The sequence below is a fragment of the Camelus ferus genome, chromosome 22 (assembly GCF_009834535.1).
Source record: "Camelus ferus isolate YT-003-E chromosome 22, BCGSAC_Cfer_1.0, whole genome shotgun sequence".
Classification (NCBI taxonomy): Eukaryota; Metazoa; Chordata; class Mammalia; order Artiodactyla; family Camelidae; genus Camelus; species Camelus ferus.
Window position 1 is genome coordinate 3,325,681 of NC_045717.1, and position 141,876 is coordinate 3,467,556.

The 141,876-nt window shown below is 53.6% G+C and overlaps 2 protein-coding genes across 2 annotated transcripts; one reads left to right on the top strand and one right to left on the bottom strand.

Annotated features, from left to right (window-relative positions):
* The first annotated feature begins 4,618 nt into the window (after positions 1–4,618).
* HK3 (hexokinase 3) lies at positions 4,619–18,024 on the top strand. The gene is given in 21 exon segments (XM_032465022.1): positions 4,619–4,714; positions 8,439–8,601; positions 8,797–8,951; positions 9,037–9,156; positions 9,243–9,338; positions 10,141–10,240; positions 10,321–10,504; positions 10,981–11,136; positions 11,290–11,386; positions 11,388–11,432; positions 11,434–11,525; positions 11,847–12,142; positions 12,253–12,392; positions 12,475–12,594; positions 14,937–15,017; positions 15,019–15,033; positions 15,206–15,305; positions 16,937–17,120; positions 17,237–17,392; positions 17,560–17,793; positions 17,880–18,024. Coding segments are annotated over 21 exon segments (2,775 nt in total).
* A 15-nt stretch (positions 18,025–18,039) lies between these two features.
* Positions 18,040–77,659, bottom strand: UNC5A (unc-5 netrin receptor A). The gene is given in 16 exon segments (XM_032465023.1): positions 18,040–19,351; positions 19,586–19,764; positions 20,426–20,590; positions 20,675–20,824; positions 20,933–21,166; positions 21,288–21,456; positions 21,706–21,793; positions 24,502–24,804; positions 24,910–25,098; positions 26,080–26,244; positions 27,660–27,840; positions 27,999–28,102; positions 28,341–28,484; positions 33,022–33,079; positions 33,081–33,244; positions 77,415–77,659. Coding segments are annotated over 16 exon segments (2,529 nt in total). The 5' UTR covers positions 77,485–77,659; the 3' UTR covers positions 18,040–19,185.
* Positions 77,660–141,876: the final 64,217 nt, after the last annotated feature.

A 141,876-nucleotide genomic window follows, 5' to 3' on the forward strand; every position in this document is an offset into this window, starting at 1 on the left:
CACAGACTGAGTGGCTTATAAACAACAGAAGCGTGTTTCTCACTGTTCTGGAGGCTGGATGGTCGGGGTGCCAGCATGGTCAGATGAAGTCTCTCTTCTAGGCTGCAGCCTGCCAACTTGTGTTCCCATGTGGCAGAAGAGGCAAGGGAACTCTGGAGCCGTTCATTAGGGCTCTGCTCTTGTGACCTGATCACCGCTGAAGGACCCCACTTCTCAACACTGTCACCTTGGGCATTAGGTTTTCAACATAAGGATTAGATGGGGAAGGACAACACAAATATTTAGACCATAGCAGTGGGCAGTGATACCCCAAGGTTCTGTGCATCTAAGAAGACTAGTTCAGGGAAAACCAGCTTGGTGGCCAACAGTTCCACTGCAGCCTGAGACTCCTCTTCCCCTTCCGGTAGAGAAGCCCCATGTTGTGAACCTACCCCCGAACCTTGGCCTGCAGACTAAAGGCCAGGCTCCGCAGTCTGGCTGCTGCCCCTCCCGCCATATAGTCTCCCCTACACGTATCCTCTGGAGGCCCCTTTGGGTCGCCACCCATTCCATGAAGGTGCCTTGTGCTCCATGACTCTCTACATGCTCTTTTCTTTGTCAAGGACCGCTCTGCCGGCATACCGTCACCCTTCCTTCAGGGCTCAGCTTCCTCAGCTTTCCCTGCCCACTCGAGGGCAGAGTGAATCCTTTCCTCTTGTGCTCCCATGCTACCTCTTGTTCATTTAGTAAGTCCTTCTGCATTTTGGGAAATTGTCCATTGGACTGCATATTTCTCAGGCTAGGCTCTTCCCTTCTTTCTAAGGGTGAGCCATCATCTCAAAACTCAAGACTGAGTGTTTGTAAAATGGACAATGCTCCCAGCATTGCAGAGGAGATATCCCAGGGTCCTTGACCCAGTTCAGAACTCCCAACTTCCTGCAGTCATCTTGCTTAAGTTTGCATCACGGCCCTGCCTAACCCGGCCTCCTCTTAGGGCAGACTCAGAGGGAAGTGCATCTTCCTGAATTAGCTGATGCCCAGTAAGAGGGTGGGGCTTGGGGACAGTATATCTCAGATCACTTGTGAGTTTCAGTTTTGAGTGCAAACCAGGTCAGTGGGATGCCTTATATTGAGAGAAGAGCCCAGGTCTGAAGAGAGTGACCAGCTGCTGCTTCTCCCAGGTAAGAACCTCATCTAATTCCTGCCTCAGGTCCAGCCCCTCGCCCTCATCTCTCCTGTTTAGTCCAACGTAGATGAGTTGAGCCTGGAAAGACTAAGCTGGCTGGACCTCAAAGGTGGTTCCCATCGTCAGCAGAGGCCCCTGGGATACCTTCCAGAAGGAAGGCTCGTTCTGTGTAGCTGGTTGAGCTGAATTAAGCCAAGAGGCCCACAGTTATTCAAACACGTATAGATCCTGGGCCGCATTTTGGGGATTTAGTGATATGGGAGACAGGTCCCCCTCTACAGGGATTCTCAGCTGGAAGAGACAGACATAAATACTGGAGCTACCTGGGGAAGTTTCACGGTCTCTGGCATGTTGGAAGTGCTGAATAAATGTCAGAACAGAAGAGGGAATGAGTAAGAGAGTGAGTGAGTGAATGAGCCAGCAGGGCCTCGAAAGGAGAGTGAAATCTCACCACATAAGCAGCCCTTGGCCCTTTTCAAAGGTAACTGCCTTGGTTACCCCATTTTATCCTCAAAGCAGACCTGTAACACATGGAACATATGTTTGACAGATTTGGAAACTGAGTGTAGGTATTATGTGACATTGGGGAGATTTATCGGAAACTGATTCCTTGGTTCTCTGAATAAGAAAAAACTCTCCATAACCCCTACATACGCCAAGCCCTGTGCTGGGCATTGAAGAAGCAGTGATGACTCAGACATGACAGTTCCGGGGAAGGCTGTGAGCAAAGGCTGGCCAGCAGGGCGAAGCTCATAGTCAGTGTGGCTGGAGTATGAAGGAGGGTAGCAAGAGGGGAAGCGTGTGTTGAGGACAGTGTGAGGGGCCTGCAATGCCACAATAAAGAATTTTGGACTTTTTTTTTCTGCAGTAGGAGCTATCACAATGTGAAGGTTTACTTCCTTTCTTAGTGGAGATAGAGCTGGGGAATGACATGATAAAATCTATTTTTGCACAGTCACTCTGGTAACGTGTTGGGCATTGGTGGGATGGGAAGGTGGACAGAAGGGAGCAAGAGTATTAATTAGGAAGGGATTGAACCCAGGACCTCTCACATGCTGAGCACTTAGTCTACCACTGAGCTATACCCTCCCCCCAGTCATAGTCTTTTAAAAAGTTTCAGAATCTCATCTTTCAACCAAAGGCATGAAAGAGAGTAACTTCCAGTGCAGACCGGCTTCTCAAGATCACTTTGTGATCAATGGATTCTGACAATGGGATGGGGGGTGTTGGCTCTGAACTCCACAGATGCATGTCCTTTGTCTTTTGTCTTTTTGCCTTTGGTCAAAAAGGCAGCCGGAGAAGTGGGGAAGCGATACCCGGAGCTTGTGTCAGGAAGGTGGCGTATAAACTCTGATGTTTCCTACCAAATATAAACATCTCTTGTGGGATATGTATTGTTTGATTGAAGTATTACTCACGAAACCAACAAACAACAGAGTATCAAGTAAGAGACTGTTGGAACCATCAGATGAGTGGAAGGCCCAGGGCAGGGGCTGTGGGAACCGGGAGGAGGGACACACCGGAGGGCTCGTCCCGCTCTCTGCTCTTTCAGCCTGAGAGCAGATTGCACAGAGGCGTTGAGGGTCATGGATGTGCACAAGCAGCATGAATGTCTCCAGGAAAAGAGTTTCATGGGGAAAAGTGAAGGAGGAAAATGAACGTGGCTTTGACCATTGAGTCTGAGGAGCCCTTTCCAGCATCCAGAGATGCTAACAGACCATAGGACTTTGGGATTTGGCTCAGGACGGGTAGATTTGGGAGCCTTCGCACAGGTTTTAATCAAACTTTGGGGATGAGTGAGATTAAGAGGGAGTGTGGAGAAGGTAACTATTTTCTGAAACTTGGGGGCCCCACTGTTTAAGAGGAGAGGAGAGGAGAGGAGTTATTGATGAAGACTGTGAGAGACTCAGGAAGGAGGCCCAGGAGAGACTGACTCTCAAAGCCAAGGGACGAGAATTTTGCAGTGTAGAGAATACGCATGGCTTTGCATGCCTGAGAGAGGGCAGTAAGGGTGGGGACTGAGGAAAAGGCTAGTATTGGGCAGCTAGGAGATCACAGATGACCACGGGGAGGGCAAATTCATGGGCATGGTGGGAGTAGGAGGTGGGGAGAGGTTGCATAAGCGGGAAGGTAACTTTCTCAAAGTTTTGCTGCAGTAGGAGGAGAGGGGGTATAATTCAGTAGCCAGTTGCCTTCCACCCATCTTGGGCCTGTGACTGCATTTCCCTTTTCTTCCACCCCTGAAGGGCACCTGAATCATCGAAGGCTCTCTTGGGAATTTCCTGGAGCAGCAATACCACCTCTAGCTTGAGTGAGCAAAATCCCTGACATTTCTACAGTCCTTTACAGTGTGCGGAGGACTTTCAGAACCATTAACTTCCTTAATTTGCACAACTGAACTTTTGTCCTGTTACAGAAGAGGAAATTGAGGCTCCTAGAATTTCAGTTCAGAACCAGCTACATAAATCTGAAGGCGCATTCTGAGAGAGGGTCTTTGCTCTCATTATCTCATTTGCTCCACACAGCCCTTTGACATATGTGTGTCCCCATCTTGCAAATGAAAAAACGTAAGCCTGAGATTGAGAGGCCTGGTATGGTTCCTTCGTGGGGAGCTGGGTCCTCAACGCTGAGCACAGGGTTCTTTCAGCCCAGCATCACCTCACTTTCCAAAACCCACCCAGATGTTTGTGTTGCACATTACAGTTCCCAAGGCATTTTCCTTGGTGTGGCTCCATTTAATTCTCATGACAACCTTGTGAAAGTAGGCATTATTTTCTCCTGCTTTTTGCAGATGAAGAAACTGAAATGCAAAGAAGTCATAAATGATTTGCCCAAAGTCATGGCACCACTGAAACATTTTCTGAAGCACAGATCCACTCCTGTCCACATCTCTCTTCAGCATGAAATTCACACACCTTAACTTGGCATAAGTGTGCCAAGCCAGCCTGCCTGCTTCTCCAGGAGGTCTTTGGTTCCTCCTTACCTCACACCCTTTGCTCCAAACCTCTAGCACATTCCCGAACCCGCAAGTGCAGCAGCAAGTCCATCTCTTATCACTGCCTGTGTCAACCATACTATGATCACTGGTAAAGCTGTGAGGTGTCTGAGGTGGGGCCCAGTCTGCTTCGTCTGTACCCCAGCATCTGGCACGGTAGGGATCAGGGACTGGTAAATGGGAGTGAGCAACAGGATGAATGAATGGCATTGGGATTAGAGATCAGTCTTCCCCGTGCTCTCTTGTCCATGCTCTGGAAAATGAGGGCCTTCTGGTTGTTTACTAAAGGGTCTTTGATGTCAGAGATTCTGAGCTCTGCCCACATCTTCCTGGTCCCCTTCAGAAGCAAGAAAGCTAAGGGTCTGCATCACGGCCTCCAGGAGCCTGCCTGCAGAGTATCGGTTCACCCAGGCTATCCCTTTCCTCCCATAGGTGGCCACCCCATACCGTGGAACCACATGGACTCCGTGGGGCCTCTAGGGTTGCAGCAAGGGGATGGAGCTCCCGGCTGCCCCCAGGAAGCCTTGCCCTGCCCCTCAAACAGCCCTGAGCTGGTAAGTTCAGCACTGGGTTCCTGTTCTCATGCCTATACAAGGCTGTCAAGAGCAGGAGCTGCTGAAGGTGCCGTAGGGCCATGGGCTCCCACCCAGGCAGCCCTTTCCAGCTTACTGAGTCTTTCACATTTGACCTAGTAGCTTTATCTTCCAGGCTCCGCACCACTGCAAGGTGGGGGTTATCTCCTCATTTTACAGCTGAGGAAGAGGGGGCTTAGGCAGGAGTCATGCCTTGAGTTTAAGGCATGGCAGGAGCTTGAGCCGAGGTGTTTCAGGTCCAAATGTTTTTTGCTGCCTTGCCACACAGGCACCGGCCCTGCCCAGGATGGGTTGTCTCAGTCTAGAAAGGACCCTCCTGGGGTTTTCTGGCAGAAAGCTGGGTTAAGGCCCTTCCCGTCCCCACTTCTCTAGTCACTCCCGCATGTCTCCCTCGCCACAACACGGCCACTGTGGTCAGGCACGCAGAGAGGATTTTAGTGCAGAACTCAACTTGGAGGTTATTGTGCAGTAGGTCCATGTGCCTCAGGTTAACTCAGGATGAGTTTCTCTTTTTTTCTGTTATCTTGACCAAGATTTAGATGCCCTTGCCTACCACACCCTTTAGCAGGAAACACTTGGGTAAGTCATTTCGTCTCTCTGTTTCCTCATCAGTGAAATGGAGGAAAATAAAGTCTAATCCTTCCACCCCCAGCAGGGTTAAGGGAGCTAATGGGGACCCTGCACAAAGGAGGCATCCATGGAAGGGTCCTCAGATTGTTCCCTGCAGTTTCTTTACTTTCCAGTCCATTCTGACATCTGCTGGACTTGGCTTGTTGCCCAAACCGGGGGGGGGGGGGGCATCGCCCCCGCTGCATGTCGTGCTTCCACTTTACACTTGTGTAACCCCTGCGCCAGACCCTGCTGGAAACGGGTCCTCTGTGCACGGCCTCCAGCCGGGCCACGGAAGGGAGCAACGGCTGGGCCGTGGGGCTGGCCCTGCCAGGGCTTGCTCTGGGGCCTGCCACCATCTCCTCTCTCACTTTGCTCCCTCCCTCCTGAGACTCCCATGAGGGTCCCACACCCACCCTGTTAGCTCCATTGAACACCCCTGCCATTTAAAGACAATTCCCTTTGGCTTTGGGGGAACTTCACGGGAACATCAGATTTCCTGTGGCCTCAGCACTGTTGGCCTCACCCTTAGCTCCCTTTCCCACGATGATCTGAGGAGAAGGTTAGTTAACCACGAGTGGTCAGAGCCCAGACCTGTCTGAGTCCCGGCCCGATCCTTTCCCGCAGGACTGTTTTTGTCACCAGGGTGGGGCATGGAATCCGGCTCTCCAGGCTGCTAGTGCACTTGTGCGCTGAGGAATGGGGACCCACGTTCCCCTGAGCACGCCCACACTGAGCATGGCCACTGAGCATGGCCAGCCACAGTCCCACCCCTTCACATCTGCTGTCTTCTCGGTCCTTACAACAATTCTGAGAAGTGGGTGCTGATTTTGTTCTGGTGGACAGAGGACAAACCCTGTTCAGAGAGGTGAGGGGATGGGCCCAGACCAACCCACACAGCAGGGTCGTCCTCCTGTCTTTCCTGAGGCTTCTGCCACCTCCTAGTCACTCCTCATGCACCTCTCACTGCACCCAGGATGAAAAGGAGGAACATTGATCTGCTCTAGCCATTGACTTCTCCATACCTCTGTGGTTGTCATTGAGCAATAATAAAGTATCCCTCACATCTGAACAGCACTCTACCCTTTCACATACATTATCTCCTTTAATTCTTGAGCCACAGCAGCCACTCAATCAGCATATCCTTCCTGTGTGCTTGCCGCAAGCCAGCCACTCCCTGAGATACAAGACTTGGCCCCTGCAGCCTTTTGAGTATTATCTCTTGGTGTTGCATAGGGGGTAATATTATCATGTCAAAAAGAAGTTTAACTTGCCCAGGGCCACATAGCCAAGAAGTGGCAAGGCAATATCTCAGATGTAAATGTTCTCATCCCAAGTCCTGTGGGGTTTCTTTGCTGCAGCCCTCATCAGAGCTTTGGGTTCCTTTCAGGTGAAATTGCTAATTTTTGTAAGGCTTCACGTTTATGTGGAAACACCTTTGCAGTCGGAACAGATCTGGTTCCAGGTCCCACCCTGCCCTTAATAGCTGCTTGGATTAGGCAGATGACTGTCCCTCTCTGAGCCTCGGTTTCCTCATTTGTGACATAGGAATAACCCCTCCTAGCGTGCATGGCTACTGGAAGCCACCTGCTGTAACGGGGATATGGAATGGAACATCTGGCACTCCACTTAGGATCATTTGCCTCCTTAGGGGTCTGTTTCCCATCCTCTTCCTAAAGCAGGGGTGGGACTGAGTCACCCCCATCTCCCCCAGTTGGCAGCCCCTCCTCCCTGGCTCTCCTTGCCTTGTTATCTCGGTGCCTGAGTGATTACAAATATGGGCCCAGTGTAGGACAGTGGGTTATAGGAATGGAATTCCTTTGAGACAGGCAGTGGGGGCCTGGGAAAGGCTAAGTCTGGGAGAATGGGGTCCGGGGTGGGACCTTCCAACGAACCCAGGGAGGCTGCTGGGGCCTCTTTGAAGGATAGGCCAGAGGGTTGAACAGGGGAGATTTCCCCATAGACATGAGATCTTGGAGCTTTTCTTAAGCTTCCCAACAATAGGCTTCTGGTGGAGAAGAACCTGGGGTGTCCCATCTGCTGCTTTCCGTGCCTGCCCCCTTCTCCCTTCACTCTGAGCCACCCCTGGCCCAGCCTTTCCCCAAATCCATCCGCTCTGAAGAAAATCCCTTTGTGCTTTTCCCCCAGATCTTCAAATGGCTCGTTCTCGTCCTTCATTTAGGTTACCTCTGCAGGGAGACCTTCCCCAACCAACATCCCAAAATACTTCTTCCTCCCCGGTCATCCCCGAACTTCTATTTCTGCTTTTCCTCCCTTCCGTTACTCCCAGAGCCATATTACATATTTCTGTGCTTATTTCCTGCCTCCCCCTCCACCCCAGCTGGAATCTCAGCTCCACAGGAGCAGACTTGGCTGGTTGTGCAGGTATGGTGCTTAGAGTAGTGCTGGGTGCATATTAGGGGCTCACTCAATGCCTATGGCAAGGATGGCTGACTGGTGGGAGGACTGTCCTCCATGGTGTGGCTCCCCCAAGCTCTCCTGGGCTGGGCTTGCTCAGGCTCCATAGTTGACTGGACTGAGAGAGGGACACACCTGAACTTGAAGTTCATCCATGCATTTGTCCGTTCATTTGCTCATCCAACAATAATTCACTGAGCAGCTCGGCCCTGGGTTCTGGGAAGCCAGAGCAAATCAGTCATGGGGTGACAAGGGAGAGGCCTTGCCAATCCTGAATTCAAAGTAGTGGAAGGGACAGGGGATCTATGGAGCTGAGAAGCCATGAGGGAATGGAGCAGGAGGAAGGGGGTGGGTCTTCCCTCCAGAACAAAGCCTTCTGAGGATGTAGGAGCTGGTGCAAGCTGTGAGCAGCAAGAGAGCCAGGATGTGTGAAGAGGCGAGGAATGGGGATGAGCAAGTGTGGGGGAGATCAGCAAGGCTCACAGAGGGCTCAAGCAGGGCTCAGGCCAGCCCCTAGGGAAGCTGCGGGAGAGGTGCTTGTTTGGACTGGGGAAGGGAGGTCTGAGCCGGGCCAGGCTGGCCTCTGTCCTGGTTGGAGTTGGGGGACTTGGCTAGGCCAGCAGGGCTCCCACTCAGCTGTTGGCTTATTTCTCCTCAGGTGCAGGAGTGCCTGCGGCAGTTCAAGGTGACAGGGGCACAGCTGCGGCAGATCCAAGCCAGCCTCCTGGGCTCCATGGAGCAGGCGCTGAGCGGGCAGGCCAACCCTGCCCCTACTGTCCGGATGCTGCCCACATATGTGGGGTCTGTCCCGCATGGCACTGGTGGGTGGCATAGACAGGAGACGAGTGGCCAGGCCTGCAGAGAGGGCTCTGATCTGGGGGAGGGGGAAGCTCCTCATCCCTGTCCCCATCTCTGTAGTCCCTTGACGAGATTTTATGGGCCTTGGGAATATTTCTGGGAGGCAGAGAGCTTGGTCTCATCAGCTTCATGCCTTTCTGTTACCTGCCTGCCCCCAGAGCAAGGAGACTTCGTGGTGCTAGAGCTGGGGGCCATAGGAGCCTCACTGCGTGTTCTATGGGTGACCCTGATGGGCACTAAAGGGCACAGGATGGAGCCCCAGAGCCGGGAGTTTGTGATCCCCCAAGAGGTGATGGTGGGTCCTGGTCAGCAGGTGAGCGCTCACTACCCAGACTTTGGGCTTTGCTGGGCAGCCTGAGCTCCAGTGGGCAGAGCTAAGCCCCTCACTGGTCCCACAGCTTTTTGACTTTGCCGCCCGCTGCCTGTCTGAGTTCCTGGATGCGTTCCCTGTGGGCAATCAGGGTCTGCAGCTTGGGTTCAGCTTCTCCTTCCCTTGTCACCAGACAGGCCTGGACAAGGTGAGGTGGAGTGGTTGCAGGGACAGTGGGTGGGCTGCAGCCCCATGAAGGCCGTTGGAGGATTGACCTGACTTTTCTGCCCCCAGAGCACACTCATTTCCTGGACCAAAGGTTTTAGGTGCAGTGGTGTGGAAGGTCAGGATGTGGTCCAGCTGCTGCGAGATGCTATCCAGAGGCAGGGGGTGAGTGGAGGCAGGGGCGTTGGGAGGGCTGCCCATGTGGCCTGGACCTGGACCCAGCACATGTAGACTGTGCTGTGCTTCTGGGGGGCCTGCTTTCCTTTCCTGTTTGTATCCTTTATCCAGTTTAACCCTCGGGTAAATGCTGCTACCATTCTCATTTTATAGGTAAGGAGACTGAGGCTAAGAAAGGTCAAATAAATGTTCAGGACCATGGAGGGAAACAAAGACGAAAAGACTTGATCCTGTCCTCAAGGAACTCACAGTCTAGTGGGGAAAGCATTCCAATAAAATGTTGTCCCTGTTGAGAAGGTGGTTCTGATGACTCTGGGAGAACAGGGAAGGGTTCACCACGACTTGAGAGGAGACTTGAAGGAAGAGGTTGCCAGGTGCATGAGCTGAGGCTGGGAAGGAAGGTCTAATTTCATAGAAGGGAACATGCGAAAGTCTGGATGCCTGAGAAAGGCCGATCTGGATCTGCTGTGTGAGTGGCTGGAAGTCAGCGCTGAGAGGAGCAGGCTTGGGGAGCCAGGCAAGGACCAGGGAAAGCGAGCAAGTTGCCTACAACACAGCCTGTAATCCTGTGGGGAGTACTGGTGTTCTGGAAGTCATGGCTGAGGCTGGGAACCCTGAGACCTCCAGGGCCTGAGTTAGGGGCCGAGGAGCCAAGAGGCAGGGGCGGGATGGGTGGGAGGGCTTAGAGCATATGTGACACGGATGTGTGGGCCATGAGAACACGCATTTCATGGGCTCTGGGCGTGTCGCTCAAAACCAGGCCCCAGCCGCTGCCCTCTCCATTGTCTAGGCCTACAGCATTGACGTGGTTGCCGTGGTGAATGACGCAGTGGGCACCATGATGGGCTGTGAGCCGGGGGCTGGGCCCTGTGAAGTCGGGCTGGTTGTAGGTGAGCCACGGGCATTTGTGATGGTGAGTGGGGCACCTGGCTGCCGGGTCTGCAGGCCCTGATGGTGTTGTCCCTTATAGACACTGGCACCAATGCGTGTTACATGGAGGAGGCCCGGCATGTGGCTGTGCTGGATGAGGACCGGGGCCGCGTCTGCATCAGCGTTGAGTGGGGCTCCTTCAGTGATGACGGGGCCCTGGGGCCAGTGCTGACCACTTTTGACCACGCCCTGGACCACGAGTCCCTGAATCCGGGTGCCCAGAGGTGGCCTGTCACTGCTTTGTTCCTTCCCTCTCCACTGTCCCTGTACTCCAGCCCTTAGGCCCCACCCTCTTGCTTGCCTCTGGGGTCTCTGGGTTGCATCCTGGGGGCCCCAGCCAGACTCAAAGAAGGAATGGCTCAAGGTTCTAGAATGCAGAGTTTTCAACCCTTGGCCCTCCCTTATTCCTGACTCTGCCAGCTCCGACAGGGGTTAGGGGTTGGGAGTAGCCAAGCAAAATGTCTCCTGCCCTAATTTCGGTCCTGCCACCCTCCAGGAACCCCCTTGAACCTAACCTAAGCCAGAGAGGACAGCGGAGTCTGGGTAAACAGCCACCTGTCTCCTAGGAGGCCATTTGCTTCTGGAACTTTCAGTCAGGGGCCCCAAAGAAAATCACCCCTCTTTGAGAGTTCCTGGAAGTGGGGCCAGGTGGGCTGAGGGCTTAGGAAAGTCTCTGTCCAGCCACACTTCTTGCCTGTAGGTTTGAGAAGATGATTGGGGGACTGTACCTGGGTGAGCTGGTGCGGCTGGTGCTGGCTCACCTGGCCCAGCGCGGGGTCCTCTTCGGTGGCTGCACTTCCCCTGCTCTGCTAAGCAGAGGTGGCATCCTCCTGGAACATGTGGCTGAGATGGAGGAGTAAGTGCGGGAGGCAAGGGGCTGCGACAAAGGGAGTCTCAGCTTGGGGTGGGGGGCGGAATCCTCTCTCCCCGAAGTAGCCATAGAGCTCTGGTGGGGGGCAGGGAGCTTTTGGGCTACTTGAGCCCCAAAGCAGCACCCTGTCCCCCCTAGTCCCTCTGCTGGGGCAGCCCGTGTGCACACTATCCTGCAGGACTTAGGCCTGCGTCCAAGGGCCTCAGATACTGAGCTCGTGCGGCACGTGTGTGCTGGCTGTGTGCACGCGGGCTGCCCAGCTCTGTGCAGCTGCTCTGGCCTGCCGTCCTCTCCCGCCTCCAGCGCAGCCGCGAGCAGGAGACACTTCAGATTGCTGTGGCCACTGGAGGCCGAGTGTTTGAGCGACACCCCAGGTATTGGGAATACAAATGACCTTGTGTGAGCAGGTAGCAGGAACGTGTGTGTGTCTGTGATACACACCTGGAAGGCACTCTGGTACCATGGGTGCAAGGCAGTGGGTACAAATGGCACCCAAGCAGAGTGAGGACAGATGGGGGTCAGGGGAGGCCAGAAGAGGTCAGAGGAGGGGGTCACTGGGGGCACTGTATGTATGGTTGGTGCACAGATGGATTTAGAATTGAATTGGCTTGAAGTGAGGGAGCCCAGGGCTTCAACAAGCCGTGGGGGTCAGTCCAGGTACCAAGCCAGGGTGAACTTGCCATGTGTCTGTGCAGGTTCCTCAGCATTCTGCAGGAGACAGTGATGCTCCTGGCCCCTAAATGTGATGTCTCCTTCATCCCCTCTGTGGATGGGGGCGGCCGGGGCGTGGCAATGGTGACTGCTGTGGCTGCCCGCCTGGCTGCCCACCGGCGCCTGCTGGAGGAGACCCTGGCCCCATTCCGGTTGACCCGTGAGCAGCTGGCAGCGGTGCAGGCACAGATGCGAGAGGCCATGGCCAGGGGGCTCCGTGGAGAGGCCTCCTCCCTCCGCATGCTGCCCACTTACGTCCGGGCCACACCTGATGGCAGCGGTAGGGACCTGGCCTGACTGTGGGGCTGGGTCACGGGCTCCTGCGGTCACAGCATATGCTAGGGTAGGGCCACCAGCTCTGTCTTGGCACTGAGGGCCTCTGCTCCATAGAACGTGGGGACTTCCTGGCCCTGGACCTGGGGGGCACCAACTTCCGGGTCCTCCTGGTGCGTGTGGCCACGGGAGGTGTGCAGATCTCCAGCCAGATCTACTCTATCCCGGAGTGTGTGGCCCAGGGCTCTGGACAGCAGGTACTCACTCACAGCCTGGGGTTGATGTCTGGGTAGGGGGAAGGGCCAGGTGTCCTGTTCCCTGACTCGCCCCACCCCTCAGCTCTTTGACCACATTGTGGACTGCATCGTGGACTTCCAGCAGAAGCAGGGCCTAAGTGGGCAGAGTCTCCCCCTGGGTTTCACCTTCTCCTTCCCATGCAGGCAGCTCGGCCTGGACCAGGTGAGAGATGGAAGGCTGGGGGAATGCCATCCTCCAGGGCTTTCCACCAAACACACTCTTCGTGGAGTGGGCAGGAGGCTCGGAGAGGGCTTCCAGGGCTGGTGAGAGGGGTGGGCGAAGGCACTGCTGGGCTGGGCCTGCACCCAGTCTCGGTTTCCCCAGACTGGGTGCAGGCCCTGTTGTGTGCCCAGGTGGCCAGGGTGTGGTGAAGTGGCCCGGCATCCAGAGCCAGTGAAAAGGTGTGGGATGGAGACAGACATGAATAAGCCTGGGGCTGCCACTGGGCAGGAGGGTGGAGCCAGGGTTAGGTCTGCGCACTTGGGAGCAGCACGGGCTGAGATCGGGGCTGACCAGAGGACAGACTGCGTGTCTCCTTGAAGCACCTGTGGCCTGGCTGAGGGAACCTGCGGGGAGCAGCATTTGCTCTCTTTCTCGAAAAGGCTTGTGACTGCTTGGTTTCTTTGCCCTCCCCCTCCCGGCCTGGCTGGTGCCCCTCCTGGCTCGGGTTGGAGCAGCAGGCACAGGTCTAGGCACGGCACCCACTCTGCACTCACCTACCGCGTGCTTCAACAGGGACGCCAGACTCTCCACACACACCCCTAAGGCCTGTCGTGGAGACGGCTCCTCCCAGGCCTCGTCTAAGCTCCCAGGAGTCTCCTCCCCAATGCCCCCCAACTTGTGCCGAAAAGCTGCTGTGATGAGGCGCTCGCGGGCCCTGAAGGCGCCCACCAGGTCTTTCTACACCTGTGCTCCCTGAAGAGCCCTGCCTCCTCCACTCCCGCCAGCCTTGCTGTGGTTTTCATCCGCGCTCTGCTCCCACTCTGCCCTCTCGGACACGGGCCTTTGTGCTCTGCTTTCCTTCGCATCGCGCATCTGGCTGGTGTCTCTCTGCTGGTCTCCTCCCTCCAGGCTGAGCATTCTGGCACCTTTTGACTATTCCTTGTAAGGTGGGAGAAGCAGGTGGGACTCTGTGTGCAAAATCAGGCATGCAGGAAACATGATCCTATTAGTTTTCTGTGACTGGACTCAGTTTCTATGTTGAGCCCACATTCTTTTCAGGGGTGAAAACTTAATCAATTCAGGGAGCCCTCTTCATTAGGTAGGGGCCCCTCCTTCGCTGCATAGAATGTGCATACAAGTTGCGACATTGGGGAATTGTCCAGGCCCAGCTGTCTGGACTCTGTCTCTTCCTCTCTGTGTCTCAACACCTCCCTTGACACCTTAGCTTCTCCACAGAGGGGAAGGATGGCAGAGGCCACCACTGTTCTCAGATTACCCAAACCCCTTCGGTTTCCTCCCCTCCCCAACAGGGGCATGTCCAGGGTGGAGGGCCTAGGACACCCTTCTTGGGAAGCCATCTGGAGCCTGGTTCTGACTTCCCCCAGCCTCACCTGTCTCTTGTCTGGGAGCGGGGAAAGCTTTGCTGTTGCTCGTGATCCGGTGCCCCCCTAACTGGCTCCCTCTCACTTGCTCTCACTCTATCTGGTTTCTGTTTTTGAGACAAAGAGCACAGAATACTCCAGCTGTGGTTACATGGAAAAAGGGATAAAAGGAAATATTCGTGGAGGAAATGTCAGTTAATATTTCTAAAGCCTCCTGCCCCGGAGATCCCCAGTCCTCCTCTCTATGTTTCTGGTTTGGGCAGAGCAGTTATTTTCTCCCAAGAGCAGTGGAATAGTTCCCCCTGCCCCCTCCCTTAGAGGAAACGCAGTAAGAAAAGAGCAGTCCAGCCAGTCCCTTGTCACTAAGTTCACAATTTAAGGTCCGCTTCTCACAGTAAACTGCCTTGTCCCCTCCTGTCCTGCCCAGGGGCCTGGATTCTGGTTTTTCCGTTCGTTCTTCACTTGTATCTGGAACACGCGAAGTGAACCTCCCATTGACACAGCTCTGTCCCAACTCCAAGAATTCCTTCCTCTCACGTAACTCTTGCTCATTTTTTCTGGAAGAGCAGACTCTGCTGTCATTTGGACCACTGAGACTGCTCTGTCCTTTCCTTTCTCACACACAGCACTCATCTCACCAGCTCTGTTCATTTCTAATCCAATTATGAAGGGCCAGTCCTTCTGGGCAGATGTCTTAAAATGGCCAGACCCTCAGACCATCTGAGCATTTTGACACTAAAAATAGAAGATGTAGGCTGAAAGGTTATTAATAGGTTTCTTTACTCTGGAAGCCTCTGGGGACTTGGGAGGGGACAGAGGGAAAGGCCTTATCCAGGTGGCACAGGATCCTCCTTGTGGAGGGAATCACATACTGCCTTCCAATGGGATGCAGGCTTTGGGGAGGCACAGTGAGATTCCAAGGGCCCTCCAGCTTCCTGCCTCCCCTTGGTCCCATCCCAGGGCATCCTCCTGACCTGGACAAAGGGTTTCAATGCATCCGACTGTGAGGGTCAAGACGTCGTGTGCCTGCTGCGGGAAGCCTATCAGACGCAGACAGGTGAGGAGTCTGCTTCCAGGGATGTTTTGGGGCTGCAACAGGTCTTGAGGGGAGCAAAGGGTCTCCCACTTCCTGACAGGGGGCGCGCTCTTTAGCAGAGACCTCTGGGTCCAGCCCCGGTTGCTGTGACGACCACGTTGCCCAGCAACTGGCAGCATCCTTTTGTGCACAGGCAACGGAGCTGAATGTGGTTGCCATTGTCAATGACACGGTGGGGACCATGATGTCCTGTGGCTATGAGGACCCGCGCTGCGAAGTCGGCCTCATCGTTGGTGAGAAGGGCGCTGCTCGTTTGTGCTAATTCACTGCCTCCTATTGATTCCCCAAGTTGGACCATTCCCCTGTCCTTGGGGATTGGCCTCATTCCTACCTGACCCAGCAGGGCCCTGGAACACTCTGTTGGACCGGGAATCTGCAACTTGGGTGTCTAGCCCAGCTAGCTGCTGACTCATGGTCATTTAAGCTCTCTGAACCTCAATCTGTTAGACGGACGTGAGCTTTGGAGTCACACAGATTTGGGTGGGAAACATGCGCTCTGCCCGTTCCCACCTGTATGACCTTGGGCGAATCACCAGAGCCTCGGCTTATGTCCAAGATGGAGATAATAATGATGCCTGTCTTAAGGGGTTTTGTGGGTGAAACGAGATGGGACAAAGTGTAGCACAACCCCTGACTCATGGTGCACACTCAGTGCTTGGAACCGGGTGGGACCCCAGCGAGGGTGGCAGGAGGGATGTGCCGAGAGTGAGCTGAGACAGTCCTATGAGTAGTCTTTATTAAGCACCTATCCTGTGGCCGATTCGGGGCTGGATGAGGGGTCAGGAAGACACATAAGGGAGGGGGAAATACCTGCCTTCTCGGGACTGACTGCTTGGTGGGGACTGGGCCCAGAAAAGCAGTGGTCATCAGAGAGAGTTGAATCTGACTAAACGCCAGGGTGAAAAGGCTGATTCAGAAAGAAAGGGGCCCCCACATGAGTGAGACTTGAAAAGGAAGTCTTGAAAGAAGGGATTTGGCTAGGCGGGGGGGCGGCGGGGGGCAGGGCTCCCATAGCTCCTTAGACATCAGTCTCTTAGAGCAGGAGGTACGCGGCAGCCTCGCATGAGACTGGGAGCTTCTTGAACGGAGAGACCTCAGCACTGGAGGTGCTCAGGGGGAGGTGGGCCCAGATTGCTGTGTGAATAAAAGCTGGATGGAGGAATTCTAGGTGGAGCAGATGAGGAGCCCGCCTGCTTAGAGCCGAGTGTGTTGGGGAGAGGAAGGGAATGCCTATACCCAGGGCATGCCCTCTGCCTGGAAGTTTCTTGGCTTCAAGGTCAAATCAAAACAGCACTTCCTCTCTGCCGCTTTTCCTGGCCTTCTAGGCAGGAAGACTCCCCTGGGCTTGGAGATCTCATGGTGCTCTTCTTTGTGCTTCTCTCTGGGCACACAAAGGCAGTATCGGAGTTGCTGCACACTGCCCGAGCTCTGGCTACCGTGGGGCTCCTTATGTCTCATTTCTGTTCTTGGTTCCTGGCCCAGCACCTGCTATTTGACTAAAGACCTGGGAGGCCAGTCCAGGAAGGCTTGGGCCTGTCACCTGTGTGACAGTTGGGGCTGTCACACATCTCCCAGGGGGATGACATGACTGATGGGCACTTTGGGAGCACCCTGGGGTAGCAGGGGAAGTGCACTGATGGTGGTGATGAGAAGGGAGGTAGTGGAGGCCCGGGGGCTTGATGGTGGCAGGGCCTGAAGAAGGGATATAAGAAAGGAAGGAGGACCAGGTCCTGGGACAGGTCATGAGCATGGAGAGATGGAGAGGTAGGAAATGAGCCCAGATTTTGCCGTCTTAGTGGGAAGGGCTCAGACAGATCGTGTCTGCACCAGCAAATGGCTCCCACGCCATCTGGCCTCTCTGCAGGAACCGGCACCAATGCCTGCTACATGGAGGAGCTCCGGAATGTGGCGAGCGTGGCCGGGGACTCAGGCCACATGTGCATCAACATGGAGTGGGGTGCCTTTGGGGATGATGGTTCTCTCGGCATGCTCAGCACCAACTTTGATGCAAGTGTGGACCAGGCATCCATCAATCCTGGCAAGCAGAGGTGTGGGTTGGGCCAGGAGGGGTGCCTGCTGATGGCTGGCACTGGTGATGTGGCTGGTGGCTGGTGGCAGCACAGGGCTGGGATCGCCTGCCCTGTGCACACACACTTTCGTGCAGGTTTGAGAAGATGATCAGCGGCATGTACCTGGGGGAGATCGTCCGCCACGTCCTCTTGCATTTGACCAGCCTTGGAGTTCTCTTCCGGGGCCAGCCGACCCAGCGCCTTCAGACCAGGGACATCTTCAAGACCAAGTTTCTCTCTGAGATTGAAAGGTGCTGAGCCCTGCACTACCGCCCTCCACCTCCAAAAGGACCTCATCTATCCACGTGGGCGGAACGCTGGCTGGAGGGCGGTCCACCCTAGAGGGCGGAGAAGGCATGAGGCTGGGGAGCTAATGCAGGATCCTGCCTCTCTGTGCTCTGTTCCTTCCTGTCCCCAGTGACAGCCTGGCCCTGAGGCAGGTCCGAGCCATCCTGGAGGCTCTGGGGCTGCCCTTGACCTCAGATGATGCCTTGATGGTCCTGGAGGTGTGTCAGGCCGTGTCCCAGCGGGCCGCCCAGCTTTGTGGGGCAGGTGTGGCTGCCGTGGTGGAGAAGATCCGTGAGAACCGGGGCCTGGAAGAGCTGACCGTATCCGTAGGGGTGGATGGGACCCTCTACAAGATGCACCCCCAGTGAGTCTGGGTGCCAGACTGGGCAGGGAGGCATGGCCACAGGGGGCCTGTCTGACCTGGGCTCACCTCATCTCTCTCCCTCACAGCTTCTCCAGTCTGGTGGCAGCCACGGTGCGAGAGCTGGCTCCTCGCTGTGCAGTCACTTTCCTGCAGTCGGAGGATGGGTCTGGCAAAGGTGCTGCCCTGGTCACTGCTGTTGCCTGTCGCCTGGCCCAGATGACCCATGTCTGAAGAAGTCTCTAGCAACCAGCTTTGCTGGACCAGGGCTGGGACCCCACCTGTTCCCCAGCCAGGCCGACACCCAGGACTTCCAGGACAGCCATGTGTGACCCTTTATGGCCATTAGCCTCGACGCCTAGCTTTCCCCGAGAGAAGTAGCACTTGGGTTAGGAATATATATATATAATTTATTTACATTCACGTCCGCTAAAATCCCTACGCGCCCCGGCGGCCGGGCAAGGCTGTGTACATAAGGCCAAGTGTAAGTGCACGAATGCACTTAAGACAGAGTCAGGGCACGAGCTTCACAAGACAGGCCCCTCACGGGGGCGCCGGCCAGCCCCAGGAGCGGGCACGCCACAGCACGCACACTTGCCATTGTCCAGCCCGGGACTCCCGTTGCATATTCACACGCCCCGTTGGGCAGGGCTCCTCTCGGCTGGGGGGCAGGGGGAGGATCAGGGAGGAGCCGTCGGGTGTCCCTGGGTGGGTGGGAGAAGGGCAGCATGTGAGAGGCAGGTGTGGACTGACACCGGGCGTGAGAGACGTGAGCGGCCTCCAGGTGTACAGCATGAGATGTGTGTGTCGGGGGATGTGTGTGACAGAGCACACGGGACATGCGTGGGCACATGCCCCTGTGGTGGTTGTGTGCCTGAATCCAGGGGCTGCCCCCTGTTCAGCTGTGGCCCTCAGTCCTGCAGGCTTGGAGCCGGGCCCCTCGGATGTGCCCCTACCCAGCAGGCACAGAAGTGTTTGCATAAGGTCCAGCTCAGGCAGGAGCTCCGGGGCCACGTCCCGAGCCCGTCGTGTGCGTGCGTGCCCGTGTGTGCGCGGCCCCCTGGCTGGGGCAGGAGGAGAGGTAGCATCACACACACACACACACACACACAGATGGGCTGGGCCCAGCCCGGGCTCCAGGCAACGTCCACCCTGGGCCCCGGGGGCCAGGGCAGAGTCGGAGCAGGTGGCAGTGCCAGCCTGGCCAGGCAGGCCATGGAGGGGAGGGAGTGCGGGCAGGGTCTGAAGGGCCAGTGTCAGGGGACAGCCTCCGCCAGGAGGGGGCCTGTCCACGCAGCTCACCCCGCTGTGGGGGGAGGGCCCTGTCTGGCTGCTGCCTGTCCCTGGCGGGTACCAAAGCTGGTGAGAGTGTAGGCGTTGTGGGCCTGGCCGGCCTCAGCACTCGGCCTCTGACACTGTGAAGAGGCCTGCGTCCGGCTGGCCCAGTCCGGCCACTGCTGCAGCCAGCTGGCTGAGGTTGCCGTTGGGGAAGTGCCGTGCCTCCCACAGGTTGAGGATCATGGCTGTGGGGCTGGGCTTGGAGGCAAAGAAGCTGAGATGGCTGTGGAAGGGAGGGGAGACAGTCAGGGGCCTGGCTTCACCCAGCTGCCGCCTCCTCCCTCCCAGACCACCCAAGGGCAGGGCCTCCCCTCAGCCAAGTGCACTGGATGCCCCAGCTGCTGGTGGCTGGGGCACAGGCTCCACGGTGCACCCTGTCCACACGCCCCGCCACATCCTACCTCCCCAGGCTGGACTGCAGGTAGATTTAGCCCCTCCCTGCCCATCACCCACCCACCTGTCCAGGTGGAGTTTCTGGGCCAGAGTCCGCCAGTCAGCACCCCGGCTACAGGGTGGGTCCAGGCTGGTAATGATCTTCTGCCGAATGAGGAAGGGGATCTTGAAGGCACTGGGGCCCACTAGGGCTGGGACCCCCCCTTCACTCTCCAGGGCCAGCAGCTCAGCAAACCTTGTGTCCTGGGGGCAGGGAACGGTGGAGGTACCTGTTAGAACTTTCCCAGCCCAGGCCCACTGCCACCTCCTGTGGGGGAGTACTCAAAAACCACCCCAGGGCATGGGGACAGCATGGGCACTGGTGCTTCCTGGGCAGCCCCAGTGCCAGGGCCCTGCCCGCCGGAGCTCAGGAGTGCAGCCACCTGCCTCACAGACACACAGCCCACGAGCAGAGGAGCCTTCTGACGACATTCTCCTTCTCCTCCCATCACTCCTCCCTAGGTCACCTCTGCCCGCCTCTGCTGACTGGCAGAACTCTGCTGACTACTGAGAACTCACTGCTCTCTTCCCCCTGCCTCTGTCCTCCACACTCAGTTCCCTTATTGCCGCCTGCCTAATTCTTGCTCATCCTTCCAGGCCCAGTACAAGTCCCTCCTCAGGGATGCCGTCTAGGGCCCCCAGGCCAGCTCCATCTCCTCTCCCCTTCCTGCTGCTCCCACACCCTCCACAAGCCCCTCCCCAAGTCCCACAGCATCTCTCTGCATCTGCCTACACGTGCATCTGCGCCTCCCTCCCCAGGAGACGAAGGAAGCTGCCAAGAGGCTTTGAGGAGGTGGGTTTGGAGGCAGGATAGGCCCCGCGGGGAAGCACTGTCATAGCGGTGCTGACACGCCCTCCTGCCCACCTTGGTGATGTTGAAGTTGACGTTGAAGCTCTGCCCGTCGCCCTCCACCTGCCATACCCACACCTTGCAGGCCAGGTCGCTGGTGCTGGGGCTGATGCGCTCCAAGGTGAAGGTGCAGTGCAGGTACTGCTGCGTGCCGTTCCAGATGTGGTAAAAGGGGACCTCCTGGGGAGGGAGGGGTGCAGAGATGCGGCGTTAGGCAGGCCCGTGTCAGCTGTGCCCGGCTCCAGGCACCCTGAGTGCCCTCACCTGGTAGCTGACGAGGAGCTTGCTCTTCCACAGGGAGCTGGGCACGTCGTGGATGGACAGGCGCAGGTTGTGGTAACTGTCCTTGAAGTGCAGGATGCGAGGCTCCTGGATCAGCTGTCCGCCCAGCTGCTTCTCCAGCTGCACCACCTCCTGCAGGGTCCCAGCGTCAGCCAAGCCTGGGGGCCAGGAGGGTCCCGCCCTCCCGCCCCCCTCCCGGGGCCAGGGCGGTCGTCGCTCGCGGGCGGCCTCCCCGGGTACCTTGAGTGCGTCATGGGTGTCGTGCAGGCAGTAGACCCGGATGTTGTACTCGAGGGAGGTGCAGGCCACGGGGGCAAACAGAAGCAGCTTGAGGCGCTTGGCCGCGGCCACACTGAGGGCCTCTCCCACCAGGGCGAAGCGGCCCAGCTGCTCGGTGAAGACGTAGCAGGCGCCGGCCTCCAGCTGGCAGTAGTAGAGGTGGGAGGGCGCCTCCTCGCCCAGGTGCAGCACGTCCTGCGGGCAGGGCCTAATGGGTCAGCTTGCAGCCAGTCGTGGGGGGCGTGGCTCAAGGGCCAGGCAGGAAGCCAGACTCCTCTCCGAGCCCCTGGCTGGGGTGGGGAGGCTTGGGGCTCACCTCCCAGCTGCCCTCGCAGGACTGCTTTTTGAGGCGTAGGCTCCAGCTCTCGGGACTGGGCTCCCCGCAGTGGTCCATGGCGAGGATGACAGGCCGGGTGAGCAGGACTCCAGGGGGCCCGCAGCTAACGATGGGACTCAGCAGGGTCTGACAGCCGGCTAGGGGCAACCTCAAGTGGGGAAATATGGGTGGGGAGGGAAAGGCGTCAGTGGGCCATCCTGGGAACCGGCTCCGGACAGGGCAGCAGACCCTGGGGTTGGGGGCTGCAGAGCTGGGTGCAGCTTAGGAGCTGGCTCTTCCCCCGCCCTCCCTTGGGCCAGGCCAGACCAGGCCTGACAGTGGGTGGGCAGGGGCGTCATGGTGACAGCAGGCAGGAGCAGAACCCGCCCAGTCCCAGCAGCAGGGCCCACGCCCACACCTCACGTCCTCTGGCTTGTGCAGCGTGAGGTAGACCTCGTAGATCTTCCCTCGGGGTATGGCGTCTGGGGGGATGAGGAGGCTGATGCCTGCGACAGAGCAGGAGCGGGGCCGGGGCTTACCACAGCTGCAAAGACACCCAGCACCCCACCCCACCAGCCCCTTCCTGAGCCTCCCTCTGAGGACTGACTGATGCCAGCCTGGCCTGGGAGCAGAGGTGCCACCGGGAGTGCCAGGCTGGCCAACCACCCACATGGGCATGAAGCTGACTCAGGGTGACCCCAGGAGTGACTGAAGGAGCTCAGGTGAGAGATGCATGTCTAGTTAGCCTGGGCACAGAAAACTCTGGAACCTCCCGGTATGCGGTATGCTGTACTTACCTCCTCCGTCACCCACTTAAAACCTTCCCTGCCTCCAGGATAAAGTACGGCCCCTTGGCCTGACATTTAAGGCCCCTGGCCTCTGGGTCTAACCTGTGAGGCAGACTTGCTGTTCTGAGTGCCCCACCCTCCTGGCCTGCTCGAGCTCCCCTCCTCAGCTTGGCCACCTCTGGGTGGGCCCCTCCCTTCTGGTGACTTTGCTCCCGGCTGGGCAGTGGCCCTCTGCAGGTGGGGCTGGGGCCGTTAACGACCTTGCCCACTTTAAGGCGACCTTGCCCTCTCTGGTCTGGGTGCCCCTGCACACACGACCTCCTGTCTGATCGATTCACCTTTTGCCCCAGTGTCTTTCAGGCGCAGAATCAGAAAGTGTCTGCTGAGGGAGGGGTGGCTGCCGGGAAGAGGCGGGGGCGGGACACAGTGACGCCGGGGGCTGGGGAGTTACTCTGGGGATGGCAAGAAGAGGCCCTGCCCTACCTCCTGTGCTTTTAGGGCAGGGAGCCCCTACAACAGGAGGGGGCTCCGAGGCTCGCGATGGGGAGAGGCAAAGACATTCTATGGCTATCCCAGCAAGTCTGAAAGCATACTCATGCTCTCCAGAGTGGGCAACTCTGAGGTGGGGTGCAGTTCCTGGCGACTGCAGCCCGGGAGAGAGAGGGAAGCCGGTGGTGGTGTGTTTGCAGCTGCTGCTCCCTTCGCTAGCCTGCGCTGCCTCCTGGTACTGGCTGTCAGTGCTGGTGACAGTCCCGGAGATGCACGCATGAGTGCTCTCTGGCAGAGGTGCACTCACTCGAATACTCATTCAGGGAATGCTAATGCTGAATACTCAGGTGAGGGAAAACCATGAGCCCTGCTCTCATGAAGCACTCAGCCCCACGGGGAGGCAGACAAGTGGACGGCAGCAAAGGATGCTGGGCGCCGGGGGAGAGCTGGGAGGAGCGGCAGCCCACCGGCCACCCGCCCTGCCGAGGGAGTGAAGGGCAAGTGGCCACTGAGGACCCACTGTGCACCTGCCCTTTCTAAGAGCTTGCCACGCACCATCTCACCTCATCTTCCTAGCAGCTCCGCCAAGGGGATGTGAGGCACAGAGAGGGAGAGCTGCCAGACCCGACGGAGAAGCAGCAGATAAGGTGGACGGGGGCAGAGAGACCGTGTGTGCAAAGGGCAGCACAGTGTATCTGGGGTGACAGGAGCCCACTGTGGTTGCCACATGCAGGAGAAGTGTGCATGGGAGGGGAGGCCACTATAGCTGGCCAGCAGGGGAGGAGTCTTTGTGACTCTGCCACGTGGGCTTTGAAGGGGGAAGCAGAAGCCCCAGAAAGGGACATGATCAAGTCTGGCTTCAGTGAGTGAATTCTTGGGGCCACGAACCAGAGGAGAGGTAGGTGTGGTGGCCTGGGCTGGGAGAGGTGGTGGGAAAGGCAAGAAGCAGGAGGATGCAGGAACATTTGAGGAGAAAGAATGATGGGATTGGTGTCTAAATGAAGCTGGCGTGGAGGTGAGGGGGCTAAGTGAAGAAGAGCAGGAGGTCAAGGTGACCCCCAGTTTCTGATCTGAGCAACTCAACTCTGCTGTCCCTAAGTTAGGGCGAGCTGGGAAGCGGGAGGTTCTGGGGGAGGGTGGGAGACAGTGTTGTTTTAGGCACGAGGGATCTGAGGTGCTGTGAGACATCCCAGGAGGCAGCTGGGTGTATAATTCTGTCATCCAGGAGAACTGCAGCTGGGGATGGAGGTGTGGGAGTGATCCGCACAGACATGGCGATTAAAGCCACAGAGTGGGTGAGATCGCCTGGGGAGAGGGCGCTGGGAGGGAGCTCTGAGGGATCCCTACATTTAGGGAGCAGGCACCAAGGGCAGCTGGAAAAGGACAAGAAAGTCAGGGCCATGTGGGGTCATCTAAGTAAAGGGAATCGAGGATTTCAAGGCAGGAATAGGCAGCCACAGGAGTTTGTGGCTGTTTCTCAAAAGACGACCGTGGAAAGATCTATGGATTCTCTGTGAAGGTATCTCTGAGATCCTGTCCCAGGGGTTTCTGGAAGTGTTAGGTAGAAGAACCCCTGTTTAGGCATTTTTTCCCTCTGCTATTTCTCCTCTAGCTCCCCAGCTCCTTGGGGCCCAGGGCCCTGCACAGAGCCCGGCACACACAGGCCGACTGGCTGTGTAAGTGAATGGACAGTAGTCCTGTGCCTTTGGGCAGCAGAAAGAAGACAGCTCCAGCCATGGCCTCAGTGCCGCCCCATTGCCAGCCACAACTGAATTCTCCCCAGAACTCTATCCCTTTTCCCTGCTGGGCTGGTTTTCGCCTTTGGAGTGAGGCTCAGAGGCACAGAAGGAACATCGGTCTGTCCTGTCCTCCTCCAGGAGGGACACAGGCGGGTCTTGCCTCTTAGAGCACCCCAAGCATGCTGGGGTCCTTCCCACCTGTATTAGGGATCATCAGCCGGCCCCCGAGGAAGTTGAAGGTCCCATAGGCCATGTTGCTGGTGCCACGGGGCAGGGAACGGAAGTAGTTCTGGGTGGAGAGGCGGGAGACGAAGTCCTCGGCCTCGGAGGTGGGGGAGCTGTGGTGCAGCGTGTGGCGGCCACCACCCAGCGGGCTGAGCAGGTGCCCGTTGGTAAGCTGGAACTTGGGGCTGGGCCCGTCCTGCCGGGGACACAGACTGCCCTGGTAGGTGGTGGTGGTGGTGCTGAGGTCTGGCTGGATGGTGAGCAGATGAGGATTATCTGCAAGGATCGAGACATACTCAGAGAGTGACACTGGGGTCAGCCCTGTCTGGGCAGCCCTTGGGTTGGGGGCCCGGCCTGAGTACTGGCGACAGGAGCTCCTACCTGCTTTGCTGGGCTTGATGCTGACGGGCTGGAAGCCTGAGGTGAGGATGGATGAGTCAGCCACGTCCGAGTCCAGTCCCTCCTTCTTGCGGCAGTACACCAGGATGAGGACGAGCAGCAGCAGCAGGAGGCACACGGCCACGGCTATGAGGCCCACGTAGAGGGCCACGTCCTCTGGGCCAGAAGCAGCTGCAGGAGAGAGCGCGGCCTTGGGAGGGGCAGGGGGCTGGGAAGGAGAGGTCAGCGGTCTACACCCCAGGAGGATGAGGCCTCTACTCTTTGGGCGTCAGAACCAGTTGGGCAGGGGATGCTGGCAGGAGGGAGCATGGAGTCGGCATGTGTGTATCCCAGCCTTGCAATCTGCCACCACCTTGCTGTGTCACTGAGCAGACTGCATCCCTTAGGGGCTCAGTTCAGGTTGAAGTTGCTGCTGACGAAGAGTGGAGGAGAGGAAGAGCGCCTCCTGGGGTGCCCTGGTGCCGGGCTGCTAGGCTAAGGCTGCTCTTCTGGGGCAGCTGGGGCTGAGGGTGAGCTCCTAGGCTCCCCAGAGTGGAGGACCTGCTTCCTGGGAGAGTGGTCTGCCAGTCTGGTTCCTGGCGAGTCCCTGGGCCAGGAGCAGGGGTCTTAGGGCTCTTCCCCTTGTCTGCCTCCCCCAGGCCTGGGGCAGAGCTGGGGAGAGAGTGATTGACTGCCTGGAGGAAGCTATATTGATTTTAGAAGGGCTTTGCATAATGGAAGAAATGTCCATCAGAAAGGAATTGACACAGATAATTAGGTTTTTAATTGAAAGAATGGGGGAGGGTGTGTTCTAGAGAAAAAAGTCCAACAGAGATCTTTAATTGTTAGTTATGGCCTTATAATTAACAGGCCTCACAAGCCCGGTGTCCCCACAGGACTCGTGTGTGCACTTGGGGGACAGGGCAAAGGTAAAACTGCAGGAGAGGACGGGGAGGGGTTTGCGAGCTGATCCCGGGGTGGCTAGGCGTGCACAGTAAACCTCCAAATGAATGTATGTCTCAGGGCAGGTGGGCACATGTTGGGTATGTTAGGGATGGGGGGCCCCTGAGGGTCCTGAGCGTTGAAGAGGGGGTTGCACCCCCTTCCTGGGGCAGGGCAGGGCAGGGCCAATCCTGGCAAACTCGAGAGGACTCCAGGCTGGAGAGGACTCACTGTGCACGCAGAGGTCGTTGGTACAGTTGCGGGTGTCCAGGTCGGCACCATGGCACTCCTCGCCTCCATTGCGGGGCGCAGGGTCAGAGCACTCGCGGCTCCGCCAGTGGGTGCAGTCGAGCCCACAGGCCGACCACTTGCTCCACGGGCTCCAGCTGCCGTCCACTAGACGCAGGGCAGACACGGACAGAGAAGACACGGCGTGGTCAGCCCGGGGAGCCAGCCCAGGCCATTCTGCCGCTGCAGCCCTGCCGGGCATCCGGACCTGGTGCAATGCCAGGGCCAGGGCCAGGCCTGCCAGTCTGCAAGCCCTCTGCTGTCCAGCTGGCCTGGATGACGCATGCTAATGACAGGAGGCACGATGACGCTGGGCCTGCTTGGCTCTACCCACACAGGGGGCCGTCCAGGCCCTGGGGCAGTGAGGGCACTTGGTCGCACGATGACCCTCTGATCCCAGGCACAGGTGGTTCTGCAGCCTCAGGCCGGGCCTGACCCACATTGACTGCACCCGTCCTGACTGCACCTCAGACCCTGTGACTCAGCCCCTCGGCCAAGGCCGAGCCTGGACACAGACCGAGCCCTGCCTCCGATCACACTGAACCCCATCCTGGCCTCCGACTGAGCCTGGCCCTGCACGTGGGCGGGTGGGATGGAGCCATGGGGAGCAGGCTGGTGGGCACGGAGATGGCGTGGTGAAGAGCGATGCGGGAGGCGGCGGCCGCTGGTACCTGGGCACAGGGTGGCGCAGGCTGTTTTCTGGACATTCTGCCCCTCACAGAAGGCGCCCCCGTTGAGAGGTGCCGGGTTGGTGCAGCTCCGGCTCCTTTTCTGCCAGCCGCGCCCACAGCTGGCGCTGCAGACGGACCACTCGGTCCACGTCGACCACCCACCGTTCACTGGCCGGACAGAGAAGGACTGGGGTCAGGGAGCGGGGGCTTCCTCGGACACACTGGCCCAGGAGCTGGGCAGGAGGGCAGAGGGGCTGTGAGCTGGAAACAGGCAGGCTGCAGCTGTGCTAAGAAAGTAGCCCTGGAGGGGAGGCCCTGCTTGTGCCCATGGCCCCCAGGACTTGGCTGCACCCGCTCCACAGCCCCGTCTCCCCATGGGTGCTGCAGGTGCTCAGGGCAGCCAGCCCGAGCTGCAGCACCCACGCTCCTCCAGCCCAGACCCAGCCTTTCATGGGGTTGCTCCCGCACCCCCTCCCTCTCTGCTCCTGGGTGTGCCCGGGACACGCTACTTCCCACCCCACAGGGGACACAGGGGCATGGGCCGTCTGGTGCTTTCCTAGTCTCCCATCCTATCCATTCATCTCCTTCTGCACAATGCCCCCTGCCCACAAGTAAGCCAAGGGATGGTCCAGCCACAGATATCACCAGCCTGCCCCCCTCTTCCGCCCAGACATGCCCCTCGGCTCCCCGACAGCCACCGCAGCCCCCTCCCTGTCCTTCGTAGCCAGGCCACGGTCTGGTCTGCCTGGTCCTGGCTCCACAGGGAGCCAGCCACACGTGGCTCCCCTGAAGGCACCCCCAGTGCCTTGGCCGTGCCCGGAGCCCCCCCGCCCCGCCAGCGCTGGGGCCCACCGTAGACGATGACGGCCGCCGAGGCACTGCGGCGACGCGCTACAATGTTCTTGGCCACGCAGGTGTAGTTGGCCGTGTCGGCCAGGCGGGCCTGTCGCACCACCAGGCTGTGCTCCCGCGTGATGTACACGTTGGGGTCCAGGGATGGGTCCACCAGGTCCTCGTTCCTGAGCCACTCCACCTGGGGGAGGGAGCCACGCCACTGCACTGCCTGCCCGCACTGGCCCTGCCCGGAGCAAAAGTAGCCCCTGGAGGGGGTCGGCCTAGAGGGCTGGGCCGGCAGGACCGGGGACCTGGGAGCACTGCCCACCTGTGGAGTGGCACTGGAGCCCCTCTCACCTCGGCTGGGGGGATGCCCTCTGGTGGGCGGCAGGGGAGCACGATGCCCTGTTCCAGGGACACCTCCTTGGCCAGCGGCTCCTGCTCAAAATTCTTGCGTAAATCTGGGGGAAGAACAAGAGTGCTTGCCAGCCGGAGTACCTCATGTTAGGTCAGTCTGGCTGACCTTGTCCCCTGGTCCCCTGGGGCCCATGGTACATGGCAGGAGGAAGCACCAAGTGCCCAGGGAGGCATCGGGGTGGCTGGGCAGCGTCCATAGGCACTCCCTCTACCCATCAAGGCAGGACCTGAGGATTTCTGATGGGACCTCCTCCCCGGGTGACAGCCCAGCCCTGGACTCACAGGCAATGCGGATGTAGGCCTTCTGACTCTTGGTGGTGCCTGAGGAGCTCCACGCCACACACTGGCACCAGTACTCCTCCAGCCCAAACACCTTCTCCACCTGCTGCCTTGAGACATTGATGCGGACCTCCATGGCGGGCAGTCCTGAGGGCAGAGGGGTGGGTAGCCAGGGCTGGGGCCATGCTTAGCACACAGAACCTCGCTGTCCAGTGCCCTTCGGGTTCCTGCACCACCCACAGCCACTCCCTCTGCTCAGCAGGGGAGCAGTCAGGCGCTAGGGGCAACCCTCCAGCCTGGAGGGAACCCGGAGGGGTTCCCATTGTATCTCCTGAAGGTCAGGAGTGGGTCCTTAGCACTTCCATTCATTATGCTTTGTTACCCAAGGCCTGCCTCCCTGGAGTCACCTACAGAAATGTCGATAAAGGGGCTTCCAGCTGTTTCAGAGACAAGGGCACAGAGGAGCTTCAAGCAAAAGGGCTGGCCTCTAAGGACCCCCATGCGGAAAGAGTGGGGCAGACAGGCCAGCCCTGGGGCCTCTGGGGGTAAAAAAGAGTGAGGCGGGATCTGGCTCACCTCCTGGGGTTAGTAGGTAGGTCCTGACAAGTGATAATATAATAACAGCTATTAACCAGGTAATTACAGCGATTATGTAGCACGATAATAGACCCCCGGGGCTTAGTGAGGGCTTCCCATGTGTGGCTTGTCTTCTCCAGTCTACTTGCTGGGTTGGTACCGCTCCCACTCCACGGATGAGGAAACCGAGACCCAGAGAGGCAGGGACTTGCGCAGGGCTGTCTGAGTCCAGAGTGCGTTCAGGGCGCTCAGAATCCAAAGTGTGCTCAGGGTTCACAGGGGTGGGGGTTGCCGTGGGTGCCCACCCCCACTGGGAGAAACGTTGGCAAGGGTGAGGGGACAGCCCCTAGAGGGGAAGCTGGCCTGTGACGAGTCTCCGGAAACTCTCTCTACCTGAATGGACTGTGTTTGGGGGGAATCCCTCTCAAGGATAGACTCAGCGCCCCCCGCACCGCCTTCTCCCAAACCTAGGTTAGGGGCATTTGGGGAGGGCTTAGACCTCTGAGGACCCAGAATGGGGCGGGGGATACCAGCCCTCCTCCAGCACCCTGGCCTTCGGCCAAAACCAGGGTCCCCAGGAGTGAGAAAAGACTGTTTGTTTCCAATTTCTCCTCCTCCTGACCCCAATTTCCCTCGGGTCATTGGCTTATCAGAAAGAGGGAGAGAGGCTGGTGTTTCCATTGTTAACAGAGAAATTCAATTAGGGCTGCAATGCAGGCGGAGCAGCGGGCCGGCTGAGCAGGCCGGCCAGGACGCTGTTTTCTGTCTTAATTTCTCTAAATTGTCTTTCCCTGACCCCCACCCAGACCCCTCGCCACGAGTCTCTCCGGCTCCCACACTTCTGCCTTTGTGGCTACCCCCTCCCCCTAGTGAGTTGTTGCAGGAGACAGTGGGGTGTCACCTCTGGCTGAGGTCACTAACAGTGGGCTAGATCACTTCATTCTGGGCACTGCCTGGCCCTACTCTCCAAGGTGCTGGAAGGGCATGTTCTCGGGGCGGGGTGGGGGGATCGGGGCTGAGAAGCGAGGAGGTCCCTCACAGGCTCTGTGTGTAGGAGAGCGGCCGCCAGCTCCAGCCACCTGTCAAACACATCGAGTCTTGGGGCATCTGAGAAGGAGCCGTGCATACACCAGGGGATGGAGAGCAAGTCTTCCCTCAGCCTCTGGGGTGAGCAGTGGGAGACTTGCAGGACATTCTAAACTGGGTACTTTTTCTCTCTTAGGTGGACAGGTCTATGGGTGGACTGCTCCATCCCCATGGTGGTGGTGGGGGGCTCACACACCACCCAGGCAGCTTAGCTGGGGGCGAACAGTACTAAATTTAAGTGCTCCTAATTCTCTCTCCCTGTCTCCTCCCCACTTCTGTCCTGCCACCTCCTCATCTTCCTGCTGCCAGGAATGAGGGCCAAGTTGGTCCATGAGGTCTAGATTCAGGGAGTGCCCTTGACCCCTACAAGCTCTAAGTAGGCGGTGGACCGAGGAGGAGACCCAGACCCTGCCCTGTAGTTCCTTGAAGTGAGGGGCTGTGCCCTACCCACCGCAGGTCACTGAGCAGCCTGGCTCTGGGCACGGCTGTGTCTGCACCTGCCTGGTAAATGTGCGCAGATGCCAGCCTTGGGGAGGGATGGGAGGAAGGAGGGGGTCCCTGCCGGCCCAGGACTGTGTCGGATGTGTGCGGGCGTGTGAATGCCGTGGGGAGGTCCAAGTGTGTGTGTGCTGAGTATTTCTGGGACGTGGAGGGTGAGGGGTGGGGGGTTCTGAGGACAAGAAGGGGTTTAGGGTCTTACCTACTCAACAATCTGCTTCTAATAACCAGTTTGTTTAACACACAATAAATTACACTCCCAGACTAGACTCCAACAATTGGTTTTGCAAATTTCCAGCTTTTACAGTATCAGCAGGTTTGGGGTCAAGAGTTTTCAGGCTTTGGTCCCTTCCCCCTGGCCTTCTGGATGGGGAATGGGGGCAAGTCATAAGGAGACCGAGTACTTCTTCCTGGGGGGTCCACCCAGCCACCCGCAACCCCACACAGGAATGGGAGGGAGATCTCACAGCTTCTGCCACCAACCCGAAAGGGGGCCCTCCTCATCCCCATTTTACAGATAAGGAAACTGAGGCCCAGGGAGGGGAGAGGACTTGCCACAGAGAGCACCAACCCCAACCATTCCTCTCCTGAGGGTGGGAGGCAGAGGTGGATCACCTGCCCAAGAGCCTCGGGGGCTAAATTCCTAGCACCTCACCCAGGCCTGGCACAGAGCAGGTGCTCGGTTAACACCAGAGGCCAGCAGGGACAATGCTGCCGTCGGCTGGCACGTGTGAGGCCAGGACATGTAGGGCTCAAGGACTTGGGCAGGAATCACCACCTGGGGGCGGACGCTTAGTGGGGAGAAGACCAGCCCCTGGGAGGGGAGGGTCGGGCGTGACTTCTGTAGGCCAGAACACCTGGTTGGCGCCCCTCTGGGGCCCTGGATGAATGAGAGCCATTTGTAACACGATAGGCGGGTGCCCAGACTAGATCTCACGCTGCCCAAACTCAGCCCTGGTGTGCGCACATCTGGGTTACTGTGGGCCTCCTTCTCTGGGCTCTCTCTCTGCCCGGCACCACTCCCCACAGTACAAGTGTGGCTGCAGCCTCCTCCTCCTGTTGACCACAGGCTCCACCCCCACTTCTGCCGCCCGAAGCTTAGCTGCTGGCCGGCCTGCCTTTCCCTGTATTTGTCCTTTGGCTTGAAAAATGGTTGTTTCAGGTGCTTCTAAGACTGAGGTCACCCACCCTCAGGGAATCCCTCCTGGGCTGCCCACTCCCTCCTTCATGGAGCATGGGCCACCCCTCTGGGCCTGTGGTCCCCTGCCCGACCTTGGTGTCAGTGTGAGTTGTCCTGGTCACCACCTGCCTGTTCCTGTGACTTGGGCCTCATGCCAGTGGCCGTAACCCACACAGAATCTGTGTGCTGTGTGTCTCAGGCTGGCTTAACCTCCATGGGAAGGGGCTCAGGACTTAACCTGAGGGCTTATCACGTCTGGGGGCTCCACAAAGCATCAAGGCAAAGGGAGAGGTAATGAGCTTAACTGGGGTCCTGTTAGTGAGGGGGAGAGGCTGCTGTGAGCTCTGCTGGGCCTGCACTCGGGAAGCAGGGAACCCGGACAACAGCTCTCTGCCCCTGCAGCCTAAGGCTGGGGGTGGGGAGTGAGGTGTCCCACAGAAGGGGCACTTCTTGGGTCTGCCCTCCTGTCAGTCCCCCACACTGGCCCTGAGTTTCACCCATAGCTCTGGCCATGTCACTTGGCAGCTCGAAATCCCACAGGACAGTGCCCTGACTCCAGAGCCCAATGGGTGGGGCTCCTGGATGGCACCATTGCACACCCGCACACTCACAGCCTCCTTGCAGACCCCTGACCTGCAAGCCAGCCTATCTGCCTCCAGGCCTTTGCACATGCTGTGTCCCTTCCCTGGAGTGCCTGGGACACCCTTCCCCTGTTCTCTCCTGGACTAGCCCCCTTGGTTTACGTGTTGCCTTCTCTGAGGGGCCTCCCTGGGCAGCCACAGCCCCCAGGACTCACTGAGAGGTCACCATGCTGCCCCCCTCTCTGCAGGGTTCCCCAGCTCGGGAGTGGGTGCTCAGGGAACGTGCGAATGAATGAATGAACAAACGGATGCATAAAGAAAAATCACAGAATGTGACATCCATGAGCCCTTCTATCATCTGGGACCCACTCCCTCCAAACCCCCTTTCTCTCCAGCACCACTCACCAGGCTGCCTGTGGGCCTGCCTGGGCTCAGATGCAGCAGCAGGGACCTGCGCCTCCATCCACAGCTCCCGGGGGCATTTTGGGGGGGCTTTCCTCTTACTCCCCTACCAAGTGGTGAGGTCTAGGGGGGCAGGCCTCCCAGAGAAGGCCTTGGTGTATACACGGGGGTGCTAGGTGTGGGAGTCCTGCCTCTCCTGGGGACCTGGGCTGGTGAGCACGGGGCTGGCTACTTACACCCTGGCCTCCCGCTCACAGGCATGCAGCCGGGGCAGTGGCCCCTCTCTGGGCCTCCACTGCCTCCAAGGCAGAGACCGCTTCCCCTTCAAGGGGCCCCACCCGGTGCCCCAGCCCGGCCTCACCACTGCTCCCGTCCGTGCTGCGCTCGATCGCGTGGTCCACCTGGCGCACCCACTCCCCAGTTGCACTTGAAGAAGATCTGTGTGGCAGGCGTGGCCTTGCACACCAGCAGCACCGGCTTGTTCTTGACGATGTACACGTCCTCGGGCTCCACCAGGAAGTGGGGAAGCAGGTCTGGGTTGGAGCCGGGCACCGGGTTGGCCACCGTGGCACCTTGCTGGGCACCTGCAGCGGGGGCAAAAGGGGCAGGTGAGCCAAGACCAGACTTTTGGGGCCCTCCCAGGGCTCCCTGCCTTTTCAGGGGCCAAGGCCAGGCCACGGGGAGGCCGCCAGTGGGCTGATGGGAGGAGAGTGAGGCCAGGGTCTGCCACTTCCAGCCCGGCAACCTGGGCTGCTGAATGCCCCCTACGCCTCAGTGCCCCCCTCTGTAAAATCGGGGAAGAAGCAGGCCACCCACTTGTGAAGACTGTGGAGACAGAGTGAGACAGAGGTGGAAGTCCCAGCACACTGGCAGCGGTCAGGGCTCACTGCTACCCTGGTAGAAGCGCAGGGGTCTGGTGAGGCAGCCCACCGCCCTGGGAGGCCCGGGGGAGAGCTGGAGGGAGGCAGGGGATCCTGAGAGGGCAGGAGTCCCTTCCTCTGGTGCCCTGGCTGCCTCGGGGGTTGCTTCCGGGTTGCTCCCCATTTCTGGCCCCTGCATGTAGTGGGTGCTGGGAAAATACCAAGTGAATGAAGGAGGGGAGGAAGCTGTGGTGGGTTCAGATGCGACGGGTGCCGGAAGCAGTGCCATAGGAGAGGCCCCTGGGAGAGGTGGGTTGGGGTGAGCCTGGGCTGCTGGGTGGGCAGGGTGGGAGCCAGGGGAGTGTGCCTGGGAGCCCAAGGGACCTGAGCCACGTCCCACCTTTCAAGGAGACCTGAATATGGGTTTCCTTCTAATTTTAACTGAAATCCACAACCATCCCACAAGTCATTTGTTGCTAATTATACAGGTAATTGGCTCTGAGGCTTTGGTGGAGGTAAACCCTCACAGCAGTCTGACCGTCTGCTCAACCAACGGGACCCGGAGTGGGTGGAAGGGAGGGGAGGGGAGGGGGGCACTCTCAGCCTCCACACCCCGCTGTCCACCAGACAGGCTCCCCACAGCCTGGCCTCTGCCAGGGCTGCGGTGATTTCCCCCAACCCACACTGACAGCCAACAGGGGCCTCTGGGGATAAAGAGAGAAAAGCTTGGGCTTCGGAGATCCATCTGCTCCCTGCTACTGGTGACCTTGGGCGCGTTACCTGCTTCATCATCTGTGACACCTGTGGAGGCCTCGTCTGCCCCGTGGGGGAGTCTCGGGATGCCTCACGCAGTTGGCCTCCTGGATCCAGGGCCCTCCCCGTGGGCAGCCCAAAACCACGGAGGGCTGGCTCCTTGGGCACAGGGGGCATCCACGCTGCCCCTTCTCTCCTGATTGCACAGGGACCCTCTCTTTCCAAGGTGGGAGCCTGCCCCTTCCACCTGAAGACCGTGATTCTGGGGAGACCTGTGCCTGGTCCTGCAGGCGAGCAGGGAATGTCCGCAGAGGCCAAGAAACCTGGTGTGACTTCAGGTAACCACTCCCCCTACCCCATTCCCACCGCCAGCTCCTGGCCTGTTTCCTTGCCTACAAAATGGGGTACCCAAGTCTTAGGGCTGACGTGAGAATGAAATGCAAAAAGGCACAGTGCTCAGTAAATGCTGGCTGCTACCCGTACGCCGTGGTTTTGCACCGACAATGACAAACGGCTCCGTCTCTCTCAGTAACCTCCCCCCCGGCCATCTCCTCAGGGGTGAGGGCTGATGGGGAAACAGGCACAGAGCCAGTAGGTGCCCTGCCCTCGGGCTGGGGGAGTCGTGCTCTCCTGTGGCAGGGACGGGGGGCGGTCTCTAGCTGTGGGCTCACCCACCCCTCCCCCGGCCTCTCCCCAGCCTGTCTCTGCCTTTTGTGACCTCCTTTTGACAGCCGTCCCCATCTCCTGCACTTCCTGCTCCTCTGTGATGAAGGCTATGCCCCCGGGAACCACACCCACAGCTGGGAAGATGCAACTCACCTTGTTCCGCCACCTGTTTTAGGTTAGGAAGGTGGGGATGCAGGCAGAGGGGAGGAGCCACCTGGATGCCTTACAGATGGGGAATCCAAGGCCTGAGGGAGAAGTCCCTTACTCAGGCCCCCAGCTCCAGCCCTGGACTCCTGGGGGCCGCCTCCTGGCCCTTTGTTGTGACATTTGCTTCTTCACTGTCACTGGCAGCCACTTGCCAGTCCCTGACCCAGGCAGCAGGCTCAGCCAGGGCAGGGCTGAGTGGGGCTCAGGCCTCCCAAGGTCGGGAGAGTGAGTGGGAGGGCAGGCTCCTTAGTGTGGGTCTGGAGTTGGGAGCTTGAAAGTCCAGGGGCCTCTCTGGACACTTACTGGGGACATCACGGCAACAGTGCAGACCCCAGGGCCGCCCAGAGGGAGACGAAGCCTGACCCCTGAGCAGGGCCCACAGCGGGCTGGGGAAGGTGTCACAGGCTCCAGAAGGGCACGGGAGACCCCTGGGGCAGCTTCCCGGCCTGCCCACGCCTCACCTGGCTGAGTCTCAATGTGACGGCTGGGGGCTGGGTGGGCAGGGGTCCCGGCTTGGGGTGTGGGCCTGGGAGTGGGCACGTGGCCCCCCAGCTTCCCTATCGATCACTGCGCCAAGCACTGCTCGCGTCAGCCGCCCGCTGAACCCAGCCCAATCCCTCATGTCTGCGTTTAACTGCTAATGAAAAATAAATGTACTGTGACCAATAAGGGACATAGCTCACTTCTCCCAGGCCTCCGCCACGCCACGCTGGGGAGGTCTCCCCTCCTCCACCCCTGGGGTGGGGGACTTATCCGGTGGCCCAAGGGGCCGCCTCCAGGCTGCAGTGATGCCCTCCAGCAAGGTCACTCTAAGGCCATGGGTGGGGGAAGGTTCAGCCCCTCTTAGGGCTGCTGGAAGCTTCCCGGGTGGCCAGAGCTGGCTTCCGCTCCCTCTCGCCCCGAGTCCACTATGTGACCTCCACCCTCCACCTTGCAATTGCGATCTGCCCACCCCTCTCCCCGTCCCAGTTAGGCCTCTCACCTGGACTAAAGCACAGTAACAGCCTTGGGTCTCCCCTGCTCCACACCGCAGGCCACTGGAGTAAGTGGTCTTGCCCTTGGATATGAATCATGTTCTTGTCTATCAAAGATAACACCAAGCAGTGCATGCTCGGTGCCAAGAGACATATGAGCCTTTCAAAAGGGCATGGACTCTAGTTCACTGCAGTCCCCACCACTCCCTATTGCCTCACCCCGGGCCTGCTTCTTCTGTTACCATTGCCTGCCTGGCTCCTGTGGGTGTTTCAGGATGGAACCAAGTGCCTTTGACTGGTAGCCTTGAGTCTTCCATTCTGGCCTAGTCCCTCCTCCCAGAAACACTCACTGATCCCTCCTAGGTGCTGCCTCCCACCTCCAGGTCTCTGTCCAAGCTCTGCTCTCTGGCTGAGCCACCCTTCCCTCTCTGCTGTCACTTCTGGACAGAGGGCTGCCCCACCTCACTCTCCCAGGAAACCACACACAGCATTTTACCCCCTCTGCATCTAGGACCCGTCCTCACTCGTGCTGTAGCTCATATGACAGGAGAAGCAAGTGTGTGGCTGAGGCCTCTGTCCCCACCACCAGTCTATCCTTCCTGGCTGCCAAGCTCAAGGTGGCCTAGGGCCAGTGTTGGCGAGTGGGGACTCAGATTGGGGTGCCTATTGCTCCTCCCTTCTGGCTGTGAGGTGATAAATACAGAAGGAAGGCTTGGCCAAAGCAGATGCACTGGGGCTGGGAGAGCAGGCACTGCCACATCCTGGACTCCACCCCCTAGCTCCCCAGAAGCTCTGTCTGCCACACCCTGGCCAAGTCTCTCCGACCTGCCCAGCCACCCTCTTGGAATTCAGTTGGAAGACTTCTTTCACTGACTAGAGAATCCCTGATGGGCTCTTGGTCACTGAGAACTGCAGATGGGGCTGTACAAATGCTCAGGCCCTAAAGTGGGAACCCCACTTCCAGCGAGTCCTGGGGCAAGCCAGCCGGCCCCCACCTGTCTCAGGAGGGCACTGGCTGCTCAGTCAGCCGCAGCTGGCACCCATGCTCGAGTCCGTGCCACACTCAGGACTGGAGTGAATTTGTTTGCATGCTGCCTCCTCCACTAGAGCATGAATTCACTTGGGGCAGGAGGCCAGGTCTGGCCTCGATACTGATGGAATGTTTGTTGAGTGACTAACTGACCACCTCTTGTTTTCCCTTGAACTTCTTAAGATTTGCCCAAGGATGGCCCCCTTCACTCATGTCCTGCAGGGAGACCCAGAGAGAGCCCAGGGTGGCCCACAGGCAGAGCTGCGGGCAGGGAGAGGGCTCTGCGCTGCGGGCCGCCCCCCGCCACACATGCTGCTGCTCTGAGGTTGAGCTCCCCTTTCTCACTTGCAGTATGGGTTGATAAGACCTCCTCGTGTAACTCTGAGGCCCAGGGTGGGTGTGAAAGTGCTTTCAAATGTTTTATTTTTAAAAGCACCGCGAAAATACGAGGTGTGATTAATCCAGCTATTAATGAACTCGTATTTACCGAGTGAGGCCTTGGTCCCTGGGAGCAGGGTAGGAGGGGTGGGGGCAGGGTGTCACCGGGCCTCACCCACCCGGGAGATGTGAGGACTGCTTCCCAAGAGCAGCCCTGCCCAGCCCTGCCTGCAACTTGTTCCTTTCACCCTCCCAACAGCCCCGGCGTAGGTGTCCAGGGACTTGGCGGGGGGTGTGTCTGTGTGTGTGTGTGTGTGGCAGCGAGCCCTTGCTTCTGCCACTTCCCTGAGAAATGTTCTGGATTTGCGGTGGCAGGGGGCGGTGGGGGCCTGGCAGCCTCCATCTCTTTTCCTGGCTGTACCCCCGGCACTACACCCCGTCACCCCTGGGCACCTTTGCTCCCAGCCTTTCTGGCCTGGAGGTGTGCATTTGGTAGGTCTGTTTGGGGCCAGGGCGTCCTGCTTCACCGGCCCAGGCAGGAGAGGAGAGTCCACAGGACGCCCTTCACCTGGCGTTCCAGGCTCTGCTGGCCCAGGGCCTGAGCTGCCACCTGGCCTCACCTCCAGGCCCTCCCTTCACAGGCGCCCTGTGGGGCTGCATCTTGACTATCTGCAGTTCTGCAAAGGCTTGTGCACATTCCATCCTGGGCCCTGTGTCCCTCCCCTATTTGGCTAACAGAGCCCGATATTCTGCAGAGGATCTCTCACCCTCGCTCCACTCAGTCCATATGGTCATTCGGTCCAGGTGGGCCGACCCCATCTCTGGCCTCAGAGACACTGACTGGTTCCCAGACAAGCAGGTCACCCCATCTCAGTACACGGGATTTCAGGGATTTGGGTTCGGCTGCCAGGAAGAGACACCTCTCTTTTTTGCTGGGCCAGTCCTGCAGGCCTTGCAGGCCACAGAAGGCCAAGTGAAAGGGGAGGCCGTCCGCGGGTCTGAAGCAGGGGCTCGGAGAATGACGACAACCAGGGAAGAGATTTGAGGCCTGGGGTCCCAAGAAGCCGGAAGGCAGAGCCACCCCTGGATTCTTTTCTTTGCCTCAAGCCAGTTGGAGGGAGGATCTTTTCATCGCATTGACCCATCCATCCTCTGCTCCCTGCCTGAGTGACTTCTACTTGTCCTTCGAGGACTGCTCAAACACCCTCTCCTCCAGGTGACACGCCACCTCTGAGCTCTCACATCCCTTGGCTGAACTTGTCTCAGTGCCTCACACGTCATACAGTCACCAGAAAAATGTCAGTGCCTTGAGGGCAGGAACGGAATGGTGACATCCCCCGACCCCTCGAGCACCCCCAGAGCCTGGCCAGGCTCTGGCACATGGTGCATAGTGAATGCCCAGCAAGTGTTTGTTGAGTGAATGTTGAACATCATTCCCTTGACCAGGACCAGAGCCCAGAAAGGAGATTTGAAATTGGACACACAGATGGGCTGGGAGCCAGCTCACCTTCCAATCCACCAGTCAGTCAACTGATTCTTAGAAACACCCATGCTGGCCCTTGAGGGGGCAGAGGCTGGTGTGCAGGGCCAGGGGAGACAGAGGGGGTGGGGAGACGTGACCACAGTGGTGGGGGCTGGGCCTACAGAGGAAGGGGGATTTGTGCTCTCCTGACCAGCTACACCCCTGTGGCCTGAGACAGCTTTGTGAGTTACGATTTTTTAAATGTGGGTAATTTTATGATGAGGGCGCTTCACTAGGAGACTCTGATAAGCAGGGTTGGAATCCACACTTGCTGTCGGGGACAGAAGCGGGGTGGAGGGAGTGGAGGAATGGTGGGCGGGAGGCCCTGAGACGACAGGTCTGAGGGCCACACGAAGAACCCTGAGGTTCCAGGTGGCAAATTAGAGGTGTGGCCCTACCTGGCGGGGATGACGGGGTGCCACGGGGCCAGAGCAGGCTTTGGGGGGCGCCCCAGAATTCTTCCAAATCCAATGTGTGAAAAACCTCTGTGCTGCCCACCAGCTGCTTCTGGGCACACTGACTGCTACAAATCCCCAGGCCGACCCCTGTTTCCTGAGCCTCAGTTTTCTTGTTTGGGGCAAACAGCAGTGACCCAGCACCAGGACGAGGTGGGTCAGGGGTGCCACCCCGCCCAGGGGCTCCACCAATACTTCTTTCTTTCCCTTTCCTCCTTTCCTGGTCCCTTGGTCCATCCCTCAATCAGCTGTCTCCCTGGCTGTCCCTCCACATGGCACAGGACTTCCCAGAGGGCAGGGCCGGGTCAGAGCCCAGGCTCCTCACCCTAGTCGTCAGGGAGCAGGCAGGGGATGGAAGGGGCAGGTGGGGTGACAGCCCCTCGTAGTGACCCTCGGAAGGGAGGGCTGCTCCCCAAACCCATGCTCACACACATACACACGAGTGTGCGGCGCTCCGGTTTCCATGGTAACGCTTGTGTGAAAGTGTCACAGAAGCACCAGCTACCTCAACAAGATTGGAAGAAAGTCACCCTCTTCCCCACTGGGCTCTAGGGACCTGGTCACCAGGACAGACAAAGGCGCCGGGAGGAGGACGTACAGACAGGCTCAACTGCAGAGAACAAAGTGGTCAGGGACAGTGCCACTTCAGCAGCTCAGAGGATGGTCACACCATGTGGGGCGCATGGCTGGACCAGCCTGCCCACCAGCTGCTGCAGACCAGGCTTGTCCTCTGGCAGCTGCACTCAGGTGCCCTCTAGCCGCCCCTTGTCCTTGTCACAGACAAGGAGCATGAAGCTCAGGGCTTCCCTAAGGTCACACGGCTACAGAGGGCAGGTGGGCTTCCGGGCAGTTTCTGGACCAGGACCTGGCCCCTGCTCACTCTGCTTACCCTCGACTTCTCTGCCTCTCAAACCTTCCAAGCTCATCCCACCCCAGGACCTTTGCACTTGCTGCCTCCTTTGCCTGCAACACGCTTCCCCCTGTTCTTCCACAGCTGACTCCCTTGGATCCCTCAGATCTCAGCTCTACCTTCCTCCGAGAGGCCCTCCCTGACTGCCATGTCTGAAGTAGGCCCTTCTAACCACCCCCTTCCCAGTTTGTTTTCCCCGTAGGGCTCACCCCTACCTGAAGTCATCTTGTTTGTGTGTTTGTTGTCTGGTTACTGTCTATGCCCCTTTCCCCTTAAATGTGTCACGATGGCGGGGATCACACCTTCTTGTTCACTGCTATAGTCCCAGGCCTGGCACCCAGTAGGTGTTTGATAAACGTGCTGAATGCACGAATGAACAAACTCAGGTCTTCTAACTCCATGCCCGGAGCCCACACTGGGCATCACACTCCTGCCATTGCTAAGAGCCCCCAAAGCCACCAGTGAAGGGGACCTAGAACCTACCAGGATGCCCAGGGAGAGTGTGCTTGATGGGAGGCAGGCCTCCAGGGAACCCTTCCCACGGCCCCTTCTGGCCACAGGGCCTCGCTTCAGGCCAGAGAAATAGTTAATAAAGCTGAGGCCTAAATAAGCATTTGATTAACAAACGATAAAATAGCTATTGTGTCCCCGAATTAAGCTGTAATTGTGGCTGATAATTGGCTGGTTAGAATTTAATAAGCTGCAATTAAATAGAATGGAATCCAGGGTAATTATGTGGTCGCACAGCCCAGAGAGAATTGGGGAAGGAAGGCTTTCTCCTGCTTTGGAATCTTCTGCTGGTGCAGTGCGTGTTGCCGTGGGCGTGTTTCTGGTTCTGATGGTGGTGGTGTGTGTGTGTGTTTGCACGGCAGGCCCCCTCCACCTTCACCGGGCAGAGGCGGGCAGGTGGGCGCTGGCCCCTCCGCGTCACCACTGCTCAGCAGGAGGTCGGCGCGCAGGCTCTGAGCCCTGCCAGGGCCTGTGGCAGCTCTGGCTGAAGGAGACATAAAAGGATCCCCGGCATAGTTCCCTGCAGGGTGGGAGGCCGCGGGAGGGTGGCCAGGAGGTCAAAGGGAACACGAGGGAGGCAGGCAGGCAGGGAGGGGTCCGCCAGTCTTCCTGATGATGAAACTGGGGCTCAGAGAGGGGAAGAACCTGCTCAAGGTCACACAGTGATGAGTGGCTGGCCGGGCTGGGCCAGATTCTCAGGTTGCTTGTGGATTAACGGTAATTCCTACTGGTCAGGAGGCTGGAGGACACTCCCCTCTCGCCCCCACCCCTGCCAGCTCCCGAGGCACCCCTCCCCATTTCCATCTGCGTCCTTCACCAGGGAAACATACAGGCTAAGTAAGGATGGTGTGACTATTCCACACGTGCACCCGTAAGACAAGGTGCCCCCCGCCACCCCCGAGTCCATGCTCCCATCTCCCTCCCCCATGGCACGCCCACCCCTGCCCTCAGCCCAGGTGTGCCCCCTGCAAGTCCGAGGGGATGATGAACGGCATCGCTGAGGTGCCATTTATGACCCCATCAGCATTTTTACAATGTTGCCGGCAATTAATTTAATTAAAGACCCTGTCCTGGATATGGTGGCATTTCATATCTCACTGGTTTAATGTGAGTCTGGCCCGAGCGGGGGCCGGGGGTGGGGCAGACACACTGCTCCCCAGCCAGGCTCGGCTCAGCGTGCACGGGGCAGGGCAGTCGAGGCCCCTGGACGGAGCCCAGAGACAAGAGAGGCCGCCCAGTGCTGTGCCCTGGGCTAGAGGGAGACTCTGCTCACAATCACAGCCAGCACGAGCACACCCACAGGCTCTCGTGCACACGTGGCTGCGTGCACACACGCTCACTCACACGCACACGGTCATACCATCACAATAATAACATGCATGTTCTTACTTAACCCTCCTGACAATTCTAAGAGCCAAAGAACCATTTTATATCTCCAACTTCCAGGCGAGGACGCTGATGCAGGGACAGGAGAAGTAAGGAGTGAGGGGTGGATTCCTGCCAGGCAGGCTGCAGTGTCCCAAGACCTTAACCAGGTCGCATGGGTTCAGCAAACGTGCACGAGCCACACTGTAGCACAGCCCCAGCCGGACTCATATCCTTGCCCCACGGGGCGCCGTGGCCACAGCCCTCCCGCTGGAAGTGCTGGGCACAGAGCATCCCAGAATCACACTCACCACGCCAGTGCTCTGGCATCTGTGGGCACACTCACCAAGCCCTGGGCACACACGTGTGCGCACCAGCACTGTCCACTGTCCTCCAGGTTAAATCTAGCCAGGGCGGCCGATGCCCTCACTAGGATGGTGACCCCTTAGCCACAGATCACCAGCCACCCTCTGACCCCCTCTCTCAGCAGCTGAGCCCACCTGGACCCCTCCTCCTCCTACCAGGACCTACAGGAAAAGCAGTCACAGCCCCAGCTCCTCCTCTGTGCCTCAGCGGTGCGGCTGCCTGGCTGTGCTCTGCCCTCTGCTGGGGCCCCTGTTTGCATAACTCCCCTTCCCCCACAGCCTCCTGCCCTCCAACTCCCCTTCACAGCCGAGCCCTACCCCTTTCCCTGCCTCTCGATGCCCATGCCCCGATGCCCCCGAGAACCTCACATCGGCATGTCCCAAGTTGGGCTCGGTGGCTCCCCCAAACCTCCTGCTCCCAGAGTTCGCTCTCATCAGCAGGGCCGCGCCCCCACCCCCAGAAGCCTCGGCAGGCGTCTCAGAGCTGCTGGGCTTCCTGCACCCTCACTGTCCACTGTTCCAGCCACCCTGCCTCTCTCCCACCCACCCCTCCTCTCCTCTGGCCAAAGTACCAGAAATACCATCACCCATGCCGCCACAGGGCTACTTCCAGAAAGGAGATCTGATCCCACCCTTCAGAGCCCTGCAACGGTTCCTTTTACCGCAGGGTAAATGTCAGTCCCCCGCGTGCCCCCACGTTCCCCTGCACACCCCAAGTACCAGCCTCATCCCTTGGCACCAACCCACACCCTGCAGCCAGCTCAGCGCATCCGCTCATCTCCCTCCCTGCATGCCCAGAGCCCGCCCCTCATCTCAACTTTCCCCTGCATCTGCAGGGCACCCCACCCGCTCCCAATGCCCCCCAGCCCTGGTAATTCGTAATTCAAGGTGTCGCCTCCTCCGATCCCCTTCCCAGCTCCTCTCTGCACAGGGGACGCACGGTCCCCTCCCCCGACTCCCTGGCTAAGAGAGCATTACCCACTGACTTAGGCTGTTGTGCGGAGGCTGCCGCCTCCATCAGACTGTGCACCCTCAAGTGTGTGCAACGGGACTGAGCCACCTCTCCTCAGCAGCGTCCAACTCAGGGACTGGCAAGTTCGGGGTCAGGGACTGGTTGAGTTGAAGGCTCCCCCCTCACTTGCAAACTCTGGGGCTGTGCACCGGGGTGTGCCCACCAGTGACAGGTCCAGGGCATGGACTCACTGAGGGCAGGAGCGGAGCCTTCAGGTGGGCATCAGGAGACTGGGTCTCCAGTCCCCACCTTCCTCCACCTGGCTGTGTGGCCTTGGGCAGGTTACTGCCCTCTCTGGGCCTCAGAAGAGGTGGGACTGGGTCAGGGGTGGCAAACTCAGGTGCCTTCAAGGGCTGGTGGGGCCCAGGAGACGTAGAGGGTGAAGATGCCTGTCTGAGGGGCCAGCACAGCTAGGCTGACTGCTGCCACATGACAGGGCGGCCAAGAGATGCCGGAGTTTTTTTCTTTCAAGAGCAGCTAGAAATCATTTTTATGTGAAATTTCCTGTTTTAAAATGTTGACAACTGATTCAAACATTTAAACACCATGCGGGCCAAATAAGTTGGCAGGCCAAAGCCAGAACGGAACAAGGTCCAAGGTTTCCTCCGACCGTACAGATCTAAGGATGGGGGTCACAGCAGGGTGGGCAGGAGCCTGCCTCCGTCACTGCTCCGCCCTCCTGGTTTCCTCCCCCTCCCTTACTCTTCCCAGCCTCCCTCGCCAGCATCCCATCATCCTGTCTTCTCCTTGGGACCCCTCTTTTTTTTTTTTTTGAAATGGGGGTAGGCAGTTAGGCTTATTTATTTATTTATTTAATGGAGGTACTAGGGATTGAATCCAGGACCTCGTTCATGCTAAGTGTGCTCTGCCACTTGAGCTGTGCCCTCCCCTGGGACCCCTCTTCATCATGGCCTCCTGAAGGAGGTCCCCTGGGGCCTGGCAGAGGCTAGAGGGGCCATCTGTCCATCACCCCAAGTGGCTGGGATTTAACGATCAGCTCAAGTGTCCACCCTCAGCTGAGCCTGAGGGCATGGCCCCTTTCCCAGAGGCTGAGGGTCTGAGCACCAGCAGTGAGCCGCTCCCTGCTCCGGACAGTGGTGGGGGCAGACGACAGGCTGGGGGTTGCCCTTCTTGCCGGCCTTTGCTCTGGGTCTCAGATCCTGAGCTGGGGGAGCAGGGAGAAGGCTGCTGGCAATGGGGACACAGGCATGTCGGGGGTGGGCACTCCACAGAGGAAACCCCCAGCTACAGTCCTCCCAAATCTGGGCGGGCCGGAGCTCAGGCCCGGCTGTGGCTGCGATCGCTGGGAAGAGGGTGTCTGACCACGCCCATCGAATTCCAACAAGACAGTAATGAGCCCTCACCCCATTTTAATTACTTGCTGTCCAAATAATTACCAGCTTGTTTATTTCACTTAATGGCAGCCGTACTTTTTTCTCCTGATATTGATTTCATGTTTTCCTGGTTTGTTCATTATCTTTCTTGCCCCTTTAATGGGCTCAGAGGTCTTGCGGGTGGAGGAGAGGGGACTGGAGGAAGCAGGGGTGTGAGAGAACATGGAGGAAGGAGAGGTGGCCTGGGCCTTGCTGTGCAGCCTGGGGTAAGCCACTGCCCTCTCTGGGCCTTGAGTCCTGGAATCCCAGATCTCAGCACAACCTCTGTCATTAACATATCAGGGTGGAACGTTTTAAAATGAGGAGGGAGAGGGCAGCAGGGAGAGAGAAGCTGGTGTACTCCCTCCCAAGTGCCCTTAATGGGGTGGGCAGAGACTCAGACAAATGTGAGGGTATGAGGGATAGGAGGGATACGGGAAAGGGGAGGGGTGGGTGGAGGGATGCAAATGCAAGAAGGAGGTGGGGAGGGGGTGCTCCTGGAGGCCAGCCTGGAGGAGACTGCAGTGTGGAGGCCACTGGCCAGTAAGGAATGGTGGGGACAGAGGGTGGCTTCCATGTCCTGTGTCCCCCAGGTCTGACGGGGGAGGGAGCAGCAGCTGCCACCCTCAAGAAACCCAGCCCCTCCCTGGGCCTGACCTCCATCCTTGGCCTCCGCCTCACCTGCCTGCCATCACCATGGAAATGTGAGCGATGCCGTGATGTCATCCAGGCTGTGAACGAGCAGCTCATTTCTCTGATTTTGGGGGGGCAGTAAGGAGAGAGGGGGCCGAGGGGAAGGCCAGGGCTTCTTTGGGTGAAGATTTAGAGCCTCTTCAAGGGGTCATTAGCTCTTAATAAATCACTCATAATTGCATGAATATTTAAATCTTAATAAAAAAATACAGTAGGCCCAGTGCGGCTCCCTGTGTGGGTATTTATTGCTATCAGGTTGGAATATATAAAAGTTGGTATCGGTCTGATTGAACTGCTGTTATCACCACAGCTAAATGGGTAATTGGGAGTGAGAGACGCTATCAGCGGATATAAATTACATACAGTAAACCGAGGGCATTAACTGAGGGTTTATTATCAATTATCTCTGCGCTTGTTCCCCTTAAAACGAACTTTAAGTACATTAATGAGAAAACCTACAGGTCTTAATGAATTGAGGGAAGGGAGAGGCTGCCGAGGGCCCTCCATGTCGGTCCCTGCACAGTGTTCTTTCAGGGACACTCGGGGGCCTGCTCCTAGGAGGGGACCCCACCCAAGGCAGGGAGGGCTCACGGGTCAGCAAACCGGCCACAGCTGCCTGGACCAGCATGGACAGCTGGTCAGTCCCTGAGGCCAGCCCTGCCTCTCTCCAAACCCCCATCCCAGAGAGGGGCGCTGGGTGGGAATGGGGCGGGTTCATCCAGGCAGCATTTCATCTAAGAAAGACCCTGCCAGGGCCCGGGTCTGGCTGTTGGGTGCAGAGAATCAGCTGGGGCCTGATTTCAGCTGGACGGGGATGAGGCAGACCTTCAGAATGTGGGCACTGCCATTAGAGCAACACAAATGGAGTGTGAGGGGGCGGGAAGCCAAGAGGGGATGCGAGTCTGGGGGTGCCCTTGCGGAAGTTCCGGCGGGCAGAGCGTTGGTGTAGCATCGGTGTCCACCCTGTTCCGGAGCACGTCCGCCTCCTGCTGAAACGCTCCCCAGCTGCTTGCTTGCTCAATCGGAGCAGCCCACAAGCGCGCTCACTGCAAGGTCGGCACGACCTCCTTCTGGGCCAGTTCACCACCCAGCTGCCTCCCTGCCAGGACTGTGCCTGTCCTCCCTAGCGTCCTCGGCCTCTCCTGCCAGTCCTTAGGTAACGACCTGGATCTACCACAAAGGGCAGAACCCAGGCCCCTCTCTCAGGGGCTTCCCCACTCATGGAAGACACACATTGGCAGGTGTCAGGGCAGTAGGTCCAAGGTTACAACCTGTAGTCAGAGTTCCATCAGAGACACACTGGTGGCGTGAGAGCACATAACTGGGGGGCCTGATCTGAGGTCTCCAAGAGGGCTTCCTGGAGGCGGTGTCACTGAGCTATATAAAATGCCTTGATGACCCAAGGGTGTCCATCTTCTCCATCAAGGACAGGAAAACCATTTCTTTAACTCCTTTTCCCCTTTCCAGCCTCGGTCCCTACTCTCTTTTCCCCTCTAGTTCTGCCCTCCTTTGTCCTGGTCCTGACACAGGCCCCTCAGTCGGACTTTCACTGCCACATCACCACTGAAACCCCTTCTCCCTTCTGCCAGGGAACCCATCTGTCTGACTCAAAAGCTCCTCCTGGCCTCCACCCTTGAGGGCTCTGCCCAGGCTCCCCCCCCCCCATCCTGTTCCCCCCATCTGCCTTCTCCTTTCTCCTGGAGAACCGCAGGCTTCAGCGAGGACATCAGAGCAGAGGACTCCGAAATCCCCCCTGCAGGACCGCCAGGCCCAGATTCGCACAGCGTTTCCTCTCAGCCATCCTGCGTGGCCCCTGCAAACGGTTAGCTCCCCAGGCAAACAGCCCTGTCACTGCCCTGCCCAGGAACCTGCTGGCTCTGCCTCTTCCGTCTCTTTTTCTCCTGTCCCTTCAGATGTCATGGGCCAAAACCCTCTCAACTCACCATCTAACACCCGGCCTTTCATCTGTTCTTCTGCAGCTCTGAGCTCTGCCTTGCCTCAGAGCCATCGTACCCGCTGTTCCCTCTGCCCCAGGCACTGTCATTCACTCTTCATTGTCCAGCTCTTGGCTCGTGCACCTCCTCCGAGAGGCTCCATCCAAAGTAGCATCGTTGTCATTCTCTAGTGCCCACCCCCTCTGATTTGACTTGTTCCTTTATTGTCTGTTTGCTTGGAACCAGAGGCCCTGTCACTAGACATTTCTGAGTGAAGGATGGGTTATGTTTCTGGAGAAGCTGCTCCTGTGCCAGGCCCCAAGCTCCAGGCTGCACAGGGCCTTTGGGGGCGCACACCAACTGGTCAGGGCAGGCACAGATGCAGTGTGTCTGCCCTGCTGCAGGGCCGGGGCTGGAGGGGAAGAGAGGGGATGTTTTCAGCTTTGGGGAGAAGGCAGGGGCCAGGAGGGCATGGTAGAGAAAGGCATTCTAGGCTGGGGGAACAGCAGGACTGAGGAATTTGAGGCAGAACAAATCTGGTGGCAGCATGAACTGAGTTAGAAAGGGTCGGACTCTGTGCCAGGACACTGAGCATGGGAAAGCAGGGAAGGTTCGGGAGCAGGGCCGATGGGATGAGAGAGTGGTAGAGAGCTCTGCTTGGGGAGGGGATACTCCCCATCACCACAGCACAGGAGGGAGCTACCGGCCCTGGAACAGGCTGCTGGAGAGGAGAAACGGACATGAAAAGCACCTCCCGGGGCAGGGTAGGGAGAGTCATGGTCCTGGCTGGGAGAGAGGCAGGCAGGGAGCAGAAGATGACTCTGTCATTTCCTGCCCGGCTGAGTGGGTAGATGGCGACGCAGCCAGGCGTAAATAACTGGAAAAACCTTGGCCCACTGCTCGCGCTTAGGGGAGGGCAAGATCGGTGACTTCTGGAAAGGTGGGGCTCCTCCGGCAAGCTGAGAGGGCCACACACCCGCCCTACCACAGACCCACGTGTTTGACGACTGCTGTCTGTTGCGGGGCACGGGGCGGGGGTCCATGGCCCAATTGAGCTCCGGTTGCTGTGGCTCAGTGCAAGCAGGGCCGGTCGAGGGCTGAGCTGCAGAGCCTCAGTCCTGCTTGGGCCTCTGTCTTCCAGCTGGAACAACAGGAGGCCAGGCTGGCTCTCAGAGGCTGCAAACTGCTGGTCCACGGACCCCTTGGTGTCTTGTAGGTTTCAAACCACCTTTTGCAGACTAGTAAATTTCACACTGACATTGGTATACACCCCCATTGAAGAATCAAAGGCTGGGGCCACACCAGCCATAACTGGTGACATTCTTCAGGCATGGCACAGTCCACCTATGTCCCCTCTGGGCACTTCCCTCCATGGCCTCCTGGAACCAGTGGGCACCCACCTTCGGCTCAGGTCATCCCCAGTAGCCCTTCCAGCTCAGTCTGGACCCCGCTCCCACCTCACACACACCTGTCCCAGAGAAGTCTGGTGGCCTGTGGGATCCCAGGCCATATCAAGGACATGACAAGGCCTGGGGCCTTTGATCTGCCTGCTGAGACACTCCCATCACTTGGACCTGCGTTCAGTTACAGCTTTTATTAAAAAAGTGCTTTTACTCCCTTCCAAACACAGGCCCGTTTGCTTCACTCTCTCCAGCCCTCCACCCTGTTTCCACGCCTCTGGGCCCCTCTCCCTCCCTGCTGCCTCCTGCCTCTGTAAATAATCGTCTCCTCTGTGCCTATAATTAGCCCAAAGTAGAATAATTCATAACAAACTTTATTTCTTGTGGCATCTTTCTTGCTAACATGTCGCTGAGCACCTCGCAGGATCAGCAGGAGGGAAATCAGACTCGGGAAACAGCTGAGCACCCTCCCTCCATGCTCCCGCCCCGCTGTCTGCGCCCACAGGAGCTGGTGGGGCAGGGACGACCCAGCATGTCCTCCTCTGCCAACCAGAGCAGGAGGGTGGGCGCTGGGGCACAGCAGGGTGGATCCAGGGTGTGGACAACCAATCCAGACACTCTTCCCCAGGTAATAATTGTAACAGTAATAATAATAATACCAGCTAATAGTTACAAACTGTTTACTATGAACCCCTGGCTCTGCTTTTTAAAAATTGAGGTTGCCTTCTTTTTTTTTTTTTTTTTTTTTTGACATATAAAGTAAAATTCAGCCTCTTTAAATCTACAGTCTGGGGAGTTCTGACAAATGTATCCACCACCACAATCAAGACAGAGAGCAGTTTCATCCCCTCCAAAATGTTCCCTGAGCCCCTTTGTTATCAATCCCTCTGCCAACCCCAGCAACCACTGATCTGCTTTCTGTCATTACAGTTTTGCTTTTTCTAGAATCTCATAGAAATGGAATGATACAGTACGCAGTCTTTTGTGCCCAGCTTCTTTCACTGAACACAATGCCCGTGAGGTTCATCCATGTTGTCGCCTAAATTGGCAGTTGGTTCCTTTTGATGGCCGAGCAGTATTCCATTGTATGAATGGACTGTGGCTTGTTTATCCATTCACTGGTGCTGCTTCTAGATTTTGATGATCACACAACAGCCTTGGTGGGCACGTCCTCATTTCTCATGGGAATAAGATTGCGAAGGCAAACAGGAAGCATGTGTTTAACTTGAAAAGAAATTCTTTGTTTCATATACTATACATATTTATGTAGAACATCTCAGTTAATTCTCTCAACTTTATGAGTTAGGTACTATCATTATCCCCATTTTACAGGTGACAAACTGAGGCTCAGAGAGGCAACGTAACTTGCCCAAGGTCACATTGCTAGACATGGCAGAGGCCAGATATCTGGCTCCAAAGCCTTTGCCCTAAGGTCCTGGCTATACTGCCACTCACAGGTTTCCTGGGCTCAGCCCTAGGCAAGGCCTGGGGTGGTGGGCAGAGCTCTGACCTGGGAGCTGAAGGCCTGAGTCTGAGTCCCAGTCCGCCTGGCTAGCAGTGTGCCCACATGAGTCCCTCTGACTCTGGTGCATAACTGGCTGCAAAGGGCACCCACAACTGCCTGCGTCACCGAGAACTCTGTGGTTAGAAGGAAATAAATTGAAGCAGACATTTGGTGCCCCCTATAACTTCAGCTCTGTGATCACTACCATGCTGTCCTGACCCCAAGTTTAGCAGAAGAGACAAGAAGGGTTCCTGACACTCCCACTGCCTGCCATGGCTTTCAACACATGACCAAGTCACACTGCATCCATTCAATGCCTGGTCGTTCACCCCCCTCTGCTATAGACGGAAAGTTTGTGTCCTTCCCAAATCTTTATGTTGAAATCCTAACCCCAATGTGGTGGTATTAGTAGGTAGGCCTTTGGGATGTGATGATGTCACGTGGGTGAAGCCCTCATGAATGGGATTAGTGCCCTTGTAAAAGAGACCCCACAGAGCTCCCTCGACCTTACCACCATGTAAGGACACAGAAAGAAGATGATGTCTACGAACCAGGAAGCAGGCCCTCACCAGACACCAAATCTGCCAGTGCCTTGAGCTTGGACAGATCTCACAGCCTCCAGGACTAAAAGAAATAAATTTCTGTTTACAAGACACCCAGTCTGAAGTATTGTTGTTTCAGCCACCCAAATGGACTGCGACGCCCTCTGGTGGATGGAGTTTTCCAGTGAGGAAATGACACACAGAGTAAGGGAATCAGAGAGAAACACCTCTCCCCTCCACGGCCCTCAAGGCCAGTGGGGGAGCCCAGGAAGAGGACAAAAGTGGGGGGGGGCAGGAAGCTCTCCCCAGCCCACCCCCACCTGCCTTGCACAGCTGCCCATGTGGGATGACCTGGGCAGGTCTCTGTCATCAAGTCCTGTTTGTCCCACTGAAAGAATGAGATTTCTCTGAAGTTGACCTGGATGTGATAAATCCCTTTGGTTAGTGATTTAGAAGATGATTGGCAGGGAGGCCTGGGACAAGAAGCCTCCCTCTTGTCCTGCCCACGAGCTGCCTCTAGGAAGTGCTCACAGGGCTCACGGGGGACAGAGAATCCCCACTAGTCACTCACATGAGCCCTTGGCCACCCTGAGCTCTGCTCCGGGCCTGCAGCAGGGTGAGGGTCCCCGTGAAATGGAGAAAGAGATCAGGACGGAGATGTGGCCACCCCCTTGCTGAGCCCAACTTGTAATTAAAACAAGAGCATGGAAGGGAAAAGTGCTGATGGGAGTGTTACCTCATTGAGGGAAGCTGTAAGGCTCCGTGGTGGGGATGAATAATGGCTCTGGCCCCTCCTCAGACTCACAGCCCAGCCCCTGTCACTGCACCCCCTCGCAATTGCACCCCAACCCCTCAACCCTGTGCCTCTGAGTTTCTTCCCTCCTCCTCTGATACTCAGCTCCAGTCTCCCTTCTCTTAAATCAGCAGGCTCCTTACAAGTCCTTCTCTCCCCACCATCTCCCCCACCCCTGGCCAATGCCAGAGTTACCCAAAGAAGGTTAACACTGAGTAGAAGGAGGAGGTAGTGAAGCCACAGTGGAGATGCAGGGTGCTGTCTGCTTCCCAGCATGTCTCCTGGGACTCCCACTGACAGTCCCCCAAGTGCCTCTACTCTCAGGCTGAGCCACCTTTGGCACATCCTCTGCCTTCCTGTCACATTTGGACTGGCTCTGCCAGGGAAGCTTTAGGGGCTAAGACACTCTACCCACAGACCGGGCAAGACCAAGCTTTCACTGGGGGTGACGGCAGGGGACAGCCCAGGCTGTGTAGACCTGGGCATCAGGGACAGTCCTGGGCCTGCCCAGCCAGCCGGCCCTCCCAGCCTGCCTGCGGCTCAGCGATGCTGTTATCTCACCCCACCGAGCCGGTGTGACAGCAGCCATCCATCACCCAGCTCCAGCACACGTGCCCTGGGATGCATGTCCACTCCCCTCACTGCCAGCAGATCAGGGAATGGTGAGCAGACAGACTGGAGAAGTAAGCACAGTGCTAGGAGGGATCAGAGGAGGCAGACATGACTCCTTAAAGGGAGTGATGGGAGCGGTGTTGGGAAGGCAGTAGCACTTGAGAAGGGCCTTGAAGGTGGCTCAGGGTATCAGTAGGTGGGATAACAGGAGACCAGCAGGTGCAAAATCACAGAAGCAGAAAAGAAAATAGCACATTCAATGACTGGACACCTGTTGGCTGCCTTTCCAGCCTCCATCTCCCCCATTCTCTCAAAAGCAGCTTCATTTCTTTGGGGATCCCCTTCTGTTCCATATTCAGCCATGTGGTTTGGCTAGAAATGACCCCCTCCCCAGCTCCAGGAGGCAGCCCTGATTGGCTTAAATCAGTTGTCTCTCTGCTCTGGCTGTGGTGATTGCTTTGGGAGAGGAATGGGAGACAGTCAGTGAGGTCCTTGGAGACATTGGCTCCCCTGAATGGTGTGGGGTGAGGATGTGAGGACTGGGCTGCTGCAGACATTTTGTTACCAAGACAGGGAGGGGGTGGAGCTGCTGGAGGCTGCCCTGAGGAGGCCAGGATGTAGTCGACAGACACCAGAGAAGGCAGAGCAGAGAAATGGAGAGAGCAGTTCCAGACAATGTTTGAGCCAGTGGATCAAACCTCGCCCAAAGTCAGCCATAACTTTGGGCTTTCCAGTTACAAAAGCCAATAACATTCACTTACTGCTTAGGTCTGTTTGAGTTGAGTTTTCTGTCATATTGCAACCAAAAGATTCTTAACTAAGCATCCAGCTTGGCTGGAGTGTAGGAAGCATGAAAAGAGAGTAAGAAGATAGGACTGGCAAGATGGATGAGGAAAGTTTTACCAAGAGGTTTGAATGACAGGTTGGGGGACTCCTATTTATTTCCACAGGGACCAGGAACCAATGGGGTATGACTAGATCACACTGGGTTCCTAGAATCCTAAACCACTCTCTGAATTGGTCTCACCAATCCCTATTTCCTACCTCTCCAGCTCCCTTCCACCAGAGTGAAGCCGCAGAATCAGGTTTGCAAGAAGGCATAATCTGTTCACCCTCCATGGCCTGCTGGGCCACCCTGGCTGGAACAAGCTCTGGGAACATCAGTGGAAACCCATGGGGCAGGAGTCTGCACCCCGGAGAATGGAGGCTTGGGGGGGCAAGTATTTGCTTCGTTCAGTAATGTGCTGCCAGCATGTAAAATAGTTACTGGCACATAATAAGTAGATGGTCAATAAATCTTGGCGAATGGATAAATGAATTCTCCGGGGGTGGTGGAGGAAATAGGTAGCAGAGGTTGGAGAGGCGCAGGCCCAAGAGCTGGAGGAGGCACCGCGTGGGGGTTGTCCATGGTCCTGAAAGCACTGCCGCACCGAGGACCGCTATCCGTGGTGCTGAAACAGAGCCCACAGCTTGCTTCACGGCCCATCCGTGGTGACTTGGAAAGAGCTCAAAGCATCTTAGGAATCAAGGGGAAAGCAGACTCCATAACCTTGCCTCCTCTGCTAATGCCAGCCCCCCAAGACCTTCTGCATGAGACAGATAACCTGGCACAGATCCAAGCAGGCCTGTTTCCTGATAGTGACCCTGTCCTCAGGGTGGATATCAGTCTGTCCTGTGCCTAAGCTCTCCAGGGTTGTGGGCCCCTGAAGGGTTCAAACGTCAGCATCTATTCAACCAGCCTCTGCTGGGGACCCTGGGAGAGGCATCCAGGCAGAGACGGGTTCTGGGCAGGCAGCCGGAGAGAGAAGCTGCATGCCAACAGCATTACCCAGAGGGCCTGGCAGGAGATTCCAGTCCTCACTGGCTCAAGGGCACTGCCAGGCAAGGTGCCTGTGCTAGAAGGCAGTACATGAGGAGTGGTGGTGGCTGCTCTGTGATGACAGGTGAGATGGCAGGGGCAAGCTGGAGACACAGGTCAGCAGTGAGAGTGGAAATCTGGGAGTGGGACTAGGGAACTCATGGAATGGAATTTAACAGGAATGTGGGAGCAGCAATAGGGGTGATTGACTAGGGAGGAAGTAAAGGGAATTTTAGAACAGAGATGGACTAGTGAGAGGGGCACCACCCTCACCAGATAGGAACAATCTAGTCCTAAACACAGACTCCTACACACATCCAGAGACAGGACTACATGTTGTTAGGTCTGGTCCAGGCATTTGGCTCTGCTGGGGACTTCCTCTCTGACATAATCCTCACAGGGTGGAGGCCTCCTGACATTCTAATTTTGCCTAAGAACCACTCTGATTCTGCCATCCATGAACTTATCTAAACCTTTCTGGAAGCAATTTATATTTCCAGCCCGTATCACCTCTAGGGGAAATGATTTTCAAAGTTTATTCCCTGCTGAGTGCAGCAGGATTTCCTGTTATTGGTTTTAAACTTACCTCTCCTGAGTTTTGGTGGGGGCCAGGAGTGGGGAGGGGTTCATTCTGTCAGGCTGGGATTTAGTAAAGAAGTCATGTTCCCTTCTCTGTGCCCTTTCTGATTTTATAGATTTCTACCATATTCCCCCTTTGCCTCTCTCTGTACACTGAAGTTGTCCCAGGTGGGCTAGAATGACTTTATATGACAGTTCCCCTCTCATCACAACTCTCTTGATTACAACCTCTTGCAGCTGTACTGAACTTTACAGTTACCTACACATCGTCATCTGAGTGAGACCGCAGATTCTCCCACCCTGTGAAGCAGGCCGCCAGGGAGCACAACCTCCATTTCACAAACTGAGGGTCAAGGAAGGGAATGAATTACCCAGATCATGTGAGTCTGTAATAAAACCCAGGCTCCCCCCACCAATTTGGGGCTGGTGGTCTCCTAAGGAGACATGACCTCCAGCACCCCAGACTGTTGGATGCAGGTACATCTCACTCATGTACTGGGAGAAGAGAACGTTTACGGCTTCTTTCAAATTCCCTTTCCAACCATGTCCAGCTTTCTACTGCCCTTCTGAGTCCTTCCTTGGGAAAGAAACTCCAAATACCCTCCCCCAGACACCATCCACATCATTTCCTCCAAACTCAAACTTGCTGGCCATTCTCTGCCCAGCCAACTGCCTGTTAAGATAAGAGTTGCCTAAAGCTTATCCCTCATGAGCCTGGCATTTGACTACCACCCAGGAGAGTTTAGATTCAACTGCTAACTTGGTGATTTCACTGTACACATCCTCTTCCAGATCTTTTATTTAAATGTTAAAAAAAAAAAAGATTAGCTTCAATTCTTGGCGGAGCTCACATCTTACACTTCTCTACCCAGAAGACTGTTTATTCATTCAGACCTTTTGTTTCCTTTCTTTGTCAGCTCCTTAACTTCCAGATGAATCCATTTTTTAAGACATACGTATATGTGAGACCCACAGCCCAGAATACTTAGGATGCACACAGTTGGAGGACACACACACCCCCCTTATCAAGGCACCCATTTATACTGATGCTGGTGCCTCCACACTCATGCTCAGGCACACAAGTGTTTTCCCCACAGCACATTTCTCTCCACACTCGCTCACACACCTGTCCATTGAGGAGGAACTTGGCTCTGTTCTTTGAGGAACCCAGTTCTTTCATATGTTTGACAGGATGGAAGGCGACAGAGCCAGGCAGGGAAATGCCAGCACATGAAAGAAATGGATCAGAGGCTCTGGAGCATCTGGAACTGTTGGGAGGGGATCAGGGAATTTCCTGAAATTTGGACTGGGGTGGTTAGAGAATCCTGGATGAGGACCTCTCTCAGCCATGGGCAGGGCTGGCTGCCCAGCTGTCTCCACCCGGGAGCATTCCTGTGAGTCCCATACACTGAGCACGCACCAGACCAGGCAGGCAGCCTCTGTTCACACTTAGAAGAGCAGGTAGCCCTGAACCCCCAGGAGCTAGCCTTGTGGGGCAGGCATCCCAGCTTCCCAAGCAGGCAGTGAGGTCACCTTCACCCATGGGCACACCCTTCCTCCATCACACCAGTGCTGTTGTCTGCCTCCATGTGTACAAGGCAGCCCCTGGCCAGAGGCCCCATTCCCAGGCTCATACGATGCGTGAGAACATCTGTCACCCCACCAAGCCACCCTGAGACCACCTCTCTCCCTGGCCATGCTGCCTGTAGAGGGCAGGGGTTGCCCACAGAATCAGGTGGGGATCTGGAATTCCTCAGTGTTTTCATGAGAAGCAGCTGCCGCCTGAAATCCCAAAGGGGTGATGACTCCTTGCCTAGAGAGTCATACAAGCACCAACCAGGACCCAGAGCACCGCCATCCACCTCTCACACTCCATGCTGCCTTGGGGCTGCCACACTGGCCCACCGGCCCTAGTCACCTGGCACAGGGTGGGCCCCGCTGGCCAGCCACTCTGGCCCAGCTACAGGGATGGAACACACCAAGGCTGGTCCCTGCCAGAGCCCTCACTCAGAGAACTGGGAGGGACGAAGGAGGGACACTGCCAAATTAAACTATAATTAGGGAACCATCTCCCAGCACCTAGGGATAGCTTCTCCCTGGGAGGGCACGGTGGGGAGCTCAGACTCCTACGGGGGTGCAGGCAGTGGGTGACAGGGAGGGTGGGAGGCACTTATGCTGCTGGATAGATCTGTCTGTGAGCTAGCAGGGCCCTGCTCCCTTCTGCATCTGACCTGCTACTTGGGAGTTCAGAAGTCAGATCCCTCTTGCTCTCTTTTTTGTCCTCTCCTGGCATTTTTCTTCCCCTCACAGTCCTCAGAGGAGAAGGCTCCATAGAAAGATCTTTAAATGAATGGCCCCTCCCGGGCCCTGGGGAATATATTAGAGTTCTAAAGTGATGGCCAAAATGGGGGAAGTAATCCAGGGAAGACAGGGAAACATATTGGGCAGACTGGGCCGCTAATGCCAACCATGCATCTCGGCAGGGCTGGGGAGCTGTGGGCCACTTCTCACAGGCAGACAGGACAGGGACAGAGGGGAGGGGAATGGAGGGGGGACCTCGTCTCAGCTCCTTCTTCATTCTCCTCTGCACTCCCGACAATGTGCAATTATTTCATTTCTTCATTTGTTCCCTGGCTTGTTGCCCATCTCCTCCACTAGAATGCTAGCTATGGGAGGGTGTGCAGCCAGCTATATCATACTTCCCAGCATCTCCAGGGTCCAGCTCAGACCCTCCCCCCACCCCACATCCCTTGTAGAGATGGTGCTTAACAGTCATTCAGTTGAAGACCTGAATTGAGAAGAACAAATGTGTGGGTGAGTGAATGAATGAATGAGCAAACCCACCCAGGGCAGACTCACAGCTGGCACCCAAGCCCATCTGGAGACGAAGCCAGGCCCCTGAGGTTGCTCAGAGAAGCCCCACTCAAGTCCCTCAGCAACAGTCTGAAGATTCTCTCAAGTTGGGCTCCACTCCACGCAGATGTGGCCCCAGCCCCAATATTCCTGCTGCTCCCGGGGCCTTAGCCAATTACCCGTGTCCTGGGGGCAGGAGTGCCCATCCCTCGTGCCAGCCCCATGCTTGGCACTGGGCATGAAAGAGGAGATCTAAAAAGGTCTGAGTCCCTGCAGAGGCCAGCCCTGTGCAGACTCTGGATGCTCCCCTCATTACTCTGCTATCCAAGCGGTGACAAGCCCTGCTCCCCAGCTGGACCTGGCCCTGCCACGTGGGGATGCAGCCTTGTCAGCCCTCATCTGGATCATTCTGGTGCTGAGCTCTGCTCCCTCACCTATCGATCCGCCACTGGGCCACTATGATCCTTCTAAAACCCAGATCTGATCACATGGCTTTCCAGATTTAAAATTGTCAGCAGCTTCCTGCTATCTCCAGACTGGCTCAGAACCCCTTGATGTGGCATTAAGGGCCTTACGTAATGTGGACTCGACTTATCTTCACAGCCTCAGCCTCTACCACCATTACCCTGGTAACCACAAAGACAGCAGCTAATGGGTCCCAAGCTCTCGCCACCACACCCTGCCCTGAGCCTCGCACTATGACGTGGGCCTATTTGAGCCTCACATCCTATAGCATAGGCAGTCGCTGTCCCCATTGTACAGACGAGGAAAGTTATGTGTAACTAAAGCAGCGAAGTGATTTGCTCCAGGTTGAACAGAAATAACAAGAATTATTATTAGAGCTAAAATGTTTGGGGCGTGCACTCTATTCCTGGCACTGTTTCAAACACTTCACAACTGTTACTCCAGCTTTGTCTTCAGAGCCGCCCTCTGAAATCAGACTGCCAGCCAAACGCCTGACTTCTCCGTGCCTCGGTTTCCACGTCTGTAAAACGGGGAGCATCACGACAGCACCTGCTCAAAGCTCTGTTGTGAAGCTTCAGTGAGACAATGTGAGAAATCACGGGCTGGCTCCCGAGCAGGGGCATGCCATGACGGGCTTCAGAAAGATGCAGGTACAGTAGCGGGGCCGGGTTGGCTGAGGGCAGGACAGGTGAGGACCTCTGTCAGGAGGTGGCAGTCAGGCTCTGGGAGGTAGAGGCGGCAGAGGGGGAGGAGACAGGTGTGAGGTTATAGGGCTTTTGGGAGGACCAGCTCTGGGCAGTGCAGGAGCCCAAGATGGTACCCAGAGCGCAGAGCCTGTCTGGCTGGAGGATGCGGGGGCCACAGCAGAGCAGGGTGGTGGGGAGAAGGCTTATTTAGGGAGAAGACCCACGTGCCAGCCCTAGCCCAGCACTGGCGTGTCTTGTATGGAGTAGAAAGAGAGGCTGATCCAAGGTTCAGCCTGTGGGGGACGCAGCTGCCAGGACACTGCTGTGTCTGTGCTGTCTCAAGCATCCCAGGGCTCAGAACGCAAGAACCCCTGCTGTGTCGGGAGAAAGTGACAGACCGCGCCTCTGGCGTTGGAGACCTGGCCCCAGCGGGGAGGGGGCCCTGGGGGCTCCATACCAGCTGACTGGAGTTGCCAGCTGCAGTCCCATAAATCGCACCCTGGCCCAGGCTGGCAGTCCATTAACATGAAAGATTTTATCGCACTTTACAACCTCCCTGTCTTGTACGGCGACAGCAGGTAATTAAAACAATAATTGTTTTCTGATGTTGCTTCTGCTGAACGATAAAAGCTTCCAGTTATTTTCCTTTTGCTGGGGTCGGTGGGGGAGGAGTCTGATCTGGGGGTGCGGGGGTGGGGGGCAGAGCCATAGAAGTCTGGGAGGTGCAGAAGGGTGAAGGCAGGGGTTCCGGTGTGGCCCCCGCAGTTAGCGAGGCCTGCAGGGGCCTGATTTCCACTTGGCAAAGCTCTGAGCACGTCCTGTCTCTCTCTCTCTCTCTCTCTCTCTCTCTCTTTTTCTCTCTCTTTCTCTCTCTCTCTCTCTCTCACACACACACACACACACACATGCCAGAGCACACTGTATATGTGTCCCTTGCAGGCCTGTCCTTCATGCTCAGACCTTAGCTGCTCCGTGAACTGCTCCGGAGAGGGCTACCTTGCCTGGGAGCCCCAGGGAGGGGAGGAAAGGGTCTCTGGCTAGGAAGGCTGGCAGCAGGTGGGTCCTGGAGGAGCTGGTCTGTCCAATGCACTAGGGAGCCCTCAGTGGCTCCCATCCACTAGGAGAGGGAGGCACAAACAGGCTGTAAAGAGTGGGAGTGATGAGGAAGAGTGGAGGGGATGGAGGCTTGTGAGCAGCAGCCCTAGTGCTAATGAACTTGTACTTCCCAGGTGCCTGGAAGCCAGCCCAGCAGAGGTGGCTTGCATGAGAGGGCTGGGGTCCCTCAAGTTCCAGAGACAGCGAGACTCAAGGATAAGAGGATGCATGGTACAGTGAGGGGTTTCCTGTGCCCCCTGAACAATTATCTATCCTCTCTCCCTCCCATGTATCCATCCATCTGCACACCCACCTACCCCTCCACCTACCCATTTACCCACAGTCGTCCATCCACCCCTTTCCACCCTTCCGCCCATCTGTCCATCCATCCAACAAATACTGAGCTTCTACTTCGTGCCAGGCACTGTTCTAGGCACAAGGGACAAAGCAGTGAGCAGGCCATGGCCCCTCAAGAAACTTACACCCTAATGCGGCGGAAGTAGAACATACGTGAATGTGTCAATACAGAAGGCCCTCTCCGCCGCTGGTGAGCCCCACAAAGAGGCAAAGACGGAACGACGGCTGCTGCTTGAGGTTAGGGGACCAGTCTCCACCCTCTACCCTGCGACTTGCCCTCTTTGCCTCACGCCGTGGAAGCCCACGCTGGGTGGGCACAGGTGGGTGTGGAATGGTAACTGGTGTGATCTCTGCTCGTGCTGGTGCCTATGAATGACATCACACCTGGGGGCTCCCCCGCCCCGCCCCCGCCACCCCTCAGGCCTGCAGTAAATCACCCTGATGCTTTAAAACAAATACTTCTTAATCACTAAAAATTGAAATGATTTCATGTGAAAATGTTAATGTATTCGGAATCACAGCCACGCACTGCGTCTGACAAATTAGTACCCAGCCCGCCGCATTGTTTGTAGCTACATTTATCCTGGTGATGAGACACACAAACAAAATGGAGCAGAGGGGCGGTGAGGGCAGCTCCCCGGCTGGGGGCATGTGCAGAGAGAGAGGGGAGGGGTGGAGGGAAACAGGGTCCCCCAGGGCAAAGAGAGGCCCAGCTCTTCCCTGACAGCCAGCCGGACCCACTGCTTGCTGCAGGGCTGCGGGCCCCCAGCTGCCCCAGTCCCCGGGACCTGCCCTTTAATGCCCATCCTGGGCCATGTAAGCCAAACCTGGCAGGGCTGGCTGGCCCGGCAGCAGCCCCCACATGAACTCAGGCACTAGAAAAGCTGGAGCACCAAGAGAGAGGAAAAACAGCTTTGCAAGAATTTAATATTTCAAAGATAAGCATGAGGATATGGAAAAACTGGAACCCTCATGCATTGCTGGTGGGAACATAAAATGGTGCAGTTGCTGAGGGAAACAGTTTGGTGGTTCCTCTAGACATTAAACTGAGAATTACCGTATGACCCAGCAACTCCACTCTTAGGTATGCACCCAAGAGAACCAAAAACAGGCCTTTAAACCAATCCTTGCACACAGTTCTTCAGACCAGCATCATTCACAATATCTCCAAGGTGGAAACAGCCCAATGTCCATCAAATGATGACAATGGATAAACCAAATGTGGGCCATCCGTACAATGGAATATTACTTGGTCATAAAAAGGGTTGAAACACTGTTACATGCTACAACATAGATGGAACTCGGAAACGTGCTATGTCAGAGAAGCCAGACACTAAAGGCCACACACTGTATGATTTCATTTACATGAAATACCCAGAATGGACAAGTCTACAGCGACAGAAGGCAGGTTGGTGTTTGCCAGGGACTGGGGAGAGTGGGGAATGGGGAGTGACAGCTAATGGGGTCTCCTTGGGGGCTGGTGAAAAGTGTTTTGGAGCTAGATACAGTTGATGGTTGCACAACATTGTGAATGTACTAAATGCCACTAAACTGTGTACTTTAAAATGGTTAAATTTGGGGGGTTGGGGGAATAGCTCAGTGGTAGAGTGTGTGCTTAGCATGCATGGGTTCAATCCCCAGTATCTCCATTAAAAAAAAAAAGGGCAAATGATTGTGTTCTAAAATGGTTAAATTTTATGTTATATGGAGTTCACCTCAATTATATATTCAATAATCCATATACTTTTAAATATATATGTGGATCAAAGTGGTCTAGGAGTGGTGGATCTCAACTTCATTGGACTTCCCGCCTTAGCTCATTTTACGGGGTAGGATCTGGAACTGGAAGGCAGTGGGGGCGGCAGGATGGTACTGAAGGGTCCTGTCCTGCCTTCTCCCCACACCCTCCCTTCTCCCCACACCCTCCCTTTCCCCGCCCTCTCCACTGCCCCTGCTCCCCATCCTAAGGCCTCAGGACCAGAGCCAGGACAGCCCAAGCCCGGTCATCCTCTCCATTTCCCAAATGAGGCAGAGGACTGCGTCTGGCCCCAGGGCCACCCTCTGAATGCAGGTCTCCTGACCCCGGGCCCAGGGCGCTGTGCAACCACTCCAGGCCTGGGCTCTCTGGTGCAGCACCCACACCTCCAAGTCACCGTCCTCAGCCATGCTGCCTTCTGAGGGCCTTGTAATCACTCAGTTCCTCTGACTATGCCTTTCAGGAAGTTGAGGGGGCAAACAGCATAAATGAACAGAGACAAGTCACCCTTTCTCTCCACCCAAGTCCACACTTCCCTGGCCCCAGACCACACTGGACCTCCACTCCCTGTGCTCATGCCCACCTCTAGGCCGCTGCTCCCGTGGCTGGCTCCTTTCTGTCATTTGGGTCTCAGCTTACATGTCACCTCCTCAGAGAGGCCTGACTAACATCGAGCTGGCCCGTGGTCCGGGGTTCCGTGGCCCTCCCTGCTTCCCTTCCAAGTCCTGACAGGCATTCGTCATTACCTGAGTCTATCTGCTTGTTGACAGTGATCTCCCCCCACCAGAAATGTGGGTTCCTTGAGGGTGGGGACGGCGTCCGCCTTGCTCACTGTGTCTCTGTAGTGTCTAACTTGGGGCCTGGCACACAGTAGGTCCTCATCAACACGTACTGAATGACTGATGTGTCCCCATCCTCACCTGGCCCTGCCCCCCGCCCATCCTCTTGGCTTCCTTCAAAAGCTCACTGGGGCCCTGGGCCTTCTGCCCCACTCCTCCCGCAGACAGGCTGAGGCTGGGACCTGGATGGCAGGGCCACCGTGTGACTCGGGCAGTGACTTCACCTCTGAGGCTGCCTGCAGCCTGTGTGCAAGGGCTTTGCCAGGGCTGAGCAATCACACTCGTTGTGCACCTGCTCCCTTCCCTCAGGTTCCTGCTCTGACGTCCCAAGGACCCTGAGCCTTTCTGGCTCTAATGTCCCTCCCTCGCAGCTCTTCACATCCTGAGTGGCCACCGCGTGCCACCCACCCACCCCGTCCCTAGTCTCGCAGGCTGGTTCCATGCTCCCGAGCACAGACTCTCAGGAGGCAATTCCTGGCCTCAACCCGGCGCGTGTCCTCCAGGCCTCGTCTGCGTGCAGCCTTTCTCGCAGCTGCCTCCATGTCCCTCTCAAAACTTTAAACTCCTCCCGGGCTCCTATGCTCTCTCTCTAGCCTCCTTCTGGCTTCCTCAGAATCACTCCCCAAACCCTCCTTTTCCATCTCAGCCACAGCCACTCCCCAGTCACCCCTTAGAATGGGACTGGAGCCCATGACCAGCTCCTTCTGAACGGGACTCTCATGTCCACTTCCCACCCTCACTGCCTCTCAAAGTGCCAGCCCCAGGTTCCCAATAATCTTTCAGACGTTTCCACCCAACTAGCCATTGCCACCTCAACTGAACCGATGAAATCTAAGGCCCCAAATGCAGACTCGCAGAGCTGGAAGGGAGGAGAGGAGAGGAAAGCATACAGCCTGGGCACTGTGCTAGGAGTGGGGTGTGGGGTGGGGAGAACGCAGCCTCAGCAGGGGTGCCCAGGGTGGTGGGGTGCACACCTGCCAAGGTGGCAGTCAAGTCTCAGCCCCTGCCTGGCCAGGAAAATGGGCTCTCAGTGCCCAGATCTAATTTTTCTAGAGAAACCTGAAATCTGGACTTTCATGTGAACTCTCTATTTTCTAGAATGTTCTATCTGCCTCTTGGGGATTGCATGCCCTGCACACTGCCACCTCTGGGTGGTTGCTTTGCCCACATGGTCATATCTTCCTCCTGAGATCCAGGCCCCCTTCAGGTGTAGGGCACCAAAAGCCAATGAAACTGGAAAAAAACCTAAAGAGGGAAGTTCTTGGCTCAACAGTGGGGAAGGCTGGGGGGCAGCTCACAGGATTGAGAGAAAAGCTGCAGGGACCTTTGTCTCTGGGGCCTCGGGGCCACCAACTGTCTCCCTCTTCTGCTTATCTCTGCACGTTGGCCTCATTAGCCAGGCTCTATCTATGAAGGGGAAATGGCTGCCACTGGCCCAACATCTCTGACTGCATCTTCATAGCCGCCAACCTCAGAGGCAGATCCCCCTCCTCCAGGTGAGAAAAGCCATGAGGAGGATCCTGATTGGCTCATCCCAGGTCACATGGCCACCCTGGGCCAATCACTGCACCTAGGATCTCTGCCAGCTTGGTCAGGAGCTTTCTGTTGGAAGGATGGGGCCCCATGATTGACAGTCCCATCAGGACCACATTGTACTGGGAGAAGGTCACCTCAGGAAGAGTGCTGTGCCATTGAGAACGTATGTTGAGTAGTAAAAACAACGAGCACCAGAGAAACGACAAATTCCCATGAGACGGGCTCATCCCTCCTGAAAGGCCAGTTCCCAAACTTCTCAAGGCCAAGGCCAACCAGCACGGGTCGGGCTGGGAGTGGAGCCCAAGTCAGGGCTGAAGCCCCACCCATTCCCTGTTACCATGGAGCATCACCAAGGCCACCTGCCACCTGTCCGTGGTCTCCCTGACAGGTCCGGACAGGGTCTGGTTCAACAGCCCTGCCGACAGGGAGCTCCCCGCCTGCCAGGGCCACTGGTGTCACTTCTTGTTGGGAAGATCTTTCTCAGCCTCCGAGTCTCTTACCTGCTGGTCCTGACCCTGCCCTCTAAGGCTACACGGAACAAAGCAACTCCACTTTCCCCTCCTGCATTCAGGGCCTTGAATTATGTAGGACAGCCCCATTGTCACCGTGACATTTTGAGGACTTCTCTCCTAGGACATGATTTTAAGTCTCTCCCTTGGTTACATTGCATCTGCCAGTCCTGAGCACCCTGTTACCTTCCCTGTGCTTCTCTGGGCCAGAGCCAGTTTCTGTTGCTTGTGGTCAAAGTGCCTGACTGACGTCCGCGCCCGCGGTAGAGCCTGACGGGGCAGAGCTCCCTGGGTGGAGTGCACGGCATCGCAGAACCCTCTTGCTTTCTCAGCTTCTCTCTCATCGAGGCTCCCTGTCCATTTTCTGTTTCTGACATCACTTCCCCAGGCTTGAAAGCTCTGAATCATGTTTGCCTCTTTCCCATCCTGCGTCCCCCACGTGCAACATCCAGAGGCTCCTCCCTCCAAATGTCTCTCACATCCATCTCTCTTACTTCACCCCCGCTGCCTGCTCCCTGGGAAGGCAGGCCTCGTCATTTCTTGCCTGGATGACCGCTGCAGCCTCCTGGCTGGTCTCCTTGCCTCCAGCCTCTCCCTGCTCTCATCCATCCTCCATGTGCTGCCAGATTAATCTTCCTTAAACACCGCTCACTGCCTGTCACTCCCCAGCACAACGATGTAGCCAACCCTGTCGCTCACTGGTCCCCCACAGGCACCGTCTGCTTCAGCCGGGCTGCGCCTCCTGGCTCCCCTGTACACACGCTGTCACCAGGGAATGCCTGTTCTCTATTCTCCCTCCATTCACTGTCTGGCCCAATGCCACCCCATGCCAAGGTCCCAGCTGAGTACCTCTCCTCCTCTGGCCTTGGGACACCCACAGGTTGGGAGCAGAGGAAAGTGGGGGTGGCCAGGGACCAACCCTGAAGCCATAGCCCAGTTTGCAGATCAGCAGAGGGGTTGTCCTTGCCTGGCCTGTCTGGGATTTTGAATGTTGCTGTGGCCCCTGCCACCTCTCTGTCCATGAGAACCTACCCCAGCTTCCAGGCTGTCAGGAGACACACCTGGTCAAGTCTTCTGGGTGCGTCATCCTTCACTACGTCAGCCTTCCTTCTCAGGGCCCTCTTATGAATGCTCATCACCCCAGAATGAGCACCTTCCCAAGATTCTAGACCCTCAGGGTTCTGCCCTGATGCTCTCTGCCAATGCGGTCAACCAAGGACCCCCTCCCCCTGCCCCTTCAGGAGGTGTCACGGAGGGAGGCCAAGAGTGAGCATCCCCACTGCTGTCCACAGAGCGTCCCCAAATAGCTCAAACTGATGGAGTGTTTGCCCTGGGCCTGGCACAGGGCAAGTGTTCTGCACAGAATAACTCATTTAATCCTCATAACCCTACAGGATAGGAGCCTTTCATTATTCAGATTTTCTGGATGAGGAAACTGAGGCACAGAGAGCTGAAATCACCTAAGGACATCCAGTTTAGGATTCCAACCCACACTATCAGCTCCAGAGCCCGACTCTTAGCCACAACCCTCTAGTGCCTGACTCCCCACCCCTTGACCCACCAAAGAGCTGGGGAGGTCACTGAGTGCGAAAGGGCGAGGTCTAAGGAGTCCCTGTCACTCCCTTCCTGTGACCACTTCTTCAGAGGGCTGGGGTGGGACCAGGGAACAGTGATGTGCTCAAGTTAGCTCATCCTGTCTTAGGACAGCCTGTTGTTAAAATTTCTGGAATTTTGCAAGCTGGTCAACATCACATTGGTAGCTTGAAATAGGCCACCGTGGGAGTATTTACACCATGGAAATTGGCAAATCTATCCCCCAGCTCTCCCAGAGAGCCAACTGTCAAACATTTACCAGCACATCACTGCTGGGGAAGGAATGCTGACCACCCTGAGAAGGGCATCCTAGCCTATGTGGGGCCAGGCTTCAGGCATCTCACACCAAAGACAAGTTTCCCCCACAGTGGACCCCATTCTTAAAAGAATAGGGTCTTGAGAGGATCAGGTGGGTCTCAAAGATGGACCTCTGGCTGTGTGATCCCAAAAGATTTGGAAGAAGAAGGACTCTCAAAAAGTGTCAGGGCAGCCGCAAGACATCTAGGTAGGCTCAGATTCTGACCAGACATGCCCAACATGGAAAGATGGCCCCAAACCAAGGACAAAGCCACCAATGAGAGGCGTGGACTGGAGAAACAAGCAGGGAAGGTGAAGCTCAGGTCCAGCTGAGGCTTGTGGGAAATGCCAAAGTAAGACAGGGCAGAAGGGGCTTGGAGGAAGAGGATCAGGAAAGGGTGGGCCTTCTGACCGGTTGAGGGGGATGCTGCAAAGCGGGCCTCCACCTCCTACCATTCTGCACATGACACCAAAGTAAAGAGACAGGACCGATGCTAGTAAGAAAGCACTGAAGGCCAAAAGGTGATATGAAGGCAGGCTGAGTGGTTGTCAAGAATCAGTTCAGGTCTTTTGGTCCTGATAGATCACACCCCAGGCCCCGGCCTGAGAACCTGCTAAACTCTGCTGCTGACCTCTGAGAGAGTGCGAGTGGGAGAGCTCATGGGGCAGGAGATGCGTGAGCTGTGGCCTAGTTTTCAAAAATGGAAGAAAGTTGGATTTGGTGAATGCACTGTTAGGTTATTTGAGTGCAAGCAACAGAAATCGATTCTCATAAATTTAAGCAAAAAGGGGGAAATACTGGCAAGAAACTGGGTTGTTGAGAGAAGGGAAAAGAGGCTTAAAAAGCAGGCTCTGAAGCAGGAAAGGAACCAGGATGGGGAAATTACTCACCTGTCTCGTTTGGGCTCTGCTGCCGAGATGAAGGGGCCTGACAAACGCCAACTAAGGCTGTACCGGGGAGGGGTCAGGGGGTCCTGGTGGGACTGGGAATGGAAGCTGGACAGATACAAAGCCCAACAAATGTCCACGGGAATAGCCACAGCCTGGTATACCCCACGCAAACTCCAGGTGTGATTCTGTTAGCACCTCTTGGTCAGCTACAGGTGACCAAGGGAAGCAGGGACACTAAGAGACCCACTGGGACCCCCAAGGAGCCATCACACCAGATCAGCTTCCCTTATCATAGGGTTACCATTCTCACAGGTCCGGGCTGGACAGGAAACTGTGTCTGGATTTCAGCCAGGCACCTGATAAAACATCTCAAGATCCACAAATGGAGATATATGAACTAGGTGGCAGAACATTTAAGGGCATGCAAAACCTTCTGAATGGCCAACATTGTTTTCTAACACAGCCAATTAAATAGCTAATGTTGATCCAGACTTGGTTCTTTACCTTTGAGCCCCAGGCTGTGTCCTTGGTGCTATTCAGCATTTTGATTAAACACTTTGGTAAAACGGACTGATGACACACTGGTTAGATCTGAGGACCATGTGCCCAGCCCTTCTCGGTGGACAAGAAGCTGCGAGTGGTGGCAAACAGCCTGGATCAGGACAGTGACACGGGTGGCTCAGGTTCAAGCTAACCTGCATAACCATAAGCCCTGGCTCTGGGGACTGGCTCACTCCAGCAGCACTTGAGTTGGGCCAATGAGGAAAGGTCAGGATGTCTGCATGTTGGCTGCGGGAAGAGATGCTCTCTCTTGCCCTCTAGCCTGGGCCTGCAAGGATGCAGCCTTGGTAACTCCTGGCAGCTACCTTGGGACTGTGAAGTGAAGGGTTGTTGAAGAGTGGCATCCCACCCCTCCCCCCAACCAGGGCAGAGTTGGGGGATGAGTCCTGGTCACACTGTTATCCCTGGATCCAACCATGTCTGAAGCCAGAGCTACCCCTGGCCTTTCAGTAATGTGCCAATACTTTGTTTTTTTTCCTTAACCCAGTTTGTGTTGGGTTTTCCAAAATTTGCAATAGACACAGTATCCTATGCTAGTCCATGCCGGGGCATTGTGTCACAGTGGGATGCGCTCCTAGGACTGACATCCAGAGGCAGGTAATAAAGATGCTGGGGACACAGAAGGGGGCTTGGAACCATGGGGAACAGCTGGGAGGACAGGAGGTGCCTGGCCTGGGAAAGGGCAGATGGAGCCCTGTCTTAGGGCCAGAAGGAGAAGCCAGGAACCATCCAGGGGAGCTTACTGGGAAGGATTCCACCTCACTATAAGACAGTTGCAGCCCCAGCCACCTGAAAATGTGTGGCCGTGGACAAGTTGGAAAGCTAACCCCCAGGGGTTTTTTATGATCAAAGTCCTGTGGCCTGGACAATCCAATCCAGGTTTAGAAAGTGCCTGCACCCCGGTGGGGTGTGGCGTCCGGAGGCAGGATGTAGGGGGGAAACGGGCTCTGGGAGGTAAGGGGATTAGCCTGAGATCACAGAGGAGCAAGGTGGTCCCCAGTAGTCTTTCAAGTCCATGGGACACCAGAAAAGGCTCTGACAGTAAATGGACACGTGGGACAGGGTTCTGGTCTCCGCTGATGTGGGTGGAGGGCGGTGAGGCTGAGCAGTAACACTTCTCTGAGCCTCAGTGTCTTCATCTAATAAATAGGACTAACCTCACCCACCTCCTGGGCTGTCCTGAGGTTCTGATCAGTTGACACAGGTAGAGCCCAGCCCTGGCCACAGTTCCCATTATCATCAAGTTAATTAAGAATAAAAGATACAATAGTTTACAGCTACCGAGGCCTCCTCCTCTTCCCGCCCCAGGCCTCAATCCTAGCAGAAGGAGAATGAGTCTGGATGTCAAAGACTTGGGTTGGAACCCCAGGCCTGCCTAACCCATTCGGCACTCCCGAAGTGGGCCCTCCCTCATCTGTAAAATGGGACAGACCACAGCGGTGCATCTGAAGTCGCTGGCCTACAGGAGGTGCTCAGGCAATCTCCTTTCCGCTGCGAGGTCAGCCCGGGAGCTCTGGAAGCACGCAACACACCAGACCGCCAGAGGGGCCCACCGCTCAGCCACGTCTCCGGGCCCCGGGGGAGGCGGCGCGGGTGGGGGCCGCGGTCCAGCGTGCGCGGGAAGCCAGGAGCGGCGGCCGCCGCGGAGCCACCGTGTCCGGAGGCTGGATGCCCGCTCCCCGGGCGGCAACCGAGCGCTCAGCCAGGAACTTGTTAACAGGCCCCGAACAAAGAGCCGCTAATCCGGCGGGCGGCCGCGGGCGGGCTGGCGGGCGGAGGGATCCCGCCCCTTCCCCGCGCGGCTGCCGAGTTTACCGCTCACTCAATACCCGGCGCGGGGCGGGGGCGGGGGGCCACAGGGCTGGACGCTCAGCGCCTCCTCCTCCGGGACGCCCCCGGGGGTTCGCCCCTCCCCAGGGCCCCGGCGGGCGGGCGCAGAGGCTAATTGCTAATCCCCTGGGCTCGGGCTCCCATTGGCTCGGGCACCTGCCGCCCCACGGCGGCTCACGTGCTCCGCGGCTCGCCTGGCCTGGGACCTGCTTCCAGCCCTGGACCCCCGCCCTCTAAGCTACCTGGACAGCGGGGTGGGGGTTGTTCTGGGGAGAGGGGGAGGCTCCGGTCGCGCTGGGAAGATCAGGAATCACTCCTACCTGCCAGTGCCTGGTACCCCTTTTCCTTTGGGGGTGGGGTTACGAGAAGGGCTAGAAAGATGCAGATGTGGAAAAACCCAGCAGCACCTCAAGTCCACATAGTACTCTCTTGTCTCTCTTCCAATAAGGAGGGGATAGGGTCTAATTCGGGGTATACCCCCCCGCAGGCTCTGGGCTGGACACGCTGCGGGCGAGGGGTGGGGGAACGGGGAGCCCCACCTGCCACCCTGGCTGGGGAGGTATAGGGCAGAGGTGGGATACAGGGCCCCTAGCTCCTTCTCCAAGGATCCATCTAGACTGACTCCCCCTCCCCAAACCGCAGCTGTGTATTTGCCTGGAGCTCAAGGTGACCCTGAGCCTTCCAGAGGGACACGGCTCTGACATCCAGGTGTGGGGAGAGGCCTGAGTCTGGGGGACTCATCCATCAGGGCACTGGCCCTTGGTGCTCTCACCATGGTGCACTCATAGGCAGGAAGTTCAGGGTCCCCTCCCCCATCTAGTGGGACCTAAAACCTGCCCTTTGGGGCCTGCTCTGGGGAGTAACTGCCACTCAGGCCTCTCCTGATGGCTATGAGCCTCCCTGTCTCCTCCATCCCAAACAGGGCTGAGATGGCCCAGCCAACATCACACCCAAAGAGTGGGAGGGGCAGGGGACTTCTGTATGGCTTGTCCCTGGCTGTCAAAGGGGGCAGAGGAAAGACGCCAGGCCTGTCCCCATCCCCCAATGGAGGCCTCCCCTTGGGCCTCTGCCCTCTTACCTGGACCCCACAAAGAGGACACCAAGGACTCCCCCACTCCCCATCGGAGAGAGTGGAACAGTGCCCTCTGCTGTATCCATCTCCATCAATTGTTAACATTTATTAAGCACCTATTGTGTGCGGACTGACATGCATTGTCTGCCTAATCCACACAACAACCCTGTTAAGTCCTTTTGTGACTATTTTAGAGACAAGGAAACTACACAGAGGAGCTGGATCCACAGCCAGGACTAGGGGGAGGTATTGGGGTGCCAAGGGCACAAAATGTAAGGAGGCCTTCATTCTCAGGGGCCGACCCTGTACTTTCATGATTTAAATTTTGCACCCTAGGCACCTCCCTTGTCTCATGCTTCGTCCCAGCCCTGGTCCAAACCCAGAGCCCAGAGCATGCCACCTCAACCATCCCACCACCTCCTCCATGTGCCTGGGGTTCTGGCTCCCATGGGGCCAAAGGCTGCCTGCGGCATCTGACATCAGTGCCTGGGGAGAGGGTGGCACTCTGACCTTCGGGGGGCCCTGAGAAGGCCTGTTTTTGCCATTGAGGGTGTTCACCAGCTAAAGCAGGGCCCTGCGTCCTTGCTTGGGTGCTAAGACTCTACAATTCCCACCTCTGCCACACAGTCACCTTTGGCCCTGCTGCAGCACCCACCTGGTTCCAAGGCAACGCAGGCAGCTGCTGCCAGGGTGGTTGGTGGCTTTGGCAGGTGCTGGGCAGGTGTGAGTGGTTCCTGGGGGAGCCTGGTGCTGAGTGCACAGTCCACCCCAGACTCACAAGGCAGCCTCCCTGGGCATCAGCCTGTGCCCCTAATAGTCATCAAGTCTAATTCTTTGGTATACAAAGAGGAAAACAGCCCAGAGAGGTTAAGTGATTTGTCCAAGATCGCACAGTAATCAAATGACAGAGCCGGGACTATAATTGAGGTCCATCCAGGGCCCCTACTCCCATATTGCTGCCATGTTATGTGTGTCAGAGTGGATCATCAGCACACAGTTCCAGGCCAGGCTGAGCCCAAATCATCATCTTCCTAGAACCCCCAAACAAACAAAGCTCTTTGCACATCAGAGGAGCTGGTATCTGAATCAGGCCCAAGTCCCTGCAGGGGGTGGTGTGTGTACAGATTGGGGGGTTGTGGGGGGGCTTCTTCCAACTAGAAGCAATGACTTCTCCCAGGGGCTCCTGCCTGGGGCTGGAGCAGCAAGAGGTGAAGCAGCTTATACGGAGACCATCTTCTTTCCTACGTGTGGGCTTGGGTCCCGATGCAGCTTAAGACCGCCCCTCTGTCCACCCTGGGTGCTCTGTGTTGCCCATCAAGTTGTTACTGTATCCCCAGGAAGCAGACGTGACCTCATTCTACAAAGTTGGAAACAGGCTGGGAGAGTAAAAGTTATTCATTCAAGGTCAGGTGGCTTCGACTGAAACCGGCCTGTCTGCCTCCAAAGCACTGTCCTTTGTAGTCCACCTGACAGGAAGAGGGGGGCAAGGCTCCCCAGAAGGCAGGGGGACCCTTCGATGCCACTCCCATGGGGGAGACAAGAGGAAGGAAGGGGTGGGCCAGCAGAATTGACTGCAGGAAGCTGGGTGCCCAACTGGGTGGTGGGGATGGTTGGGGCGCAGGGGCTGGGCTCTGCTGGGGCTCAACTTCAGGAACCAGGAGCCCTGTGGAGGTGCTGCACAGAGCACCCCATCTTGGTGTCAACTCCAGCCCTGCAGGTGTGGGTGGGGCTCGAGGAAGCTGCCACCCACACAGATTGTTGGGGTCAGGATGGACAACCGCTCGGTATCCCTCAGCCTTACCTTCCAGGGGCTTGACTCTGCAGGTCTGGGGGCCACAATGACATTATTCACACAAGAAGACACTCCTCTGGGAACATCTTTGCCTGGGAGGGGTGGGGGTGGGCAGGGAGGTTCCAACTCCACATACGTGGGCATACGTCCCCCGCCCCGGCCCTGGACAGCAGCCATCTCCAGCCTCCCTGGAGCAGGGCAGTCTGTGTTCAGGCACAAGGATGAGGAGGGCTGCCCAGGTGGACAGAGCGAACTTCTTTCCCCCTCCCCAGACGCAGCAGCCTCCCTGCCTAGCCAGAGAACCCAAACTCCAGCGGAGGAAATAAAGAAAAAAAAATAAGCACTTGACTGTTGAGGGCTGAGAACAGGGTCACAGGGTCACAGCGCCATAGACAAAGGCAATACTTGTGGGAAGCACTGGCGTGAATGAGGAGGTGGCTCGGGCCAGATGCCTCTGGCAAGATGCCCCAGGCCCCACGTGCCTCTCCAGGGCTGAAGAATCAGTACCTCTGTCCTGGAGCCCACTCAAAGATCCTCCGTGTGCTGTGCTGTGGCCCCTGCATGGGCCCTGGGGGAGTGAGGGAGGCCCCTGGGGGGGGGGCTGTGTTGACGCTGGGGGCTGAGATGAGAAGAGTGGGGATTGGCAGAGCAGGGGAGCTTGGCCAAGATCTGAAAAGAGCTGAGGATTTTGGGGTGTAGGATGGGGAGGGTGGCTGGCAGGGCCAGGGATACCCAGTTCTGCAAGGCAAGGGAGGTACAGTGTGTGGAAGCCAGAGCTTGTCTGGGGGTTTGATGCCCAGCCCAGCAGTAGTCAGAGCCAGGGAGGAGCACCCCACCTGCCAACAGATCCACCCAGTGATGTGTGGAGATGCAGGTGTTTCCTAAGGGCCCCTGGGCTTGGGGTTCAGACTTTACCTGCTGGCACAGGGGAGCTGCAGAAGGCTTTTGAGCGGGTTCCATCCTGGGCACCAGGGGCATTAGTCTAAGTGAAGGAGGCATAGCAGGGGGCTGAGTGGGGGTGGGTCCTGCACTGGTCCAGGTGAAAAGGTGAGAGAGAAAGGGTTGGTGGTGGGAGGGGACAAAGGAGGAGAGGGACACGAGCAAAGTCACAAGTAGGGCTGAGCTGGAGGACTCGGTGACAGATTAGACATGAAGCGTGAAGGAGAAGGTTAGAGCCGAGGGAGGCTTTAAGGTTTCCAGCTCCGGGCTGAGGAATAGTGGGAGGGGGAATGACAGGGCCCCTGGGAGGAGGGGGCTACAGGAGAGGGGTGGCCTGGGAGGAGCAGGCCCGGCACGCGTGGGTGTGGATACCTGTTTCTGTAGCTGTAGCCAAGCCCAGCTTTGGGGCCTTCACCTGGAGAGGTCCCCCCTCCCCCCACCCCAGCTGAGGGCAGTTCCTGCCTTGAGACTGCATGGCTTGAGTTGGCAGGTCTGGGGCCCAGAGCAGCACTAGGCAGGAGGGAGGGATGTGACACAGTGGGGTCCTGGCCCCTGGCTGAGGCCACAGCTGGCTGCTCCTATGAACCAGGCCAGTGCCTCTTGGCTGGGAGTTTGGTCCCTGGATCAGTGCCAATCCCCAGGCTCCTAAGGGCCTCCCAACACAGGCAGGTCAGTCAGAGGACCAGCCCTCTCCTGGGAGTGCCTGCGGGGGGCCCCAAAGCCCAGACCCCCATCCCAAGGCAGGGTGAGTGACAGCAGGATATCTCAGCCTTGAAGAGTTGACATCCTCCTTGCAACCAACTGCTCCAGCCTGAGGGCGAGGGATGGAAAGAGGGGCCCAGGACCAGCCCTGAGGATGGGAGGAGGGGCCTGAGGCAGCAGCCACCGAGTCAGGATGGGCAAAGCCATGGCTTAGTGCCCCTCAGCCCCACCTTGTAGGAGCTCCAGCTCCCCGTGGGCCCCTCCCCCTCAGGAGTGCAGAGATCTGAGACCAGGAGGCAGACAGGTGTTGTGGCCCATGGGGCAGGGGGGGAGGGGGGCAGGTGCCAGCTGGGTAACTGGGTATGAGTGAGAAAACCTGGATGCGCGGGCACTGAGAGGGCCCACCCCGGTGAGTGTGCCTGAGGGACAGGCTTTTGTGTGATATCAAGAGACAGAGGGTGGGCACTTGGCCTGGGGAGCGGGAGGCTTCGGTTGTGCTGGCCCCCGGCGCCCCCTGCCGCCTGGCTGGCCGTCCCTCCCTCAGCCACTCACAGACACATTTTTCACTGGCTGCTGTTGCCAAGGAGCTGAATGGGCGGTGCGGGAGGAGCTGGGGTCAGCGCAGGGCCAGCCTGCTGGGTACATGTGCCCAGAGCCTGTGGGGGACGGCAGTAAGGGACCCTAGATGAAAAGAAGGGCCTCCCACCCTTCGGCAGCCCCTCACATAGACCTGAGACTTAATGCCCAGAGGCAGGTTCTGCTTCAGGGCAGCCCTGCGGCACTGGTGCCCATCTGCCAGCTCCCTGGGCAACGTTATAGGAGGCCCCAACAGGTGCCCCACGACTCAGGGATGCGGTCCCCTGACTCTATGGCCTCCTGAGGAGTCCATGCGGCACCCCCTGGGCTGCGGCACCCTGAATCCCCATCACAGGGCACCCTCTCATCAACACAAGCTCACCTGTGCAACCGCTCACAACCGGCACACACGTGCAGCAGGCCAGCCGTCACACACGCTCATCTGGCCACACGCATACCCAGGCTGCACAGACCGCCAGCCTCCCTCCCCTCAGCATCGCCAGGGCACACATGCCCACCCACAGCCCTCACACGTGCTCACGTGGGCAATGTGCAGATATGACCACACAGCCCTCTGGCACACATCCGACTCAGTAAACATCTCCTGGGTACCTTCTGGGTATCTAGCGACACCTCTCCTGGGTGAGGAGCATGAACACCCCCAGCTCACCATGGTCAGTGGTGCAACCTGCACCCCCTGAGTGATGCACACACACACTCCTAGCTCGCACGTGTGTGCAAGATGGACACGTACCCAGTGGCAGTGCAGCCTCCCAGCTCAGTCAAGATGAGGAGGGGAGGTCATGGGGCAGAAAGGTTTGTTAAAGTGAGGACTTGTGGGGGTGGGGCAGTGATGGGATGATGGAGAGGGAGAGAGACTGGATGGGATGGGGTGGAGGGAGGATTGAGGGGGCAGGATGGGAACGGCGGCCAGGCAGTGGTGGGTGCAGGAGGTGCTACGCAGAGACCCTTGAAGGAAACAGCCATCAGCCTCAATCATCTGGTTGGTTTCTGAGCTTTCATTCATTCATCTCCAGTCTGTCTGGCTTTGCATCTCAGGAACCCCAGCGTTCCCTTCTGATACCTCTGGGATTAACAATGGCCTGGCCAGGCTCACCCTCCAGGGTCTCAGGGCAGCAAGAATCAAGATTACTAGGCCAAGCTCCATGCCCCGCTTCACCACACAGATAACCCCCTCCCATGCACACAGAAGCTCAGTTCTGCTAAGTGCATGGAGGGCAGTCAGAGATCAGGAGGCCCAGCATCTCAGTCAGCCTAGGTGGAAGCTCAGGGAGAACAGACAAAGGATGCACAGGGGAACTACCCCCCACCCCCACCCCAGGAGATGGGCTGAGGGCTGAGTTATGGGGCAGGTGAGGGTGGCCAAAGGGACACGAAGGGAGGGAGAAGGGCTGTGTAGCGAGAAAGAAGGGGGAAGCGGTAATGGATCTACCGCACACAACTCTGGCCCCCCAGGCACCAGGGAGGCCAGGAGCCCCAGCTAGGGCCGGGGGGCCGCGGAGCTGACTGTACGGGCTGCAAGGGCTGGGGGCTGGTGTAAGCGTCGCCACGCCTGAGTGTGTGCGTGTGCGAGCCTGTGTGGTGGGGACAGAGGAGGACACTGTGTTCCCGACGTGGGCAGAGGCCAGGTGCCAAGCTGGGAATTGTGAGTAGCTGTTTGGGGCAGATGCTGCTGGGAAGAGGTATCTTAAACCCCCTCCTCAATTTCCTAAGCACTGGGATGTGGTCCAAATCCACTATTCTGCTAACCGTCCAAGTCAGACTCCCTGGGGCTTTGATCTAAACCCCACGACCCTGCTCTGGGGCAGGGCAACCAGCGAACTTCCCCCGCCTGGAGACGTGGGGCGTCTACACTCGCCAGCCCCACGCGCTGACAGCTGCTCCTGGACTTGGCAGAACCCAGGCTTCCGGGGAAGTGCGCGGGGAAGCTGCGCAGCAGCGAGAGGCGGCCCCCGCGTCCCGCCTCGCAAAGTTTGGCCTCCGGGGGCTCCCAGCCGGGTCAGGCAGCGCGGGTTAGGGACCCCCAGAGCAGAGAGCGTTCGTGCCCACGGTCACCCTCAAGCCTCCCCAAAGCGCGCGCGTGACTCACCCGAGATGTGGAGCCAGGCGGCAAGGACTATACCCAGGAGCGCTGGCCACAGGCCGGGCCGGACGGCCATGGCCGCGGGCTGGCGGGCGGGCCGGGCGCGGGGCCCCGCGGACCAGAGGGCGGCTTTCAGCTCCTCAGCCCAGAGCCCCAGCCCCGGGGTCCCAGGGGGCCCATGCCAGCGGACTGCGCTGCCTCCGGGCGGCCGGCTGCGGGGCGCACGCGGCGCGTGGCTCCCCTGGGCACCGGGAGCGCAGCAATGCAGCCGGGGCGGAGCGCAGCGCCAGCCGCGCCGCGCACCAAGCCAGCCGTCGCGCGGAGCCCGCAGCCGGGGAGCGGGCCGGCGGGCGCGGCAAAACCCGGACTGGAGCAGCGGAGCGGGACGGCGGCAGGGCGGGGCGGAGGAAGGAAGGAGGGGCCCGGCCGCTCCGCGCGGCGCGCTCGGGCCACCCCCAGCTCCGGGGATCCCTCCTGGCGATGCCCGAGGCTCCCCCAGGGAGGGGCTGGGGTGGTAGGCGGGGAGGCCTCCCACCGCCCCGCGCGATCTCCAGGGACTGGGCCAGGAATCTGAAACCCGGAGTGGATCGGTTCTCCGGATCCGGGCTCTCCTGGGCCCTCCAGCTTGCGCACAGGTGGCCCGGGAGGGGCCCAGGGCTGCGGCGACCCCGGCGCGGCGCCAGGCTGCAGAGAGCCGCCCGGGACAGGGGTGCCCGGGGCAGGTTCTGCTGCAGTCCTCTACCCACACCCCACCCCACTCCCCGCCTCCGGCAGCGCTCGGAAGCTGTCAGTGTGCCGCGGTATGCCACCCTGCTCGTGGCTTGGATAGGGGACTGCAGGAGAGTGCCCGGGCCCTGGCTTGTGCGCAGAGGTACCCGGGTAGACCAGATTAAAGGCCACCCGCAATACCAGGCACGTAGCCTGACGGCCCTCTCAGTGACCCAAGGTTTCTTTAACCTCGCGGCCCTGCTCGCCTTAGGAGAACAACCCTAGGACGCAGCGCAACCCACAGGGCGCGCGGTATTTGCGCCCCGAGCGCGCACCGCGCCTGAGACGTGGGCGTGAAGGAACAAGCCGGGATTTTGGAGCTAGAGAGATCTGGGGTAGGGTCTAGAAGCCTCTGCCTTCTAGCTCTTTGACCTTGGGCAAGTCACTTCGTCTCCCGGAGCCGCCAGCAAAGACCGCTGCTGGAGTCTTCTGTTCCCCACCCCCATTCCCTAATCGGGTTAAAATAAACAGAGGGTTGCCTTGAAGGAGAAAGGAAATGACAAACGTGCACCATATGCACGGGAGAGTGGTTAGAAAAAGAGAGGGTCCTACTCTGGGTCGGGAGGAGGGTGAGAAGAGAGAAGGTAGGGTGGCAACCTAAAACGCCTACAGGGGCCAGTCGATAATATAAATTGATGCTGCGCACTGCACGCTGGGCGATATAAGAATGGTCTTCGCTTCCACAAAGAGATATGAGCTCTCCTATGTTTCTTGAAACACGAGGCCCTCTCTCGGTCTGTCTTTTGTTTCCCACTTTTGATAGAGAAGGGTTGTGAGAAATGTTTTGCTTTCCTCTTAACTCTGCTGTGAAAAACATCAGCCAATGTCCAAATACCTATCTACAGAAGCTGGGCTTCAGCGCCAAAGAGACAATGGCAGCTCTGGGGACTGGGCACAGGGTTCCATCCACAGAGGCAGCTGGTTCTTCTCTTTCAGGTACCAGTTTGGGGGGGTGGGTATTTTTTGGGGGGAGGCGATTAGGTTTATTTTTATTTATTTGTTTAGCGGTACAGGGTATGGACCCAGGACCTCGTGCATGCTAAGCACACACTCTACCACTGAGCTATCCTCTCCCTACTCCAAATTTTCAATAGAAGCCACTGTATGTGAAAATTTCTGATTTAAAATTTTTACCTAAAATTAAAAAAAAATTTTTTTAACTTCATGTGAGCCCAGATGAAAATGTCCACAAATATCCACTAGCTCTGAGGATTACTTGTGTGTACTTTGTGCTTTGGGTGTTGCTTGTGTGTACACTGTATCAGAGGGCCCTGATCTACCCAACTGGACTGTGTGTGTGTGTGTGTGTGTGTTTTGAGGGGGAGCAGTGTGTGCCTAGGCAGCTTCCTCTGACTCTCTGCCCCATTCCACTCCCAGGAGAGAGGTGGGTGAGAGAGGCGAAACAGTAGCAGCACCTGTATTTGAGGGCCCCAGTATGAGGGCAATGATTAGGAACTGGGATTTGGGCACTGGAGGGAAGTAGATGAAAATGAAAGACTGGGATTGGGGGCTGGGGTATAAGATGATATAGTGGTGTGTGCTGGACTCTGCTACATCTGCCAAAGTTTATAATTTGGTTTGATCCTCACATGCAGTCCTGTTAAACATTATTACCCCCATTATACAGATGAGGTAACTGAGGCTTGGGGAAGGAAAATGCCTTATGCCCAGGGCCAGCCTTTTTCAGTGATTGCAGGGCTAGCTGAGATGACTGTGCAAGCTTTCCTGTCAATGTCCATGTGCCTTATCTTTCCTCCTGCAGGTTTGACTCTGGGATTAGATCTTAGAAATGAGGTTTGGAGTCCAGGAAAGGAAAGGGTCTCTTTCTCTGTTCAGTTTGGTTGCTCTTTTCACTTCCCTGGCTCTCTCTCTTCAGCTGGAATAAGACGATTTGTGTAGCAGGCGGGATAGATGAAGTTATGTTGTGGTAACAGTCCCCAGATCTCTGTGGCTTAAATCAACAAAGGTTTATTTCTCATTTTATCCATCATGAATCTACTGCTCCAACTTATCCTCACTCGAGGACCCAGGCTGACAAAGCGGCCACTCTCAGGAATGCTGTTGGCCAGTGAGAGAGAGGAAACAAGAGCTCTGGAGGTATACCCACCAGCCATCGATGGCTCAGCCCAGAAATGACACATGTTATTTCCACTCACAATTCACTGGCCCAAACTGGCCCCATGGCCCCACCCAAGAGGGCCAGAAAGTGCATTCCTAACACGTGCCTGGAAGGCAGCAGCTGAAATATGTGGAAAGCAGCATTAGTGCTAACTGCAGCCTCCAGGCCCAGAATGAGCTGCCCCCTGCCTAACTGCACCTCCTCCTAGGCCCTGGCCGTGTTGGCATTCCTTCTGTTTCTCTGGCATCCTGGCTCATCCCCACCTCCAGGCTTTCCTGTTTGTTTTTGTGTCCCCAGATCTGTTCACGTGGGTGGTTCCTTTTAGTCACTCAGGTCAGCTGTCCCCTTCCAAGTGGTACTCAGGGCCATGTCAGGAAAAGGAGCAGCAGTGCCCTTGTGGAGACAGGGGAGCAGGTGTCTCAGCTGAATTCCAGTTAATATTGCAGGTTGGAGGGCTGCCAGGAAGGGCTTGTCTCAGACCGAAAGGTAGATGGCCAGAGAGGAGGGCTCCTGACATCCCCAATCTCTTTTGCTCTTGAGGCCCAGACTCGAAGGCAAGGAGGAGCCAGACCCTGACTGGGGAGGGGGGACCCTCCTGCAAGTGTCCGTAGCCCCCTTGCGATATTCCAGTGTCAGGGCACGGGTTTTACCTCTGATTGCTCTGCTGGCCAGAAATGTCTCCTTTCAAGGGAGCAGGAATTCTGCCCCTCACTGGGTTCACCATCTGGTCCACACCAAGCATGTGTGCCCCCTCTCTTCTTCCGTTGTTTCCAAAGACTTTTTTTAAACTTCAGAACACAAAGTCTTGGGGGTGGGTAATAGCTCAGGGGTAGAATGCATGCTTAGCATGCACGAGGTCCAGGGTTTGAGCCCCAGTACCACCATTAAAAAATTATGCAAAAAAAAAAAAAAAAAAGATTGGAACAGAACGCAAAGTCTGGGTCTACCCTGGATTTTCTCCCTCCAGGTCAAACAGTTCTGCTATTGTCAGCACTCTCAACACACTAGTTCCCTGCTGCAGGTGCTCTCCAGCGGGACTGCTCCTTTGAAGGCGCCTCATTAAGGGAGGAAGTTGCCACATCTCCTGCCTACGTGGCCTTGTGAACTGCACAAGCAAGGATCCGGTCAGCTGTTGGTCAGTCACATCGTGTTGCTAATGCCCTCCCAACTGGGGGGCCTCAGAGCTCGTGGTGAGGCCACAGCTGACATGGAGATATGCCAGAAGCCCCTGTGATAATGATTAAAATGCAAACTCCAGGCCCTGACTTATCCTGATTCTGATTCACCTATGTCTGGGGAGGTGTCTAGGAACCTGTGCTTTCACTAAGCCCTCCCCACAAATCCCCTACAGCCATTTTTACTGATGCCAGTGGCTTGAAGACTTCACTTTGAGGAATGCTGGCCTAGGTCTTTGCCATGGGTGCTGCCAACAACTGGATGTTATTCATCTACCCTGGTCACTGGCTTTCTGAATTTAAACGCAGAGACTTCAATTCACCCTAATTTTATTCCGTTGTATTACACCTAACCCTCTTTCCCTACGTGGAGCCCTCTCAGGATGTGGAGGCTGTTAGGCAGGGGACTCGCTGTTTTCTTCAGCTTCCTGTCATTCCCAGATAAATACTTACATACTTTCAGTCAAGTCTTTACTAAACAGGTGGCTGGGATCAGTACCAAGGACAGATCCCACTGGCGTGTTCACTCTACATTACCTTGCAAGTTCCATGGGGAAATAAGACAGCTTCTCTTTCATTCACTTGGGAAGCCTCCAATCACATCACTCTACCCTTCAGCTCACACACCACTGCTGTACCCACAAAATAAATGGAAATTCCCTGTAGAGCCCCAGACACATGAGTCTCCTGCTTTGCCCTGATCTACCAGGCCAATAATCCAATCAAGCAGGAAATTAGTTTGGCAGGAAGGCCTTGTTCTTGGTGACCCAAAATTGGCTCTTGATGGCCCCTGCCCTGATCCCAGCATTCTTATATGTCCACTGCTCAGCCTCCAGCTCCTGTCTTCTGGAAGCAGCATCTTTCCATCTTTCCTTTTGAGGGATCACCTCTTCCCATCATCAGTGCATGAGATTCTTGTGGGGCTACCCCACCCCAGTTCCAGAGGATGGCACATGCTTTGGGACACACAGCATCCACTATTCCCTGAATCACGATTCTTTCAAGAATGCACATATGACCAAAGCCAAGCCGCTGAGGCTCACTTCTAGGACTTTTGTTGGAACTAAGGAGAGAAAGAATTTCTTTTTTTTGCTGGGCTTGGAGGAGGAAAAGGGTGCTCCTAGGGCTGCCATTATGGGAGGAGCACATTCTTGTGATCGAAGCTGGGCAGAGAAGAGCAGAGCCTGGAGAAGAGAGAGGGGGTATGTCCTGGTTCTTCATTTAAGCCCCTTGGATCCAGCTGTTCCTGAAGCTACCAGACACACCCCTGGTTTTTCAGTTATATGAGCCTTTTTTGTTGCTGTTTTAAGCCTATTTTGGGTTTCTGTCATTTTCACTTGAAAGAATGGTATAGAACCATCCTTTATAAAAATTTGTTATAGAGCCTTGCCTAAGATAAAGCAAGTGCTTATTAATGCCTAGTGTTTGCAAGGCTCAGTGCTACCCACTGGGGGAAGCTGCAGCCTGTGGGAGAAGACATAGATGTCCTCCTAGTTGTAAGTTGGGGTGGAAGGAGAGCTGCATTATAAGACAAGTGAAGAATGTGTAGGGTTTAAGAGGGGAGAGAACTAAAAACTCACCCCTTCACAGGACCCCCAGCAATATCTGGACCAGTCCCTCCACACGCAGAGCCCTAACAGTCACCTATGCCCCGAATCCAACACTCACACACACACACACACACACACACACACACACACACACACAGAATGCCAGCACCCACTCAGTGTCTGCTTCTAGCACAAATGCACTTCCCACTCCCAACTCACACAGATGCACACAATCAATAATATAATCAGTCAGTACTGAATCAATATTGGACCCAGTCAATGAAAACACGTAAGTTCTGTGTATGTGTGTACGTATACGTAAAAACACTTCCAGATACCCCCACTCCTTTCTTGCACAGACTGTTTTCATGCCCATTCTCCATGCAGCCCCAAGCTACTGAGAATTTTGTGCCCGGCCCTATCCTGTGGCCGCAACGCAGGAAGTGAGATCCCATCTTGAACTCTCCAGGACCAAGGACAGCTCCTAGCATTTGTTGAAACTCATGCCCAGCACAGGACTAAGCTCCTTACCTGGTCTCTTTCAATTCTCACAACCCCTTAAGAAGTAGACACCATTATTGCCCCCATTATGTAGATACAAAAACTGAGGCACAGAGAGGGGATGTAACTTGCCTAAAGCCACTCAGCTTGTAAGGGATGGGACAAGGATTTAAACCCAGATGCTGCTCCAGACATGTTTGCTGAGTGATTGAAAGAACATTCAGTCTAACAAATGGTTTTATTAGAGACATGTGGTCCTTTGATATATGTGCTACCCACCCTTCCACATGCACACACTCAGAAACACACACCCAGAGAAACACACACACCCAGAAACAACCATTCAAGCTCCATGAGCTCCATGGCATATCAGACTCGGAGGTTTCCCTGGCTACACAGCTCCGATTTCTAGTGTCCCCACTGGGCACTTTCAGGCAGGTTTGGAGGTGAGGTGTTCCCTGCTGAGGGGCCTGTGTGAAAAGGAGGGGGTGGGGAATTATCAGCAAGGGGCAGGAGGAGCTGAGCAGGAGGAGGAGGATGGGATTGGACCGAGTGGAAACCTGGCACCATGCCCTCTACAGATGACCTGATGAGCATTTTGCAGAGTTAATTTCATTAGCATCTCTGGGAGATGAACAATTAGCAAGATGCTCTGATGCCTTTAAAAGCTTAAGAGAGGGAGAAGGATGCCTTTCTGGCTCCCCCACCAGACCACAGTGTCCATCCCTTCCTGCTTTTTCTCTATGCCCCCTCCATCTCCATCTCCCATCCACTCTTATCCCATTTTCCCCTCCCCTGCCATCATGCCCTCATAGAATCACTTATACCCCCCACCCCACTCCACCCATCCTGCTCCTCAGCCACCACGATGGCCCCACCCTCCCTCTTCCAGGCTTCCATCTGCCCCTCGGCAGCCCCAGGCTGGACCACTGCCCACAGAGCATCAATTGGTCCCCTGCGTTCTGATCGCTCAGACACTCAGGGCTAGGGCTTGGCACTGGTCCAGTCCTGCAAAGAGGCAGAGCTTTCCTTTGGCACCCACAAAGGGCAGGGCCAGGTAGGGGATCTGTATTTTTCATTGATTTTGCTACCAGGTCTTTGGCAACTCCCAGACAGGATTCCAGCCCCTGACAAGCTGGAGCTCCCATTCCAGTCCCCAGGCTGGTCTGGTGGGCAGGGCGGAGGAAGCTTCTACTGCCTCTCCCGGTGCCCAACACACTGAGTCCCTGGACCTGTGGGGAGGCTGGGGCTTCCTGTGGGGAGGCTGGGGCTTCCTGAAGGGAGGCCCAGGTCAGTGTGGCTCTACTGAACAGATGCAAAATGGCCCTCAAGACACGGGTCAGTGTTTGTCTCAGTCTCCAGCTACATAGCCCTGGTGTTGGGGACATTCTCTTCACTGTGCCTTCCCCAAGTCCTGGTCAGTGGGAGGGGTTCTGGTCCAGCAACTAGACTTCCCCCAGCCTCTTTGGAGAGCCCTGGGGCAGCTCTGATATAGCAAGGCTGTAAGGGTCAGGGCCCCAGCCTTTGTGGGTTGAGATTCCAAGTTCTCTAGGACTAAGTGGGGGCTCCAGTCAGACTCTCTCCCCTCTGTCCAGGTGTTCCCTGATGGTTCTAAGCTCCCTTCCACCCCAGACCTCTCCCTCAGTCAGGGCATCAGAGTATCTGGGAGCTTGCTAAAATCCAGATTTCTCAGACTCCTTCCCAGACCTACTATGGGATCTCTGGGCAGGGCCCAGGGATCTGTATTTAAGAGGTTTCCAGCTGGGCCTTCTAGACTGGGAACCATGGTACACAATTTTGGGGGGGGTCACAGGCCCCCGGAGATAAAAACTCTTGCTTTATGTTATGAATTCTCAATAGGAGCTGTGTTGTCCCAAGGGGGTGGGAATTGGTTCTTTGAGGGTGGAAGTAGGTGAAAAAATCTGACTCTTTCTCTGCATAAAGCACAGATCTACATACAGTGCATAAACAGGTAGACAGCATATCGGTGGCTTGACAATTTCAAAGAGGGGCTGTTAGGGAAAAAAATGTCTGCTAGGCTCCTTGTGGGGGCAATAGTGAAAAACAGGCTGAAAATCACGCTCACTACTGAGAGGTCCTGAGAAGCATGAGAGCCTAACACAGATCTGACACACCACACCTGGGCAGGCACACACACACACACACACCAGCGCACACTACACACCACAACGCATCGAGAAGCTTCTCCTCACGCATGTGCAGATACACACGCTCCCATCTTCACCCTCCCACACAGACATCGGGGGCTCCAATAACACTGCCTTAGTAAGGAGGAGACTAGGTTACGATTTTAATAAGCTTCTAAATAAATAAATATATAAACCCCCCTTTACCAGGGCCTCTGTGCTTCTTATTAATGTGACATCTCTGGCCTTACGCTTCTTGAGAACACAGTCGTCGTGTGTAGGCGGGTTTCTGAGATGGTATGTGTTCTGTTCGTGGCTGTGAAGGAGCAGGTGTGTGAACCGTGTGTCGGGTGCAAGTGTGTGTGAGGTGTGTGCTGGTGCAGTGTGTCATGGATGACAGGTCAGGAAAGAGCATGTGTGTGTGTATGTGTGTGTGTGTGTGTGTGCATGTGTGTGCTTTAGTGCATGCACACTTAGGGGGTGACTCTGGGGCTCTTGGCCAGATGCTGACCAATTTCTGGAGAAGTTGGTCTCCAAATTGTCCCGGTTCATCATTTCTTACTTTGGTCAACATCTGGTCCATGCTCCTTAAACATGTGCTGCATGAATAAGTGGGTGAATAAATGAATGTAATTGACAAGGCATCTTGACCTTCGTTCTCTGAATTAAGCCTCATAAGTGGTCCCATGTCCTAGGTCTCACTGTGCTCATTTTACAGATGAGAAAACTGAGGCCCAGGGAATTTAAGGCAGCATCTGCATCATTACCATTCAGTAAGTGGTAGCTGAACACAAGTCATATGGTTCCCAGGCTTTACCCAGGGCCCATCGTTACCCTGCAGGCACTAGGCAACCCAAGTGAGGTGGCTCAGACTGAATTCTGTAATCACCTCGCGCAGGGTCACTTCCAGAAGGGCTGCGGAAGAGGTGGCCCTGTTAGAATCCAGCAACCACAGCAACATCCTCCTGAGAGGTTCCTGACAGCCCCTGCCCACTTTTTCCTCTGCTCCTCCCTGGTACCACCAGACCCCTGGCCCTCATAGCCTGCTGTCCTGGTCCCTTGAGGGCCAGCTGAGCAGATGGGCGATGTTCCCCCAGTGCTGCAATTCTGACTCAGTCCCTCGGGGGTGGGTACATACTGTGTGCCAAGGTTAATTAAACTGGTAATTAGAAGGAGAGATGCTTAATCTATCTGGTTAATAAAATAACCCCCTTGCATGAGCACGTGGATGCTGTCACTTGGCTGGGTGGAAGCGGAGAGGCTGCAGCCCTGGCATTACGGGATTAGCAGAGCAGAACGCTCCCTGCTCCCTTAGGCACTGGCTCCCTGCCCTCTCTGCTCCCCAGGCCCTGGAACCGATTCCTGGGTTTGCCCCAGCCTCAGGTGGGATTTTGGAGGGAGTCTCGAGGAGGACCAGGTATTTGGAGGCAACCTGTCCCGGGGATGCTCGAAGGTGAAAGGTGACCCTCACAGGGTCTGCCTGCAGCTGGCCCAGCTTGCCATGGGTTGGGGGGCTCCTATGCCAGCAGGGGCCCTCTCATGTCCTTCCGTGACTGTTCATGCCACTTCCTTCAAGGGCTAAGTCTGACCATCACCTTCTAAATTACATCCTTGGTGAATAGCTTTAAAAATTAATTTTTAATTTCACCTATAAAACATGAATACCTCATTTTTCTAAAAAATAAAATAAAAGACTACAAATACCACCCTTATGCCACTTAATATCAGGTTTTTCCAGGAAAGTGACAGCTGGTGAAATTCTGGTGTGTCGCCCTTGGGGTCTTCCTCCGCATGTATACAGGTATATATGTTGATATAACTTGATGTAATTTTGCTTGACTTTAGATTTTTTTACAGTATGATATCTTACTGTCTGCTTTGTTCTGCAGTGTGTGTGTGTGTTTCCCTCACTCAACAATGATGTGAAGATTTGACGTGTTCTTCAGTCAGATTTCACTGAGATGGAATTTTCCTGGTAGAGAGAGGAGCCTTCCTCGCCCTCGGGACCTTTTGCTAAGAATGGCCTGGGACCTGCGTCAGAACCTCCCCTGAATGTGGACTCTCAGCCCAGTGGATCCACGCCGCACCCCCAAGGCTTGTTGCCCGCTGCCCCATCTGCTCGAACGCTCCCCTGGACCCCGCTCCTCCTCAGCGGTTGGAGTGAGCCAAGGTCGCGACAGTGCCCTTTCCCTCCTCCAGCCTCTGTCGCTGAGACACCAGGGCAGCTCACACAAAGCTGTCTCACACAAAGTGGCCCCGCTGCAGCGGCCACTCCCTGCCAACCTCACAGACTCCCAGTTCAGGTGAGGAGTCCTTAAAGAGACAAGCTGCCTCCCACTTTCTATCTCTAAGAGCAGCCCTGGAGGGGCAGGGACTGAGTGACATGCTCCCTGGGGGCTTCTGTGAGGACAAAGCTGCTTAGCTCACCTGCATGGCTTGCCAGGGCAAAGGGGCCGCCAAGCTCTCTCCCAGCTCCTGGCAACAGTGACAGGCAGGCCTAGCTGATGGGCAGCGGGCAGCAGGCAGCAGGCAAGAAAGATGTGTGCCCATGCAAGGGAAAGGGTTTTATTAACCTCCTAGTGATCAGTTTAATGGGTTTTGAAGTCAGGTGAATTCAGCAACTAGAGTGGGCGGCACTGAGGCTGCAGTGCCTGAGCTGGTGTGAAGCAGGGAGTCCGGAGGGGTTTTAGCGACCACAGGTCCGGATCTGTTCCTAGGGTAAAGAGGGTAACTGGACACACTTCTTTTAAAGGGCCGGAAACAGATAAGAGAGTGAAGGCAGGGTGAGCAAGGCATGGGCTCAGCCTACCCATCCATCCACCATCTGTCCATCCACCCATCCATCCATCCACTCATCTACTCATCCAGCCCTCCACTCACCCATCTACCCGTCTACCCACCTGCACATCTATCTACCCATCCACCCATCCACTCACCCATCCACCCATCTATCCAGCCATCTTCTACTTACCCATATCCCCACTGACTCATCCACCCATTTACCTACCTACCCATCTATCCACCCACCCACTCACCCATCCTCCCATCCGCCCAGTTGTCATCCACTGACCATCTGTCCAACCATACACTCAATCATTTAATAAGTATTTATTGACCACCTACTATATGCCAGGCCCTGTGCTATGTGTAGGTCCTGTTTTCTTGGATCTGATTATTCCAGTGAGGGTGTCAGACAGGAGAAAGACTGGCAATAAAATAAGTAAACAAATAAACCAATGAGATATTTCAGACAGTGAAGACTATAGAATGGGTAAAGTGAAAGAGAGTGGAGGAGAGTAGGTGTGGGGGGCATCAGTACAAAGTTGTCCGAGAAAGTGATGTTTCAGCTGAGACCTGAGTGATGAGAAAGTGGCAGCCACTTAAAATTCTGGGGGAAAAGTGTTTCTGGCAGAGGGAACAGCAAGTGCAAAGCATCTGAGAAGGAAATGAGCTCAGTGTGTTTGTGCAACCACAGGAAAGGCAGTGTGTCTGGGGCACAAGGAGATGGCAGGATGGGATGCTGGAGATGGGGGCTGAGAAGTGGGCAGGGGCCCGATCCCAAGGGCTCTTGAAGCGGAAAAGGGGAAATAGACTATTTCAAGAGCAAAGGGGAGGGTTTAGACAGGAGTGACATGATGTGATCTGCATCTTAAACTCATTCTTCTTGTGTCTTATAGTGATGACTATAAAAAAAAGGGGGGGATGGAGTGGCAGCCAGTGATTTCTAAGCCCCTTTTGGTTCCAAAATCCTATAATTTCCTGCCCCTCTCTCTCCAATTCTTAAACAACTTAAAGGATAATCTTTTAACATTTGAAGCGTGTTTTCACCGTTTACAAATCACATTCACGAAATGATTCTGTTTTACTCTCATAACAGCTCTGTTCAATACTCTCCCAAGGGAGTGGTCTCCCCCCGCAGAGCAGCCCCAGGGTGGGGCCTCCTAACCCGGAGCCCTAAGGACCGCTGCTCTACAGTGCCAGCTGGAAGGGTGAGGATGCCACCGTTGGTCTTGCTGTGAATGTCTGTTATTTGCCAGCTGGGCTCCCAGACCCCTCTTCTGGTAGCAGTACTCCCTTTTTCCTTTGGAGAACCTCCATCACCACCACTCACAGTCTTCATGGTTTAAATGGAGTCAGTCCCACTCCCTGGCTCCAGGGGTGGCCAAAGATCCCAGTATCCTGGCTTCCCAGTATCCTGGTGGTTGGTTCAGGCTGGGCCTCCAGTTTGTACCAGTGAAAATCAATCCTGGGACTTACGCTGGGACTTAAGGCTACAGAGGAGGTGCTCTTTCAAAAGGGTGGGGTTGGTCGTCTGTCAGCATGGCGGCCCGGCATGAGTGGACGATGGCCATTCATTGACAAGATCCTGTGGAAGGAGGGACCCCCCACAGAGGAGAGCTAACAAAGAGACAAGGAGAGAGTGTCATTCTGTTAGAGCACCCTGATCCAGCTATGCCTGAAGCCAACCTCCCCCACCTTTCTAACTTTTCAGTTACAAGAACCTACGAATTTCCTTTTGAGTTTGAGCCAGTTTGAGATGGATTCCTTACCCTTGAAGCCAAACAGGTCCTCAATAATGCAGACTGGTAGAGCCCTTGAAGGTTTGTGAAAGCACTCTCACACAGGGCTAGGGTCATTCTTACAGCAACTGTGGGAGGTAGGCATTGTTATCTTCATTCCACACAGGAGGACAGCTAGGTCAGAAGTTGAGGTGTGTCCCAGGTGCAGGCTAGGACTCGGATTCAAGCCTTTAGTTACTCTCATCCTGGAGGGCGAGTGCAGCCTGCTTGGACAGGTCTCCTCCAGGAACCTCTTTTTTGGTCATAAATCAGACCCCTGCTCACCCTTCCTTTGCCCACCAAGGAGCAGGACCAACTTTCTTCGCTTCTCTTTCCTGGCCACTGCTCCTGTCAGCCTGGGGTCTTGTAAGCCTGCTGCCCGTGGCTCCCCTCAGCTGACATTTCAAGCAGGCGGAGCCCTTTTAGGAATGTGACTGTGAGTGACTTCAGGGAGACAGAGGTCCCTAAGCCCCTAAGCCCTTTCTCTAACCTGCGGGCAGGTCACATGCCGCAGAGGGGAAGTGTGACGTGGAGTCCCAGCCCTACCCTTGTTTATGAGCAGTGTGACTTTGGACACATGATTTAAACTCTCAAGCCTCAACTGCCTCATCTATAAGTGGGGCTAGTAATGCACCAGCTTCAGGTGAGGAACATTAAGCGAGGTAAACTGAGTAAAACCCGTGGTAAAATGAACATGCGCATCATACACCCTATTGGCTTCACGGGGTCTGCGGTCTCGGCCCCTCGAGGTCGTGCCTGCGCTCAGTCGCAGTCCCCTCTGCCCTGGGGGCTTTCTTGGCTGTGTGCTCCCCGCTCTGAGGACACCCAGTCTCTTCCTCTGGGATTCACTCCTTCTCTGAGGGATTAGTTACTAAATGTCTATTGTGTTTCAGGCTCTGCTCCAGACAGTGAGAAATAGCCATGAGCAAGACAAGAGCTGGCATTCTACTGGGCAGGGTCAGACTAAAACCACGCAAGAGAAATAATTCCACATATGTGCTATGCAGGAAACAAAGGAGCAGAACCCAGGGAGATGAGACAGTGCTCGGAAGAAGGAAGGGGGCAGTAACTGGCGTGGGGAAAGTCTTGTCCACTGAGACCTAAATGATGAGAAGAAGGCAATGAAGGCTCTGGGAGGTCTCTGGGGAGCAGTAAGTTGGGGGATCCCTGGTGGTTTGAGCATCCCAGGCAGAGAGCACAGCAAGTGCAAAGGCCCTGAGGTGGGACCGGGATGGAAGAACAATAGGCTGGTGTGGATGGAGAGCTGAGTGAGGAAGAAGTAGGACATGAAGCTGGAGAGGTGGGTAGGGCAGACCCAAGGGCCCTTGTGACCCACGGGTAGAATGAGCTTTATTCCATGTACGATGGGAAACCATGGAATGGGGAGAGGGAGTTAGGCAGGGGAGGGACCGATTCTGCAGTCATCCTAGGAAGAGCAGTCTGGCAGCTGTGGGAGGATGCCTGGCAGGGGCAAAGAGGAAGCAGGGCTGCCAGCCTGAGCCCTGCCTCCTCCATGCCCTTCCGGACCTAGTGCCCCCAGCTCAGCCCACCCCTGTATGATGTTGGGAGCCCCCAGAGCTCTATGCTCATCTGCAGGTCCCCTTGACCAGCTCTGGGCACCCGGGGAAAGACACACTTTGATAAACCTGAGCAGACATGGTTTCTCCACCAACCTTCTCAGCTTCTCTTTGATGATGACTCATCCCCAGGGATTAGCTCCCTACCCCTGCCACAGCCCGCCCCCACACTGGAAACGCCCTGAAGTTTCCTATTCCTATCGCGGACAAAGGCACACCTCCTCAGACCCCAAGTAATTTGCTCCAATGGAAGGTTCCGTCCCTCTCATGCCAGAGACGATTTCCCTCTCATCAGCATCTCAGGATTTAGAGGGTCCAACCCTCCCCACCCCTCTTCCATGGCTGTGGGAGGCAGACTTGTGAGCACCAGGGTGTGCCTGGGTGGACGCTGCACCCGCGTGCCCTCGGGCCATGTGTGTGGTTGCTGATGAGTGAGGGCAGAAGGCAGGAAAGGGTCCTGATGGAGCAGAGAGAAGCCCCAGGCACTGGGAACCCAGCCACCGCCGCCTGTCTGTTCCCATCAGGAGAGCGATCGGCCTCGCTGGCTATTTCATCTGTGTTTATTTGTCTGTCTGCCTGTGTCTTGCTCTGTCTTCTGATGTGTCTGTCTCTCAGCCTTCAGATGCCCCCTCAGCTGGAGCCAGCGTTTCTGCAGACAGACACAGCCCGCATCTCTCTCCCGGGGGCCAGACATGCACGCGTTCTGGCCACTGGGGCCTCGCGGCCGCTCTGGGAGCTGGTCCACGCCCTGTGAGAGAGAGCAAAAACAGCTCCTCGGGCTGCACAGCCCTTTACAGTTTGTATTTCTCTGTCCCACGCATGTGTTTAATTATATCCTTGCCTTGCTCCCAAAGGCGTTCAAGGCACTAGTCCTCTGTTCTTCGCAGTGACACGGCAGGGTGGGCAGGCACCGACCCAGCCCCTTGGCAGGCAAGGAAACCAAGGTTCCGAGGGCCTTTGTCAAGGTCAGGGAGCCAGCAAGCGGTCAGGCCCCGGCTGGGCCTTGGGTCTCGGGCGTGGGTTGGGTTTTGCTCCTGCAGGAAGTTTCCAGAGTCCTCCTTCTCCTGGATCTTAGGAGCTTGCTCTGCCTGGGGGTGTCTCTGGCCACCTGCTCTGTCACGTGTTCAGTGGGTAGCGCTGGGCACCTCCGGTCTCGTTCAGGGCCCCGGTGCCAAGCCTCAGTCCTTCTGTCTGGAGCTCTGGGGAAGTCTCTGGGGAGCAGTAGGCTGGGGAATCCCATGGGAAGTGGGGGAGTGGGAGGGGATTGAGAGTCTGGGCTGGGGGCAGGGGCAGCAGGGTGGCGAGGGTTGCTGTGAACGCCCCTTCCTGTGCCAGGCTCTGAAGCCTGGGCGTGAGGGGCTGAGGCCTGGGGAGGGCTGGAGGGGTCTGGCGGGACCATGGTAGAGGAGAGAAGGGGCTGCCGAGATGACAGCAGGTGACAGGATGACTCGGAACCCAAGCTGCCGCCGCTGCAACAAAGGAGGGGGGTGAGGGGGACGGCGAGGCTTGGCAACCGCTCTCCCAGCTGCTCTGGGTTTGAAGCTGAGCCACTTTGCTGGCTCCAGCACAGCGCGAACAGGTGGTAGCAAGATTGGCACAGCCAGGAAAATCCATCTTGTGGAGGCCAGCGAGCAGCAGAGCGGGAGAGGAGCAGCCAGACGGAGGGGGAGGATGGAGAGATGGCGGCTGGCGAGGGGCTGCTGGGAGGGGACCCTCCATCCCCTCCACAGGCCCATCCACCCCCGGGGGCAGGTCCTCTCCACCCCTCCCCCCACGGGTGTCTGCACACACCCACGCAGCCATCTCTGCACACCCAGGCCAAGGCACTCAAGAGCCCTCAAGGCCCCTCAGAGTCCACGGGCAACCAGGTCTCCTACCTCAAAGGCTCTCACAGGGCACTTGCCTTCTTCTTTTGCCCTGAGGCCCACAACTTCCAGCCACTCACCTCGCTGGCTTCTGCCAGATGGGCTGCCTGGCGCTGGGTCTACCTGAGCACCTGTTGAGGAGAGAGGCACCTGGGCCTCCCAGGTGGGCTCCCAATTCCAGGATCAGCAAGTGGAAGTTTCTCGCCTGGTTTCTTGCCCTGTCGGGAAGGGAAGCCCCCAACACATGCTGAGGTGTCCGGCGATTTGGCTGAGAACAGGTCCACCTGCAGTGCCCTGACTCCTGCCCACGTGGCTCCACCCGCAGCTCGTGAATTTGGCCTGAGCAAGGCAATGTTTGCCTCTCAGCAGTTGCAAGGCTGTGCATGGTGCTACCTAAACACTTGGTTGATGCCCAAATAAACCAGGTGGCCCTGCATTCAGTCAGTTCCCATTTAAGAGATGACTGAGCAGGGTTTACTCGGGGCCAAGCACTGTTCCAGGAGTGGAGGCCACAGCAGGAAAGAGGGCAGGCAAGGTCCAGGGCTCATGGCACCTACATGGTAGAAGGACAAGTCAAACCAACAAACAAGGGAATTTTAGGTAGTGGTAGATGTATGTAGACAGAGTGATGTCAATAGGAACTTCAGAGGTGGCCTTCTAGATGGATTGGCTAAGGAGGGCTTCTCTGAGGAGGTGGCATTTGGGCTGAGACCTGAATGAGAAAGCTGATCATAGAAAGGGCTGGGGAAGTGTTCCTGGCAGAGGGAGCTGCATGTGCAAAGGTCCTGAGGCAGAATGACCTTGACCTGTTTGAGGAATAGAAGGAAGACCAATGATGTTGGGAACAGTTAGGGCCTGGATCATGCTGGACCTGAAGGCCACGGAGGAGACCTGAGCTTTTATCCTAAGTGAGATGAAGAGACTTTGAGGGAGATATCCGTCTGATGGCTGTGGGGAGGACAGATTGGGCTAGGTTGGGGTGAGAAGAGAGGCATTGGGAGAACAGGCAGAGGTGGCCGCTGTTGGTTTGGCTGGACTGGGGTGGAGGTGGGGAGAAGGTGAGAAACAGCTGGATTGGGGTGTGTTTTTGAGGCTGAGCCTACAGGACCACTCTGGAGTTGGACGCAGAAGAATTAAAGATAGGTTTGGAGTTGAGCTGGAAGGAGGGGGCATTTCCTGGGCTGAGGAGAACTGGGGACTCCCATGTGGTTAGGGAGGAGACATGGAGGACATTCTCTTCCAAAAGTACAACCCAAAGGGGATACCCACACTCTGCAAGGCCCAGAACAGCATGTGCCCCTGCCCCTGGTCCCCACCTAAGAGGCAGGTATCTATTCTTACCCCATGGACACATTCTCCCAGACCCCAGCTCTCCTGTGAATTCTGAGCAAGTTGCGTCCCTTCTTGAAGATGGACGGCACTTTACAAACTCCATATGCTCAGTTTTCTTTTATTATTTTAATTTCTAAATACTTGGGAAGGTTTCCAGCATTGGCTTCTGCCGCAATTCTCGTGCCAACAAACACACTTTGCTCTCCCCCCCTCCCCCTATCCCTTCCTTCTTCCAACCGGGAGGGAAATTCAGCCGGCACGTGGGTGCCTCGTGGGTCTGGTCAAAGATGAAACTGACCCCAGAGGCTGTCGGGAGCAGCAGGCAGGGCCTGGCCTGGTGGGCGGGAGCCCAGGGTCTTGGTCAAGTTGGGGGTTTCTAGAGATGCTTTCAAAGGGACCCTGGCATCAGATGAAAACCTCAGGCTTCCTCACATCACCCAGTCCACTCAGTCACCGGCCATCCTCCCTAGCCTCTCCCCTTCCCGAGTCCACAGGGCCTGACATCCCCCCTCCTCTGGTGCTAAATTCCCCGACACCCACTTCCTCTAACAGCTGGGCTTTCTGTGTTGCAGACAAATCCCAGGAACTTTGCTCTTCCCTCTGCCTGGAAGGCTGCCCCCACTAAACCCCTACAAAGCTCACTCCTTCTCACTGCAATGTCACGTCTTCTGCAAAGCCTTCCCCGGACACCTAACCTGAGCTGGCTCCCCTCATCATCGTCATGGTCCTCAAGATTCGATGAAATCTCATGCACTGATTTGATGACATGTTCCCATGGGAGCAAGACCTTATCTGTCTGTTTGGTTTTCAGCTGTACCTCCAGTGTCTGCAGCGGTGCCTGGCATGGAGCAATAAAACTTGTTGAATGAATGAGTGGGTTTCCTGCCATCTCCTCCTCCTGGCTGCTCCCATTTGTGGAAGGGAGTTGGGTGTTCTGGGCAACTCAGAGTTAGGTAGATGGAGGACCAGGACAACGTTTGTCGACTGACCAGACGTGCCAAGAGCAGTATAAGTGACCTCATTCAATGTGTTCCTCTCATTCTGTATGCAAGAAAACGAAAGCTCAAAAGAATAAAAGAACCCGCCCAGAAGCAGATAGCTCACCGCGGGGGAGCCATGATTGGGATTCTCGGCTTTGCTGCCCACCACGCTGCAGACGGACCACAGACAGATGACCAATTTCCAACGACGTGGAATAGTAAAGTTCACTTAACACCCCTATGATTATTGACTAAAGTCAATGGCACTTCGATGACTAGAAGGGGATGATTTCAGAGCCCTGCGGGGCCCCGTCCTGCTGCGTCCTGATCTCACGCGTGGTGCCACACCTGTGCACGGCGTGGGGCCATGTAAAGCTTCAGGAACCCTAGGGGCTGCTGGCCAGCTACCCCTGTCATCTCTGCAGACCATCCTTTGCTTTTTTATACCAAAGAAAGAAGGACAGTGTATTGATGTGGGCTTTCCTGAGGCATGTCACCATGACCAGCTACCAGCGGGGAGTCTCCACACCCAGCTTCACCCAGGAGGGGACAGCAACACGATTGGGTCCTTCTGTTTCTCCTGCCTGCAGTGCCCCTTCCCAAGGCATCTGTGAAGCCTCAGCCTCACCTCTTCCAAGACTGCACTGACTGCCAGGTTTTCAGTGACGCTTAACCTGACGGGTGTATAGGCACCAGCGCTCCCTTCCCTGCTTTGAATTCATGCAAACCGCCCACCACCATCTAACACACCACACATTCTATCCACTTTGCTCCATTAGACTGTAAGCTCCATGAGGGCAGGAGTTTTGCCGGCTTGGTTCCCTGCGGTGTTCCCAGAACCTGGCACCCGGTAGGTAGGTAGTCTGTGTTTGTGCAATGAGTTTTTCCCCAACTTGGGTTGCTCACACCCCACCTTCACAATTTTTGGTCATATCTGTGTCCTCCTTGTGCTATCTCATATTTTCCTTTTAAACAGCTCTCTGTAAAAAAAAAAAAAAAAAAAAAAAAAAAAAAAACTTAAAGAAGTGAAATGTAAGGAAACTTTTTTATCACTCCCATAAATGGAAAGCCAATATCACTTGCCATAAATAGAAGACAACTGTTAAAATAAATGCCACGAAAACAAAACAGCGTGAGGAAATTGGAGCAAGAGCCTGTTGCCTGCAGAAGGCAATAGGAGGATGCCTGCTCGCTCCCTCTCTGCTGAAAGGAGGGGTCGCGGGTGCTGGGAGCTGTTAGAGACAGGACGGAGACTGTGTCCTTGACAGAGGCTCTAGAGAGACCTGCATAGGGAGCAGCTTTCTCGCCATCTGAGCCAGACAGTGTGACTTGACTCCATTCTCGGCTCCTCCTAAAATCCAGCCCCTGCCGCAGTCCTCGTCCCATGCTTCGGGGAACACAGAATCTGGACAGCTCAGTAGGGCTCGGTATGGAGGGACTGCTCCCCAAACGCACCTGGCATTTGGGACCACGTTAGCCCTTAAGTCCGTTGCTCCATCTTAGCACTTCTCCTGGTCCTACTGGTGTCAGGCAAGCTTTGTCTGAGCCTGTCTTCCTCACCGACAGGGAGCTCCCCACTGTAGGGACCGTCCTGTTTGTGTGTGCATCTTCCATCACTTGGCAGAATGTCCCGCCTATGACTGGCTTTCAGGAAACATTTGTGGACTTGAATGGAGTCAGTGATTAATCAAACTCCAAAGAGCCAATATTTCCTCTTGTCGAGACAAAAAAAATCAAAAGAATCATCTACTCTCTCAGTTCTGGCTTTTTTCTGAAGTTCCCTCAGGACCAGGTGGGTGAATGGAGATTCCAATCTCCTGTATCTTTTGGAAGAATTTTGTTTTCCTGACTCCTGAGCTCTCCTTCCTGATCTTCTCTGTCTGGTCCTGCTGGCAGGGAGTTTCAGTTAGGATGCTTTGTGTTACAAGTGACAGGAAAACTTGGGTCTAATGGCCACATTGTAGAGGAGTTTATTGAGTTTTAAAGTCTGGAGGTAGTGTTAGCATCAGGTGAGGCTTGATCCAGCAGATCCAAAGATGTCACCAGAAGCCTTGCTTCTCTCCATCTTTCTTATTTGACTTCCCTGTTGTAAGCTTCACCCTCAGTCTCCGCATGGAGCTTCTCCCCACACCCCACCTTGGGCAGCTCCTGCATATCCATTCCTGGTAGCAGAAATGGCTGCCGCCATCCTAATCTTATACCATATCCTTCAGGGGGACAATGAAGATCTTTTCCAGGCTTCCATTTAAGACAAGGAAGGTCTTGCTTTCCCAGAAGCTCTAGGAATATTCTCATGTCCCATTGACTCTGATTGGGTGCCTGAATCACCTCTGGACCAATAGACACAGCCAGGAGGAGGGGATATGCTGAGTGGCCAATCAGATTCTGCTCCTGAAGGTGGGCAGGGAATCAGCTCACCAGTCACAGACTGAGATATGGATGGGGTGTTCCCAAGGGGGGTTGAGAGGACTGTTTCCAGAAGGAAGAAGCAATGGGTACTGGGGGCAAATCACAGAGGTCCTGAAGGGTGGGGGAAGTGAGCCGAGTGAGCCAGCCACCGTGGGGCTTGTTGAACTTGTTTATAATAGCTTCTCTTTCTCCCCAGGATGTGGGACCATAGGCTGGGGCCAACCCCTGAATCCAGGTGCTGGGCCCACAAAAGACACAAGTAAAGCACGTGGACCCTACCCCTATTCCCCCCACAAAGACAAAGAAGGTTAGGACTGGAGCAACCATCAGCTCAGAGGTCTTAATCTAGGATCGGGAGACAGATTTCGGGAGGTACAGAAACCTCTGAAACCACTTGCCAAATCTGTGGGGTCTCATGTGTGCACTTTTCTGGGCAGAGGATCCACAACTTAATGAAGTCTCAAAGTGGTCTGCAGCCTAAAAGAGGTTCACCGCTGAGGGACAGCGGTATTCAAGTCTGAACAAGAGCTGGAGGCAGAATCCAGAAGAGAACCTGGGTCTCTCCCAGCATCCTGCCCCTACGTATCACTGCCACGTTCTCGTGTGCACGGCAGTCCACACGCCGCATCTCATTTAATTTAGTCCTCTGCACGTGCCCTAGGAAGTAGCTGCTGTCCCTATTTTGCGGGTGAGAGAACCCATGATTTGCTCAAGGTTACAATTGGTGTAGTGGGTTGAAGCCCCGGTCCGACTCCACAGAGCCTTTTTTCACAGGACACCAAGCTGCCTCCCTTTATTTTACCTCCGTTAGTCTTTAGAGCCACCCAGTGAGATCAGGTGATGGGAACCCAAACTCAGGGGGTGAAGTCATTTGGGTCAGGGAACACAGCAGTGGCAGGGTCGGGACTTGAACCCAGGTCTGTCTGAGGCCATAGCTGGTGCATTTCCCCCCACCTGGCTCACTGTCATCTCACTGTTTAGCTGAGGCACCAGGGACAGCTGCCCGGCTGGCCTGACCATCATTTAATTTCGAGTTTTTCCTTGCAAGCTTGTCAGGGAGATACCAGGGGCCATGGCCTGGCTGGGGACAGGCCTGGCCTGGCCTTAGTGTTCCTCCTACACCCCCCCCCCCCAGCCTGTTGGTCTCATCGAGCACAGAGGTCACTGGCTCCACTGCCCGCTGCAGGGCCCGGCCACCCATGGGCTCCTGCACAGGGGTGGGGGGTGTGGGGGCTTTCTGCTCCAATGCACAAAGCTACCACCGCCACACACTGCTCCGAACGGCTCCAAAAGCTATAAAGCAGCTGAGAAAAAATGATGCCGGGTGAGGAAACGAGCCACGGAGGAAATTAACTCGCACCCAGGGAACGGCGTGGCTTTCTGCTGACAGAGAGGGCCGGCTGCCTCATAAAACTAAACACTTAAACTCTCCTCTTTACAATAATTACAGCGCCTTGAATGCCTCTTTCCCCTGCCCTGGCTGGCCCAGGCCGGCTCTGCGCGGGGTACCAAGGGGAGAAGTGTTGAAGTGAGGGTGGCTGCCGGAGCAGGGGCCCCCACAGCAGGAGGACCGGCCAGAGAGCTGGAGAATATGAGAGCTGACCGGGGGCTTGGGGACCGACTATTTCAACCCTGTCATTTGAGAGATGAGGAAACTAGAGGCCCAGAGAGGGTTTGTGACTAAGTGAAGGTCACCCAGCTGGTTATAGGTGGAACGGACTAAAAGCGGGTCCTCTCCCTGATGGGCAGTGAGAGCAGTTTCCACTGAATCACTGCCCTAATTCCACAAACACTTCCACAGAAGCCGGGCCATGAGCCAGACTCTGTGCCAGAGCCCAGGGGAAACACCACGGGGCTGTCTTGGCGCCCAGTTAGAACGTGAGCTCCTGAACACCAGGGGCACATCGGTTCCCTTTACATCGTGTTCTGGCCCCCAGAGCAAGGCCAGACTCACAGAAAGCCACTTGGGGATACTTTCAGAGCAGCAGCCCTGAATCCCTGCAAAAAGACCAGTCTCCTCATCCCCTGGCCATTGAGGCAACCCCAGGAAGATGCGGTAACGAACTAGAGGCTTGGCAGAAGCAAGAAGCCCCAGGAGCCACGGTGCGCCTACCAACAGGCGCGGGTGTCAGACTCCAGGCTGAGAGCACAGGGCTTCCCCTTCCCAGCTGCACCCAACTGCTCTCTGGGCCTTTGACCCCAGCTTCTGTCTCCTCCACTCTGCCTTCAGGGTTGCCCATCAGCTCTGCTGGGGAGGACTCCTGCCATCTGTGACCCTCCACCTGCTCCCCAGCCCCCTCCATTCATTGTCCATTCCTCACTTGCACTCCTCCCCCGGCAACAGCCTTCCTCTCCTGCTTGGCACGAGGCTGCCTTCTGTACTTCAAGCGCTCCCCCACCACCCTCCTCTCCGAGTGAGGGACAGCTGTTGTTTTTTCCTGCAGGCATCATCCCCCTCTGTGGGACCACCCCTCCCCCTCGTTCAGTCCTGGAAGTTTGAAAGAATCTAATCACTTGGGAGGGGTGGGAGTGGTGCATGCCCCAGGCTTGGCCAGTCAGCGTATCTCATCACCCTGGTGATGGAGGGTAGTTTGGAGATGGACAGGGAACCCGAATTCTAATCCAGATGAATCCTGGGATTGTGGCAACCTGGTCCCTTCTTTTTGCTGGGACTACTGAGCTGACAGTGTAAGCCTGATGCTGCAAAGGACTTGAGAATAAAGCCAATACAGGTTAAAAAAAAAAAATATATATATATATATGAATTACTAGGCTGTACACCAAAAATTAACACAACATTGTAAATCGACTATACTTCAGTTTTTTAAAAAAGCCAATACAGAGGAGAGAGACCTGAAATGGGGACTTAGAGCTTCCAGATGACTTGTTGAGCACCTGGATCCAGCCATGCCTGAAGTTATCTGAGCCAGGAAATAATATTATTTATAATAATACTAATAATTATTCTATTCTATATAATTATATAGTTATGTGATTAATTATATTATTATATAGTAATTATAATTGTTATTATGATGATTTTTACTTTGTGAATAATAATTTTACTATTACTGTTTTGTTTCAGTCAGTCTGAATTTAGTCTCTGTCACTTACAACCAAAAGATTCTAAGTAATGTGGCAAGATCTCTGTTTAGGGACCCAGCTAAGTGTGTAATGGCCTCACCCCAGTTTCTTCCCATGGAGTAGCCTCAGGACCTGCCTGAGTCTGACCCCTCAGCTCCGTTATTTCACTCCCTCTACAAGGAACGACTCTGCTGCTTATCACTCTGGGAACAATGTTAAGCAGAATGGGCCAGCTGTTCCTGCCTAGGCCTCTGAAGGTCCATATCATGACTTTTCCCCAGACCCTGGCTCCCAAGAAGGTGAGCAAGAATCCAGCCAATGTAACAAGATCTAGAGTTTTATATTCACTGCGGTGAATGATCATACATGCAGATTTGTTAGCATATACACTTTTGTATTAGAAGGCACACTGGGCTTTGAAAATGAAGAAGAAAATAAGAAATGAATCTACAGTGGTCCCTGCTCTACCGGCGAGCCCAGCATCCACTCTCCACCTCACTCTCTGTGCCCAGATACTTTCTCTCTGGACCTCTCAGGGAATGGGCACTGGGAACAGGCACCTGGCCAAGGCTCGCCCACCCAGAGCCTGCCGTCCCTGACGCATGGCCCTGGACAAGCCAAGGGGGTTCCACTCCATGAAAAATGAAGTCCTCTCTTTCCTCTGGGGTACTGGGCCTGTAGAATATAAATCTGGAACTGCTGGGGACCACCGTGTAGAAAGAAGCTGCCAAAGGATGAAGCCAGTGCAGAGGGACCAGCCCTGGGTAGGGGAGAGGGAGCAGAGTCTTGATGACAGGGTTTTACACTTAGATCCAGCCACGCCTGATGCTGCTTGGATTTCTCGGTTTGCTTATTTTCTTGAGCCAATTTGAGTTAGGTTCCTGATTCTCGCAAGCAAAAAAGTACTGACTAATATAGAAAAGTATTCCAAATAAGTCATTTTAAGGAAATAATGATGACATTTTACATGATGCCAAAGTTATATATGACTCTTTCACGGTAAGACACGAAGGAGTAACACGCTATGAGAGCAGACCGGCCCTCTGTGCAGGCCAGGCTCTCAGCAGCCAGGTGAACAGAATGGTGCGTTACTCTTGCCCCTTTGGTGTTATGTCGTGACTCCCGAGGGACAGGATGGCTTCCACCAGCCTCACCTATCGGGAGGCCCTGTGTCACTCTGTTGACCACCTCAGGGTTTTCCTCCTTTTCCTGTTAGAGGGAAATACAGGAGGTACCATTAGTTAGCAGGAGCCTGAAGGCTGGCCACCCAACCCACCTCCAGGCTCAGAGGGGAAGACGGTGGGAAGCTCCGGGCTGAGTCAGGTCCCCCAGGAGTCCTGCTCCCGGTACAGCTGTGCAAGTGGTGGTCTGCACACCTGCAGGGAGCGCCAGCCCGTAGACCATGATGGGAGGGGCGCCCCACCCCGATCCCACAACGTGGGGCCCTGCCTGTTTCCAGCCCGCTCATGAAAACTAGCTTGGCAAAGAATTTCAGCCGGAAGACATATTACCCAGGAAAAGAATTGCTCTCAGAGCCCCGTTGTTAATAATTTGCTTCTGGAGTTCTGTTTACCTCTACTTCCCCTCTTCGCACAAAGAAAACAAGACACAGATGGCTTTGTAAAAATCTCCAGAGGAATTTGCCAAAGACCTTTAGCCTCCTAAGTTTTCTCTCTCTCTCTCTTCCGCTCCCTCCCTCAAGTCAGCATCGTTTGGACTGTGTCACTCCCCTACTCAAAAACCCTCACGACAGCCCACTGCCAGTTGAACTGAATCCAAATTTTTGCGCTGATTCTAAACGCCTTCTGGGCCATGCTCCCCACATACCTTTCCAGGAACAGGTCTTACTATTCCAGGCACCCTGGCTGCCTGCCGCCCCGGAGCACAGCTGATGGTTGCCTGCTGAGCCCCTGCTCCTCTGACCCCGGACGGCCCCCGGGGGTCCTAAGAGCCACCCTTTATCGTGTCCCTATGCGTGCCAGCCACCTGACTCCCTGATCGGCCTGGGAGCTGTACACATCACCACCTGTGTGTCCCAGGACAGGTGAGCAAGCTCTGAGGGGTCAGCAGAGCCACATAATTGTGAAAGGAGCAGAGAATCCCAGCCTCGGTGTCTGGCTCGAGCCCAGACCCCTTTCCCAGTTCCAGGATCCTGTGGGGACACTGCAAACGCCACACCCAGTGCCTTCCTTCCTGAAGCACTCCCCCAACCTCCCCACCGACATCGGTTGGCATCTTTTTTGATGGTCACATCCCATGATATCAGGCAGGTTTCTTGCAGGAGACAGAAAGCCATTCAGCTGCGACTGTGGAGAATTTAGAGGATTCATTCAAGGCGGTGCAGGAAGGGTTATAAGGGACACCACGAGGGGAGCAGAAGCACCAGGGACAAGCCCCATGGGAGGGAGCGTGGCTAGAGCTGGGGAGGGCCATGCACAGAAGCCCAGGATGCAGCCAGTGACAGAGCCACCGCCCTGGCAGGCGGGGAGGAGGTGAAACAGGAGGAAAGGGGACAGGGCAAAACCACTGAAGGAGTGGCACAGCCACTGAGGACAGGGCCAACTGGTTAGAACCAAGATGGCGGAAGACTGGACTTCCAGTGGACCTTGAGCCTCAGGGCACACCCACAGGTGACATGACAGTTCCTAGGCTGACCAGAAAAGTCAAAAAGTGGGTGGGGCCCAGTTCCTGGAAATCCCTGCCCCTTCCCCAAAGTAGCTGGAATAATCCTCCTATTCATTAGCACATGAAATTACCGAGCTCATAAAACCTAACAATTTCATACCTTGCGGTCGCGCTCTCTCTCGCCTTCTGAGACAGCCCGCACTCTGCCTACGGAGTGTGTCTCTCTCTAAATAAACTTGCTTTCACATTACTATGCCTTGCTCTTGAATTCTTTCCTGTGTGAGGCAAGAACATATTCTCCAACAACAGAGGGAAGAAATATCCCGGCCTCTCTCCCCTCCACCCACCCTCCAGCTTCCCTTGAGGGCTGCCCACCGGCTGCACCCATCTGTTAGCAGAGGGCCAGGGAGCCTGGGTGTTCAGTCACTAGCTGGTCAACCTCCCAGACTCAAAGCTGAGAGAGCTGGGCGTGGGGTGGAGCGGAGAGCCTGGGGCAGGAAGGATGCTGTATTGGTTTCTGATCGCTGCTGTAACAAGTCACCACCAACTGGGTGTCTTAGAAAAACAAATCTTTCTCCTCTTACAGTTCCGGACGTCAGAAGTCCAAGGTGAGTCTCACTGGCTAAAATCAAGGTGCTGGGAGGGCCGCATTCCTTTCTGGGGGCTGTAAGGGAGAATCTATTTCTCTGCCTTTTCCAACTTCCAGAGGCTGCCTGTGCTCCCTGGCTTGTGGTCCCTTCCTGCATCTTCAAAGCTGGAAATGGCCAGTCCAGCCTCAAGTTGCCATCTCTCTGGTCCTGACTCTTCTGTCTCTCTCTCCCCTTAAGAACCCGTGTGCCTTCTAGTTACCTTTCCCTCCAGCCGTGCTAATGTTTTAGTCCTCCCTCCGCAACTGCATTAGTTTCCACGGGCTGCTTAGGAGCAAAGTATCTCAAACTGGGTGGCTCAAACAACAGGAATTTATAGTCTCCCAGCCTGGAGGCTGCAAGTCCTAAATCAGGATGTCAGCCGGGCTGGTTCCTTCCGAGGGCTGTGAGAGCCAGTCGTTCCACGCCCTTCTCCTCCCTTCTGGTGGCCTCGGGCATTTCTGCGGGTGGTCTTCTGCCTGTGTCATCACACCGACTTCCCTCTGCGTGTGTCTGTCTGTGTCCAAATTTCTCCTTTTTATAAGGACACAGTCATATTAGGATTAAGGCCCATCCTAATGACCTTATTACAATGTGATTATCTCTGTAATGACCCCGTCTCCAAATAAGGTCACATCATGAGGTACCAGGGGTTAGGACTTCAACATATTTTGGGGGAAGAGATACAATTCAACTCATAACACCCACCTGTCCTTTCATGGCCTTACATATCCTGTCTGGCTGCACCTGCTGTCAGCAGTCAGGACCCAAGTGTTCTTGGCACAGCCAGCTCTGCCTGTTACAAAGATTTCTCAGGTGACAGTATAGAGGATGCCTCTGGAGGAGGTGTGGACTCAACCTGGGGGACGTGACGCAGCCTGGGCCAGGGCAGAGCCGGAGAGCTTGGGAGGAGGCGGCAGGGTCAGGTGGGAGCTAAGAGGTGAAATTCACCAGCTGGGTGAGAACCTTGGAGGGCAGAGGGGGGCTGGTGTCAGATTTCAGGTCTGTGAGGACAAGGAGGCAGTTGGGCTGTTCCTGAAGGATGGGGTAGATCTTGGCAGAGGTTTTGTGCAGGGTGAACATTGCAGGCTGAGATGGGAGAAGGCAGAACTGTGCGCACAGAATTTCCACTGGAAGAGACCTGGGCCCAGGTTGGCAGAAAGAAGCAGGGAACATTCACCAGACAGGAGGACACAGAGCAGAGGAAGAATGGAGCAGGTCAGCTCAGAGGATCGCAGCCTGCCAGGCCCTGCAGGGTCTCCACAGACCACACAGTGCGGGATGGACTGGTTTGTGGGTCCTGACTTTTCACCCTCTCTGTATCCCTTTCTCACATGACTTTGCAGTTTCTCCCCACCACCAGGAGCTGAGTGTACTCTTTAACTTCGGGTTCAGCCATATGTCAAGCTTTGACCAATGGAATGTGGGCAGCAGTGCCCATTCCGAGCCCAGGCCTTCATGTTTCCACGTGTCCTCTTGTGTCTCTGCCATCACCATTTGAGGACATGACCCAGCTACTCCACTGGCTCAAGGAAGATGAGAAATTCACTGAACAGAGCCAGACTCAGCTGGCCACCTCGTGGAGCTCAGGCTGAATCAGCCAACATCCAGAGCCACGTACTGCTCATTGCCCTACGCCACTCAGAGTCTATGGCTGTTTGCTTTGTAGCAACAGCTGACTGACATGCATTCAAATCTCGCCGTTTACAGAGGAGGAAACTGAGGCCTCGAGAAGGTAAGAGACTTGCCCAGTGGTATGCAAATACTAAGTAGCAAAGGCCTCCCCTCCTGATACCTAGCTCAAGGTTCTTTCTTTCTACTCCATGGCAGTGACTGTCACCTAGCTTCTGGTTTGTTCATTTGCTCCTTCAATAAACGTGTTACTGGAGATACTAGATGACTTGGGTTTTTTCTTAGTCCTCCAAGAGCTCCGTGTGGTGGTGGTGGGGAGACCGAACCCAAACACGTCATGATAACTGTGATGAGGTGAGGCCATAGAGATGTGCTCAGGTATCAAGAAGAGGTCCTAACCCAGCTAGGGAAAATCAGAGCAGACTTCCTGGAGAAGGGGGGTGTTAGAGCTGAGTCATTAAAAAGGAGGCAGAATTGACCACACAAAGCCAAGGAGGGAAGGGGTTGGCATGAGCGTGGGCTGGAGGTGAGACACAGTCTGGGGCCGTGGCCGAGGGGGTGATGGAGAGCTGTAGCAGGTAAAGAGATGCTCAGTTTCCGTTGAGCTATTCAAGCCATTTCAGGTGAGGCAGGGAATGGCAGGGGGTGGGGTTGGAAACGAAGGCGGGGCCAATACCCAGGCCCTTTATCCCACGGAGGGAGTGCAATCCTTTCCCAAGCAGGTGACTGGGGCCCTCTATGGGTGTGGCCGTGGACCAGTCAACTCATTCCCTGGGCTTTGGTTTGTCCATTGCTAAGATGAGGTCCTGGATAAGATGATTTTTACGCGGTCTCTTTAAATCTAAAGCCATTGTTGGGGACTGACTAGAGGTGGACATGTCACAGAGGAGACCATCTGCCTAGCAGCCGACCGAGGCCAAGAGCTGAGGAGAAAGGGCCCCCTCTGCCTGCAGGATGGGGTTTGGTGGCACCTCAGGGAAGCTGGCCCTCCTTCTCTCCACCTTGGGGAGGCGCAGGGAACATTCCTCTGAGCCAAAGCCTGGTCCAGGAACACGGGGAAAAAGACAAATAGATTGAAATTCAACATTCAATATAGGACCATCCAGATGGGAGAACTGACCCTCTGTTTCTCTTCTTCCTCTTCTCAGAAAGGGAACACGGGGTTGGCAGACGGGGGAGGCTGGGGTTAGTCACTGACGGCAGGGGAGGGGCCTTTCAGACGGCCGTCCAGGCTCAAAGAGCCACATCCTCGCGCCCTGCCTCAGAGCCCCCAAGAGAGGCCACCCGGAGGAAAAACAGACACCTAATGCAAGAACCCCTGTTTAACAGAAGAGGGCCATTCCAGCCAGGCTGGCAAGAAAATTTCAGGTAATTGATGTTATTTGCCCATTGACTGTTCTGCTAGAAAAGATTTTGGTTACAGGGTGTAATCAAATCACACTTACGAATGCTACTAAAAGATTACTTTTGTAATGAGAAAAAAAATGTACTTTAAGAAAGGAATCTGTGGTATAACCTCCTCGGAGGGCAATTTGGCAATACCAATGGGAACGGGAAACACAACACGCTCTTGGAGACGGCAGGTCCACTTGCGCGAACTGGTCTTCCAGGTGTGTCACACGCACACCCCCCTGTGTGGGGGAAGATGCCCTTGCAGCATTGTTCACGGGAGTAGAAGACTGCGAACAACCTCAGTGTCCTCAGTAAGGAGGGGTGGGGTAGACCAGTCCGCAGTGCATCCATACGATGGAATACCACGTGAGCACAAATCAGACCGCGGCAGCAGTCTGTGTGAGGTTTTCCCGCAACACTTACATGAAAAAGGCAGGGGGAAGTACACTGAGCAGGACATGCTCCACGTATGTAGCAAAATGAGGGGGCAGGAAGCAGCGAGATGGGTGGGAACTCTGTGTTAATACAGATTCCCATGGCTGCCGTCACAAATGACCACAGATGTGCTGGCTTAAAACGACAGGAACTGATTCTGTCACCATTCTCCATGTCTGAAATCCGTGTGTGAGCAGGGCCGTGCCCCCTCCCGAGGCTCTGGGGGAGACTCCGTTCAGCGCCCCGTGCAGCTTTTGGTGACTGCCTGCACCCCTTGGCTGGTGGCCACGTCTCTCCAGCCTCTGCCTCTGAGGTCACATGGCCTCCTCCTCCGCCTTGTGTCTATTCATAAGGATGCTTTCATTGGTTTTAGGACCCACCTGGATGATCCAGGATAATTTCCTCATCTCCAGATTCTTAGTTAATTGCATCTATGTAGACCTTTTTTTTTTTTTTTCCCAAATAATCTCACATTCACAGGTGCCAGGGATTGAGGCCTGAGCATCTCTTTTTGGGGACCACCATTAGACCCACCTCAGATTCCAGCTTGATGGGAGAGCAGAAGCTTCTAGGAAGGGAAACCCATAGACTGGTGGTCTGGGTGAGCAGAGACTTACTTTTCACGATAACCGTTTTTGGAGTGTTTGACTGCTTTCCCAAGAGCATGCATTACCTATTCTTACAAACTTCAAACAATAAGAGGTAATCCAGCTAATGAGCACTGTAAAAAGATCTTTTTTTTCAGTGGGGAGGGTGTAGCTCAGTGATAGAGCACCTGCTTAGCATGCACGAGTTCCTGGGTTCAATCCCCAGCGCTTCTATTAAAAATAAATAAAGTAAACCTAATTATCCGCCCCCCCAATTCTATTTTTAAAAAAATGACTCAAGATAGTCATAATATTGCAGCATGCTCAAAGCAAGTTACACACTTAAATTCCCAATAGTGACAATGTAGCTTCCAGTGTCACCCAAGCAGTAGCAATAGCCCCTGGTGTAGAAATGACAGTCCCTCAAGCAGGAGCCAAAGGCTTCTCCAGTGCCGCAGGGGCCAGGCTGTGATGCGGCGGGGTGAAGCGGGGCTCGCTCCCTGTGGCATTTTAATGAATTCTTTGGAAATAGACACACTTTGCGTGCACACGAAACACGTAGGCATTGTCTCCACGTCTTCAAGAAAATAGTCTTTCTCCTATCTTTTCTCTCTCTTGATCTATGTTTTGTTTGCCTGCTTTTGATAAAGAAGAGCTTTGAGAAATGTGTTCTCTTCCTCTTAAATCTCCAAAGAGAAAATTGACTGGGCAACCTCCATGGTAAATGGCAACTGACCGTTGGCCTCAGGCTGGGGAGAACTTGGGGGATGGTGGGGACTGTGACAAAGAGGACAAGAGCACGCCCTCTCTAAGGGACAGCCATCACTTAACCCGAGCCCAGGGCTGCCACGTTAGGAGGCGGGGCCCCAGGATGCCAGAGCTTCCGGCTTTTCAGGAGAAGCTGAGCATCCCAATTTTTAGGTAAACTCTCCCCATCATTTCATGAAGGAAACCTTTCATTTTTTTGTAACGGCTGTATAGGCCAAATAAAACCTTCTCGTGTCAGATTTAGCCTGCAGCCCTCATTGGAGAACCTCCACCCTTATGCATTTTAGCACTTTAAGTTCTGACCAGCCTCAAGCTATGTCTTCACTTCCACTTACATTCAAGCAAATCCTTATAGTTTTTTGTTTTTTCCATTTTTCTCAGTTCTTAGACTAATAACTTCATGTGGTGATAAGGGGAAAAAAAAAACCCAACAACAAAACAGCTGGAGACACTGGGCTGGGATGGGGAGTCACAGCCCAAGGAGATACAGGCAGACAAATGAATGGGTGCCTGCTTTTTGGGGGAAGGGGGCGGCCTGCCCCGGCACAGGCTGAAAGGGGGCAGTGTCGGCTTCCTGGCGAGTCGCCTGGTTGTTTTGGACGTTTGCTTGTGTGGACTGTTCTGTTCTCAACCTAATGATGCCATTTTTAGTGACTCATTAGGATCCTCATTAAGAGTTGTTAGCACATCAAAACAGTGTTGGGGAGGGCTGGCAGAGGGTGGCTTCCTGGACATCAGCAGTTGTCTGAATTTCCCTGGCAGCAGAGAAGGGACAAAATGGCAGCAAACAGATTCCCAGCTGCTACCAGTTCAGAGGGTGCTGTTTCTGCAGCCAGCCCTTACTGAGCACCTACTATGTGTCTGCGTGGGCGCACGGTGCTTTCCCTGGCACCAGAATAAAATGCAAAGTCATCGCCTCCCACCTTCTCTCTGGGTCTGCCGCTCCAGCTGCACCCACCTTTCTCCTCTGCAGACAGGTTGTCGGGTCCCTGCCTCAGGGTCTTTTCACCTGCCTTGCCCCCTTCCCAGGCCTCAGCCCCAACTAACCCCTTTCTGAAGAGATCTCCCCCGACTCCCTATCCATGCTTGCAAACCATCAGCCATCACTCTCTAACCCTATTTTATTTACCACATAGTTCTTATCATCACTTGAACTTTTATTTATTTGCTTATTGGTTTATTGTTAGTGTCTCTCACCCCTGAGTAGAATGTCAGCTCCATGAGGGCAGAGACCTGCTGTGCTGGGTTCCACAAGATGCCTGGCACATAGTAGGTGTTCAATTAGAGTTTGTTTAACAAATGGGAAATGATGAGGAAGACAGAGCCCCTCTCCCCTCAGCCCAGGGTCGCAAGTGGTCTGACATGTCCTGTGGACCTCCCCTCACCCCCCCGCATCACCGAGGAATAAATCTCATGGCTTTATTAAAGAAATCTGAGGAGAGGAATATAGCTCAGTGGTACAGCGTGTGCTTAGTGTGCATGAGGTCCGGGGTTCAATCCTCGGTACCTCCACTAACGATGAAAACAAACAAAAAAGAAATCTGAGATCAGGCTGAAGGAATGATAAAGCATTACTTTCTACAGTTCATAATTCTCTTCAGCAAAGGCTACTTGTGCAGCCCCAGCCCCGTCCCTCCTCTCCCCTTTCTGTTCGGCGCCAGGATGGAGCCTCAGGTGCCCGCAGCAGCAGGCAGAGATCAGGCAGGGGCACCCCCAGGGCCAGGCTGTGCCAATAGATTACTTCTCCGAGTAATTAAGATGGAATTAAAAATTAATTCTTTCCTTCAGCCTGATTGTATTTCAAGGGATAAACTGAGTGTTATGGCTTTTGTGCTTTTTCTCCTTAAATTAAATTGGATCTTGTTTTCAGAGGTGGGGGAAGTGAGATGCTGTGATTAATCCAGGAGCTGAGAAATCCCTGGGGAAGGAAGCGGGTGATTCTGCCTCGGGAGCGGATGAACTTGAAGGTGCAGCTGCTCCGGGCTGCACGGTGGATTTGGCTCCCTGGGGAGCAACTTGGGTCCATGCTGGAGACCCAGCAATTCTGATCCGCTCTTGTCACTGCAATGTGGGAAGTCAAGCCACCTCGCCTTCGCCCCAGCGGGGAACGAGCTGGATCAGCCAGCTCCCAGCTGGCTCTGCCACTTACTGGTGGCAGTTCATCTTGGGCAAACTCCTCTCTCCGAGCTCCAGCTTCCTCACCTGTGAAATGAGTGTAAACCACCTATCTCCCAGGGTGCGGGGAGCATTACGTGGTAAGTAGGTGAGCCCAGAAACGTGCGGGTCTGTGCATCCATCATTCCTCCGCATCCTCTGGACTGCAGAAGGAGCTTCCTTCCTTTCTTTCAAATTTTATACATCCATTCACCAGAGTAATACATTCCCATGATTCAAAAATCAAAAGGTGTAATTAAAGTGAGACTCTCCCCCCACCCCTGTTCCCAGAGCACCAGCTCCCCTCTGTGAAGGCAGCCGGTGTCATCCACGTCTTCTTTATTCTTCTAGAGATGTTTTATGCAGTCATGAGAAAATATGGTCACATCACCCCTCCCCTTTTTGTTACACAGTGGCAGTGTACTAGATACATCTTTTGTCCCCTTGTTTCGTTTTATTCCTCCCCCCATACTTAGCAATATATTTTGGAGCATATTCCATATTGATGCATAACATGGTTCCTTGGTCCATTTCCACATCTGGATAGTCCTCCATCGCATGCTGTCCGACGGTCCTACGGTGTATTTAACCGGTCCCCCGTTGATGGACATTCACACTGTTTCCGTCTCTTGCTGTTACAAACAGCTCTGTAACAAACAATCGTGCACAAGTCATTTTGCTCATATGTATATCTATCTCGAAAACAAATTCCTAGAAGTGAAATGCCTGGTCAGAGAAAACAAACTACATTTGTTAAAATTTTAAAAATGTGTGTATGAGAGAGGGAATGGATGAAACAGGAACTGTAGAATGTTTGTAAAAGTTGAAGCTGACGAGGGTGTGCGAGTCCATTGTACGATCCTTTCTACTCTAACACACGCTTGAAAATGTCCACAGTTAACATTGTCAAGATATTGGATTTCAGTCCCATATCTCCCAGTAAGGAGCTTCAAGACATCTCTCCCATCCACACACAAAAGAAGCTGAACAAACTAAAGTTGACAACTCTTCTTAAACCCGGTGGAGAACTGAGGTCACAGGGTGAATCGCCGTCCCCTAAATGGTAGAGACAGACAGGCAGATACAGAGGACTGCAACTTATCAGAGCAGGAACCCGCGTGCAGAAACCACCAGGAGAACCAGTCTGCGGCAGGGAAACCTAGACTATAATTGATGAGTCACTCAGTGCAGACAAATTTCAGAGTTAACTCCAGGGAGGGCCCAGTCTTAGGGAGCTCCCCACAGTACTGAGCGCAGTTGACCCTCGAACAACATCAGTTTGAATTGTGCAGGTCCACTTATACGCAGATTGTTTTTCAATACTATGTGTTACCATCCACAGTTGGTTGAGTCCGGGGATGCAGAGCCCCTGGATACGGAAGGCCAGCTGAGGGATTTGAGCATCCATGGATTTTGGTGTCTGTAGTGGGTCCTGGAACCAGTCCCCTGGGGATACTGAGGGACAGCTATATTACCTCTGCGAACTCTACCATGGTCTTAGAGGGAAGATTAGAATCCTGCTTCTGGCAGGGGGATGGGGGAAGGATCCATTTTGAAACAGTCCAGAACATTCTGTTCCTCTTAACAAGGCCTGTCTGTCTTCAAGAGAAACCAGGGCTTGACTGACCTGGTGGAGGAGGATCACAGCCCAGAGGCACAGGCTCACTAAAACACAGGACTAATCACGGAACTATGGAACGCTTCCCCTCACCCCACACCTCATCACCACGTCACTAAAGGCTTAGTGTCACATTTCCTTTTATTCAGTACATCGTGTCCAGTGTTCAACAAAACATTGCAAGGCATACTAAAGGGCAAAGAACACAGCTTAAAGAGACAGAACAAGCAGCACTATGGCAAAGATGTTGTAATTATCACACTGGGAATATAAAATAACTGTGATTAATAGGGAAAGGGCTCTAGCAGAAAACGTAGACCATGTTCAAGAACAAATCAGTACTGTAAGCAGAGAGATGGAAATTCTAAGAAAGAATCAAAAAGAAATGCCAGAAATGTAAAATTCTGTAACAGAAACGAAGGGTGCCTTGGGGGATGGGCTCATCAGAGGACTGGACACCGCAGAGGAGAGTCAGCGAACTCTGTATCACTGAAGGTGTGTCAGTGAAAAGCTTTAAAAACTGAAACACAGAAAGACAGAAAAGAAAACCCAGAACAGAATATCCAAGAATTTGGGGATAAAAAGTGTAATAAACATGGAAGAGGGATACCAGAAGGAGATGAAAGAGAGAAAGGGACAGAAGAAATATTTGAAGCAATAATGACTGAGAATTTCCTCAGATTAATGTCAGACACCAAGCCACAGATCCAGAGAGCACCGAGAGGGATAAATGCCAAAAACGAGTGAGCAACAAACAAAATACCCGCCTCCCAGCTACACCGCGGCATATTATATTCAAGCCTTGAAAGACGTCAGCAGTAAAAAGCATCTTACCTATAGAGGAGCAAAGATAAGAAGAAACCTTTCAAGCAAGAAGAGAGTGGAGTGAAATATTTAAAGTACTGAGAGGAAAAGAATCCCACCAACTTAGAATTATGTACTCTGTGAAACCACCCTTTAGAAGTGAAGGAGAAATAAATATTTCTCAGACAAACAAAACTGGAGGGAATCTGTCACCATTAAACCTACCTTGTAAGAAATGCTAAAAAAGTTCTTCAGAGAGAAGGAAAACGAAATAGGTCAGAAATCGGATCTACATTTGAAAAAGGAAGGAGAAGGAATAAGTGAAGGTAAAATAAAAATATTTTAAAAATTTGTAATTGATTTAATAAATAACAGTTTTTTTCAAAATAATAATGGCAACCATGTGTTGGATGATTATTGCTTATGGAGTCATAAAATGAAGGACAGAAATGAGAGAAGGGATGGGAGGGAGGAATTAGGTATTTGCATTACCTGTTGAGTGGTATAATGTTATTTGAAAGTGGACTTGAGTGGGGAGGGTGTAGCTCAGTGGTAGAGCACATGCTTAGCAGGCATGAGGCCCTGGGTTCAATCCTCAGTACCTCTGTTAAAAAAATAAATACATAAACCTAATTACCTTCCCCCACAAAAACAAACAAACAAAAAAGAAAGTGGACTTGGATTCGTTGTGAATGTGTGTTGCAAACTCCAGGGCAGCCACTAAAAAAAAGTTAAAAGAGAAAAAAACCGAGAAGTATAATTGATAAGCTAAGAGAGGGGAGAAAATAGACTCATATAAAATGCTCAGATAAAACCATAGAAGACAGAAAAATGGCGGAAGACAAAAATAGAAACAGAGGACAAGGGCGATGACTAGAAAACAATAAAACATGTGGTAGATATGAACTCGACTATGTCAATAACAACTTTAAATGTCTGTGGTATAGCAGCTTTATTCATAGTTGTCAAAACTTGGAAGCAACGAAGATGTCCTTCGATAGGTGAATGGATAAATAAACTGTGGTACATCCAGACAATGGAATATTATTCAGCAGTGAAGAAGAGATGAGCTATCAAGCCATGAAGAAATATGGAGGAACTGTAAATGTATATTGCTAAGTGAAAGAAACCCATTTGATAAGGCTTCAGAGTGTATGATTCCAACTATATGACATTCTGGAAAAGGCAAAACTATAGAGACTTTTTTAAAAAAAATCAGTTAATAAATAAATAAAATTAAAAATATATAAGAAAAATTAGTGACTAGAGAATAAAATTTGAGCTCTCAAACTTCCTGATTTCAAAAATTACTGTAAAGCTACAGTGATCAAAATAGCATAGTCCTGGCATAAAGACAGGCATGTAGACCAACGGAATGGAACAGCAAGCCCAGAAATAAAGTATCACATATATAGTAAAACGATTCTTTTCATAGACTTTATTCTTTTAGAGCAGTTTCAGGTTTACAACAGAACTGAGCAGAAAACACAGAGTTCGTACATAGCCCTATAGTCAAATGATTTTTGACAAGACACCCAGTTGGTGTCCAGAGAGCTGGGAAATTGGTTGGTGTGGGGAAAAAAACTCCCATACATTTAGAGTCAAAAATATTGTGAGTAGAGAAACAGTTCTGAATAGACATTTCTCCAAAGAAGATATACAAATATCCAATAAATACATGAAAAGATGCTCAAGATCACTTATTATTAGGGAAATGCAAATCAAAACCACAATGAAATAATCACCTTACACCCATCAAACCAAAAATAACGATTGTTGATGAGGACATAGAGAAATTGGAACACTTGTGCACTGTTGGCAGGAAAGTAAAATGGTGTAGCAGCTAGGGAAAACAGTGTGGTAGTTCCTCAAACAATGAAACATAGAATTACCGTATGACAGAGCAATTCATTCCATTTGTGGGTATATTTCCAACAAAACTGAAATCAAGGACTCAAAGAGATATTTGTACACCAACATTACAGCAGCATTATTCACAGTAGCCCAAAGGTAGAAGCAATCAAAGTCTTCACTGACAGACACTAAATGTAGTATATATGTGCAATGGAATATTATTCAGTCTTGAAAAAAAGGAAACTCTGACACACAATAACATGGATGAAACTTGAGTACATTATATTAAGTGAAATAAGCCAGACACAAAAGGACAAATACTGTATGATTCCACTCATATGAGGTCCCCAGAATAGTCAAATTCATAGAGATGGAAAGTAGAATGGTGGTTGCCAGGGGCTGCAGCGGGGGGAACGGGGAGTTTAACGGGTAGAGTTTCAGTTTTGCAAGATGACACGAATTCTGGAGATGGATAGTGGGGATGGTTGCACAACGGTAAGAATGTACTTAATACCACTGAACTGTATGTTTAAAAATGGTTAAGATGGCACATTTTAAGTGTGTTTTGCCATAAATTAAAAAAAAAAAAAAGATCAGTGGTTGCTAGGGTTTCTAGGGGAGGGAAGGATAAATAGATAAAACACAGGCAGTTTTTAGAGCAGGGAAACAATTCTGTGTGATACTATAATGGTGGACACGTGTCATTACACATTTGTCAAAATCCATGGAATGAACAACACAAAGGGTGAATCCTAATGTACACTATGGACTTCGGTTGCTAGTGATGTGTCAATGCTGATTCATCGACAAACGTACCCCACTAATGAGGAAAGTTGATGGTGGGGGAGTGTGGGGGGCAGGGCAAGTGGGAACTCTCTGTATTTTTCTGCTCTATTTTATTGTGAACCTAAAACTGCTCTAAAAAATAAAGTCTATTAATTTTTAAAAAGACGTGCATATGTAACTAGATATATTATCAGATCATCCTCCATAGGCGTTGTACACACCTGCAGTGTGTGAGAGTGCCTGTTTATACTCACCAGCACAGTGTACCATCCAACTCTTGGATCTCTGCCAGTTTTTGGTGTTTAGGTATGATTTTCTATGAAATAAGCTTTTATTTAAGTCTGACATACCTTCAGAAAAGAGCCCACCTCATAAGTGTCCCAGGTGATAAATTTTCAGAAAGTGAATGCACATGATAAACAGCACAAGATCAAGATATAGAAAGTTATCAGTCCAGAAGCCTTCCTCACCTCCCCTTCCAGTCAGTCTCCCTTCACCATGGTAACATTTAATCCGACTTCTATCACCATAGATTAGTTTGCCTATTTTTGCCATTTATATAAATAAAATCTTACAGGGTGCACTCTTTTTTTTTTTTTTTTTGAAGTATAGTCAGTTTACAGTGATGTGTCAATTTCTGGTGTATAGCATAATGTTTCAGTCATACATATACATGCATATATTCCTTTTCATATTCTTTTTCATTATAGGTTACTACAAGGTATTGAATATGGTTCTCTGAGCTATATAGTAGAAACTTGTTGTTTATCTATTTTATATATAGTAGTTAGTGTTTGCAAATCTCAAACTCCCAATTTATCCCTTCCCACCCCCATCCCCTCAACAGGATGCACTCTTGCGTAAGGCTTCTCTCACTCAGCATCTGTGAGATTCATTCATATCATGTGGAGTTGTAGGTCGATCATTTTCATTGGTGTGTAATAGTCTACTTAATGGCTATACTCCAATTTATTTATCCATTCTACTATTGATAGTCATTTGGATTGCTTCCTGTTTGGTGCTATTACAAATAGTGATGCAATGAACATTCTTGTACACATCATTTGGTTTAATATGTGTTTATGACTGTTGGGTATATGTCTAGAAGTGGAACTGCTGGATCATAGGATATGAATACTTCAGTTTTAGTAGATAACAATGCACAGTTTTCCGAAGTGGATTTTCTAACTTACCCTTACTGTGATAAGAATTCCAGCAGATCCTTATTCTTATGAATAATGGTTATGCCGATCTTTTAAATTTTTGTTTTTGTTTGGAGGGAGGTAGTTAGGTTTCTTCACGTATTTTTTAACTAATTAAAAACATTTATTTTTAGTGGAGGTACTGGGGGTTGAACTCAGGACCTTGTGCATGCTAAGCATGCACTCCACCACTGAGCTATATCCTCCCCCGAATCTTTTAAATTTTTGTTTCACAGTTATCTCAAGGCGCTTTTAATTTGCATTATCATGATGACTAAAGAATGACTAAAGAAGGCGAACACTCTTTCGTGTGTTTATAGACCAGAAAGATAGTCCTTTTTGTGAAATGCCTCTACAAGCCTTTTGCCCATTTTTCTATCATCTTCTTTCTTTTACTTGATTTATTGGAATTCTTCCTATGTACTGGACAGAAGTCCTTTGCCAGTAATATGTCAGAAAATATCTTCTTCCCTTCTGTGACTTGACTTTCCACTGTCTTAATAGTGTCTTTTCATTAACAGAAGTACTTGATTTGAGTGTAGTCTAATTTTCAATATTTCCCTTAATGTTAGTGCCATTATGTCCTGTTCAATAAACATTTGCCTTCCCCAGAGTCGCAAAGATACTCTCCACTGCTGTATTCTAGAATCTTTAATATTTTATTTTTCATATAGTGAGAGGTAAGAAGCAAGATTGATTTTTCCCATATGGATATCCAGTTGCCACTGCACTGTTTATTGAAAGGATCATCATTTCTTACTGCTCTGTGATGTCAACATGTGAAAAAAAACCCAAGTCCCCACATGGATATGTGTATCTGTTTCTGGACTTTATTCTGTCTCATTGGTCTATTTATCTACCTGTGTGGCAATGTTACACCTTCTTAATGACTGTAGCTTTATGTTAAGTTTTGACATCTGGTAATGTGACTCTTCCTACTTTGTTTTTCTTCTGCACGATTGTATTGGCTATTCTTCACCCTTTGCATTTCTACATAAAATTTAGAACTAGCTTGTCAGTTTCCACAAAAGAAACCTACTGAGATTTGATCGAGATTTCACTGAATCTATGGGTCAGTTCTGGGGGGAACTGACACCTTTATAGTATTGAGTTTTTCAGGCTATAAGCGTATCTTTCCACTTATTTAGGTCTTTAATTTCAATAATGTTTAATAGATTTCAGCATAGAAGTTTTATTCATCTTTTGTCAAATTTATCCCTAGCCATTTAATGTTTATGGTTTTATAAATGTCACCACTTTTTAAATTTTGACTTAAAAATTCTTACCGGTATATAAAAATGTTGACCTTGTATCAAGTAACCTTGCTAAGTTCAATTATTCATTCCTGTGGCTTATCTACAGATTCTTGGAAATTTTCTACGCACAATCATGTCATCCACGAATGGTGACAGATTTATTTCTTCCTTTCCAGTCTTTCTACTTTTTTATTTCATTTATTGGCCTTGCTGCGCTAACTAGGACCTCCAGTACAACGTTGAAGAGAAGCAGAGATAATGGACATCTCTGTCTCATCCATAATCTTGGGCATAAAACTTTAAAAATAGTCATCAAGTGTAATGTTGGCTGTGTTTCTTGCATGTAACTTTTATCACATCAAAGGAGTTTCTATCTATTCTTGGTTTACAAAGAGCTTTTTAAAATTTTAAGTGGATGTTGAGTTTCATCAGTTGCTGCTTCTGCATTTATTGGGATGATCATATGGTTTTTGTCCTCTTTTCTGTTAGTGTGGGAAATCACTTTTTTTTTTAAAGCCTACTGTATCTTCCTTGAAGAAAATCCAATGTGGTGGTTATATATTATTCTGTATTTCTGGATTTGGTTAGCTAATAATTTACTTAAGAGTATATGTCTATGAAAGAGACTGGTGTGTTCATAAGAAAGATTTTCCTTTCTTAAGCTTTTCCCAGTCAAGTTTTGGCATGAAGTTTATGCTGACTTTATAGAAAAGAATCAGGCACTGTTCTGTTTCTTCTGTTCTCTGGAAGACTTTGTGTCAGATTGGTGACACTTCTCTCTTACATGGGAGAATGTAATAAATCTTTTGGAAGAATTATTCAATAATTCAATATACTGGCCAGAAGTTTTATTTGTGGGAAAGGTTTCAGTTATGGATACAATTTCTTTAATGGCTGGGGGAACGTTCAGATTTTCTTTCTCTTCTTGTGTCTTAGTAGACCCATAATTTGGTAAGTTGTTTTTATCCAATAATTCTTCCATTTTATCGAAATCCTGAAATCTATCAGCATTTAGTTGTTCATAGTATTCTCTTTAATATCTTTAGGATCTGTAATGATGCTCCCTCATCATTTCTGATATTAGTTATTTGTGCCTTATCTTGTTGTCTTTTAAAAATCAGACTTCTTGAGGTTTATCACTTTTGTTCGTCCCTCTAAAAATTGACTTTATTGTTTTTATTCTACATTTGTTTTCCATTTCCATTAATTCTGCTGTTACTTCTTTTCTTTCAAACTTCTTTAAAGAAAAAATATGCTGCTCTTTTTAATCTTTAATCTTTTCAGTCCTTTTTCCTTTTTAACTTTTCCTCATTTAAGCCTATCTGGGTCCTCTAAGCATGGCTGTAGCTGTACCCACGCAGGTTTTGATATATTGTGCCTTCATTATCATTTTATGTAGAATGTTTTAAATTTTCATCATTATTTTAATTTCAAGCTGAGTCTCTTTAAAAGAATTCTTTATAGTAATAATTTTCCTAAACACTTCGGAATTTTCTAGGTTTTTTTGGGGGTGGGTTTTTAGCTTAATTCCAATATGGTCTGGAATTCAATCTTATGAAATTTGTTGAGATTTTATTTAAGTCATAATACATGGTTCGTTTTGACGAATGTTCCAGGTACACATTAAAAGGTGTGTGTTCTGAAGTTGAAGAGCTCAGTGTGTTATATGTGTCAGTTAGGTCAAAATAGTTAACTGTGTTAACCAAATAGTCTATATCTTCACTGATTTTTTTGGTCTGCTTGTTTTAAACATTAGTAAGGGGTATGTTAAAATGTCTCAATGATAATTGTGAATTCGGCTATTTCCCCATTTAGTTGTACTCATTTTTGCTTTATATATTTAAAGGCTATATAATAAGGTGCATAAAATATATAGATTATTGTGTTTTCCTATTGGATTTAACTTTTATCATGAAGAAATGCCTCTTGTCATTTTTAGTTAAGTATCTGCTTAAAGTCTACTTTTTTCTGACTTGAATGTAACTACCTAAACTTTTTGTTGTTGTCAGAATTTTCTTGGCATATCTTTTTGTTCTCTATTTTTTTTTTATTTAAAGTTTGTCTCATAAATAACATATAGTTTTAAAAATTGAATCCAACTCCAACAATTTTATTTTAATTGGAGCATTTAGTTTTAATTGGAATATTTAGTTCACTTACTTTTAATGTAATTACTTATAGATTTGAGTCTAAATCTACCATCTGATGATTTGTTTTCCACTTGTCCCATATGGCCCCTGCCTTCCTTTGTATTAACTAAATACTTGTTTTATTTCATTTCTCTTTCCTTCCTCTATTGGCTTGTTAGTTTTAGCAGTCAGCCCAAGACCCCTTCCTTGACTTATTAAAATCTAGTGTAAATTAATAACTTTATCACTTCCCAGAATTTTAAGGACCTCAGAACACTTAGTTCAATTTATTTCTCTCCCACCTTTTAGGCTATTGTCATTTTCCATTTTAATTCTCTATTTGAAACCCTAAAAGACATTTTTATTGTTTTAGGTAGTCAATAATAATTTAATTTGCCCTCATATTTGCATTTTCTGTAACTCTTCTTTCCTTCCTACATCTCAATGTTTCCCTTTTCCTTCTGCTTGAAAAACTTCAAGTTTTGCTTTAGTGTGCACCTGCTGGTGGTGAATTAGCTCAGATTTTGTCTGCTGAAAGAAAATATCTTTTTCATTATCTGAGGACTATTTTCAGTGGAATTTGAGGTTGGCAGTTACTTTCTTCCAGCACTTTCAAGTTATCAATCTATGGTCTCCTTAATTTCATTATTTCTGTTGAGAAGTCAGGTGTCATTCTTATTGCTGCCCTTTGAAAGCAACTGGCATTTTACCTCTGGTTGCTTTTTGGATTTTCTCTGTCTTTGATTTTTGGTAGTTTTACAACGATACACCTTGGTGTGGTTTTCCTAGCTCTATTTAAACCTTAGCATGTTGTCTTTCGTATGTTTTATCATAAAGTTCCTAGCCAGTATCTTTCAAATATTGTTTCTGCCTGTTCTTCTTATCTGTCTTCTTTTTCCTCTTTGTCCTGGATTCCAAATACTTATTACATTAGCTTTTTCACCATAACCCGTGTCTTACGTTCTTTTCCGCATTTTCAGTTCTGTAGGGCTTTCCCCCCATACTTTTAATCTGGGATATTTCATTCTGCTCTATCTTACAGTTCCAGAATCTTCCTTCAGCAGTGTCTAAACCCAACTATTTATTTTTTAAACACTTTTATTGTGATATGGTTCTTGTACAGTAAATTACACACATTTCAGATGTACAATTTGATGAATTTTGATAGATGTCTACACCCATAAAACCACTGCCACAATCAAAATAGCTAACATTTCCATCACTCCCCAAGAGGCGCAATTTTCAAATTCCCAATTTAGCCCTTCCCACTTCCCTTTACCCCCTGGTAACCGTAAGTTTGTTCTCTATGTCTGTAAGTCTTAAACCCAATTATTTGGTTCTTGCTTTTTACTTACTGTGTTTTAAAATTATTTTTTCCATTTTTACAGCTTTATTGTATCATAATAGACTACAAAGAACTGCGTATATTTAAAATATGCATTTTGATCAAGTTTGATACATGGATACACTCATGAAACCATTACCATAATGAATACAATGAGCATATCCACCAACCCAAAAGTTTCCTCACGTCTTTAATCTGTTTCTCCCTATCCCCTCTCCCTAAGCAATAACTGGTCTGCTCCCTGTGACTGTAGATTCATTTGCATCTTCTAGAGTTTTATATAATTGGAATCATACAGTGTGAATTTATTTTTGGTATGACTTGTTTTTAACTCAGCATGATTATTTTGAGATTCATCCATGTTGTTGCATCAATATGCATCAACCATGTTGTATAAATAGTTCATTATTTTTTAATACTGAGAAGTGTTCTGTTGTATGGATGTGCTATCACATGATAACCCATTGCTTGATGATGGGTCCTTGGATTTTGACAGTTGTTGGCTATTACAAATAAAGTTATTATGATCATTCACGTACAAGTCTTTGGGTTGACAGTTGCTTTCATTTCTCTCAACAAATACCTTGTAGTCGAATGGCTGAATTTTACAGTAGTTGTGTGTTTTAATATTTGAGAACCTGACAAATCATTATCCAATATAAAGTGTATTGATTTATATATCCACCAACAGTGTATGAAAGTTTCAGTTGCTCCACACCCTCACCAACCCTTGACATGGTCAGTGTTTTTAATGTTAGTCATTCTAGTGGGTGTGGGTAGAACCTTATTGTGGTTTTAATTCGAAATTCCCTAATGACTAATGCTGTTCAATATCTTTTCATGTGCTTATTTGACAACCATGTATCTTCTGTGATGAAGCGTCTGAATAAATATTTTGTCCATTTAAAAAATTGGGTTATCTTCTTATGATTGACTGGTAATAGATTTTATTACGCTCTAGATACAAGTCCTTTGTTAGATCTATGTTTTGCAAATATTTTCTCCTAGTCTGTGGATTGCCTTTTAATGTACTTAATGCTGTCTTTTCCTCCCACTTTTAACAGTTTTATTAAAGTATAATTTACGTATCATACAATTCACCCATTGTAAGTGCACAGATCAACGATTTTTAGTAAAAAACTAAACTATTACCACAATCCAGTTTTAGAACAATTTCATCATCCCCCAAAGTTACCCTGTGCCTGTTTATAGTCTTTCCTTATTCCCAAAACAGGCCTCAGACAATCACTAAAATGTTTACTATACCTATGTTTTTTTGCCTTTTCTAGAAATTTTACATAAATAAAAACACACAATATGTATTCTTTTACTTGGTAAAATGTTTTTGAGGTTCATCTATCGTGTTGTATATATCAGTAACTCATTTCCTTTTATTGCTGAGTGATATTCCATTGTATGAATTCATCATTTGATGGACATTTGGATTGTTTCCAATATTTGGCTATTACAAATAATGCTGCTGTATGATTATTCATGATGCAAATGTTTGTGTGGACATAGCTTTCCTTCAAGGAGCAGAATTGCTGGATCATATGGCAAGTGTATATTTAACTTTTTAAGATACTGACAAAAGAATAGTGTCTTTTAAAGAGTAAACATTTAAAATCTTATGAAATCCAATCTATTGATTTTTTTATAATTCATGATATTTTGTGACATATTTAAGAAATCTTTACAAAACCCAAATCACAAATATTGTCTTCTAGAATCTTTATAGTTTAAGTTTTTACATTTAGATCTATGATCCATTTCAAGTTAATTTCTAAATATGGCGTGAGGTAAGGGTCAAGGTTTGTTTTGCTTGTTTGTTTGTTTGTTTTTGCATACGGTTATATAAGTGTTCCAGCACCACTTGTTGAAAAAAATATTTATTCTTCATTAATTGCCTTGGTATCTTTGTGAAAATCAACCAGCATGTTCTCCCACTGGACCCACATTTTGCTCCATTGGTCTATCTTTGCACCCAAACTATGCTACCTTGACTGTTACAGCTTTATAATGTTTTAAAATAAGGTAGTGTAAATTCCCCAACTTACTCTTCTTTCTCAAAATGTTTTTGGCTGTTCTAGATCCTTTGTATTTCCATATAAATTTTAGAGTCAACTTCTCAAGTTCTACCAAAAAAAAATCTTGCATTAAATTTATAGATCAATTTGGGGAGAATTGACATCTTAACTACATTGTGTTTTCTGATCCATGAACACAATATATTTCTCTGTTTATTTATATCTCCTTTACTTTCTCTCAGCAATGTCTTGAGTTTTATATGTGCCAATCTTGCACCTCTTTTGTCAGATTTGTCATCCTCCTTTATCATTTTTAGGATTTCCACTTGATTGTTTTTTGATAGTTCCCAGTTCTGTATTGAATTTTTCCTTCTTGCCATCTAATTTGTTGACTATATTAATTACAATTATTTTAAAGTCCAACCTTGATACCACGAATATCTGGATCCTTGTGGATATGTTTCTGATGTGTTGTTTTTCTCTTGATATTTGTCCTGTTATTGTATTTCTGCATTTATGCTTTTCATTGAATATCAGATATAATTGATGAACATGGAAAAGATAATTTGAAGCTCTGCGTGTTAATCTTCCTCCAAGGAGAATTTATTTTACTTTTGCCTAAGCTAGGAGCACCAGACATCTCAGCTTGCATTCATCTAATCAGGAGTTAAGATGACTTGAAACAGGCCTGCCATCCCCAAGAGAGAGATGGTTTAGCTCTGGGTGACTTACTCCTAGTGCACAGCCCTATGGGGTCTCAAATGAAAGCTTAGGCTGTTTACCAGGGTCCTTACTTCTTTTTTTAAAAAAGTTGTGGTGAAATACACATAACATAAAATTTACTGTCTTAATCATTTTTAAATATACAGTTCAGTGACATTAAGTACATCCACTTTGTTGTGTAATCACACCTTCCTTCCATCTTCAGAATGTTTCCCATCTTGTAAAACTGAAACTCTGTCCCCATTACACAATGATTCCCCATTTCCCCTGGCCCCCAGTGTCTGGCAGCCACCATTCTGCTTTTTGTCTCTATGAATTTGCCTACTCTAGGTCTCTCATGTAAGTGAAATCATACAGTGACTGGCTTATTTCACTTAGCAGAGTGTACTCCAGTTTCATCCACGTGTCAGAGTTTCTTTCCATTGGGTTGAGTGACCCTCCATTGTACATTTACATCAAGTTTCATTTATCCACTCATCTGTTGATGGACACCTGAGTTGCTTCCACTTTTGCGCTATTGTGAATAATGCTGCGATGAACATGGGTGTGCAAATAGGGCCCCTACTTCTCAAGAGACTCTGATCTCCAATTTTTGTCTCCCCAGCACCACAAAATTGCCAGACACTCTTCTCAGCTTCTCTTTAGAGGCTTTAGAGCTAGAAGATGCCTCCAGAGGTAGGGAGCTGCTGGATGTCAGGCTCCCCTCTCTGAGCCTCCCTTCTCTCTGGGATCTTGGAGCTCCAATATCTTCAAACTGTTGCTTTTGTAAAATTCCATCCAGTTTTTCTGATTATTCCCAGTACGAGCTAGTCCATCATAGCCAGAAGCAGATGTGTCAATATAATTTTAATTTACATCTATCTCTCTTACTTTGCACGAGACTGAGCATCTTTTCTGGTATTTAATGGTATTTCATGTTTTCTTTGAAATCCTTTCCCATTTTTCCTACTGGGTCTTTCTTCTTATTGATTTGTAGGTATTTGTCACATGTCTGAGAACTTGGGCTTTTGTTTTTGACTTAGAAAGAGTTTTCTAAGGCCAGTTCTAACTTACTGTATCATTAAGTCACTTTCTCCTCTGGGAGTTGGTTTCTTCACCTGTGAAATGGGTGAGAGGGCTGGACTGCATCACATGGTCTCAATTTCCTTTTGATCCAGCCTCCATGGCTGAATTATCTCCTTCTGTGTAGATGAGACAAAAATTGGGGGTTCGGGAATTATTGAGACAAAAAAAAATCCGTCCCGCATCCCACCTCCACATTCCGCTGTATGAATGGTACCCGGCTCTGTGGCTTCAGAAACATCCATCACTGTAACAGGGGGTGGAAACGGGGAGCTCAGTGTCTGCGTGCTTTTATACCCAGGACCGCAGCAATAGAGCTCAAAGCCACACTTCCCCAACTTCAGTCATTTTCATGTGCTTTGCTGTATTCAGATACCACATGTGCTATTATTTATATATATGTTTGCAGTAAATTGAATCACCTGTTTTAAATCTAAATACCTTTAGCCTCATCCTGAAAATAATTTGTGTGAAGTCACAAGTTTGCTGTGCTAAGATTTTTTTCTCTGATAAAGATGAAGGCAAACCAGTAGCAATGATAATTTTAGATGTTTTTGGCATATCCCCTCCATCCTTCGTGAGCCCCTCCTTCACGGGCAGCCCCCCACTAGGATCCCTGGTCCGGTGGCCAAGCACGCCTTGTGCAGTCAGAACACCCAGAGCCTCCACCCACGAGCTGGGCAAACTTGCCCGAGCATCATTCAAACGTTACTCATTATTACCAAGGAATTGCCAACTGATTGCCGCACACAGAAGCAGAGTCCTTCCTGCTTTGTGGCTGTGGGTTGTTTTTGTGCCGAAGTGCCTGCAGCCTTTGATGAAAGGTGGCCTAAGACGGCCCCCTAGATGGAAGGCAACTAGCCGCAGCTGCCTCCTGAGGTCTCCAGAATTTTTTTTTCCTTTCAGAGGCTGTGCTCTTGCGATGCAGAACCTTTCTCTTTCTTCTTCTGAGGTCGGTTATTGCTTTTAGCCCAGAGCCATCACCAGCCTCAGAGACCAAAGATACAGCAGGAGCCCTAAAATAAATTATAAAGTCCGAAATGGAAGGCACTTCAAGTGAGCTCCGGGTGAAAAATAGGAAACACTTTAGAGCTGTTTTCATAAAAGAAACCACCAGACCAGTATATCATGGGGTCTTTTTAACTGTGGCGTCTGAATGGGTTTAATTCTGATTTTTGACATGACCAGCGCAACGCATACATTTAAGCAGCTGCATCAGCTCTGGGTCAGTGGTAATTAACCGACCACGTCCCGTCTATTTGGGATCGGATTTTCTCTTCTTCAGCAAATATTAACGAAGACCTGCTAAGCACCGGCTCTCTGCCAGGAGCTGGGTTTCTGGTGGTGAGCCACACCATCCGTGGGGAGTTTAGGGTCTGGTGGACAAGGCGAAAATCATCCCAGGAAATTTCAGGCAGAGACTCTGAGAATCCTGGTGGGGCAGATTTGAAGACCTCTGGCCTGGGAGTTTCTGGGAAAGATTTGCTGGACCACAGGGCTCAGTGCTCGGTGCTGTCCTTTTCAGACCCTTTTCCTCTCCTGGTGAGCACCCTGGCCCTGGAGAGGAGCTCCCACCCCATCAGGTGATTGACAGGCCGAGCCTCACCACAGGGCCAGGAACTTCTGAGCAACGTCAATGTGAATTAGTTGAGTTCCATGCATGGCTGTACCATCCCTCCTTTTCTGGATATGTAACTCTGGTACAGATGCCAAAGTTCAGAATCGAGCATTGGCCCCAGAGGGAGCCCACCTGTCTCCCTGGATGCATAGGGCAGGATGGGGGTGCCGCGTTGTACAGCCAGGCCAGCTCTGTGGACGACTGCAGACTTGCTCCCTCATGACCTGAGGCAGGAAACGTCTTTCTCTTTATGCCTTTGTACCCCCTTGATGGCCCCCACCCTCCATTCTGGGGGATAGCCACTGTCACAGAAAGGATTTTGATTCCTGGGGCTCAGATAAGCATCACTCCTATCCAGAGCACTGATGGGGAATGAGCTGACCACTGACCATGTGTGACCACTGGCAACTGCACACTTGGTGCGACTCAGGTGCCACGTGGCCACCTGGCAGTCCTCCTGGAGGAATAAAAAAGGAGGGGGTGTTGGGGTGAAAGGGAGGCATGGGAGGCTCCTCCAGCACAGGATCTCAGCCCCTCCCACCTCCCTCCTCCCCCAGCCTCAGCCGACATGAAACCCCACGTCCATCAGCACCTTCCTCTGCTGTCCCGGGGTCAGTGGTTTTTGAGCCTTTGCAGCCTCGATGCCTGGTTCCACAGCAAGTGACTCATGCGTGGCTGTGGAGGCTGGGAGAGGAAAGACATCCTCCGGGCAAGGAGAAGAAATTCGGTGAGCGCAGAGGTGGGTGAGTGGGAGATGAGCACACTGATCAAAACTTCAATGTGTGTGAGCTCATTCACCGAGCAACGTGCCAGGGCCCCACCGGTGAGTCAGGGATGAGTCCACTCCTCCGAGGAGAAGCGAGGGTTGCTGGGAAGCTCCAGAGAGGGGAAGCCCCTTGGCAGGGGCTCTTCTGACCTTGGCCGTGAGGGCCACCTCAACAGGAGTCTGGCTGGGAGATGGAAGCAAGTAGCCAGGCAAGGGGTTTGTGAAATGCTTTCCCCTCTGGGGGCTGGGGCGGCCTCCTCTTTGACCAGATCTGGAGTGGACAGAGTGGAGGCCGGGCCCGACAGCAACTTGAACTTTGGGAGTGATTCAGGGGAGTGCTGGGGCTTATGCAAGTAAGACAGAATTATTGGGTGGCTGTCGGGGCCTCCCCAAGTCAAGAGGCTGATGAGCAGAAAGTGACATGAAGAGGCAGGAAGCCCAGCGGGTGACTTCAGGTCTTGTCAGGGCAGCACCTCAGCCACCACAGTGCCAGAGCCACAGGCAGGCAGGACAGGCCCTCCTGCCATCCCCACAGTCCCTGAGACACCTCAGGAGTCAGGGTCCCAGCAGCAGCCATGTGATGGGAAACCTACAACTGGGGTGGGGGAGGGTAGACTTGGCACCTCTGCTTCTGCCCTAAGAGGTGGGTGCCTGAGTCACCCAGATGCAGAGCGGGAATTTGGGGTGATAGCCATGAGGAGGGTAGATTCAGGGCAGGCAGAAAATGACAAATGGCCCCCGCAGTTGGAGGGCTGCCTTCCTGTCTCTTGCATCTTCTTTGCTTTGTTCCCAGTTTCCCTTTAGAGCATGTGAGTTGTAGCAGGCAAGCTGGGCTCCCAGTCAGAGGCCCCACCTACTTTGCCAGCTCCACTGGAGAGGAGAAAAGAGGGTGTGAGGAGAGAAGCTGCACACCCTGGGATGTGGGATAGTGGCCCTACCTGTGTCCAGCATCCTGGGGTGACTACAGAGGACTGCCAAGGTCTGACTGGACAGCGACTATTCCTCCCTCTCTCGTGGGCTCCGAGGGTGGGGCAGAGACCCCAGCCAATCCGTTCATCCCATGCCCCAGGCATAGTGTTTAGCCTGCAAAGGGGTATCTGGTCCAATTCTAGCCAATGACACTCAGAATCAGCCAGATCTTCCTTATGAAGTGACCCCAAAGGAATGGAAATGTGAGATGCGACAGCCAAATTGCCACCACAGAGGGAAGTTCAGAGCCTCCGAGGGCCCCACCCAGAGCTGGAGATTGAAGCCAGGCCCTAAGGAGAGAGAGAGAGAGAGAGAGAGAGAGAAATTAGGTCCTGAAGACCCCAGTGAGTCCTTGATCCAGCTGTGCCTGAAGACCACGCTGGAGTTCTCAGTTATGAGAGCCAAAACATTTCCTTTTTTGCATTAGCCAGTTTGGACTGTGTTTTCTATCACTCACAAGCAAAAATGACCTGACCAAGGAAGACAGGGAGATAGAATGAAGCAGGGAAAGATGCCCTCAGTGCTCCCAAAGCCCCAAGTGAGAGGTAGGAGTGTGCATGTATGTGGGCAAAATTAAAAAAAAATTTCAGCTCTATTCAGCTGTGCTAAAGAAACCTAGGGAAGAATTTTATTCTGCTTAAGCCAGAGTTTTAGAGCAGGAAGTCTTATCTCAGGAGATTCCCATGGTCGTGGGGACAGAGCTGACAACACCTCCTCAAGGGGGATGTGAAATTTGGGACGAGGGGTCCCAGCCAGAGATTTTTGTCCCTGCTGCACATCCCCACCTAGAGACCTTCCTTCTGCAGCTTTTCTGTTCTCTTTTAATAAGGGACCTGATTCTTTCCTCCGGTGTGTAATCTCATATTTTAAATGCAGCTTGACTCAGCTTTCAAAATCAACAGATAATACTATAAATACCTGGAATTCGTGCAGCTCTGTCACTGCGGATCCTCGCCCTCCCTCCACCCCTCTCCTTCCCAAGTCCCACCGCCTCCTCAGCGCCAGGGTAGAGCCGTCATCGTCTGTGTTGACGGCTCGGCCTCCCTCTGTGGCCTCTGTCCCCTGTCCACTTGCCCTGATCGGTCAGAACCGTGGCGACGGCAGCCCCACACTTGCTCTCAGAATCGCCCTGAGCTGGGGCATCCCCTCCAGTGTCCACGCAGCCCTCTGCACCCCACCTTCTACCTTGCCCCCCTCTGATGCCAGTTCACTCCCCGGTTACCATCTTCTCCTTTCTGCAGACGGATATGCTCCCATCCTCCCCAAACTCCCTGTCGCAGCCCGGTGGCCGAACCTTCCACCCTCTCCAGCCCTTGGTCCTTCAATCCTCTCTTTCAACCACGGAGAACCTTAGCCTGCCCACATGAGCTCAGTTCCACCCATGGTACTCGGTGGAACTGGGCACTCAGGCAGGAGGGCCCCTGGTCCGCAGTGGATGCTGGAAGAATTGCGTTTACTGAATGTTGCACTGCTTTGAGGGCACCGTCCCTCCCACACGCCACGTCCCTGTGCACACAAACACTGTTCATTCACAAATCCCCACGCCCACACCCACAGGTGGCTCCTTGTGCACACACCCGCCTGCTCCCTCCCGCCTCGACACCCCCCGCAATGTTTCCCTTCCTGCAGATGCATCCACACACCCCTATCACAGGATGGGAGGAGGTTTTATCTTCTGCAAGAAGTTCCTACCCTCAGGTGGGCAGGGTGGGGAAATCAAATGCAGGCTACTCGCAAGTCTGGTGTATCCTGCAGACAGCCTTCAGTTCCAGACAGAGGCAGAAGTCGAGAGGGGAAGGAGGGGGCAGAGTAACGAGGGAGGGGTCCTGACCGCGGGTCAGTCGTTGGTCTCCCTTGCCGTTCACCCAGCACCTAGCACCAGGACCTGGAGGTCCAGTGACACTTCCCAGCTTCTTTATGAACATGCTTGCAATGTTGGAAAACAGTTGATCAATGTTTATTTCCCTATCTTCAAATTTTATTTCCTGAGTTTGATTGAGAAAATCAGTATACATAATCATGCTTACTATTTAGTTATTAGGTAAGTGCCCTTGTCAGATACTGCGCTAAAACACCACGTTTAGCGCAGCGTCATTTAAATCGGCAGAGTTCCGTGGGCAGATGTTCCTATAACCCCTTATTCTACAGACGAGGATGCCGAGGCTCTAACTTGCCCACAGTCACACAGCGAATGAGGCAGAACGGCAGCCTGAGCTCAGGTCTGCCGACAATTCAGTCCTAATCTCAGCCACCAAGGTGTAGCGCCTTACGCTTTAGAAATTTCCATTAGATCTGAAAATCGCCACTTATTTTGCCAGAGCGGGTGGTTACAAAATAGCTGTTCTTTGAGAGAATAAAATTATCTTGTATGTATGTGTTAATACTTCGTTGTTCTGAGCCTTTCTTTTAAAACCCACTAAATGTGAGCTTCCTGTGGCTAGAAATATATTTGATTCATCCTTCTATCCCGGTATTCTGCATCACATCCCTTGGCACATAGGAGTCGCCCAGTCCGTGTCCAAAGGAAATGAGAGAAAACCGCATTCAGGGTTTTGTTCTAGGTGTTTGTCCCAAATCCGCTCTCCTTTGAGCCTGTGTTTCTCACATCTGTCCTGCACCAGCACACGTGCTTCCTACACACTGAAGTAGACAAACCATCCCTTGAACACCTGACAATATGATGCAAAGGGGAAGAGTGTGCAGCCTGGACATGAGCCTGGGTTTGCATCGTGGCACAAGTTTTCTTATCGGTAAGCTGGGGCTCGCCCTCACCTAGCAGGGTTGACGTGCGCACGGAGGATGGAACAGACGAGACATTTAGTGCCGAGCCTGGCACCCAGCGGGCGCTGCGGAAGAGCAGTCGTCCCCAATCCCTTTCTTGCATATTTCCGCCAAGGCTGCCGGTTCCCCTTGGTAAAGCGGAGGCATGCCCCGAGCGCCCGGCACCTGTCAAGATGTTCTCATCTTCTTAAGCCGGTTCTGCTCAAGTCTCAGCTTTTTGTCATTTCCCAGAGATGGTTCCCCACACAGGAGAGCGCAGACTCCTAATCCTTGAAGTGACTTCCTAAACCCACTCCTTCCATCCCAGCCATGTGCCCATTTCCAATTTGTTCCTATCCTGGCCCTTGCCCTTGCCCACCCCACCCCTGCCCCCTGGGACCTGTGGAGATAGAGCTAGACAATCAAAAACAGAATTCAGTCATACACACGGAAAAAAAAAGATTATGAAAATGAAAAGTAAATAAATATGGATGTTGAGGACCTAATTCTGATAAGCGGATTTTCAAAATTAGCCATTTGCAAGAGTGGATTAAATGCATTTAATGTGGTGGGTGGAAGGAAGTCGATTAAGATGCACAGCAAACCCCATTTCAGCGGATTCTGGGGAGAAGGCATCACAGGCCCCCTTTGCGGTGAGCTTGTTTGCCGGGATAAATGCTGAATGCCTTTTAAGAGCACTAATTTGCTGTTGTCGTGCTGGTAAACAGGCCTCCTGGAAGGGGCCACTCTGCCTTCTATACATGAGGTGGGCAGGCAGGACACAGAGGGGACCTCTGAGGGCCAGCTCCGGGGGCGTGAGGGGACCACTCTGTCTGCGGGGATGCGGGAACTCGCCAAGGACAAAAGAAAGACACTAGCTTCCCCATCACCTTCCCCAACCACCCGCCCCCCCCCCCACCCAGTCCTCTGCAGTGAGAATTCTGATCCCAGAATGCCTTGCAGCTCCTTCCATGGCAACAGTCGTGCTCCCTCCCAGCGCTGCCTCTGCCTCCTTCCCTCCTGCTCCCTCTCCCTGCAGCCCACTCCTGTCCCCAGAGCCAGGCCCCCAGAGGCGATTGGCACACCTCTCGGGCAGGTGGCCAGTCCGTCCATCCTCTAAGGAGGGGCAACCAGACATTCACCAGCACAGTCACAAAGCCCCACCAGGGCCAGGACCCCAAAATGACCAGGCTCTGTCCTTCCCGGGGGCACCGCATTCAAGGATCTCTGAAAAGAGCTCTGAAAAGCTCTGGGTGGGTTTCAGGTTTGAGGGAACAAAGGAAAGATGGAATATTCTCTACTGTCACTTCGTGGCAGAGAAGAACAGAGAAGGCAGTGATCTAACCAAGCACATCCTGACATCTTCAAAAGGGACCCCAGTGCCCAGACTTGGGAACAATCTTAAGTTCCTTATAGGATCTGAGGCCCCAAGCCACCATGTGCCCTTAACGTCTGAGCAGGACAGGCTGTCACAGAGTGAGGGAACAGAGAGCACTCAGTTTGCATCAGGCTGGCCCGAGCATTGACTTCCCTGACCCCACTCACTTCTCCTGGCTGGGACGAGCTTCCCGTAGCACTTAGAATAAACCCACTGGCCCTGCAAGATCTGCCAGCTGCAAACCCCTCTGACCTCTCCCCCACTGCTCCTCCTTCGTGATGCTCCTGCCGTGTCAGCTGTCTTCGCTCCCCTGGCACTCCATACCCATTCCTGCCCCGGGGCCTTTGCACTTGCTGTTCTTGCTGCCTGTGAGGCTCAGCCACCATTTATGCCAGGCCAGGTAACTTGGCATTCAGGTCTCCATCCAAATGCCAGCTCCCCAGGGAGGCAGCCCCCCACCTCCTGGCTGTCACTCTCTATTTGCATCCCCATTTTCTCGCCTTCACAACAGTTATCGTTATTTTCAGTCACTTTGTTTCACTGATTTGTTTGTGAGTTGATCATCCGCATCCTCACCATGTGAACAAAGGGGCTTGCCTGTCTGGGAAGGCTGTGTTCCAGCATGGAGAATGGACAGGCCCAAGATCATGCAGCCAGAAGTGGCGAAGCCAGGACCAGAAGCCTCGTGTGTCTGGCTCAGAGCCTTTCCCACCCTTGAGAAATCCCACCACCTAGGACCTGATGAGGATGGGGACGAGTCAGGGACAGGCTCTCATCTGCGGCAGCTCCCATCTGAGCTGCTCTCAGGAAGCCACAAGGCAAGATGCCTTCCACCCCCTTGGAAGCCGGGATCAGGGGAGGCTGAAGCGGAGGTGGGTTCTGCTTCCCTCCCATTTCAGAGATGAGGCAGGGATGCAAAGTGCCCAGCCAAACTCCCATGGCTTGTAAGTGGCAAAGATGGGGCTCAAACCCAGGCAGTCTGGGGGAGGGGAGGAGGAAGTTAAGGGGGGTTCTGTCCCCAGAAGCATGATGTCTCAGGCTAGGGTCGTGAGTAGGTCTCAAACATTTGCAAGTAAGGGAATCTCTGGAGCTGTGTTTTGAAAGGTCAGTTTCATGGCCCTGCCCCAGTGATTCTCTGGGGCCTTGGAGGTGGGGCCCTGGAACCTGCAGGTTTAACAACCACCCCAGGCAGCTCTGACACAGGCACCACAGGGACCCCCGCACTCTGATGGGGCAGTGTCCTGGCCAAGGACCAGGGAAGCCACCACTATGATGTTCCCCACAAAATCACCCTTCCTCGCTCCCCTCCCCCACCCTCTCTAAAGTGAGGCGATGAGGTCTGATGGATGCCAGGGCAGCCTTGCTGCTGTCAGCTGACGGATCTAAAAGTCCACTGTGTAGCTCCTGCGGGGGGAGGAAGGAAAGGCATCTGGTCAAATCCTTCCCCGTCATCCCTGTGCAGGGACCCCCTGAGGGTGACGTGATCCCCATCAGCAGTGACACGGGCAGGGGGTGAATAGGCAGTCTAGCGTCAAGTGTCAGGGCTGCCTTCCAAAGGTGCCACTCGGTTCAAAGGAGGAGGGCCCCTCAGGAGGTGGTGTGCTGACCCCAAGGCTCCCTCAGTTCTCTGCAAGGAAGGGCTTCCTTCCAGCAGCCCCTGGCCCTTCTCCCGCCTGGCCCTGTTGCAGCTGAGGGTGGGTGCAGGGCCCTGCTGCCTTTGCTGTCACCACCCCAGGAAAGGACGCTGTGCCCTGTGTGGTGCTCCACGAGTTGGTCCCAAGGCTGTTCCTGGACAAGGGGCCTGGAACAGAGAGGGCACTTGTGGCTGCCGCTGCCCTGCTCTGTCTGGATGCACAGGTGCCCGTCCGCTGGTGCCGTAACTCATCTCCCTGCTCAGTGGGCACGTGCCTCGTGAGATGCGAGCTTGTGCAGCGAACAGTTGTTGAGCAGTAGCCACACGCCAGGCTCTAGGCCCAGCGCTAGACAAAGATTATCTTCTCCATGCACAGCTCCAGAGCACCATGTGCTAGAATTGCCCCCACCTCCCAGATAAGGAATTCAAGGCCAGAGAGGCCAGCTAGCTGAACGATCTGGAGCCCAGCCTTCTGCCCTCCTCCTCACCTCCCAGCCCATCGTGAGTGAGGACAGGGAGCTGCACGGTGCACGTCTGGCTTCTGTGGAAGGCATGTGCTGGGCCCACATCCAGGTACTGGTTGGAGCAGCGCCGCCGAGGATCCCCTGGGACACCTGCTGGTGTGAGCCAGGTTCTTCCATCCCAGGTGGTGAGGAGTCGCTGCCTCCGACTCCCGGAAGCCCCTGGCTCCCCTTTCCCAGCCACTCCAGTCTCCCGGGGCCTCCAGGACCCTCTGGACCTGCTCCGTCTTGTGGCTGGCCACAGCGCTGATGGATCAGAGCCTGACACTTCAGGTTATTAATTATTTTGACTGTCACCCTGGGTCTCAGAGAGGATTTGTCATGAATCTGACCTAAAGTTCTCCCTAAGCTACAGAAATGTCTGACCCTGTGGAGATCACCCGCCTGGTTCAGCGGAAGGAACAGGATGGGAGCCTCAGACCACGGATAGAAACGATCCTCTTTCTAACCCTGTTTCCTTTCCTATGAAAATAACAACAAAGAGGCAGAAGGTATAGCTCAGGGGTAGAGCACATGCTTGGCATGCACGAGGTCCTGGGTTCAATCCCCAGGACCTCCAGTAAAAATGACAATGGGCAACACTCCCTGCCTACCTCACCGAGGGTCCTCGAGCTAACTTAGTTGGGGCAGGGAGGGCTTTGCACGTGAGTGCTCAGTCTCCCAGGCCTCAAAGCCCTTCTGCCTCCTGCAGGATTGGACTCGATTCCCATCCCTCCTCGAACCCTTTCTAATATTTCAAAAGTAGTCGTCTGTTCTGAACAAGAGCAAAAATCATTAGAATTTTTCATCCAGCACTTGGTTTCAGTCTGCATTTGCCAAACCCCAGCCCTGGGTCTCTGCGGGTCATTATTTCTGTTTTTCCTTTGCCGCTGATGAGCCGTCTTCTAAATCCAGTTGCTTGTGCTCCAGGGAAGACTGGGCCTCTCGGCCAGTGCTCCAACTGGCCTCCTCTGCCTCACCAGTGGCGGGAGAGGGGAACTGAGATTCCAGATGGCTTAGGGAGTCCCGGCGGGATGGAGGAGATGGAGGGAGAGGCGAGGAAGAGGCTCGGGAGAGAGGGAGCGCTGAGCGCTGAGGTAAACAAATTCAAGGCCAATTACCCGTGGCAACCTTGCCCCCCAAGGAGGAGAGATGGCTGGAAAAATAAGAAAATATTATCAACCCAGCCACAGGATGGTGGAAGCTGGTGCCCAGCTGGGAACTTTCTGCCACCCCTCCCCCAACTCTGGGTGGAGGGGTGGGGCAGGGGCAAGAGAAATTTCCAGAATCAAACAGGACAGGGATGCTGGCAGAACAAGTCCCCCCCAAAAAACCAGATAGGAGAGAGGAGTCTGTGGTCAGGAAAGAGGAGAGACAAAGCATGGAGGCAGAAGCCTCGAGCCAAGATGCTGACCACCCCTCGCCGGCCACCCGCGCCCCTGCCTGCAGGGCCTGCCGGGTAATGAGGGCCCGGTCTGTTCCAGACGCAGGGCGCTCCCTACCTGTGAGAACATCTTTTTGTCCTTGAGCGAGTAGTGATAGATAGAGAAACTGGCTCCGAGTAGGGAGGTAAGTAGCCAAGGGTCACCTGGAGAATTAATGTCATAATTGAGAATAACAAGCAGGCCTCCTATTTACTAGATAAAATAGCGCCGGGGGATGTGCTGAGAGAGACAGGAAAATAGAATTTGAAATCATTTGTTATTTCTCTGCAAATGTAGTTGATGCTGCATTTTTTTCCCCTCCTCTCCCCCCGGAGAGGCTGAAGCTGCCACTGCCTTTTTCCTGTCCACACACGGATGCTGAGACGCGGCTCCCCTGGATTTGGTACCCACTCCCCACCTCTGCCAGGGCAGTTTCTCGGAGCCGGATCCAGGGACCAGCAGAGAATCACCAGGGGTGGGGCCAGCACAGCCACCCAGACCCGTCCAGGGACAGCGCAGAAGGCCAGAAGTGCATCTGGGAGCCGGGAGCACGCTAGCACTCCCTGTAAGAGAGCCCAGGCGCTCATGAGACGGCGGGACGGGGTGGTGAGTTCAAATCCCAGCTCTACTCACACTGGAGTTCAAATCCCAGCTCTGCCCACACTAGGACCCTAGGGCCTTAATTTTCCCTCTGTGGAATGAGGCTACCCTCGGAAGGCTTTTATGAACATCAGATGCAACCAATACGTCCAAGCGCCTTGGATGCGGTATGTGTGGCTGGACGACCGGGCTGCCAGAAACATCGCTATCACACGCGACAGTTAACCTGCAAGGGTTTTTAGGGCAACTTACGTAAGAACTTTCAAGAGCTATGAAATTAATTGGAGGGTGTTAACTGTAGAAATAAAGTAACAGAAGAAAATTACTTCTAAAGAATTAGAACAAAGCAATTAGCTAGAAAGAAAATGATATACAGGAGGAGTGAGAAACATGCAAATAGCCGTAGCCTTGAGACCCAGCAAAGCACAGCCCATCAGTCAAGACAGCAGAACCTCAGAGGCTTCGGGAACCGTGTGAGGCCACGAGGAAGTGAGAAACTGAGGCCACACAGTTAAGACCAGATTCACAAACAGCGGGGCAGACCGGAGGTTTTAAGCTGACAATTAGATCTGATTCTAGTCTTCTGCATTCACCGGTTGTGTCACTGAAGGGGGCTGGAAGCAATGAACTCTAAGAGCCTTTCCAGGTCCCATGTCTAGGAGTCTTAAGTGCTCGGGAATATCAAGGGGACTGGGGAGGGAAGGGAGGGCAGTTTGGACCAGGAAATGTTGGAAAGGATTTGGAATAAAAAAGAACAAAGCTAGAATCCCCCTCTGGATGTGCGAGCTTGGGCAAATTCTTCTACCTCAGTGTTCTCATCTGTCAAACGGGAAGAATTTCTGCAGAGACTCGAGAAGGGTAAGTTGGATAAAGCACGTGAACACAGGCTGAGCTGTCAGTACGAACTAGTGTCCTGCCTGCTTCCTGGTGAGGCTGGCCCTACTCCGGGCCCCCTATCCTCTGTGAGGCTTGGATAGGATTGACACCCCCAACACACACACACCTCCCTTGGCCCCTTGGGGTGGGCCGAGACAGTCAGCACATCCAGTCCTCCTAGCCACAGTGACTGGCTTGGCGAATGGGCACGTGACCTAAGCCAGACCTATCAGAAAGAATCTAAGGACTTTTGCGAGGAATGCTTGGCCACAGACATGCTCTTCCTCCCGTGTTAAACAGGAAGCCTGTGGCCTCAGGAACTACTAAATAGTCTCACAGAGAGTCCTGGATCCAGCCATACCTGAAGATAGTTGCCACATGAGCCAATACATTCCCTTGTTTGCTGAAGCTAGCTTGGGACCTAGCTTATTCTCAGTCACTACTGAATAAAGCCTCTTCCATCCCACCAAATCACCAGCTCATTTAAAATTGAGAGTGCCTTCTCATAAGGGCCCCTGCCTGGCTCCAGGGCGGGAATTTTCCCCTCCAACGTGCTCCATTGTCCCAGGCCCTGGGTTTTCAGACGTGGCCACTGCTGCCTGGCACCGCTGCTCCTCCCACTCAGACGCTCCACACATTCACTTTGCTCTTAAGCACTGCCAGGACCCAGCCTCCTCTCGGCTCTGGGCCCCAGTGCAGCCAGGCTCAGAGCTGCGTTAAATAAAGACTGCAGCCCTGAAACTGCTCAAATGGATCTACATCAACCAGGACAGCGAGGGACGCCCTTAAGTAGATGACCACTGAGAGCTGGCCAGGGCAGGCGGGGTGTGCCTCCCGCAGCGCTCTCCCCTTGTTCCCACGTTCCTCCTCTGTCCTCTTGGAGGGGGCTTCACCCTACACTCTGTCATAAATTAATTCACACTGTAGTGGCTTAATGTGTTATTCCTCTAGATTTAAGAGACGAACAGGACACAGGAGTGGGCAGTGTTTAACCTAAGTGATGGGTTTGGTGATGATGGCGTGGTAGGCATCTGACAGCCACAACGGAGCCATGAAATGTACGACTCGGGGAAGGGGAACTTCTCCACCCCCCACTCCACCTGCACTACCGAGCCCCCACCGTCCTCATCATTTCCTTCTCTGACCATGAACCCTACTTCCTTTCCTTTCTCTTGGGAGGCTGTACCTCGGAGTCCATTCCGTGCAGAGTCCAGTTCGGGTTCGTGTGCTCCCTCCTCAGTAAGGACAGGAATGGGAAGGGGGAAGCTGGGGAATCTTGGGGGAAGGCAGCTTTGGTGCTGGGAATAAGGTTTCCTGCTTGGCCAGGGGTGGGATTCATCCTTGGCTGCAGGACTTAGAAGGAGAACCTCCAGGGGGACTGGTTCCCAGAAAGTTGGGGCTTTCCTGGGGCAAGGTTGCTACAGCCTCCTCTGCATAGCCAAGTGCCTCCCCATCACCTCCACCTAGGGATCCAGGCTCCACACCCAATGGGCACTCAGGGCTTTGTGTACCATCTTTGCCAAGTGCCAGTCACTCTCTGACGGTCTCAGGTGCATTATCTCTTTTAATCCTCAAAACTAGTTTACGAGGTATGTACAATTTTGATGTCCATTTTACAGATGGGGAAAGTGAGGGCCAGAGAGGTCAAGTAGCCTGACCAAGGTCACACAGCCAGAGAGACACACACAGCCAGGATTCAAACCCAGAGAGGCTGGCTCCCAAGCCCAACGCCTTGACCCCTACACTACACGTCCTTCTTGTTAAACCCTGTATTTATACCCTGCTGCATCCATCGGGTACTGTTTATTGCCTCCCATACGCCAGGCATGAGTCAGAAAGATTTTTATTTTGTTTTCTTTTCATAACCATCCCACAAGTTGGGCCAATGAGCCCCATTTCACAGCTGAGGACACAGAGAGTGAGAAGGGACATGACTGACCTCTGATCACTTGTGAATGACAGTGTTGGGATTTGAACTCGGGGCCATCTGATTCCAGCATCCATGCTCTCTGCCATTTAAGGGCCCAAGAACTGCTGGGTTGTGTCAGCTGACAGAAACCTTTTTATTCTGGAATTATTACAGATTCACAGGAAGTTGCAAAAATAGCACAGAGAGGGCCCATGTGCCAGTCCCTTGTTTTCCCCCAGTGGTTACATCCTACCTAACCCCAGTACGACACCGAGACCAGGAAACTGGCACCAGTACGATATGTGCGTGTAGCTCTGTCTTCTTATCACCTGCGGAGATCTGAGAAATCACCACAGCAATCAAGATGCACAACCGTTCCATTGCTGCAAAGATGTCCCTCGTGCTACCCTTCTCTGTCACATCCACCCCCAGCATCCCTAACCCCCAGCAACCGCAAATCTGTTTGCCATCGCTACGACTGCCACATCGAGAAGGTTATGTAAATGGAATCATATGATACGTTAACTCTTAAGAATGGCTTTTTTCACTCACCAAGGACTTATTTTAAAGGAAGTATTTATTGAGTACCTACTGCGTATAAGAAAGGTGTTAGCCCCTTTCAGGAATGTATCACATAAGACTATTTTGCTTGCAAATGACAGAACCCACCTCAAACTATACTGTAAACGGGAATGAACTGGTATCAGTAATGGAAAAGTCCAGAAGTGGAGCTGGCTTCAGGCGCAGCTGGATCTAGGAGCTTGTTAGGACTGCTTTCACTCTCCCTGTTTTGGCTCTGCTCTCCTCTGTGTTGTTTTCCCTCGCAGGCTGGCACTTACCACCTGGCAGCTGCCGGGAGCTCAGGTCCCACATCTGGCTCCATCACAGACCCAGAAGAAAGATCCATTCTTTTCCTTTGAAAAGCTTCAGCAAATGTTCTGGCC